A 111,582-nucleotide genomic window follows, 5' to 3' on the forward strand; every position below is an offset into this window, starting at 1 on the left:
TGTTACCAATTATGTAGCTATGAATGGGCATAGATGGATCTATGTGGCATAGACCAAGAAAAATGTCTATCCATTGCTCTCTGAAATTACATCCTTGCCATGACCATTAGTCTTCATACACATAAATATAAGCCATTGGTGTGATTTATTGGTGGGTCCAGATGTATTTAGTTCCCTGAAAATGGAAACAAATATGCAGCCATTACCCTTAAATGTATATTCCTTAATGTTTTCATCCCCATCTTGCTATATTTAGTGCTAAAAAATGAGACAGCTTAAAATGAGGATTTCGGAAGTTTATACAAAAGGAGCAATGCTTTATGGTCCTTGCTGGCAGGGTAGAGGTTAAGGCAGGTCTCAAGTGCTCTTAGAATAATACTGTCTAGACAACCCCCGCCTAGCCTAGGCTGAGGTGTTAGGACCCTTCTGATTCTCAGAAATCTACAGGCTCCAAGCTGATAGCGATCTTTGGGGCATTGAGGTTGCTGTCATGTGGGTGGGTGCTGGGATTGTCGGCCTGTCTGCAAGGAGACTTTCTGGCTGTACTTAGAAACCAAGGGAACGTAATGTGGATGAAGAAGAGACAACAGCAGTATCAGATTGCTCTGAGCTCAATGGTGGTCTGTAGACTGAAGATGGTTCTTAATTCATTTTATCTGTCGCACTCAATCATCACTATCATCCTTCTGTCTTTGTAACCTACAGATAGGACAGAACACTAAACATACAAACCCATACTAAATCACAAGTGGTCAATCATGTCTAGATATGTCAACTAAGAAGAGCAAGTGATCAGACCCATATCCTGATCATTTTTTAGCAAGAGCTCTGGAATTACATGAAGACTGTGGTAGATGACACTAGGCTGTCATGTTTTGCAAAGAGACATTTTTGGAATCGTCCAGCAGATTTGTCATGATGCTATTTTTTTTCTAATTAACATAAAACATATTAAATCATGAATGGTATGTCTAAAAAGGATGTGTAACATAGACATTTGAACCCATTGCTCAAGGTCCTTATACACAGGCCGGTGATCGGGATAATTATCGGGATGGAGCATTCCTAGGAATGGTCATTCCCAGTAAGTGCCCTGTGTGAAGATGCCGCTGACAACCCAATGAATGAGCAAACGCTCTTGCATCGAGTGAAGGCATCATTGATGCGGACACCAAAATCATCAGTTCTGGACAGCACATTGCCCTGTGTAATCAGGGATCTGCTGCCAGAAAGAATGATTCTATGAAGGATTAGTCATACAAGATATTTGCTACATGCAAATATAGCTCTCACTTCCTCTAACGAGCAGGCAATTAGGGCTGTATTACAGCAACAGATTATTTGGCAAATTTCCATCCAATCAGACCAATAGTTTCTGTGTATAACAAAAGATCTGTGTGTGTAAACGGCCATCTGACCAATGATTGGTTAGATAATCTGTTGGCGTAATGCAGCCCCAGGGGCGGATTGGCCAAAGACACTACAGGGAAATTTCCTGGTGGGCTGATGCACCAGGACACCACCCAAGTCCTCCTCTCTGCCTCTGACCGGGTATATAATGAGCTCTCAACAGTAATTAGCGCTGTGAGAATCAGTTACTCATGAGCCCAGCCAGTGACCCAACATGCCCTCCTGAATTCAACTGCTGTGGCCCACATCTCACCTCCTAAGCCCCCTGCTCCATTGACAACTGGAGGAGGAGGACAGAAGATGGTAGCTATTGATGGCCACCACAGAGGGCCAGCTTTTGAGGCAGTATATTGTGCTACACTGTGGTGTTTGTTTATTTATTTTTTTATTTAAAGGGATTCTGTCATCAGATTTTACCCCTATAACCTAAAGATATCCTCATGTCCGGACTAATAAGAAGAATCCTAAGCTGGCCTTATTAAACCTCACTGTAGCTCTATTTGTCCAAAAAACAGGTTTTTATAACCTGCGAATCACTTACTTAAGGTGCCCAAGGGGAGGTCCGTTAATACAGGGTGCCCGGCCGCACCCCTCGCCGTCCGGTGCCCAGCGCCGCCTTCCGTCTTCATCGCCGCCTTCCCTGTCTTCAGCGCCGCCTTCTACAGCTCAGCGCCGCCTCTGCAATCCTCCTGTCCCTTTGCCAGATCCCGCGCCTGCGCACTAGGCTCGGCCTGATGCGCCCGTGCGGACTCCTGGCAGCGGCTTCATTGAGCGAAGTGCGCATGCGCCGGCCTGATGCGCACTTCGCTCAACCCTAATATGACCTGCAGAATGGCTGAGCTTAGTGCGCAGGCACGGGATCTGGCAGAGGGACGGGAGGATTGCGGAGGCGGTGCTGAGCTGTAGAAGGTGGCGCTGAAGACAGGGAAGGCGGCGAAGAAGATGGAAGGCGGCGCTGGGCACCGGACGGCAAGAGGTGCGGCCGGGCACCCTGTATTAACGGACCTCCCCTTTGGCACCTTAAGTAAGTGATTGGCAGGTTATAAAAACCTGTTTTTTGGACAAATAGAGCTACAGTGGGGTTTAATAAGGCCAGCTTAGGATTCTTCTTATTAGTCCGGACATGAGGATATCTTTAGGTTATAGGGGTAAAATCTGATGACAGAATCCCTTTAATAAATATTTTATTTTCTTCAGCGATAATTACAAAACTTTTAAACAGAGCGGGAGAGAGAAACACAAAAAAACTTACAAACATATAAAAACACTGTGGTGTTTGTTTCTGCTGGGATGGTATTTTGCACTATGGTATTGTTGACCCTGCCTACTTGTGTTGCCTCACCTTCTGTTAATTTGGACCTGCCTACAAAATGGGGCCACTTAGATTTTTTTTTTCCAGGACCACTTTAAGTTCCCAGTCCACCCTGTACAGCTCTAAAGAGTATTTTCTTTCTTGTCTGCTGATTAGTGGAGTGTTTAGACAGGTTGATGATTGGCCAAATGAATGTTTCTACCAACATTCATTCCTAGTCATCAACCCATGTAAAAATGGTGCACTATTATCATGAGTTTTCGCAGCAGAGTCTTGCTTTCAGAGTCATGTAGATAAAAGTTCTACTGGGCAGATAGAAGTACTACTGTGCAGGGGAAGAAAAAAAAAAGCAGGGGGTTCTTCCTCTTTATTCAGGTGATTGATGGGGTACCAGAGGCTGAACTCTATTTCATCTTCTCAAGTCCCATCCATCTACAGCAGGAAATGTGTGGAGGTTTGGTTAACTCAAGGGGTGTTTGTGTTATAGCATACTGCCTCACAACCATCACCATCCATTCTGAGACCAGTGGTTTTGTGCAGGCACGATGAAGTCACGTCATCAGTGTACCTGCTTCGCCTGTCTGCTGGACAGACTGGAGCAGATCTGCTGCATTCATTGTGGGTTATTAGGTGAGTATGCCCTATGTGGGGACACAACAGGAGGCCCAGGGCTTTATACTGTATTAGAGGCACATGTAGGGGATATTATAGAGTATGAGGGACACATGGAATAGGCATTATACTGTATGAGGGGTATATTTAGGGGGCATTATACTGTAGGCGGGACACATGTAGGGGGCATTATACTGTATGAGGAAATGTACGGGGCATTATACTGTATGAGGAGGACATGTAGGGGGCATTATACTGTATGAGGAGGACATGTAGGGGGCATTATACTGTATGAGGAGGACATGTAGGGCATTATACTGTATGAGGAGGACATGTAGGGGGCATTATACTGTATGAGGAGGACATGTAGGGGGCATTATACTGTATGAGGAGGACATGTAGGGCATTATACTGTATGAGGAGGACATGTAAGCGGCATTATATTGTATGAGGAGGACATGTAAGCAGCATACTGTATGAGGAGCACACGTAGGGGGCATTATACTGTATGAGGAGGACATGTAGGGCATTATACTGTTTGAGGAACACATGTAGGGGGCATTATACTGTATGAGGGACACATGTAGGGGGAATTATACTGTTATATATGGGATCACCACAATTACAGAGAATTATACTGTATGAGGAGGACATGTAGGGCATTATACTGTATGAGGAGGACATGTAGGGCATTATACTGTATGAGGAGGACATGTAGGGCATTATACTGTATGAGGAACACAGGTATTGTAGGCATTATACTTATATATAAGGGATCACCATATTAGCAGTGTCATGTGGCAGAGCTTATTAGTGTTACTGGGGCCCCTAGATACAACTTTTTTGGGGGCCCCAGAAAATCAATCCCTAAGGGCCGAGTGCCACTTTAAAAGACGCTAGCCACCTACATTGCAAATATTATTCGGATTTAATGAATTTCATAGTTCACAATTACGGGTAGATAGAAATAAGGGGCGTCTCCTTGATGATCTTTTAGAGAGCAAGGGACCCATATGCTCAACTTGGACAGGGGTTTATTGTTGTGTTTGTCCACCCCTGAATGAGGCTTTAATATAAATATAGTTTGTTACACTGTTCAACTCACTTAATTTCGCTTACTTTCTAGATATTACAGCTGCCAATCTAATACTCGTTCCCTGCTCTATTTGAGCTAGCTTTCTCCAAACAATCTATTTCCTAAATATCCTCCAAGGGGGCATACCTGCAGGCGTCCCCCTGAATCTAATTGTGAGAAATAGAATTGAGAACCATAATGGAGGATATTTAGGAAATAGATTGTTTGGAGAAAGCTAACTCAAATTAAGCAGGTAACGAGTATTAGAACGCGGGAACAAGTGTCAGCTGTGATATCTAGAAAGTAAGTGAAATTAAGTGAGCCGAACAGTGTAACAAACTATCTTACTAATAATAAATAATGTTGCCAACAGAGAGCAATTGATTATTAGAGCTTTTCAGTACACTCAGGAAATAGGCAGAATGTTTAGATAATACATAAAAGGTGTTCTAACGAAGCAGCTGCTAATAACTGATAAAAAAAGACATCTCCTTATTATTGTAGCGGTGGTGTGTGAAAGCTAACACAACCACCGCCATAATATATCTATACCTAAATAATAATACCATTAATACATACAAGATTTGGAAAAAAAACAACACACTATTGTTTTTTTATTTTTTATTATTATTATTACCAAAGGCTTTTGAAAAAAGATAACACCGAGAGATATAAAGATATATTATCTTGTCTTGTGTTTATTTTAAAAGAATATAATAAAGGTTATTTTTAAAAAAAGAAAGAGAATAAATAATTAGGCCTAAAACAGAATTGGTATAGCCCTTGGCTATTGATTTATGTTTACTTGCACAACTCCAACAGGTGAGGAGATCTAAACTTGTAGGACACCTCCAGACCTTCCATAATCATCTTATGAGCGCCATCTTTTCTTTTGCCATTTGCACAAAATTGAAATTGAAGAAATTGAAACTTGATTTAGTCGGCAGTCTATACCTGAAGCCCACAAACTTTAGAAGAAACCATGTACAATGTGACAGGCTCCTTTTAAACATCATCTACAGTTATCAGTAGTATTGGGATTGTAGACCTTATTAAAATAGTTCTGGCTGTGATGCAAGTTGCCAAATATATAATCTTGGCCTAGATAAAGGACTGACATGGTTTCTACTGGGGCTGCAGCAAAGATTATTTGAATAATCGATTAGTTGTCGATAATTTCATCGATTAATTGGGAAAAACACCAAAATGACAAAAAATGGGGTTTATATGATTTTACTTGAAAAATTATGTTCAAAGGCCATATTAAAACAAATTGTGGATGGCACTTTTATGGGGGGATCTGTGGATGGCGCTGTTATGGGGGGATCTGTGGATGGCGCTGTTATTGGGGGGATCTGTGGATGGCGCTGTTATGGGGGGATCTGTGGATGGCGCTGTTATGAGGGGGATCTGTGGATGGCGCTGTTATGGGAGGATCTGTGGATGGCGCTGTTATGGGGGGATCTGTGGATGGCACTGTTATGGGGGATCTGTGTATGACACTGTTATGGGGGCATCTGTGGATGGCACTGTTATGGGGGGATCTGTGGATGGCGTTGTTATGGGGGGATCTGTGGATGGCGCTGTTATGTGGGGGATCTGTGGATAACGCTGTTATGTGGAGGATCTGTGGATGGCGCTGTTATGAGGGGGGTCTGTGGATGGCACTCTTATGGGGGATCTGTGTATGACACTGTTATGGAGGGGATCTGTGGATGGCACTGTTATGGGGGATCTGTGGATGGCACTGTTATGGGGGATCTGTGGATGGCACTGTTATGGGGGATCTGTGGATGGCACTGTTATGGAGGAGATCTGTGGATGACACTGTTATGGGGGACCTGTGGATGGCACTGTTATGGAGGGGATCTGTGGATGGCACTGTTATGGAGGGGATCTGTGGATGGCACTGTTATGGGGAGGGGATCTGTGCACTGTTATGTTAGGGGGATCTGTGGATGACACTGTTATGGGGAGGGGGATCTGTGGATGACACTGATATGGGGGGGATCTATGGATGACACTATATAGCATCTTATGCTATATGTGTCATCCACAGATCTCCCCCATAACAGTGTCATCCACAGATCCCCCTCCCCATAACAGTGCCATCCACAGATCCCCCTCCCCATAACAGTGCCATCCACAGATCCCCCTCCCCATAACAGTGCACAGATCCCCCTCCCCATAACAGTGCCATCCACAGATCCCCCTCCACATAGCAGTGCACAGATCCCCCTCCCCATTACAGCCCCGGCCCCGCCGCTCACAGCAGTAGACTATTCTGGCAGTAACTTTTACTTCAACTTTAAATCAGCGCATCTTTATTACCTTACAATGAAGCTCCGGTAACAGGCAGAGCGGGTGGCGGCGTAACGTCACTCACTCACGTGACGCGCCTGCTCCGCCCACTTTATGAATGAAGCAGGCGGAGCAGGCGTGTCACGTGAGTAAATGATGTTACGCTGCCGCCCGCTCTGCCTGTTACCGGAGCTTCATTGTAAGGTAATAAAGATGCACTGATTTAAAGTTCAAGGGCCCGCAGGCATAGCGCCTGACCGCCCTCTCCCGCCCGCATAGCAACGAATCGGCCGATTATTCGATAACGGGATTTGTCGACAACGAATCCCATTATCGAATATTATCGATAACTTTGATTAATCGTTGCAGCCCTAGTTTCTACCCTGGTGACATATTTGAAGTTAAATTCAACATGCTTAATTATTGTTTGTCCTCAAGCCAAATGTCAGGAAAGTCAGGCGTCCTAGTCGGTTATGAATTGTACTGAACAAACAATGGCTGACACAGGACCACGGCAAGTGGTAGAAGAGGAAAATCATTGGACGCAGTATAAAGGAGGTGCTGTTAGTATACAAAACCAGCCAAACAATAATTGATATTTCCACACATTCCAAACCAGTGTGGAATATGTTTTTATTGGTTTCTCATCTTTGAAGGGTCAAATATTATATGCAACGAATGTTATCAGTCATGTTGCCCAGACATGAGTAAAGACATGACATGAGGAACGCATGGTGATGTTATCAGCTCACCACAGCTGAAAATAGGAACTGGGCATGGACTCAAACATATCCAATACAACAGCAAAGAGTAACCCCTATGAATACAGCCAGTCCGCTGTTGTAACTCAAGACGTTCCAGTAAACTGTTCAGCATCATTCTATCAGTATAGCCAAAGGCCATCCAGACCTGCACTAACCCACAGACTTTCGTCAGAAGTAGTTTCAACCAAGACAAAATTCTTTGTTGTTTTATTAGACTAATTTCATTCTATTCAGATGGGGTCCTGTGTACAAACAGGCACCTTTACTGGAGAATTTATGGAGCTGACTCAGCCGCTTTGGAGAGATCTTTAGCCTCAGAGTTGGTGGCTCTACTATGTAATGAATTTACACTAACCAATTACAGTGTCTACCTACAGTGGAAAGTATATACTCAGCATTTTATAAATATATATAAAAAAAACAACAACTGTTCAGCATATAGTGGGTAGGGAAGTCATATGACATTGTTGTGAACTACAACATCCTAATGCGCAGGTGCATGCTGCCATGGCTAGAAACACGAAGAAAAAAAATGTAAGTGTGGGCTTAGCATGCATGTTGGTACCTGCATTCCCTGGATTTAATGGAGGCCATTATGGCACCAGAAATGGTAAAAGGCAGAGTGGACCCAGCATGCATGTGTAACCTGCACTCCCTGAATTTTGTGGTGGCCAGTATGGCGCATACCAGGTAGTATTTAGTGTTAGGTTCCCTTCTTATAGAGATCGCCTTGACGTTTGGCAGACGGGCCCAAATAATTTTGTACAAAAAGTATTTGCCAAGAATCTCAAATGTACAAAATATCCGTAGCATTAGCACCAGAATGTTTTCTATAACTATGGCATTATTGTATGTTATTTGGTTTGCAGAGTGCTGTTGCATTGTTGTGAACTACACACAACCACAGACTGTATGGGCTTTGTAGGACTGGGCTTCTTAATATATAAGGCTAGTTGCACACTAGCGTCAGAGATCCGGCAGGCTGTTCCTGGAGGAAGATCAGGAGCATGTTCTGTGATAAATCTGACCTTTGGCCATTTCTGTCACTGTTTTGTCCAATCTGTGATTTTATTCTTAAAAGGCTGATCAAAGTCTATTATGATTTCAGCATGATACATTTTTATGTATAATAATCACCGGTCAGCACTGCGGTTCTAGTGGTAGCATGGTGGTGCACGTGTCCAAGGGCTGGCGTCCCGGATAACAGTCATGAAGAAAGGACCGGCACTCACATGAAGTAGCTTTTAAGATGCTTGATTTATTTGTCACATACCAGTGACGCGTTTCGTACTGCAGTCTGATGGAGGCACGCTCTGTGCCGAAACGCGTCACTGATATGTGAGGAATAAATCAAGTATCTTAAAAGCTACTTCATGTGAGTGCCGGTCCTTTCTTCATTACATTTTTTATGTAGTCTTCAGACATACGGTACTGTTTTAGGCTATTTTCACACTCGCGTTTTGGGCGGATCCGTCATGTATCTGCAAAAACGGATCCATTACAATAATACAACTGCATGCATCCGTCCTGAACGGATCCGTTTGTATTATCTGTAACATAGCTCAGTTTTCTATTGTGCCAGATTGTGTCAGAGAAAACGGATCCGTCCCCATTGACTTACATTGTGTGCCAGGGCGGATCCATTTGGCTCAGTTTCGTCAAGCGGACAGTAAAATGCTGCAGGCAGCGTTTTGATGTCCACCTCCAGAACGGAATGGAGACTGATCGGAGGTAAACTGATGCATTCTGAGCGGATCATTTTCCATTCAGAATGCATTAGGGCAAAACTGATCCGTTTTGGACCGCTTGAGAGAGCCCATGACGGATCTCACAAACGGAAAGCCAAAACGCGAGTGTGAAAGTAGCGTTATACAGTGTTCCTAACATTATGGAATACATTTTAGACATATCTTTGCACCAGAATGTGTTTCTCTAATTATAGGTAGAAGTCTGCCTATATGATCATTCTTATCTGATGCAACAGTTGAGAATGCTATAATCGTAAATTATGGACAAAAAAGACTGGTGATTTCAGTGTTGGCACCTTTCTGTGTATCTGATATCAGAATCTGAGAACTCTAGTCGATATTAGATTCTTAATGCAAGAAAAAAACCAAGGTGAACTTTCTTCTTTCTCAGTGATCAGTTTAACAGTATAATTTAATTATTATGGTATGTAAGTGGCAATCTGGCACCTACTTGGTGCAAAACACGGATCCGCAAAATACATACAGTTGTGTGTATATACCCTTGAACTGTATTTTAAAATCTACAGAGCAGATCTACCAAGTAAGAAGATGGAGCATAAACTTTGTAATATGCATATGTACGGTGCCTTTAAAAAGTATTCATACCCCTTGAACTTTTCCACTTTATTTCTTTACGTTACACCCAAAAACTAAAATGTATTTTATTGGGATTTTATGTGATAGACCAACACAAAGTAGCAAGTATGTGTGAGGTAAAAAGAAAATGAGAAAAAAAAAATCTGAAAAGTGCGGCGTGCATTTGTATTCAGTCACCCCTAGAAGGTATTGACTCTGTTTGCTGCAATTACAGCTGCAAGTATTTTGGGGTATTTCTCTACCAGATCTTTGCACATCTAGAGACTGAAAATGTTGCCCATTCTTCTTTGCAAAATAGCTCAAGCTCAGTCACATTGGATGGAGGAGGTCTGTGAACAGCAATTTTCAAGTCTTGCCACAGATTCTCAATGGGATTTACAGTAGGTTTTGACATTGACTGGGACATTCTAACACATGACTATACTTTGATCTATGTTTAGGGTCGTTGTCCTGCTGGAAGTCTCAAGTCTTTTGCAGCCTCTACCAGGTGGTCCTCTAGAATTCCCCTGTACCTAGTTCCATCTATCTTCCCATCAACTCTGACCAGCATCCCTGTCCCTGATGAATAAAAGCATCCCCACAGCACGATGCTGCCACCACCATGTTTCACGTTGGGGATGGTGTGTTCACGGTTATGTGTAGGGTTAGTTTTATGCCACACATAGCATTTTGCATTTAGGTCAAAAAGTTCAACTTTGGTCTCATCTGAGCAGAGCACCTTCTTCCACATGTTTTTTTGTGTTTCCTAAATGGCATGTGGCAAACGAGACTTATGTTTTGCTTTCAAAAATGGCTTTCTTCTTGCCACTATTCCATAAAGGCCAGATCTGTGGACTACACGACTAATAGTTGTCCTGTGGACAGACTCTCCCACCTAAGCTGTGGATCTCTGCAGCTCCTCCAGAGTGACAATGGGCCTCTTGGCTGCTTCTCTAATTAGTGCTCTCATTGCCTGGCCTGTCAGTTTAGGTGGACAGCCATGTATTGGTAGGTTTGCAGTTGTGCCATACTCCTTCCATTTATGGATTGAGCAGTGCTCCATGAGATGTTCAGAGCTTGGCATATTTTTATATACCTTACCCCTTCTTTATACTCCCCACAACTTTATCCCTGACCTGTCTGGTGTGTTCCTTGATTTTCGTGATGCTGAACACTAATTTTCTCTAACAAACCTCAGAGACTTTCACAGAACAGCTGTAGTTATAATGAGAATAAATTCTGCACAGGTGGACTTTATTTACCAATTTGGTGACTTCTGAAAGCAATTAGTCACACTGGATCTTATTTAGAGGTATCAGAATACAGGGGATTGAATACAAATGCACGCCACACTATTTAGATTATTATTTATTAAAACTTTTGAAAACCGTACAGTGCCTTGCAAAAGAATTCACCCCCCTTGACTTTTTTCACATTTTGGTGCCTCACAACCTGGAATTAACATGGATTGTTTGAGGATTTGCATAATTTTATTTATTGTGAAGCAAACAACAAATAGGACAAAATAACAGAAAAAGTCAAAGTGCATAACTATTCACCCCCCTAAAGTCAATACTTTGTAGAGCCACCTTTTGCGGCAATCACAGCTCCAAGTCGCTTTGGATAAGTCTCTATGAGCTTGCCACATCTTACCACTGGGATTTTTGCCCATTCCTCCTTGCAAAACTGCTCCAGCTCCTTCAAGTTGGATGGTTTGCGCTTGTGAACAGCAATCTTTAAGTCTGACCACAGATTTTCTATTGGATTGAGAGCTGGGCTTTGACTAGGCCATTCTAACACATTTACATGTTTCCCCTTAAACCACTCAAGTGTTGCTTTAGCAGTGTGTTTGGCGTCATTGTCCTGCTGGAAGGTGAACCTCCATCCTAGCCTCAAATCACGCACAGAGTGGTACAGGTTTTGCTCAAGAATATCCCTGTATTTAGCACCATCCATCTTTCCCTCAACTCTGACCAGTTTCCCAGTCCCGGCTGCTGAAAAACATCCCCACAGTGAAACATGGTGGTGGCAGCATCATGCTGTGGGGATGGTGTTCTTTGGGTGATGTGATGTGTTGGGTTTGCGCCAGACATAGCGTTTTCTTTGATGGCCGAAAAGTTAAATTTTAGTCTCATCAGACCAGAGCACCTTCCTCCATACATTTTGGGAGTCTCCCACATGCCTTTTTCGCAAACTCACAACGTGCCTTTTTGTTTTTAGCTGAAAGTAATGGCTTTCTTCTGGCCACTCTGCCCAACTCTATGGAGCGTACGGATTATTGTCGTCCTATGTACAGATACTCCAGTCTCTGCTCTGGAACTCTGCAGCTCCTCCAGGGTTACCTTAGGTCTCTGTGCTGCCTCTCTGATTAATGCCCTCCTTGCCCAGTCCGTGAGTTTTGGTGGGTGGCCATCTCTTGGCAGGTTTTCTGTTGTGCCATGTTCTTTCTATTTGGTTATTATAGATTTGATGGTGCTCCTGGGGATCATCAAAGATTTGGATATTTTTTTATAACCTAACCCTGACTTATACTTCTCAACAACATTGTCATTTTCTTGTTTGGAGAGTTCCTTGGTCTTTATGGCAGTGTTTGGTTAGCGATGCCTCTTGCTTAGGTGTTGCAGCCTCTGGGGCCTTTCAAAAAGGTGTGTATATGTAATGACAGATCATGTGACACCTAGATTGCACACAGGTGGACATCATTTCACTAATTATGTGACTTCTGAAGGTAATTGGTTGCACCAGAGTTTTTTATGGGCATGTGCATAAGCACATGCCAATTTTCTGTTTTCTATTTCTAAACAATAGTTTTATTTATATATTTTTCTCATTTCACTTCACCAACTTAGACTATTGTGTTCTGATCCATCACATAAAATTCAGATTCTCAAAACATTGAACTTAAGGCTGTAATGTGACAAAATACGAAAAAAGTCAAGGGGGTGAATACTTTTGCAAGGCACTGTATATCATTTTCTTCTCACTTCACACATACTTGCTACTTTGTGTTGGTCTATCACATAAAATCCTAATAAAATACATTTAAGGGCTCATGCACACGACCGTATGTATTTTGCGGTCCGTAAATAACGGATCCGCAAAAAATACAGATGACGTCCGTGTGCGTTCCTTATTTTGCGGAACAGAGCAGCTGGCCCCTAATAGACAGTACTATCCTTGTCGGTAATGCAGACAATAATAGGACATGTTCTATTTTTTTGCGGAACGGAAATACGGACATACGCAAACAGAATGCACACGGAGTAACTTCCGTTTTTTTTTGTGGAACCATTGAAATTAATGGAACGGACACGGAAAGAAAATACGTTCGTGTGCATGAGCCCTAAGTTTGTGAATGTAACGTGAAAAAATGTGGAAGCTCAAGGGGGTATGAATACTTTTTCAAGGCACTGTAGTTTTGCTATAGGAAGTGGCTACAAACGAGAGGATGTAAGGCCGTGTTCACTGGCACCAACAATTCTGCTGTAACTTGTAGATTTTGCACGAGATTTGACTGCTCTCAAATATGTGCAGAATTTTTTTCTGGCGTCTATCCTTGATGGTAGTTGTAAAGACAACTCTTTTAAAATTTATATATATACAGTTGCAAGAAAAAGTATGTGAACCCTTTGAAATGATATGGATTTCAGCACAAATTGGTCATAAAATGTGATTTGATCTTCATCTAAGTCACAACTATAGACAATCACAGTCTGCTTAAACTAATAACACACAAATAATTAAATTTTATCATGTTTTTATTTAACACACCATGTAAACATTCACAGTGCAGGTGGAAAAAGTATGTGAACCCCTAGACTAATGACATCTCCAAGAGCTAATTGGATTGAGGTGTCAGCCAACTGGAGTTTAATCAATGAGATGAGATTGGAGGTGTTGGTTACAGCTGCCCTGCCCTATAAAAAACACACACCAGTTCTGGGTTTGCTTTTCACAAGAAGCATTGCCTGATGTGAATGATGCCTCGCACAAATGAGCTCTCAGAAGACCTACGATTAATAATTGTTACTTGCATAAAGCTGGAAAGGGTTATAAAAGTATCTCCAAAAGCCTTGCTGTTCATCATTCCACGGTAAGACAAATTGTCTATAAATGGAGAAAGATCAGCACTGCTGCTACTCTCCCTAGGAGTGGCTGTCCTGTAAAGATGACTGCAAGAGCACAGCGCAGACTGCTCAATGAGGTGAAGAAGAATCCTAGTGTCAGCTAAAGACTTACAAAAGTCTCTGGCATATTCTAACATCCCTGTTAGAGAATCTACGATACGTAAAACACTAAACAAGAATGGATTTCATGGGAGGATACCACAGAGGAAGCCACTGCTGTCCAAAAAAAACATTGCTGCACGTTTAAAGTTTGCACAAGAACACCCGGATGTTCCACAGCAGTACTGGCAAAATATTCTGTGGACAGATGAAACCAGTTGAGTTGTTTGGAAGAAACACACAACACTATGTGTGGAGAAAAAGAGGCACAGCACACCAACATCAAAACCTCATCCCAACTGTGAAGTATAGTGGTGGGGGCATCATGGTTTGGGGCTGCTTTGCTGCGTCAGGGCCTGAACGGATTGCTATCATCGAAGGAAAAATGAATTTCCAAGTTTATCAAGACATTTTGCAGGAGAACTTAAGGCCATCGGTCCACCAGCTGAAGCTCAACAGAAGATGGGTGTTGCAACAGTACAACGACCCAAAGCATAGAAGTAAATCAACCACAGAATGGCTTAAACAGAAGAAAATACGCCTTCTGGATTGGCCCAGTCAGAGTCCTGACCTCAACCCGATTGAGATGCTGTGGCATGACCTCAAGAAAGCGATTCACACCAGACATCCCAAGAATATTGCTGAACTGAAACAGTTCTGTAAAGAGGAATGGTCAAGAATTACTCCTGACCGTTGTGCACGTCTGATCTGCAACTACAGGAAACGTTTGGTTGAAGTTATTGCTGCCAAAGGAGGTTCAACCAGTTATTAAATCCAAGGGTTCACATACTTTTTCCACCTGCACTGTGAATGTTTTCATGGTGTGTTCAATAAAAACATGGTAACATTTAATTCTTTGTGTGTTATTAGTTTAAGCAGACTGTGATTGTCTATTGTTGTGACTTAGATGAAGATCAGATCACATTTTATGACCAATTTATGCAGAAATCCATATCATTCCAAAGGGTTCACATACTTTTTCTTGCAACTGTATATATATATATTTTTAATTAAAATAGGCGGTAGACCTGTTTAATTCAGGAATAATGAATGAATAAAATAAATAAAGCAGCTTGCCTGTTCCATCAGTTCACTCGCTCATAGAATGCATTGACAAAAGCTTTTCTCAAGCCTAATATATCAATTTGTTAATGATCTAAGAGAACAAAATTAAATGTCTAATCATTACTACCTTTTTATCATTTAAACAACATATCAGGCCCTCTTTAAACTGCAGATTATAGAGGTTTTCTGGGAACAATCTTAAAAAAAGAGGTAGGCAGAAACTGTTAAAAATCAAAAAATCAAAAAGATTACTTCTTTCCACCGATTACCGGCTGCTGCTGATCCAACTCCGCTCTTGTCCTAGCTGTCCTCTACTTCCCTTTCTTGGCTTGAAAAATGCCCACTCAGACTGGAAAACCCCTTTGAATATTGTGCAGTACATATTGGCTACTTATTAACGTCTCTAATAGGTACAACCTCTCTTCTAATGGCCAATTTATAACAACATTCACCAAGAATAAGCAGAAGTCCCTATAACCACATAGGGGTGTATCCAAAGATAGTGGTTGAGAGTGCTTAAAACCACACCAAAACTACATCTGAAAAACTACACACAGGTTTGCTGCAGTTTTTTGACATGGTAATTGGCTTTTACAGTTGAGCATGTGAAACATTTTACATCTACTAGTGGTTTCTTTTTTTTGGGGGGGGGGGGATTCTTTTTCGATTAATAAAAAAAATTCAATAGTTTACTGCCTAAAAAAGATTGCACATGAAGTTTGACCTAATTATGGATTCTGTGCATGTATGCAGTTTTATGCTGCTGAGAGTGGCAGCCTGTATTCTGCTGAAGGATGTGATGGGCAGAAATGTTTTATTCCATGCAGCCCTCTATGCTTCTTGTAATGCTCCTACTAATTCTAAAAAGAACGTTAGGGAATTTCTGTTTAAGCAATATCCTGTTGTGTTAGCTTAGGTTTAGTGAAGATGAAAATGTTTTCGGGACATCTGTTTGTGATGGATGTATTTATGTTATAGTGAAACCCACGTGTCCGGAGAATGACACACACATAGACCTGCACATAGGCATGGTGGTCTGTAAACACGTGCACAAGCAGGTGTCAGGTGAATGGACACCTGGTGTTTGAATCTGCACTATGTTTTCTTTCAGGCCGGATTCTTTTTATGGACCTCAAAAGGATAAGTTTTAGTCTTTCTCCTTCAGGAACATGTATCAGTCTGAATGAATTCCTACAGCTAGGTGTGAGTCTGTTTGTTTGTACATAGGATGCAGCTGAGTGTCTGCAGTGATGGATGAACCTTCTGAACTTCTGTTAGGCTACTTTCACACTCGCGTTTTGGCTTTCCGTTTGTGAGATCCATCATGGGCTCTCACAAGCGGTCCAAAACGGATCAGTTTTGCCCTAATGCATTCTGAATGGAAAAGGATCCGCTCAGAATGCATCAGTTTGCCTCCGATCAGTCTCCATTCCGCTCTGGAGGCGGACACCAAAACGCTGCCTGCTTGACTAAACTGAGCCAAACTGATCCTGTAAGTCAATGGGGACGGATCCGTTTTCTCTGACACAATCTGGCACAATAGAAAAGGGATCCGTCTCCCATTGACTTTCAATGGAGTTCTTGACTGATCCGTCTTGGCTATGTTACAGATATTACAAACGGATCCGTTCATGACAGATGCATGCGGTTGTATTATTGTAACAGATCCGTTTTTGCAGATCCATGACGGATCCGCCCAAAACGCGTAAGATGCATGATCTTAAATCGGACCCGTCACCTCTTCTGACATGCCCATTTTAGTAAATAACTATTCCATGTGTTAGTTCTGGAGGATTTATTCTTATGACTCTGTGTTGGGCATTCCTCTCTTGTTCCTGCTAGAAAAGGGCATGCTCAACCTGCAACATGACGGATCCGCCCAAAACGCGAGTGTGAAAGTAGCCTTACCTGTGAGGATATATTCACACACAGCAGATTTGTTGCGGCGGAAAATGAAATCTCTACATCACACTGGATTTCTGCAAACCCCTTCAGATGAATGGGACAATCGCAGAACTTTCACGAATAAATCCAAGGGTTCCCATACACAGGGAGATTTTTTTGCACCTGCTTTTTTCTGTAAAACACCAGCAGCAGATTTTAGCCAGTAGGGTGGCGAAACGCGCGTTGGGGCATAAGCATCACTTTTGCCTCGGGTACTTCGCTCATCGTGGGTAATTAACAATATTTCTCAACAGTTTTATTGTGTTATTTACAGCAATGGTTGTGTGGTTTGTGGGTTTACCATTGGGCCATAATATAGGATCTGGCAACTGGATATTTGTCTGACAGACCACTGGTTGCCCCAAACCACCTGCATGCAGTTGTATTTTCTCTGTATGTTCATTGACATATTATATATATTTTTGCACTAGTGTTTATTGCAGCTCCCTTTTTATACACACGTTGACATGCGGACCCTTTGATCTATTTTGTGCCATTTTTTGACTGGACATGGTTCCGGCCTGATATTGGTCTCCATTCATTGTGTGTATATTTCAGTTGTACCATCAACTATTATCCTTTTGCACGGTCATAGTGTTTCGCATTCACACTGTGCATTGGGGGAGCGATCTATACATGTTTTACCCGGGGATATTTTACATCATTATTATATTCAGCTAAGTACCTGTGCGATTCCCTCTATCAGGGGTATCAGGAGTGAGGAGATCTAGTTATCTCCTTCCCCTTTTTTCTTCTCTTTTCACCTTGTCCATACATTTTTTGTAGTAATAAAGATTTATGATATATTACATGAGAATATTTTGGTATTATTCATGGGGGCTATTGGGTTGGTTCGGGTAGGCGTTGCATATTGTATGTCCAGGCCCCTCTGTTATTTACATTGATTTATCTGAGGTACATGTCGGTTCTAGTATTCTTATCTCAGACATTGATGGCATATTGCTAGGAAGTGAGGGAGAGTGCACCACGCAAGCGCGGCCGCCCTTCATTCTTTGCTATGGGAGTTCCAAAAGTCAATGGAGAGGTGGCCGTGCATGTGCGGTGCACACCAGGCAAAATGTGTGTGTAGGGACCCTAAAAAAGGCTAGGGCTGAGGTGCAGCTCTTTCCTGGTGTAAAATAATCTTCATGTAAAAATAATCGGGAATAGATTAATTGTACATTATTATATTACTCAATTTTGAAATATCACACAACATTCGGAGTACAAGGTATAGCTGCTGCTTTGGCAGAGATCCGTGCCTACTGGCCTTGGTGTTATGTATCTAGTCCTGCTCTCAGGACAGGATATTGGGTAGCGTTCAACTTTATGGCAAGAGCAGTTAAGTTGGTCATTCATGGCTCCAAATTTGCAGCTTCAAGGGAAATCTTGCAACTGTATGATGCTTCCTTTTTCTCACAGTGCCTGCTGGAAGAAAAGAGGAAAGATTCTGGCTGCCTGCAGCCCCTGTTAGGTGGATATGGATATCTACAGTTATTATTGGTGTCAATGAATTTATGCCATTGTAAATTATAGCTCAAAACTGGCTTATGTGCAAAAAGAAGCCAAGGCAGCACTCAAGTATCCGTGTCACAAACAGTGGGTGATTTATTAACCCATGTGATAGCAGCAACGTTTCAGCTCGCTCCATGGAGCCTTTATCAAGCCATAATCAAAACTGGCTTAATGAGATTTTCTGGCACATAGACTGCCAGAAGACGTGCTAAATTTATTAAGGGGCGTGAGCCTCTTAATAAATTTGGTGCATTTTAATCCAGCATACTTACAGTGGCGTCGGAGATGCCAGTCTTAGTAAATCTGCTCAAATCTGACAGTCCTCTCCTAGTGGCAGTTCCAACCAAATGCTATATGTGTAACTACATGCCGTTCAGCTAGGGGCCAACTCTCACCACAGGCTCCATAGCACTCAGGTATGCTGGTATTATCATATTACACTGGACATGGTAATCTTAGTCTGTGTGATAATTCTAAGTTATGGGCGTGCTGTATACAGCACAGTCCATTTGTTGCGAAAATGTCTGCTACTGAAATTCAGTTCTGTTCATCTGAATGGGCTTGATTACTTCTGTAATATAAATGGAACAGCTGCCTATATTTCTGCTGTGTGAATACACACTAAAAGGACTGCTTGCTGCTTGACTTTGCAGCATTTCCATATCCCCCACTTATTTCAATGAGGCACCCCTCCAACATACTCAGGTTCTGTGGGGGAAGGGGATGTCTAAATAATAATTCACAGTGTTCCATAGTAAAATAAGATGGGGGCCCCCACCACCTAGTGGAAGAAAATTAAAACAGCAGCATAAGCAGCAATAATTATAAGCATGTATAATAGCACCACATATCAGAAAACCCACATTATAGCAAAATAAGGCTACTTTCACATCTGCGTCTTTACTGAATCCATCATGGATCAGCAAAAAACGCTTCCGTTAGGGTAATACAACCAACTGCATCCGTTATGAATGGATCCGGTTGTATTATCTCTAAAATAGCCATGACGGATCCGTCGCTAAAACCGTTGTAAGTCAATGGATGCCGGATCCGTTTCCTTTTGTGCTCCGTATACCATGATACACTTTTGTGTGCATCATGGGAAGGCAATATTCTGGTGCACTCCATTTTGTTTATTTCCGTTTTGTCCCCATTGACAATGGACGGGGACAAAACTGAAGCGTTTTCCTCCAGTATTAAGATCCTATGACGGGTCTCAATACCGGAAAGGAAAAGCGCAGATGTGATGGTAGCCTTAGACGCCATGCTGTTATTCCCCACAAAAAGCTACAATGTTCTTGCACCTGATTGTGCCCCCTAACTGGGCTATAGTTATGCCCATGGATCTAAACATGATAGTCAGTCCATGGAAAGCCCTGACGATAAATCTATGTCTTGTTACACGCCGTACTTCTTGTATTTCCCTATGCTAACTTTCAAACTACTGGTTGGGAGAAGTTACTTGTTGGAATAAAGAGTCCATAATGACAAGAGGTGATTTCCTCCTGTGGCCAACCCGTTTTATAAATATACAATTGGACGTCCTGTATATATTCTGTAGCTGTTAAGTAAATCCATAAATATTCTTGGTGTTGATGGCAAATTCAGTGGGGTCCGCTGTCCAATATCTAGTGGGTATCTTGATAGTTCCTGAAATTCCATCAAAGATTTCTGTGCTTCCTTTGTGTTATTAAGTATGTGGAGCCCCCACGTTACAGGAACACATCACAGTGTAAACTTTCAGTAAGTCTTTAAGACTTCTTTCTTCATTTATTTTTTTTGTTTATTGGAAGGAGATTATGCATCTCCCTCCCTCCTCTCCAAATGAACCCCTCTCCTTAGTCAACCCCTCTGTCTCCCTCTCCTTCCCAAACATTTAGCACGTGATGCTGTTCAGATGTGTCACTTCAGGCCATAAAAGTGAAGAGAGAGAACAAAAGGCACAGAGGAGTATAAATCCCCAGCAGGGATTCTCTGCTCACTGACACAGGCACCAGGCAGCTCCTCCACACACAGAGGAGAGAACCAGCCAAAGAAGAAAAGAAAGACAAAGAAAGGACAAAGGGTCTGCTGCACATACAGAAGCACTACCTCCAGCAGACCACCTGTGCCCTACCCGGAGGATGCATCTCCTCATTATCCTACCTGCCCTGTGCCTACTAGGGGCACAAACAGCAACTTTACCTCAGAGGAACCACAAGCAGAAAAGCCAGGTGAGCTACAGATCTAGAAGTTACTTTCTGCACTTTTATGTCCTTCAGTCTTTATTCCCTGATGTGCTCAGTATGGGAGCGAATGCATTGGCACAATTCACGTCTGTAGGATGAGTTAATCCTTGGTGCTATGTGCTGAGACAGCAGTTTATTTGCATGAGTTGTCTCCTTGCCCTTGTACTTTTTGTTCTAGATTATCTTGGTATAGTAGGCATTCTCACATATCCAAATCTATCCAGAAATATTATGTCAGCACTGTCTCGGGCATCTGTTGCACTTCATGTTTGTACTGGCAGATTCTCCTGAATGGATGGTATGGGGGATTAGTAGTTGGCAGAGCTGTACCTTTCCTGAAAATGCCCTGCAATAGCTGCAGCATTTACCACGCCACCCATAGTACAGTCCGACACCCTATGAAGGTGGCGATAGGTGCCAATGCTGGTGTGCCAAGGGTGCTCCGTAGTGCAACTTTAATTATAGAAAGGTGTACGCCTGTCCTGCACATGTTTCCACCTGGGAAGAATGTGCTGCAGGCCTTTAGCAGTTCAAGGGAGAGGATTTTCTGATTGGGTGAGTGTGACAGCCACAGGATGACTCTGGCAGACCCTGTTTGTATAAGGGACGTCGGGTTTCTGTGCTGTCAGCTGCCTGGGATTTGGAATCTGCAGGCTGGCGGTTTTTATATATCAGGGTAAAGCACATTTATGTAATGACGGCTTGTAGCACGTACAGAAAGTAGTATTTCAGCTGTACATCTTTATGCCACTATATAACTTGGCCATGTGATGAATGTTGTCACCAAGCCGGTTGACTTGTATAATGTATCAGCCCATACTTTAAAGAATATGAAAGATTATTCGAAGCTTACACAGCAGGAGTCGGAGCATTTAATATTGCATACCGCCATTACATTACATGTGGTAGTGTGTGCCAAGGTTCTAGAACAAAGGACGGCACCTTGATGCCTATGAAGTCCAGTAAGCAGAGAAGTAGCCGTGGGAGGAGACACAACACCAGCCTGATGGAATGGGCTGGACCAATTGCCAGGACAAAGAGAATAGTCCTCTGCTAAAGTGCGGTATAGCGGTACCCAGGACTGCTGTGTCACCGCCTGCAAGTCCTTGACATTTCTGTCACTGCCTAGAAAGTAGAACACCAGTTGGCAATGTGGTGCCGGCAAGAGGAGCCAAAGCAGAACTTGGCCAGATGGATTCTGCTTCTTGTTCAGAGTTATTTCCGATCTTTTGAAATGTTTATCCCCTGTATAAACAGGATCTAAAAACATTGCACAAATTGAACGCTCAGTGCCGAGGATTAGAAAGGCGAGGGTGACGGCGAGAGGACAAAGTTATGTTAAAGGGCACAGCTCTAATATAAAAAAAAAATGGCTGCAAACAAAGCTAGAAGATTTTAATGACTTTGTGGTCTGCTGGAATAACTGAGTATTGTCAGATAGAGGTATGCAAGAGTGAATGGTATTGTAGTTAAATTGTCAGAAAATTCACAGAAAAAGCAGACACAAACCCTTGTAGGGCTAGAATGTATTGATACCTTTCACTAAGCTATCTGTTACATCATTCTGGAGAAAGTGAACTTTAATCTATATGCAAATGAGCAGTTAAGTGCACTGTGGGCAGGTCCAATTTACTGATTGCACCCTTGCTCCTCTTTCTTCCTCTGCCTGCCCCTCCCTCTCCTTCTTTCCTGCACAGTCATCTCCCTGGCTCTGTCAACCTGACCACCCATATACATGGATGCTCAGCTTGGCCGAGCATGCATGTGTTTCTCAATGGGGAAAGTGGAATAAGCATCTTCCAGGCATTAGCTCTACCAGGAGGTTATCTCCTGTAAGAACAAAGAATCAGGTCCCTGCCGGGCAGATTATTGGGAACGAACGCTCTTTCCCGACCATCTGTCCATCTAAATGTGCAGCTGATCTCAACAGATGAACGAGTGAAACGCTCATTCATCAGGTGATCCTGTCATTCATGCAGGTATGTCAATCATCATTTCTGGACAGCAGATTGTGCGGTCTAAGCATCAATCTGTTGTTCAGAAACAGTGATTCTGTATGGGGACAAGGGATCGCTATAGCAATCCCTCGTCCTTATACTGTGAAGGAGAGGTAAATGCAGCGGTCTCCTTCACTCAACGAGCAGCCGACTGTCAGAAAAGAACGCTTCCTTCCTGACAATCGGCTGTAACATCGGGACGTGTAAACCCGCTTCTAGTTTGATCTATTGTCGCGCCTGCATGTATTTGTCTGTGAGGTAGTATTACTGATAGTGGCAGGGGCCGAGACTCTGTTTATTATTCCTATTATGTTGTTTAGAGTGTTTAAAGGGCACTCTTAAAGGGGTCATCCAGTTCCCATATTGATGACTAGAGATGAGCGAATTTCATATTTTGAAATTCGTTTGCGCTTCGTTTAGTGGTGAAAGCAGAATTGCATTATGGATTCCGTTACCACGGACCATAACGCAATTCCATGATGGAATGCATAACGGAATGCCTTCAGAGACATTCCGTTATTCATGCCGTCATAATAGAAGTCTATGGCCTGCATAACGGATTTGTCCCATTTCCGTTATGCAGGGGAGTCCTCGGAATCCATAACACAATTCTACTTTTACCACAGAACGAAGCGCAAACGAATTTCATAACATGAAATTCACTTATCCCTTTTGTGGACCTATGTTTGCCGTCAGCATTGCTGTGGCGAGCAGGTGTGATTACAACTCCTCCGCCCCTTTCATCTGAATGGGAAGGAGCAGTTGTACTTACACACTGTAAATACACCTGCTCGGCTCTGCATTGTTGACAGAGTGCACCTGAACAGTGAAGAGAAACCAGCACTCTAACGAGCACCGCGTTCTCTTCATACAGCTGTGGGGGTGTCGGGAGTTGCACCCCTCCTGATCTGATATTGATGACCTATCCCAAGAATAGGGGTAATCCTCACTATATTAGGGATAGGATAACAGTATGAGGTCTCTGGTGTTCTCATGATAGGCCTAGATAGAAAGGCCACAGAAGAGCAGTGTACTTATCAATGTCACTCATCTCCTCCCCTCTCTGGTCGGAGTGAATGGTCTGATGTAGAAAGTCAAGCGAGGCTGTTTGCTGTGCTAAAAGTCCAAACAAAGGAAGAGGTTCAAGAGCTAGGATGGAAGGTAGATTACATGTAGTGACTTCCAAAAATTATATCCAGAAAATTATGCACCCTTCTATTGTAAAAAAAAAAAAGAAAAACATGGAATATTCATATATAGGCTGTTGATATGTGATTAAAAAAATGATGGTAGAGTCCCTTTAAAGAGCAGTTTCTTGGTTATATCTATACAAATGAAGGCATATCTGGGCAAAGTATGACACTATTTAGACACTATTTTCACTATGTGGGCGCCATTATACTGTAGGCACATAGAGAAAAAAAGAGACAATGCAACAGCACCCTGCATCACAGATAAAGTACAATAATGCCATAGTCATAAAAAATATTCAAGTGCTAATGCTACGCTTATTTATAAAGTGAGATGCTTGGCAAATGCATTTTGTACAAAACTATCTGAGCCCATCTGCCGAACGTCAAGGCGATCTCTGTAAGACGGGTCCTAACACTAAATACCTATTATGCGCCATAATGGCCGCCATAAAGTTCAGGAAGTGTTGGATCCACATGCATGCTGGGTCCACTCTGCATTTTACCATTTTTGGTGCCATAATGGCCTCCATTACTTACATGACTAACCCGCTGTTTATTTGCATTATACAGTAGGCACAGTATGGCACCATGTGAGTGCAGCGACCAGGCCACAGGGGACAGTGAGTGTTACGATGGTGTGCCCAATGGGGGTAGTAGTTGTACTCACGTTTAGCAGAGCTTCCCTGGGCCGGTGTGCAGTGAAGGGGAAGACAGCACTAAATCCTCCGGGGCACTCTCTATTGCAGGGAACACCAGCCAGATGGAAGTTGAGGTGCCCTTGATGGTAATGGGTATTTAAGGTGCTTTGGTGGCTGGGCCCCTGTGTTGTTCGTGACGCCAGCATCGTAAGGTGCAAATGTTGAGAGTAGTAGAAAGGATGAGGAGTCAGTTGTATAAAATAGTTGAACGTTTACTGAATCAAATGTCTGAGGGCAGTTGGTACAGTTCATTTACACATCAAAGGTAATAATCCAGATGTTGGTTGAACTGAAATTCCTTAATACAGGTCTGGCAATTGTCAGTTAAGGAGTTATCTTAATACTTTGGCTTTAACAGGCAGAATTACTAATCTTTCTTAAGTAGTTTTGCACTAAGTCCACTTTCTAGCACTCAAGTACTGAATATGATGGTTTACTACTTATGTTGAGCAACCCAATAAGGGCGTTCTCCCTCGTGGCAGGCATCAATCTTCTGCTACATTATTTTATGCAGGATGCTCTCCTGAAATATTCAGGTTCACTATGTCCCGGAAGGCATTTAGTTAAAAAGAATAATTCTGCGCACTAATCATCCAGTTGTGTCCAGGTACCTTTAAGTTCCTTCTGGTCACTGGTGCTTGTGAAGTCCCTTGGCTAGACTCTGCTCTAATCTTCACTAGAGTTTCTCCATATTCGTACATTGACTTACTTGTCTGTGCTAGGCTGCTGTGACTACTTGGTCTGTTATCTCCAGGATTGATCAGGGCCCAGAGGAAAGACAGGCAGCTACATCTTGGACTGAGCCTGCTCTGCTCCTCCATAGACTTCCTTCTCCTCTCTCTGACTCTCAACTACTTCATTCCATGCAGTTCCTTTATATTGCTATACAGTATCCATAATGCCATGTAGTTCCTATATATACCCATCCGTATGTATGATGTCATGCAAATGACTTCATTTACATATAAGAATCTCCTCTACTATATTGAGATGAGCGATGTTTACTGCCATTGCTTGTTCTCATGCTGATTCATTGTTTCTGTGAAGCAGACCCATTCTATGTAGCTCACTGTCCTGGTCCATCAGACTTGCATTCATTATGCCATCAAAACGCAATTCTTCACAGAAGCCTATATCAAATTACTTTATCTACAAGTACAACCATAGCCCATGATCCATAGACAACTTGACCTATCAGCTAGGTCCACTTCTGCTGACTACATCTGCTGCTTCAGCGAGTCAATAAACATCAAAGAAATATAAAGAATTCACCTAAGTAAATTAAAGAGTAAAGAAATGTAGAGAGTAGGTGTTTGTGACTTTTTATAAGAGAAGTTTATTGGTCTATAAGATGGTAATCCAAGCAATATCTCCAGGGATATATCCATATGCATGTGACAGCAGAGGTGTAACTTGAAGCTTCTGGACTTAATGCAAAATTGGTATATAATATTGGAGTCGTGTTATGTGATACAAGGGCATTTAGGCCTCTCTCTGGAACCAGGGCTGTGACTGCTACCTCTGTACCCCATGTGTGACAGGAAACACATAAAAGGTTTAGTTTTGAGTGGCCAAATGTCTACACCATGTAATGCCTTTTCTACTCTTTGGTGGCGCTGCAGAGGAATTAAGTTTCTGCTGACAGGTTTCCTTATAGATTACAGCTGATCACTGGGAGATCCAGCAACGGGATCATCCCCTGATTAGCTTGTCATCAGGGAGCAAAAGGAATTGTTCAAAACAGACACCACCCAACTTATGGGGGTTGTCCAAGTGTTTAATACTGAAGATCTCTCTTCCCAGTACCCCTGCCAATCAGTTTGAAGAGACTGCAGTGCTTCAGTGATTGCTGTGGCCCCTCTCAGCTTACCAAGCACAGCGTCGCCCATTGGATTGCAGCAGTGCTTGGTATTACAACTCAGCCATAATCACTTGAATGGGACTGATCTGCGCCTAGGCCATGTGACGGATGAATTTGACCTCATTGGGCTAAAATGCAGCACTTACGGAGCGCTGTGGCCTCTTCACACATCTGATGGTTGGCAGTGCCACTAGTCTGGACATCATGGACAATTGATTCTTGCAGTAGGAGTTAAAAGATGGAAATCGTTTGATGTTTCTTCCAGAGACCCAAATGTGGCCTTAATTAAAATTATATATTCAGAATAGAACGACTAAAGCAAAAACAATAAAAGAAAAGGTCAAACTAAAACGTCTGGAGGCAAAACTAAAGTTTATTCATCCATGAATCTATTTGTCAAAAGGCAGATGACCTATCTAGACACATCGATTGTCTGTAGATTAAAGGCATGTTTCTTCTGTCATTTGGTTGTTTCAGTTCTGCATCGTCCTCCATTACCCTAACCAGCCCATTGGTCCTTCTCCTTGGCAGAAGTTCTCGATTCTCCATTTCCATTCCTTTTATCTATGTGATGTCCATCTTCTCATCTACAACCTCATGATAATTGTGACTCTTCAGTAAGTCATGTCATGAAATCAGGCCTAATAAAGAAATATAAAAAAAAGTAAAAATCACAAATAGACCCAAATTTACCCTATGACCATGATTAGAGATGAACAAATCTATGAAATTTGGCTCCACCAATGGATGTATTTCCAATTACAGAGCAGTATCTCAATCCTGATCTTATACATAGAAAATACGTCTCCGTAATGGGAAATTTACCTGTAGAGAAGACAATGGAGAAACAACGTTTTTAAGATTCAGTCATCTGTAGTTGTGCTATCAGTGGTGTCCTCAGAGAACAGAAGATTGATAAGAAATGACATGGTGCATCTGTTAGAGCATATTGATGTCATACCTTTTCTGGGGGTACCGAGGGTGATCCCCATCTATCCATTTATACAGGATCATCTTCTCACTCTCCATATACTGTAGATGGTGATTCCAGACGAACTCCACTTCCAGGAACCCAAAGGTCAGATCCATGGTCGTCAGCTCTGCCTCAGCCCTTTCATAAATTGATTTCTCAACTCTGTACTTTATTATTCACTACTTATCCATCCTCCATTTTTTGTCTCCCCCCCCTCCACTTCCTGCTTTCTGTCCTCCGCTATGTGATGTTGCCATGGTCTTCACTAGGAAAGGGGCAATATCCACCTGAAGAAGAAGAAAAATAAATGAGAAAATAAAAATGCAAACATGGAGGAGATACAGAACAGCGAGCAGCATTAGTTTTCGTCTTTCACACCAGTGGAGGGATCTCAGTGTTGACTTGAGATCTTCCTAAATTCTAACAAACTGTCTTTGTTGCCCATAGCAACCAATCACAGTGCAGCTTTCATTTTGTATCCTGCTCTTGAGAAATGAAAGCTACTCTGGGATTGGACAACACAAGCAGCTTTTTACACAGTTTTGTAAATCTGCCCCAATATTTTTTACAAAATACTGCGCTGTACACACAGATAATAGCTGAAATGAAATTCTCACCCCTCCTTACACTTCTCCCCTCCTCGTATTCTTCCTGTTCCCCATTTCCCATACCTCCTTAATTTCTCATCCATGTCTCCTCCGGTTTCTTCTGTATGGATGAATCCGTGCAATATCCAGTCTTGGTAAGACCACACGGAGCTGATGTCCCCCATAGATAGGCCTGTTCGGTATCACAGGGTTTGCACTGGGTGCGGCCGCCGCATTATCAGCATGTCCTATAGAAAAGGGACAATACAATAAATAAATGTGGACACCTATAGAGGTATACAGACAGGATGTACATGATAATCCCGCAGTAATCTGGCTTTAGTCTCTGACCTGACATTCTGAAATATCCGTCTGATACACAGTAAATCTCTGATACAAGAGCTGATACCAAAAAGTACTAGCTGCTTCACCGTTGTCACTTTGTCTGAGGCTCGGGTTCTCCATGCATTCTTTTTAAGATTCTGTACCCATGGCAATGATTGTGATGTCATAAGATTCAGGATGACATCATGTTAAAGGGGAAGCCCTCGCATTTTTCATCTGTGTTGTAGCTCCACCTAAATCTTCCCATTTCCTTATATTATCCTATTGTTGAGACCTCCACAAAAATGAAGCACTCTCCCTGGCACAATAAACCTTCGGTACCCATCCACCATATTTACCCATAGCTTATTATTACGGTGTCTCCTATGCAAAACTGAGTCGAAGGTCCAGAGTTCTTGTAGTGTGCCACAGCACCTTCATTCTTCAGATCAGAGTGGATCCCGCAAAGTTTGATCCCCAATGATACCACATTTATGGTGGACAAACCCCCCCCCCCCCCCCCCCCCCCTCCTCAGCACCATGTTATTAGAGATGGCCCGAACTATCCGACGGCGAACAGTTCCCGGCGAACATAGCTTGTTCGCGTTCGCCTCTGCCGGGCGAACACATGCGATGTTCGGTCCGCCCCCTATACATCATCATTGAGCAAACTTTGACCCTGTACCTCACAGTCAGCAGACACATTCCAGCCAATCAGCAGCATACCCTCCCTCCCAGACCCTCCCACCTCCTGCACAGCATCCATTTTAGATTCATTCTGAAGCTGCAGTCTTAGTGAGAGGAGGGAGACTGTAACTGCTGCTGATTTAATTGGGAAATCGATAGCTAGGCTAGTGAATTCAGTGTCCACTCCAGTCCTGAAAGACTCATCTGATCTCTGCTGTAAGGACAGCGTCCTGACAGCACCCCAAAAAGCCCTTTTTAGGGCTGCAACATTAGTCTGCTTTTTTTTTTTCCTTTATATACATATTGCAGTTGCCTGGCCTGCCTGTGTGTGAGGAGCTGCAGGCCCACAGACTGTAGTGTGCCCACTGCCAGTGCTCACCCCTGTCATTCCGTGTGGCACAGGACTTTGCTTAAAAAAAGGCACTTAATTTTTACACTTTAATCTAAGGTTAGTTGCCTGCCAGTGTGTGTCAGGCTGACTTCCACTGACTGTAGTGTGCCCACTGCCAGTGCCCACCACTCATACCGGCTGGCACAGGACTTTGCATAAAAAAGGCATTTAATTTTTACACTTTAGTGTAATTTCAGCTGCTTGCCTGCTGCTAGTGTGTGTCAGGCCGACTTCAACTGACTGTAGTGTGCCCACTGCCAGTGCCCACCCCTGTCATCCCGTGTGGCACAGGACTTTGCTTAAAAAAAAGGCACTTAATTTTTACACTTTAATCTAAGGTTAGTTGCCTGCCAGTGTGTGTCAGGCTGACTTCCACTGACTGTAGTGTGCCCACTGCCAGTGCCCACCACTCATACCGGCTGGCACAGGACTTTGCATAAAAAAGGCATTTAATTTTTACACTTTAGTGTAATTTCAGCTGCTTGCCTGCTGCTAGTGTGTGTCAGGCCGACTTCAACTGACTGTAGTGTGCCCACTGCCAGTGCCCACCCCTGTCATCCCGTGTGGCACAGGACTTTGCTTAAAAAAAAGGCACTTCATTTTTACACTTTAATCTAAGGTTAGTTGCCTGCCAGTGTGTGTCAGGCCGACTTCAACTGACTGTAGTGTGCCCACTGCCAGTGCCCACCCCTGTCATCCCGAGTGGCACAGGACTTTGCTTAAAAAATAGGCACTTAATTTTTACACTTTAATCTAAGGTTAGTTGCCTGCCAGTGTGTGTCAGGCTGACTTCCACTGACTGTAGTGTGCCCACTGCCAGTGCCCACCACTCATACCGGCTGGCACAGGACTTTGCATAAAAAAGGCATTTAATTTTTACACTTTAGTGTAATTTCAGCTGCTTGCCTGCTGCTAGTGTGTGTCAGGCCGACTTCAACTGACTGTAGTGTGCCCACTGCCAGTGCCCACCCCTGTCATCCCGTGTGGCACAGGACTTTGCTTAAAAAAAAGGCACTTCATTTTTACACTTTAATCTAAGGTTAGTTGCCTGCCAGTGTGTGTCAGGCCGACTTCAACTGACTGTAGTGTGCCCACTGCCAGTGCCCACCCCTGTCATCCCGAGTGGCACAGGACTTTTCTTAAAAAATAGGCACTTAATTTTTACACTTTAATCTAAGGTTAGTTGCCTGCCAGTGTGTGTCAGGCTGACTTCCACTGACTGTAGTGTGCCCACTGCCAGTGCCCACCACTCATACCGGCTGGCACAGGACTTTGCTTAAAAAAGGCATTTAATTTTTACACTTTAATGTAATTTCAGCTGCTTGCCTGCTGCTAGTGTGTGTCAGGCCGACTTCAACTGACTGTAGTGTGCCCACTGCCAGTGCCCACCCCTGTCATACCGAGTGGCACAGGACTTTGCTTAAAAAATAGGCACTTAATTTTTACACTTTAATCTAAGGTTAGTTGCCTGCCAGTGTGTGTCAGGCTGACTTCCACTGACTGTAGTGTGCCCACTGCCAGTGCCCACCACTCATACCGGCTGGCACAGGACTTTGCATAAAAAAGGCATTTAATTTTTACACTTTAGTGTAATTTCAGCTGCTTGCCTGCTGCTAGTGTGTGTCAGGCCGACTTCAACTGACTGTAGTGTGCCCACTGCCAGTGCCAACCACTGATACCGGGTGGCACAGTAGCTTGCCGATAAATAAGGCATTTAATTTTTAGACAGTAGTCTAAATTCAGTTGCTTGCCTGCTGCCAGTGTGTGTCAGGCCCGCTTCCACTGACTGTAGTGTGCCCACTGCCAGTGCCAACCACTGATACCGGGTGGCACAGTAGCTTGCCGATAAATAAGGCATTTAATTTTTAGACAGTAGTCTAAATTCAGTTGCTTGCCTGCTGCCAGTGTGTGTCAGGCCCTCTTCCACTGACTGTAGTGTGCCCACTGCCAGTGCCAACCACTCATACCGGGTGGCACAGTAGCTTGCCGATAAATAAGGCATTTAATTTTTACACTTTAGTGTAATTTCAGTTGCTTGCCTGCTGCCAGTGTGTGTCAGGCCCGCTTCTACTGACTGTAGTGTGCCCACTGCCAGTGCCAACCACTGATACCATCTCCCCGTTCGAAAAATCTATTCAATAAATGGCACCCAGATTGGGGACGTTAGAGGGATTAAACTGATGAGAATAGTACTACAGAAAATACCACTCATATCGGGTGTGACAGTAAATTGCACGGCGCAGACGCAGTCACCGTGGATAAAAACAAAGGGGAGGGAGCCAGCGTTTTTTTAACCATCTCCCCGTTCGAAAAATCAATTCAATTGACCTTTCGGGGACCCTTGGTGTTGTACGTGGCTGGGTGGAGGAAGAAACCTTCAATGACATCACCGGGACGTGGCTAGCTTGGTATCCAACCTTGTGCAAATGGGGAGTTTGCGGTTGTGCAAATGAACTGTTTGCGGTGCATTAAAAGGGGAGTTTGGTCTGTCAATGTCTGTGATGCGGGCGTAACCCTTACACTACCTGATCGATACAACATCATACCTGATCGTATACACACACTGGATGTTTTAAAGCACGTTATTCCAAACAATTTAGGAATGTTAGTTGATTTATGCCCTTTATGGATTAAAACCCGACTCTGCGTCCACTACGTAATTTTCCATGGGAGTTTTGCCATAGATCCCCCTCCGGCATGCCACAGTCCAGGTGTTAGACCCCTTGAAACAACTTTCTCATCACTATTGTGGCCAGAAAGAGTCCCTGTGGGTTTTAAAATTCGCCTGTCTATTGAAGTCTATGGCGGTTCGCCCGGTTCGCCAGTTCGCGAACATTTGCGGAAGTTCTCGTTCGCTGTTCGCGAACTGAAAATTTTATGTTCGCGACATCACTACATGTTATCTTCCAAGCTGCCAACTGGAAACACAGTGGCAGTTGGAGAAAGGTTCAAACCAAGTAAGAGACAGTGCGGGGGAGTCACAAATCAGTTGCAGCTTTTATGATAGTGTAGATGTGTTATTTGTTGTAGCACTTGGAGCCACATTATTATACATATTATGGACTTAATTCATACCTATAAGGTTCTATGTCTGACATATACAGTATATTTAACACATAAATTTAACATGTGGCTGCATACAGTGCAACACTCATTGACTCCCATAATGCACAGATTAGATTAGGCTAATCTAATTAGTTAAGAATCTGTCACTAGTTTTGACCATGCTAAACTGCTGCCAGCACTAGTTCAAAGCTGGGGGACAAACATATCTTTTCTCATCAGGATACACTGTGGATTGTATGGCACTCTGGCAGTATATGGGGTCTGTAAGGAGACAGTGTATTGTTTCCCATCTCAGAAGTTGTCTCGGAAAGTGGAAAATTTAGTGTGTAGCAGAGGTTTTCTAGCACGTTACAAAATGAATCCAGAACTTTAATGAAACTACAATTCACAAAAATTAGTTTTTAAACCACACTGAAGAAGTACACAGCCAATAATGATCAATTAAAGTGGGTAAGGCAATGGACTATTGTTCCCGCTAAGCTACGTTTGTGCAGCTTAATGGGAATGTGTCATCAGAAAATTACCTTTTGTTTAAATAATGTTTTTATGTTAAATGGAACCTGTCATCAGGATTGACATATAGAGCTGATTAAATCTTCTTACTGTGCATCCTCCAGTCATTCCTAAACTGCCTATGCTCAAAAGTATTGTATTCATGTAAAAAAAAAACAACTTTGAAAATGTCTATGACGTCATGACCAGGTACCTTATGGAGTCATCGGGGCATTGTTCTGCCTGAGGAAGTCATGAGTCATCTGCCCGCTTTCACACCTATCTTGTTGTGCCCTCTGCCTCTCCTGCACCGCCCCCGCAGCACCCGACAAGTGAAATCTCACACCAGCGCAGAAGACTTCCATGCACTGCTGCTATACAGGCATGCGCAGCGAGTGCCAAAGTGTATACACCTCTGCTCATTGCGCAGGAGGTGCATGAAAGTAGTTTGCACTGGTTCAAGATTCGGCTCGGCTGGCACTGATGTCAGGAAGCAAAGAGGTAGTGCGGGAGAGGATACTTTTTTTTTTTTTTTCCTTGAATACAATACTTTTCAGCATAGACAGTTAAGGTATGATTGGAGGATGCACAGAAAGAATATTTCATCAGTTCTATTCTCCTCAACTGGTTTGTCCTATTGACAAAGGTTTTAATTGCATCACTGCACATTTTGCTGTGGTCTTTAAAATGATTGTCCGGGATCAGAAAAATATGTCTGCTTTCTGTCAAAAACAGCACCACTCCTGTCCACAGGTTGTGTTTGGCATTGCAACTAAGCCCCATTCACTTCAAAGGAAATGAGCACTACTACCAGACACAACCCATGGACAGGTGTGCATGAAAGCAGACATATTTTTATAATCCTGGGAACTCCTTTAGGGTATGACCACAAAGCACAGTCATGCCATGGTTGCAACACAGCTGTTGTAAAATACTGCACGGGCACTACGTTACTACAGGCCCAGCAGGCTCTAATAAAACTAATAAAGAACGCTCTGTTTAGTGGTTCTGCATTGTTAATGGCCATGTGGAACCTTCAATACTACATTGCGTTAGCAATGCAGAACAACTAAACAGTGGCATCTTCATTAGTAATTAGAGCTCGCTAGACCCATATGGCTGCGCGGCACTCGACTTCAGTGCGGAGAGTGCCGTTTGGTCGTACCCTTATGAGCAATAGCATTTACTAAAACAGAGAAATCCTGTATTTTGGGACTTCAACTAAATCCACATTTTTAGTATATTGCAAACAACTTACATCAAAGGTATAGAAATGTATTTAGCTAGAACCCCAGATACTGGTAATCTATGTACATTAGGCATAATACTGCCAGGTCTGCTCTTAGGAGAAATAAGAAAATGGCATCAGGGGTGGACTGGACGCCCTACAGGAAAACTTCCCGGTGGGCTAATGCCCAGGGGACCGTCTGAACCTTCCTCATGCCAAGCAGCCAGGTAAGTAATGATCTGATGCTCCACTCCTGAATTCAGCAGGTATTTCTATCCTGAGGCAACTGGAGAAGGAGGACAGAACGTGGCAGCTAGCGTTTACCACCACAGAGGGGCAGCTTCTGGGGAGGTATTTTGTGCTGCTGGGGCAGTACTTTGTGCTGCACTGTTGTATTTGGCTCTGCTGGGGTGGTATTTTCTGCCGCAATATGGTATTGCTGGGCCCATCTACTTGTGTTGGTCCTGCCTTCTGTCAATTTGGACCCAACTACAACATTGGGGCCACTTTTAGTTTTTTCCAGGGCCACTTTACGTTCCCAGTCTACCCCTACATGGCACTTTGGATTTTAGTATTGTCTTATTAATTTGCAAACAGCAGGCTTCTGGAGATGGCATCCCCTCTCTAAAGTGGTAGGCATGTACACTGGGGAACAGACAGCTGCTTATCTGGCCGCGCTGAAGGATACTGTGTGATCTCTGTTGCGTGGAATGATTTATGTGACCTAAAGACGCAGAGGCCTAAAGAGCTAGGGGACAGTCTGCTAGTCATCCTGTCTAGCTTTTGTACATGTAAGGTTAATTAGCCCTTACCTGTCTCCAGATGACTTTGAATTTGAGTCACTGATATCTTCAGACACTAAGTCATGATGTCACAAGAGGAGGCAGAGTTAAGAGCTTAAAGTGTTTAATGGTCTGGATCCTGAGGCAAAATGAAAGCCTCTGGGTCAATAGTACAAGCACAGACTCTGTCCATAGTCAGCCTGTAAACTCCAGAGAATAGGAAGGAAAGTGAAGCGTGGCAGACCATTCATTCACAACGGGCAATATCCCTACAAAAAAGTGTTTGCCTTTCCGATGGAGAAACTCAACTAGTAACTGTGCAACTAAAGCAGCTCATATTACCAGGCAGATATGTGATTTCTACCTCAGCATTGAATGACCAGGGTCTGCGGTCACCATAACTGTTGTGGGGTCATTACTTGGCTATATTGTCTTCAAAAAAAGATTAATGGCATTCAATTGTGTAGAAAGTATGAAGGTTATTCTGGGTGGACATAGAGGTAGAGTGTGATTTCTAATAAACAGTTTATGTTGATAGATAGATAGATAGATAGATAGATAGATAGATAGATAGAGTCATAAAATTCGGGACCCATGCTCCTCTGTATGAATAGATTGACAGACACACATGTATGCTGCCGCTTTATTCAACTATATGGGACTGCCAGAGGTAGTGCTTGTACTCCGCTATCTCTAGCAGTGCCAGAGAGTGAAATGGACATGCATGCTGCCGTGTCCATCGCTACATTCAAACAGAGGAACATAGTCCCCTATTCTTGTGATTGGCGAGGGCTCCAGCAGTCTGACCACCACTGATTAGACACATCCCCTGTCCTATGAAAAGGTTTTTGTAACGGCCCTCAAAAATGTTTTCCAAGTAAGAACACACTAAGGCTACTTTCACACGAGCGTTCGGAGCGGATCCGTCTGATGTTTCATCAGACGGATCCGCTCCGATAATGCAGACGTTTGCATCCGTTCAGAACGGATCCGTCTGCATTATTACTTAGAAAATTTTCTAAGTCAGAAAGTAGCCTGAGCGGATCCGTTCAGACTTTACATTGAAAGTCAATGGGGGACGGATCCGCTTGAAGATTGAGCCATATGGTGTCATCTTCAAGCGGATCCGTCCCCATTGACTTCCATTATAAGTCTGGACGGATCCGCTCGCCTCCGCACGGCCAGGCGGACACTCGAACGCTGCAAGCAGCGTTCAGGTGTCCGCTCACTGAGCGGAGCGGAGGCTGAGCGCTGGCAGGCGGATGCATTCTCAGTGGATCCGCCTCCACTGAGAATGCATTGGGGCCAGACGGATGCGTTCGGGGCCGCTCGTGAGCCCCTTCAAACGGAGCGCACGAGCGGACACCCGAACGCTCGTGTGAAAGTAGCCTAATGGATGCAGTAAATAGATCTAGGATCTGAAGAGACTTCTTCCCTAAACTCCAGATCGCCCAGCTATCTACCGTGATCTGCAATACTTTGTGCTGGGCTCTATAGCTGCTAAGTTGTTTTAGGAAACTAAAGGTTCCAGGTTTGTGCACCTACAGCTCTATTCCAGCTCTCTGGGTCCCTGACTCCCTTTTGCAGTCATCCAGTTCCCAACTAGTAAACTTCAGGACAGATGGGATTGCATGACCCTTGGAGATATATCACCGTTGAGGCCAGTCATTGGCTGCGGCGAAACACATTAACCTGTTCATCCATAAGATTAAAGGATTGGGACTAGAAAACTGCAGAAGAAGAGAGCAAGGGACCCAGGAAGCTGAAATGAAGGAGCAGGTGAGTATTTTTTTATTTATTTTTAACAGACTGGGCTTGAAATTTTAAAATGTTCAATTTGCACACATGAGATTAAAGTTGTGTGAACCCACTGATTTCGGCAGGACCGGCCAACCATGTATTGTGTATGGGGGCCTTTAAGGTACCTGGCAACAACTTTTTTCCTGTCTTTTTCAGAACACATGCATGTTTATGGGAGTAGGGGAGTGTCAGAAAAGATGGCTGTCTCATGACTAAGATTCACAGCATTTGTTAACACTGTTGCCATTCATAATTTTCATTATATTCTATGAGATGTGACCCTTTGTGTTGATAGGCTGGTAACCTTTCAAGACTCGTTGCAGTCATTTATACTTTTTACAAGATTTGAAAATGTGTAATGGTGTAAAGCTTCATCCCATCACATGGCACTTGTCACCCTGTAGCCCCAGTCTTAGGATGAACCAATATGAGGGGAATGTACACCTTCACAAACAATTTTTTATTGCCCCAATTCATTACATGTAACATTTGCCCTTAGAATCTTCTTGTCCAAGACAATTTGTGAGTAAAAAAAAAAAAAAAAAAAGGAAGAATGAATAAAAAATAAATGTACAAAAAAAGTCTGCACTGAAAAACCATTGCAAACAGTCAGCATGAAAAATTCTCTTGGTTTTTCTCCTAATAGCCTTTTTATAAATATATAGCTACTGCGGTGGTACGCTGAGCCTCTCGTCTGCTTTTATACTGTAAGTATTTCAAATAGCAACTCTAAATATTATGGTTAGAAAGGATTAAAATGTTGAGGCATTCACAATGCACGCTTTGTTTTCTAATAGGAAGATATGCTGTTGAAGAGGTCTGGGGTCCAGTTAAAAGTATATTAGTTCATTGCAGGTCATTGTATTCCATAAAAATAAGAAACTTCACAGATTGGTTGCTTGTAACAATCTAGACTGTAAATAATATAGTGAATTATGTGTGTGTATATATATATATATATATATATATATCAAGAGTTCTTCACACGTGAGGGTCTGTCCCCACAGGTGAAGAGGCACCCACCTGCCTGTTAACTGACATCACACCTGGCCCGGCCCTGACCATCTGGGCCATGCGTCTCAGTTGCTGAAGGTCTCCCTATCTTTTTACGGCTTAAGCAAATTAACATGGTAGATCTGTTCCAGCTTTTGTGCCACCCTAGCTGGTGTACCTTGTAGTTCACATCTCCCTGCCACCTAGCCAGGAACTTACTGTCCACGGTCGGTACCAAAACCAAAACCCGATCACCCTGGTTAAAGATCCGGACCCGAGCCTGCCGATTATAGACCCGACTCTGGGCTCGCTGAGCTGCCTCCATATGCTCCCTAACAAGAGGCAACACTGTCTCTATCCGTTCTTGCATCTGGGTAACGTACTCAATAACACTTTTATACGGAGTGGGTTGTTGTTCCCACGCCTTTTTGGCTACATCCAAGAGACCGCGAGGGTGTCTGCCATATAGTAGTTCGAAAGGAGAGAACCCAGTAGAGGCCTGGAGTACCTCTAGCACTGCGAACATGAGATAGGGCAGAAGAAGGTCCCAGTCCTTCCCATCTTTAGCCACCACCCTTTTCAACATATTTTTTAATGTTTAGTTAAACATTTCTACCAGACCGTCCGTTTGCGGATGTTAAACTGACGTCCATAGCTGTTTTATGTGCAGCAACTTAGAGAGTTCCCTCATTACCTTGGACATAAAAGGGGTCCACTGATCGGTCAAAACCTCTTTAGGTAGTCCTAAATTAACTCCTTAGCTATGAGTTTGGCCAATGTATGTCCGGGTACCGAGTGGTGTAGTCTAGGATGACTAACATGTGTCGGTGCCCTCTGGCGGACTTCGGTATGGGGCCTATGAAATCCATAGCTAGTCTGTCAAACGGTACCTCGATAATCGGGAGAGGAACTAGGGGACTACGGAAATGTGGCTGGGGGCTAGTTATCTGTCAGGTTGGGTGTCACGGGTGAAGTTTGCAGGTAGCTGGAACTTATGAATAAACGAGCGACTGGCTTGATCCCAAACTAAGGAGCTTATAGGTGAGCCCTATAAAACCCTAAGAGCTCTCCCTGACTGCTATGCACATGCAAGGGTATCGATGGTAGACGATTGCATGCCCACGTACCTAAATCTGTGTGACACCTGTAAACCCTATAATAGTGAGGGGACACGACCACCGGCTCCCTGCACTTAATACGGAAGGAGTCAGGGTCACCTAGAATCAAGCCAGCAAGGAAACACAATAAAGTAAAGGACTTATCTGAGCAAACAGCAGAAGCAGCCTCCAGCAGTGAACAATTCATCCAGGAAGTAGTATAAACCGCAAAGTGAGGCAGTATGGAAGGGAATATAAAGGAAGACGATTAGTCTAAATAAGTGACACCTGGCAGAAGGAAAGGAGATGACAAAGTGAAACCAAAACAAAGAACATCATACAAGAGGTAGAGAAGAACGTCTGCCAGACCTTCTCACAGAACTGGCGGTGACAGTACCCATCCCTTTACGGGTGGACTCCGGACACTCAGAGCCCACCTTCTCAGGATGAGACCTATGGAAAGCCCTGATGAGACAAGTGGCCTTAATGTCCGCCACTGGGACCCACATCCTCTCCTCAGGACCATAACCCTCCCAATGAACGAGGTAATGAAGAGAACCGCGGATAATGCGAAAATCCACAATCCTAGAGACCTGAAATTCAACATTACCATCAACAATAATCGAGAGGAGGAGGCAAAGAGGAGGGTACAGTGGGTTGGACATAAGGTTTTAATAGGTACTTGTGAAAAACATTATAGATCTTCCAAGTCTGAGGAAGATCAAGACGGAAGGCAATGGGATTGATGACGGACAAGATATTGTAAGGCCCAATAAACTTAGGACCCAACTTCCAGGAGGGAACCTTCAGTTTGATATTCTTTGTAGACAACCACACCAGATCACCCACATTCAGGTCCAGACCAGGCACACGTCTCTTTTCCGCCACACGCTTTTATCTCTCACTCATCCTCTTCAGATTACCCTGAATCTTTTGCCAAATAAATGACAAAGACGAGGAAAATCTCTCCTCATCAGGTAAACAAGAAGACCCCTCTCCAGAGAATGTCCCTAACTGCGGATGAAACCCATATGCAGACCCATCGGTCTGACCATTCGACTGCGGGTGAAAAGCAGAAGAGAACGACAACTGAACCCCCAAGCGAGAACAGAAGGCCTTCCAGAATCTGGAAACAAATTGTGTGCCCCTATCAGAAACGATGTCTGAAGGAATGCCATGCAATTTAACAATATGATCAACAAACGCTTGCGCCAGCATCTTAGCATTGGGTAACCCAGGCCAGGAAAGGGAATGAAATGTGCCATTTTGCTAAAACGGTCCACTACCACCAGAATCACAGTCTTCCCCGAGGAACGAGGCAGGTCCGTAATGAAGTCCATGGACAGATGCGTCCAAGGACGGGAAGGAATGGGTAACAGGAGGAGAGAACCCGATGGACGTGAATGAGGGACCTTGGCACGAGCGCAGGTCTCGCAGGCTGCCACAAAACCCTCAACCATCTTACGAAGAGCCGGCCACCAGAATCTCCGAGCAATGAGATCCACTGTGGCTCTACTCCCCGGGTGCCCAGCAAGGACAGTATTGTGCTCCTTAAAAACCTTGTGTCGTAAAGCGATAGGCACAAACAACCTCCCAGGAGGACAAAGATCAGGAGCCTCTGCCTGGGCTGCCTGAACCTCTGCCTCCAAATCAGGATAAAGAGCAGAGACGACCACCCCTTCAGCCAAAATGGGACCCGGGTCTTCAAAGTTCCCCCCTACCGGAAAACAACGTGACAGGGCATCCGCCTTCACATTTTTAACCCCAGGGCGGAACGTAACAACAAAATTAAACCTAGAAAAGAACAAAGACCATCTGGCCTGTCTCGGGTTCAGACGCTTGGCCGATTCCAAGTAGGCCAGATTCTTATGGTCGGTAAACACAGTAATAGGGTGTCTGGCTCCCTCTAACCAATGGCGCCATTCCTCAAAAGCTAATTTGATGGCCAACAACTCCCTATCTCCCACATCGTAATTTCTCTCTGCAGAGGATAGTTTCCTTGAGAAAAAGGCACACAGTCGCCATTTGGCAGGAGAGGGACCCTGAGATAAGACCGCACCCACACCCACCTCAGAAGCATCCACCTCAACAATAAAAGGTAGAGAGACATCAGGTTGTACCAAAATGGAAGCGGAAGCAAAACTCTCTTTAATACTAGAAAAGGCTTTAAGCGCATCTACCGACCACGAGGAAAAATCCACCCCTTTTTAGTCATATCAGTGAGTGGCTTAACAACAGAGGAATAATTCAAAATTAACTTTCTGTAATAATTGGCAAAACCCAAAAACCGCATCAGCGCCTTCTGATTCTCAGGAAGCTCCCAATCAAGCACAGTGCGGACCTTCTCAGGGTCCATCCGAAAACCAGAAGCGGTGAGAAGAAAACCAAGAAATTTGATCTCTGGAACCGCAAATACACATTTTTCCAGTTTAGCGTACAATTTATTCTCCCGCAGAAATAGCAAGATCTGACATAGGTGGTCCCGATGAGTCTTGAAATCAGGAGATAAAAATCAAAATGTAATCTAGATACACCAGTACAAATTTCCCCATTAAATGATAAAAAATGCTGTTCACAAAATGTTGGAAGACGGCCGGAGCATTCATCAAACCAAAGGGCATAACCAAATTCTCGAAATGACCCTCAGGGGTATTGAAGGCCGTCTTCCATTCGTCCCCTTCCCTGACTAGGTTGTATGCCCCTCTTAAATCCAACTTAGAAAAAACTTTAGCCCCAACAATCTGGTTTAACAGGTCTGGGATCAGAGGAAGCGGATATGGGTCACGAATCGTGATACGGTTCAGCTCCCTGAAATCCACACAAGGTCTTAAAGAAGCATCTTTTTTCTTAAAAAAAAAAAACTGCGGCAACAGGTGACTTCGAGGGTCAGATGTGTCCCTTTCTCAGGCTCTCAGAGATATAAGTACGCATAGCGACCCTTTCAGGTTGGGAGAGATTGTAGAGTCGTGATTTTGGCAGCTTGGCGCCTGGGATGAGATTAATAGGGCAGTCGTACTCCCGGTGAGGGGGCAACTCCTGGACACCACTCTCGGAAAACACATCCGAAAATTCAGAGAGAAAAGATGGCACAGTCTTGGTAGAAACCTCTGAAAGAGATGCCGTGAAGCAATTCTCTCTGCAAAACTCACTCCAACCATTTATTTGCCTTGCTTGCCAATCAATGGTGGGGTTATGTTTAGTGAACCAGGGTAGCCCCAACACTAGAGGAGTAGGTAATCCGCTTAAGACGAAACATGACATATCCTCAACATGAGCGTCACCCACAGTCAAACGGATATTGTGAACTATGCCCTTTAACGATCTTTGAGAAAGTGGAGCGGAATCGATAGCAAAAACAGGTATATCCTTTTCCAAAGTGCATACCTGGAAACCATGCATTGTTGCAAATTGATTATCAATGAGATTGACAGCTGCTTCACTATCTACAAAAATCTCACAAACAATGTTCTTGCTGTTTAACGCCACCCTGGCAGGTAGGAGAAAACGGGAACTACAAACAAACGGCAAACCTTCAATTTCCACATCAACCTTGCCAATAATTTTTAGAGGTTTTAGAGTTTTTTTTTTTTTTTTATTACCCTCAGAAAACTTCATGAATCTCCTAGAGGGCAAACATTAGCTAAATGATTTATACCCCCCACAACAGAAACAAACCCTCCTCTGAGAGCTGAATCCTCTACTATCAGAGGCAAGAAAACCCAGCTGCATGGCCTCCTCCTCAGAGGGGATTGAGACAGACTGAGACCCCTGCGCACTGAATGAGACAACCCCACTGTCCTTGGGCTGAATATGACAGGAAAGAGTAGTCTCCTCTCTCTCTCTAAGACGCCTGTCAATACGAACAGCTAGAGACATGGCTGACTCTAACGACGCTGGTCTCTCATGAAAAGCGAATGCATCTTTCAATCTTTCCGAAAGACCATGGCAAAATTGACTTCGGAGTGCAGCATCATTCCAACCAGTATCAGCTGACCATCTCCGAAATTCAGAACAATATATCTCTGCGGAGTGTTTACCCTGGCATAAAAAACGCAGTTTAGATTCAGCCAGAGCAATACGATCCAGGTCATCATATATCTGCCCCAGGGCTACAAAAAATTCATCCACTGATCGGAGAGGCCGTGAGCGTTATCCCTGAGTAGCGAGATGATGATCCCCACCCTCTGCTCCTCATCACCAGAGGAATAGGGAAGTAGGCGAAAATGGAGTTTGCAAGCCTCTCTAAAGCAAACAAAATTCTCACTACCCCCGGAGAACGTATCCAGAAGCGAGATCTTAGGCTCGGAAACAAACTCCATGAACGCCAGCAGAACCGGTCACCTGAAACCGGATCCATGAAACCGGTCAATCAAGGCTGAAACCGGATCCATGCTTAAGACGGTTATGGCAGTTTATAATGTCACGGGTGAAGTTTGCAGATAGCTGGAACTTATGAATAAACGAGCGACTGGCTTGATCCCAAACTAAGGAACTTATAGGTGAGCCCTATAAAACCCTAAGAGCTCTCCCTGACTGCTATGCACATGCAAGGGTCTCAATGGTAGACGATTGCATGCCCACGTACCTAAGTCTGTGTGACACCTGAAAACCCTATAATCGTGAGGGGACACGACCACCGGCTCCCTGCACTTAATACGGACGGAGTCAGGGTCACCTAGAATCAAGCCAGCAAGGAAACACAATAAAGTAAAGGACTTATCTGAGCAAACAGCAGACGCAGCCTCCAGCAGTGAACACTTCATCCAGGAAGTAGTATAAACTTCAAAGTGAGGCAGTATGGGAGGGAATATAAAGGAAGATGATTAGTCTAAATAAGTGACACCTGGCAGAAGGAAAGGAGATGACAAAGTGAAACCAAAACAAAGAACATCATACAAGAGGTAGAGAAGAACGTCTGCCAGACCTTCTCACAGAACTGGTGGTGACAATGGGTCTCAGCTCTCCAGCCCAGCACAGGCCTCAGATCCCAGCACACAGACATGGCTTCTGAGCCCAGCTGCCTATTTAAGGACAGCCAGGTGCTTTCAAAACCCAGACTGGCACTTAAAATACGGTCCGGTATTTTACCTCACCTGGCTGTAAATCAGCCCAGCAGCACATGCTGGGAGGAAAATACCAGTTTTCCCAGACCAAACCTCTCACTGTGTCATAATGGGTACAGGAAAGGCCTCCTGAATGTCATCTGCAACCCTATCTTTGTTTCAGATACCTCAGAGAGAAGTAGCTGGATCTTTACATTGTGAGAGCCATATTGCACCAATCATTTCCAGATAGGTGCTATCTGCAACTTATATTTTATTATGGTTTGCAATGGAACGCAATGTTACTTGGTGATGACAGCATATGCCATCATGGAGCATAGATCATGTAATTCTAGCTTTACGGTGGTCATACCACTTCACTAGTACAACTTATATAAAATGGTATACCATATAGTCATACACCTAAACTACCTCATTGAGGTAGTTTAGGTGTATGACTATATAGTCAACCCTGACTGATTGTATTTTTGTATATGTCTGTACCACGTTATTATTGTTTTTTTCTTTTCTTTCTTTTTGCATCCAGTCGATATATATATATGTATATCCATTAGTGTTTTACATCCTCGCCTTATTTCTTGGTAAACTAGGAATATCCCTGCTGTACCCCCATAGGGACCTGTGAGGGGTAGAAGTCTAGGTACGTGGACAGGGGGCCTCCACCATCAGGAGCTCTCCCTGGGCTGAGGTTATAGGACAGGGGTAGCTATAGGGACAAATATCCCCATACCCCAGGTTACCAAGTATACTGGATGCAATTATAGGATACACTATTCTGTTTTCATATTATTTGCGTTATAACAAGTGGACCCAAGTGGGATCCTTTTTAAGGTATACCAATAAAATTATTGTTTTAGGGGTTACTCTATATGCTGGAATTGTTTACAACTATTTACCCCATTATATATCCATGTATATTGATATTGCTGGAATTTTATATAAAATGGCATGCCTAATAATCATCACATTATCCAGTAATGTGTGTATCTGCTTACTATTGTGTGAAAATTACAATGAAATTTCTTTGAGAAAACCATCCAATACTTCATTGAAATGTCTTCTTGAATGGTGGCTCTCTTAAAGAAGATGGACAGTATGCATAGTATATCATGGCACAGAAAATCTGGTCTGGATAAAGAATAAGGTGGTTCTCGGAGAGGTGTTTTTTTAAAAGGTTTTCCTGTGTATGTTAGTCTTTATTTTCTGGGTCATCTGTAGACACTGTAAACCTGGACGCACTTGTTACAGAAATCTCAGCCTAAAAGCTTATACCTAAAGTTAATGGAAAATAAAAATTATATCAATGGTTTGAATGCAGGAAATGCTGATGTTCTCTATTTTATCAGTATATTTTATAAAGGGGTTGTCTCACTTCAGCAAATGGCACATTTATCATGTAGGCAATGTTAAAGGGGTTAATCCTCATTCACACGTTCGTGTCAATGCTCAAATCCGTGAGCAGGTGGTCAGTGATGCATCCTTGAAGCTGTCCGTGAAGGATCTGTGTTGGGTCCATGTGTCCGTTTTTTGCTGTCCGTGTTTCACTGACATTGAACAGCTAAAAAATAATTTTAAAAGAATCTCTTCTTAATGATCCGTGAAAGACGGATGCAGCACGGTTGGTATCTGTGGTTTTCACGGACCCATAGACTATAATGGGTGTGATGGATCCATGAACACGGACAAAATAGACCATGCATCCGTGCTAAAAACACTAATCCACGGACCGTGCTAAAACACTGATGTGTGAATACACACATTAAAATGACTGGGGACGTGTGCTGTCCGTGGAGAACACGTACAGCACACGTCCGTAAAACACTGACGTGTGAATTAGGCTTTATCCAGGAATGGATAATGATGACTTATCCTCAGGATAGGTCATCATTATCACATCAGCTGTTTCAGAGAGCCGCCATGCTCACCGGACCTCTGGTGAGCGCAGGCGGTTCCTGACAGCTTTCCAAGCACAGCGCCGTACATTGTATGCGGCTGTGCTTGGTAATGCAGCTTAGCTCCATTTACTTCAATGGGTCTGTGATGCAACTAGGCCATGTGATCCATGTACAGTGACGTCACATGGCCTAGAAAGAGGCCGTGGCGCACATGTAGCACTGTCCTCATCAAACAGCTGATCAGTGGGGGTCCTGGGTGTTGGACCCACGCCTATCTGATATTGTTGACCTATCGTGAAGATTATATCTTTTATCTACAGGAGCAGGTTGATCCCTCCTTGAAGTCACGCTTATGGATGCAACAGCCTCATTCAAAGGGAATTCTTGGACCTCATAATTCTTGGAACCCTCCTCGCTGTGGAGTACCTGATATTCCTGTGCCTGCAGACACTTTAAATGGTCGCAATAGACAGAAACGGTTTGTGCTCTCTGGAGGGCGATGGGACAAGACGAACCTTACATACAAGTAAGATCACACTTAATATAATAACTAGTATATAAATTTACAAAAGAGATGTTGTACTGGCGAGATAAGTTTTTCATTGGTTCAAGCCTACTGTGAAAATCAGGGAGTGAATGGAAGGAGTGGAAAAAGGTAGGGTCCATAAAAGATCATCTAAATTAAACTTTAGTCATGTTATAATCAAAATTTTGAAAAGAGCTGTGCCTTTCCAAATACACTGTGTGCCTGATCACTGCTTTCATTTTCAAGTCTACTTTAAAAATATAAATGCTGAAATCTGATTAGGTGCTATATTAAGAAGGGTAGATTAAGGTGTGAGATGAACATTGATGGCAATGACATGCTGAGGTGCAGTGAAGCAACAAAGAGGAGCATCAACACCTGTGCGCTAAAAAACTGGCATTAAAAAGTTGCAAAGATTGGCACATGCCATGCTTGCACAAAACTGTGCAACTTTTGGGGGAATGAGATCCCCATTAATCAGTCTTCCAAAAAGTAGGCAGAATAGGGTGGTGAATGAGAAGAGTGGGGGCAGCTATAGACAGCATAGCACATTTATTAGAATCTATGCTAGGAAACGGGTGTAGATCACACCAGAAAGCTTTACCATCTCCCTTGGTGGCATGGATTTCTGTTCTGATGCAAGGACCTGAACCTGTTAATAATTGTGGCACATCTAATGTTGGCGGGGGATAGCTTAAGACCCCAAATGACCTGCATAGTGGAGTGGTCCCACAGGGATGCAAGACAGTCTTCTCAATGAGAGATATAGTTTTACACAACTAATGTACATGTTGACACTGCTCTACTAACTGATTGGAGGGGTGGATCTGCCTCCAGATTTGATGCCTGGTAATCTTTCTGATGCAGGGGGATATCATGGTTGCAGCTTGCACTGCCATTTAGCTCTGGGTCCACACAGAGCCGTCCCACACAGTTTTCAGACAGGCTCCTACCTCCTTCTGCCTCTCAAACATTCACACTTCCTCTTCCTGCAGTCTCAGCCAGGTGAGGAGGCACATTGTCCTCCTGACTCAATAGTGGTGCTTCCCCAGCACAACTTAATTTGTTTCACAGAGGCACTTAATCACTAACCGGTATATGCCCTTCTCCAGATGATGGAAAGGGCAGCCCTTTCTAAATACTAATTGCTCTGCCTACACAAGCAATGTGGCATCCCTACATCAACGTGTTTCTACACTTCTAGACTCCTTCTACTGCTTCACAACAGTCTTGGCACCTCGGGCCACACGTCCCTGCACTGATCTTGGGTTGGGCAAATTACACTGATGAGCAAAAGAGTAATGATATTTTGATATCTCCATATCTCACCATCCACTGCAGCTTCCAACGTGAGACTACCATCATTTTATAGACAATCATCTTGGCTATTTCATACATAAGTTGGACTTGCAACTATTTAGCATATGATTATTTATGCAGATTTTTGTCATTTAACTGCATTGTTACTGTTTTGCTCCTAAAATTCAAAATTTTTATTATTTTGTAAATCCACCTTTGGCTTTCAACACTGCCTGAATCCTTCTGGGCATGCTCTCGATCAGATTCAAGCATCTCTCAACTGAAATATGTTCCCAGGTCTCTTCTACACGTTCCCAATGTTGGTGCATACTGGTCGACTTACTTGGCTATGAATACAGCTTTTCCTTCAACTCTACCCACAAGTGTTCAATTGGGTTGAGGTCTGGGGACTGTGGGGGCCAATCGAGCACCTCTACTTAATTATCATTGAACCATTTCTTTGCGAATATCGACGTATGCTTCAGGTTGTTGTCCTTCTGGAACACTATGTCGTCTTTTTCATACCCATAGTACTTGAGTGTACGAAGTAACTCATCTTGTAGGATACGCACCTATAGCTCAGCACTGAGACCACCACCCATCCTGGTCAAGTATCCAACGTCTTTGGCTGTGAAAACAACCCCATATCATCAGGCTTCCTCCACCGAACTTGACAGTTACTTCTTTCTTCTTGTTTCTTCCAGACCCAGAGCCCAGTCTATTGACTTTCATCTCATCACTCCAAATCACCCGCTTCCAATCTTCTACTGTCCACTGTTTGTACTTTTTTGCAAACTTGAGCCGACGCTTCTTACGACAACATTGAAGTCGAGGCTTCTTCACCTCTTTTTTTTTTGGGCCACCTTTCCAGACTTGTGTAATGCATGTCGCATGGTGCTTGCATGGACTTGTTGACTCTGAAATTTTGCCTGGACGTCCATCTCTTGGCTTTGGAATGGATGGACGGACTTCATTTCGTATTCTTCCAACTGTCATGGCACTCACATGATGCAGTTTGGCAATCTTCTTGGCTGAGATAACGCTATCAATGAGCTGGATGATGCTGTTTCTCTTTTCTTGGGAAATCTTCTTCATGGCTACTGCTGGATTAAAACCAGTGACCTTTCGCTTGGGAATCAACCTAATAACACACTGAGATATTAGGGAATGTGAGAACAGGTCTTAATTTGTAGTATTCAAGAAGACAAACATTGTTCCACCACCAGGATCAAAACAGTAACAATGTAGTTACATGACAAAAATCTGCATAACTAATTATATGTTATATACAGTAGTTGCAAGTCCAATGTATGTATGCGATAGCCAAGATTATTGTCTATAAAATTATGGTAATCTCGCATTCGAAGCTGTAGTGGATGGTGAGATATGGAGCCTGAAAGTCAAAAGTTCCAAACATTTTTACCCTTTTGCTTGTCAGTGTACATCTAATTCAAGAGAGCCACAAAACCTGTACAATAAGAATAGGAATAGTAGTAAAAAACACACACCAAAACCATAAAAGATATGAACTATATATTTTCATACATTTTAATGTCAATGGACTGTGTTGCAAGCTGAAAAAACAAGTTAGGCACAGTTCAAAATATGGCAGCCTTTCATTTTAAAGGGCAGTCTTTAAAGGAACAATTGAACATATAGTAATAGTTCCTGAACAGGGATGGATTGGGAACTTAAAGTGCCTCTGGTTGTAGATGAGTCTAAATTGACAGAAGACGAGACAACACAAGTAGGCAGGGCCAACACAAGTAAGCAGGGACCACAGAGATAGGTGGGGCTAGCAATACCATAAGGCAGCACTGCCCTATCACCATACTGAGGACGGTGATACAGTTGAATTCAGGAGGGCACCTGTGGCTACTGGCCAGGTACCTGATGATCCTAGCATTAATTAATGTTGAAAGCATCAGATCGTTATGTATTCAATATGTGAGAGAGAATCTAAATCGCACATCCTCATACTATGCTTTTGATATAATAACTGTTTTAATTATCAGCATAATAAAACATGGCTATTCAGCACTATTATTAATAAATATAACCTTATGCTATGCACTAAAAGGAGGCATTAATATACAGTTTGATCAAAGAGCATAGGCCCACTTACCACGACAAGGTTGCCTCTTCAAGTGGGGACCTACTCTAACTTTGGCGCGGCACTGTGCAGCGACCATCGCGCCCCCGCACAGCACCAGCAGGCAACGGGACCCAGCAGCCACACAGCACCCTCAGATCGTTATGTGCCTGGCCAGCGACCACAAGAAGGGCTCGGGTGGCCCCATGGGCATAGGCCCACTGGAAAATTTGTATGGCCAGACCACCCCTGTCCCCAAACTTGTCCAGGAGGGGGGGGGGGGTGTCACTCCACCGTCTTACACTATGTGAAATATTTTCCATACTTGTGTACACTAGTCCTCATACAGTAAGCCCTGTGGGTTTCAGTTCCACACAAAGTTCAAGATATGTTTGCTATTATTTAATACCTACCTCCCAACATTTGAATGCCAAATTGCAGGAGGCTGGGGCTACAAGTGCCCGACAGTATGTCTCATGAAAACCACGGGACCCAAAACATTAGTGTGACTTGTCTACAACTTGATGTCCCACAACAATTTTATTTTTATTTTTTTAACATTGATAATATGCATATTGTGTTTTGATTTATTATTGTATTCATTTATATTGTTTTTTTATTGATATTGTATATGCCATAGGTAGACACCTATTTTACCTACAATAATAAATAGTGTCCTTTTTCCATATATGAGTGCCAATCCCATATTTAAATATTAACTAGACCAAGCTTTGAGGGGTGTCTCAATTTTCGGATTAGAGCACCTACCCTGAGAGGACAGAGGTGAGCGGATCTCTTTCCCATTTTTTCTGACTATTTTAGAGCTGTGATTGTGAAAACAGAAAAGAGCCGATTGAAACTTGCATTGTGGTCTATGATGGCAAAGGCACTAGCACATACAGTGTATTTGCCTACAGGAGGCTGAGTGATGTGCCTGGTCACATGTCTCTCCATCAATAGCTCTCTTATGGACAGGACCTCTGGGTGGATAGCACAAAAGGCTTGGTGAACAAGAGGACATACCTTATGAAATATAGAAAATGGCACAGAATTTCAACAAAGGCTGGATTAGTAAGTACCATACATTTATCTTACATACAGTGGATATAAAAAGTGTACACACCCCTGTTAAAATGTCAGGTTTCTATGCTGTAAAAAATGAGAGAAAGATAAATCATTTCAGAACTTTTTCCACCTTTAATATGGCCTATAAACTGTACCACTCAACTGAAATCTTTTAGGTAGAGGAAAGAAAACAAAAAAAAAAAATAATGTGGTTGCATAAGTGTGCACACCCTCATAACTGGGGATGTAGCTGTGTTCAGAATTAAGCAATCACATTCAAAATCATGTTAAATAGGAGTCCGCATACACCTGCCATCATTTAAAGTGCCTCTGATTAACCTCAAATAAAGTTCAGCTGCTCTAGTTGGTCTTTCCTGAAATTTTCTTAGTCGCATCCCACAGCAAAAGCCATGGTCCACAGAGAGCTTCCAAAGCACCAGAGGGATCTCATTGTTAAAAGGTATCAGTCAGGAGAAGGGTACAAAAGAATTTCCAAGGCATTAGATATACCATGGAACACAGTGAAGACAGTTATCATCAAGTGGGGAAAATATGGCACAACAGTGACATTACCAAGAACTGGACATCCCTCCAAAATTGATGAAAAGACGAGAAGAGAACTGGTCTGGGAGGCTACCAAGAGGCCTACAGCAACATTAAAGGAGCTGCAGGAATATATGGCAAGTACTGGCTGTGTGGTACATGTGACAACAATCTCCCGTATTCTTCATATGTCTGGGCTATGGGGTAGAGTAGCAAAGCGAAAGCCTTTTCTTACGAAGAAAAACATTCAAGCCAGGCTACATTTTGCAAAAACACATCTGAAGTCTCCCAAAAGCATGTGGGAAAAGGCATTATGGTCTGATGAAACCAAGGTTGAACTTTTTGGCCATAATTCCAAAAGATATGTTTGGCGCAAAAACAACAATGCACATCACCAAAAGAACACCATGCCCACAGTGAAGCATGGTGGTGGCAGCTTCGTGCTTTGGGGCTGTTTTTTTTCTTTAGCTGGAACTGGGGCCTTACTTAAGCTAGAGGAAATTATGAACAGTTCCAAATACCAGTCAATATTGGCACAAAACCTTCAGGCTTCTTCTAGAAAGCTGAACATGAAGAGGAACTTTATCTTTCAGCATGACAACGACCCAAAGCATACATCCAAATCAACAAAGGAATGGCTTCACCAGAAGAAGATTAACGTTTTGGAATGGCCCAGCCAGAGCCAAGACCTGAATCAGATTGAAAATCTGTGGGGTGATCTGTAGAGGGCTTTGCACAGGAGATGCCCTCGCTATCTGACAGATTTGGAGTGTTTTTGCAAAGAAAAGTGGGCAAATCTTGCCAAGTCAAAATGTGCCATGCTGATAGACTCATACCAAAAAAGACTGAGTGCTGTAATAAAATCAAAAGGTGCTTCAACAAAGTATTAGTTTAAGGGTGTGCACACTTATGCAACCATATTATTTTATTTTTATATTTTTTCTTCCCTCTACCTAAAAGATTTCAGTTTGCTTTTTTGATTAAGTTGTACAGTTTATAGGTCACATTAAAGGTGGAAAAAGTCCTGAAATTATTTATCTTTGTCTCATTTTTTTTACATTACAGAAACCTGACATTTTAACAGGGGTGTGTAGACTTTTTATATCGACTGTACAGTTTGGTCAACAGTAATCAGAAAGTGGCCAATCCCGTCAAGCCCTGCTCCCTATACATCCAGGAATGTCATACAAAGCTACATAGTGTACATTTTTTAAATGTCTGCCATTATAAAGTCTTGTACATGGAACTGATGATGGATATGGTGGATGTATTTATGTATTATATGTCCAGAGAATGAACACCCCCTCCTAAACTGGATAGATATCATAGCTGAGAGTCTGCCACATCTGTATCCAGGGCTTTGTAGTACATAGAACGGGAAGATCTGCTTTAGGCTTTGTTTGAATTTTGTTTTGTGGTTTCTCTTTATAACATAAACCATGACTCATTCAGGGAACCACCACAGAATGGATACCATTGGCACCGGATTCCTTTTGATTACAATGTGGTCTATTAGGTTTATTTTATTTCACCTTCATAGCGCTGACATATTTCGTAGCACTCTACAAAGATTATCATCACACTGTCCCCAGTGGGGTTCACAATCCAAGTGCCCTATCGGTATGTCTTGTGAGGGAAGAAACCAGAGTACCCGGAGGAAACCCACGCAAACACAGGGAGAACATACAAACTCCAAGCAGATGTCCTCGGTCGGATTCAAGCCTAGGACCCCACTGCTGCAAGGCACGAGTGCTGCATATAGCACTATTTCTGCTGTCAAATAGGACAGAATCTGCAACGGAGGCTCCGAACAGAGCTTCCAAAGCTAATGTTATTCTAGCCTCACTTGTGTATTATATTTTGTTCACAGAGGATTGCCTAGTGTGGTTACATCTAGGTGCAGCAATGGTCAGTCATGATAAGTATTGGGCCTCCACAGCTTTTGATGGAACTGTCTGATCTCACCTCGCTTCTTATAGTGTTTTACACAGCGGATGTATGTGGAGAGAGAGAGGAAGCATCCAAGATGGCAGTACACATGGGTATAAATAGAAGCGAAGCAAACACAAGGTAGTTTACAAGGGGAGAATCCCATAGGCTGTGTACAAGTGTAGAGAGAAAGCAGAGTACTCAGGGAAACTCTGCAGTGGGAATCACATTCTCCTCGGCATCAGCGGTTGTCAGTAAAAGTGGGAGCAAATTCCTTATGACCTGCAGAAGGGGAAATCAGTTTGGGAATTAAATGGGTTATCCAATTTCAAGAAAACCCCCCCCCCCCCATGTGCCGGCCCTCACCGGTAATATACTTACCCCGCTCCCCGCGCCGCTCCTGGTCCCCGCATCGCCGCTGCTGCTTCTCCCTGCACACGGATGAAAACATCCGGTGTCGGGGGGGGGAGCAGCCAATGGCAGGCGGGGACGGGGATGAGCTTCCCTAGCATAGCGGGTGACTTTAGGGAGGCTCGCCTCCGTCTCCACCTGCCATTGGCTGCTCCTCCCTTACACCAGATATTTTCATCCGTGTAGAGGGAGAAACAGCAGCGGTGATGCGGCGCTAGGAGCGGGCGTAACACCACAGAGTGGTACCACTACTGCATCCTGCTACTGTCTTTATTGGGATAACACAATGTCATCTATGTATTCTGTTCCAGGTTCACCACAATGTGCATCTATAATTTTGTTATGTAACTATTTATTACATGTAATGCGCCTGGTTCACCAGCAGGTGGCAGCAAATATGGCAGAGCTATCCTTAGATAGAATGGAACTCACCATTCCATTCTCCTCCCTTTGGGCAGAAGTGGGCCAGTCTTGCTTGCTACCAGAAGGAAGTGTGGCAGTTCTAGATTATACCGGTTCAGACTCCATGTTGGAGCTGACAGGAGACTAACCTATTCCTTGGCTGAAACTAAGTCAGACTAAAGAGTGGAGTGCAGCATAAAGAAGGAATCAAAGTTAGTAAGCTAGCCTGTCAGTACAACAGAGAAAGAGATAAAGCAGAGTTGAGTTTGCCTGCCAGTTCATGCTAAAGCCTGCTGGAACCAAGACAAAGCCTGAAAACTTTTATTCAAGTAAAGCTGTAATTGCACTTCATCTCAAGGTCTGGACTCAAGTCATTTTTTCAAATCCCTCAATTATTCCGCCTATTTATTGCTTCGGAGCCAAAGCCTGGGGTCCGGCTGTATCCAGATAGGAGCACCGTGACACACATAGAGAGAAATTTAGGCCGCACTAAACCACTCGGCATTCCTACTAAACGCGATATAGAGGGCCCTGGGTGGAGGCGGCCCGTTGCATGAGGAGTGGGGTAAGTATATTACCGGTGAGGGGCACGGCACATGTGGGGGGGTTTTCTTGAAATTGGATAGCCCCTTTAAGCTATGCTGATACATTAGACCTAGTGAGGGCAACAGCATCCTAGACATACAGACCATACATCCAGTATGTATTACTGAGAGGGACATGTCCACATGAGAAAAGTCTGAAACTAGGGGCAGTGTTGAAAATTGAATATTGGGACTCTGTAAATGAATGAAGCAATGAATGAAACTTATGTATTGTTTCCATGTCAAAGGTGTCCAAAGCCTTGAAACAAAGTAGATATAAAGATCTTATGCATTTGTTTGTTTTTTAATCAAGATTTATTGCCAATGAAGCATTTATGGCCCAGCTGGGACATCAGCTTTGGCAACCTACAAGTGTGTAGGATCTACAGAACCTGTATACCCCCATGTGCAACCTTACCTCATCTTGTATAAAGGCTAGAGGAGGCCAACAGTGTACTAGAGCCTTCTTTCAATTGTACAGTTTTCCTCAATAAGTGTATCCTTTTTCTCTAACCGTAATATCTTACATACATACAACTCCTTCTTGGTGCTTTATATTTTTTTGTCAATAAGTGTACATAGCTAAAACTGCAACAGAATACGCATGCTACACATACTGATTTGTCAAACATTTACTGGCCATTCCATAAAACGACATATACATGTGAACAGTAAAATAAAGGTGAATCTAAGTGTGGATATTACTGTCAATTTTTAACATTCCCTCATTGTGTTTTAGGTTTATCCGCTTTCCATGGCAGCTCAGCAAGGTAAAGGTGAGAAGAACTCTTGCCGAAGCACTTAGAGTATGGAGTGAGGTTACTCCTCTAACATTCACTGAGGTACATGAAGGACGTGCAGACATCAATATTGACTTCACCAGGTAAGTGGCATAAGAAAGAGATGGTAGTAAAAGAAAGAAGTGGGCCATGTGATGTATAGGGCTTACATTTGGAATGGCTGGCTAGTTCTTTAAAATGCCCTTGTTCCTGTGTACAGAGTAAATAATACTGGTCAGTTTCTTCTTGATCTACTATGTGCCTTTGATTTTATTATTAAAGCAGCTCTGTTAGGTCTCCTATGATACAGTACTGGAGGGCAGCTTGGGACAAAGGGAGAAATTATGAGTTTGGAGATATATAGTTTTCTTTGATTTTATACAGTATTATTATGTAAAAAGTGTTTAAATGCAGAAAGACTCATAGAGAAAACCAAGTCCTACTTCCCTCCCCACATAGTGATTGACAGCTTTGTCTGAGTTGGTATACAGGAAAGGCTTTTAAAGAGGTTATTCCAGGAAGCAAAATGTAATTAACATGTCACACAATGTATTATTATATCATAATATTCATTTTTTTAATTGACACCCTATTAGAAACATAATTCTGTATCAGCTTATTCCACTTGTATGTTATAGCGCCCCCTAGTGTTTCAGCTAATCCTTTTACATGGCGTCCACCCTTTTTTGTCTTCAATCGTGGACACACATGGGCTGTTTGAGTCCAAGCATCCTGCATTCTAAGTAAAGGTTGGTGAGCAGGCTATCCACTCAGTGGAAGCTTCTTCTCTGCTTGTCTGAAAATCCATGCATGTACAGTGGCATCTTTAGCTTCTCTGACAAGCAGAGAAGCCGTCAATCCACTATGGTATTATATATTGGAAGGAAAGCTGTTTTGGAGCAGTAGTGTGCTAGAATGGACTACTCTGCGTGCTTCATAGGGGGACAGGATTGCACATGTGTGCTTTAAGGGGTAGGCTAAAGATAGCAGCCACTCTGAGAGAGAAAGGGAGGAAAAAACCTGCTGGAACAATATAAACAAATTAACCTTGAATTATAAAAATAGTAAAACCACAATACACCCTTCATGTAGCAGTTTGTACTCATGGGTGCCTTCAGTCAATTTAATAAAAATTCATGTTTGTGCCTAAAGGTGTGATACAAGCAGACACACAACACACCACAAGTAAAACTTCATGTCTACATATACATACATTATTTCTCCAAAATCATCAGAACTGAAGAGACCAAAATTTTTCATGACCCAGATACAGCAAACAATAGAGTAATAAGTAGAAAAAATGTGATTCCTGAACATACAGTATATTTCTCTACTGGTAAGGGAGGAGGGCGATAATGTGATGAAAAGTTCCTGACAGTCCTTTAATATACAATAGGTATTCAGACACATAAAACTATAAGAAAATAGTGTTGTTTTTTTTTACAGTTTCTTGGGGAGAAGGAATAAATTACAGCAACTGCTTCAAGCTTCTTTTCACTATATTCTTATCTCCCTATTCTACCAACCAGAGACATTCCGGTAGGGGTACTTCACTAACATTTTCACTGCTTGGTCGACTGCCAAAATGTTCAGAATCTCCTCCTGAGATGAAAGCCTAAAGCCTAATCATTTAAAAACATAACTGTCAAGTCTCATAATGCAAGGGTTTTACAAAGAACCTTGTATCTCTAGTTATTTTCATACTTGCAGCTTTGTCATGGATACAACTGTGCATCCACATGTACTGTGCTACTGATATGTCTGAACAGCAAAACAACATATACACAAAGGGGCATACTTACTGTACTTAGACTGGTATTTCTGACAATTCTTAATAAATGTATTCCAATTTTCCCAGACTATGTGCCAGAAAATCAAATCTACAGCAGATACGAGCTGACTACAGATGGTCTGTCTTTAGAATAGGTCATTAATATCAGATTGGTGGAGGGTCTGAAAGCCAGCACCCCCACCAATCAGATGTTTTGGGCAGCCACGGAGCTGAAAACTATACACATACGGAACAGAAGTAGAAGACTGTGTAGTTTCTAGTGCCAGCTTAATGCAGCTCAGCTCCTGTTCATTAGATATTGATGACATATCCCTGTGATGGCTAACCTCCGGCACTCCAGCTGTGGTAAAACTACAACTCCCAAGATGCACAGTTCCTTGGCTGTTCCCAGAATGCCATAGAAATGAATGGAGCATGCTGGGAGTCGTAGTTTCACCACAGCTGGAGTGCCGGAGGTTAGCCATCACTGAATTGTCCTATCCTAAGGATAGCTCATCATTATTTGTAGCTCAAACAACTCCTTTAAAGGGGTTGTCCACTTTTTACTATTGATGACCTATCTTCAGGATAGGTCATCAATATCAGATCAGTGGGGGTATGACTCCTGGCAACCCCGCCAATCAGAAAAGAAGGCAGCGCTCATAGGAGCACTGCCTTCTCTATTCTGTTTACTGGCTTGCAGCAGCAATTGTAGTGGTGATGGTGAGCAGTGCAATTACAAGTATGGCATCCCCATTCACTTCTATGGGACAGATCCGTCCTATTCACTTGAACAGCCAGAGACGTCCCATAGAAGTAAATGGGGACGCTATACTTGTAATTACATCTGCTCACCACTGCAATTGCTATGGCGAAAAGGTAAACCGAGCAAAGAAAGCAGTGCTCGTATGGGCGCTGCCTTCTCTTCAAACTGATTGGCGGGGGTTCTGGGAATTGGACCCTCACCGATCGTATATTGATGACCTATCCTGAGGATAGGTCATCAATAGTAAAAAGCAGACAACCCCTTTAAGTGCATGAACTGAACTCTGCGGATTCAATGTCTCTTTGTGTTAGGCTTATTTATACCTTATTTCTTCTGAATATTCCTGAATAAACTGATAACAGGAAAATCTTTCCCCTGTTGAAATAAAGTATTTGGCCGATCCTAATGTGCATGTTTATAAGGGCTGACAAAAAAGACATCTAATGCATGTCTATGGTCGGCCTGAAGCCTCAGTCGCACATAGTTTAGAATTAGGGTGAATGGTACAGTTAAGAACCTGGAACGAAGCCCAGGCTACAGTAAATGGTGTAGTTTGTCTACTTGTTTACCTTTACTTTTGAGTCAGATACATGGACAAGTGGAAGCGCATCCTCAGATCATAGACATTATGTGCAGAGTCAGCTCTGCACAAGGAGTGAAACATCAATATATTAAATTACACTGCTATGCTTTTACAGGTACTGGCATGGAGACAACTTGCCATTCGATGGTCCTGGAGGCATTCTTGCTCATGCTTTTTTTCCAAAAACACATCGAGAAGGGGATGTGCATTTTGACTATGATGAAGCTTGGACCATTGGGAATAATTTAGGTAAGTACTACTGGCCATTACCCTTTACATGGCACTAATGTCTCTATCTTATACTAGTATCTATCTATCTATACTTTTACTATAGAAGCTGATGTCCAGCATTTCATTATATTTGCTTTCATCCATTGTAGGAACAGACCTTTTGCAAGTAGCTGCTCATGAGTTTGGCCATGTGCTTGGCTTACAACATTCCTCAGTCTCCAAGTCTTTGATGTCTCCATTTTATACCTTCCGCTATCCACTCAGCCTTAGCACAGATGATAAACAGGGAATCCAATACTTGTACGGGGCTCCACAACCTCCAACATCAGCTCCAACATCAGCTCCAACATCAGCTCCAACTATAACGCCAGAAAGCCGCCAGCTTGAGCCTGAGAGCAATGAGATTCCTTATTCTGAGGTCTGTTTAATAATGCTGTCGGATAATGCAAATTGTGTACCCTTATAGTAGAGTGTAAAAGGGGTTGTCTAAACTTAACCTCTTCTTTTCAAATGTCTTCTTAAAGTATTATTACACAATGGAGACAACATGTCTTATGTTTCCTTGCCCAATGCTTTTCTCTGCCGCCACATATCAATTTGTGACTTCTTGATCTTGATTTTGAATGTAAAGAAGAAAACAGAGCAAGGTCAAGGTCTCAATATCCATGGAAAAAAGAAAATTGCACCAAAAAAGCAGCTGCATTATTTTCCAAGGAGTCTTCCATTCTAGGAGATGATCCTAAAAGTTTCTAAGGAAAGCCTTACTTTAGTGCTGAATTTTAAAAATCTGTTTTTATATGCTCTTTGCTTGCCCATATATTTTCTTCCTTATGAAGGCAAGAATATAAAAGAGCCACAAGAGTCACACTACAAAAGCATAACAGTATAACGCCTCTTTTGATCTTTAAAATCTACAGGATCATCGCCATATAATATGTAGACAACTACAGTCCCTAGGCTACTCACATCTGGGTTTTTAAATCCAGCATGCTGTTCCGGCAGAAGAACAGCCTGCCAAATTTACCATATTCGGCACAGTCGGATACTGCCGTTCACTGCCGGACCCCTTTGACTACAATGGGAACCAATGGGGACCTTTACTGATAGAGATCACTATTTCTGCTGTAAAGACATATAGCATCAAAGAGGACCTGTCACCATTCCTAAAATGTATGTTTTAGTAACAAGTCATGCCAGGGTCAGACTGTTTAGGGACAAACCCCAAACTGGTAGCACCCAGTTGTATATTTATTCATACATTTCTAGTAGGAATAATGACACCATAGAGTTATAAGGCTAGTTGCTCCAGAATTGGTATCACATGAGGAATGCGAGTAGTTACGAAAACAAACACGTCAGGAGAGGTGGTACATCCTGTTTAAGGGCCCTTGCACAAGACTGTATGCCCTCCGAGACATACGGTCCGTGAGCGGGCCATGTGTCCCGAAGCAGCATTGATCGTGCCCACGGGAGCACACAGCATCATAGGCTACTGTGATGCATTGCACATCGGATCGCCCGCGGGACTATTGACCCGCACTGTTATGATCTTACGAGTGCAGGACAATAGTCCAACGGGCGGTCCGACATGCACATCATCATTGTAATCTATAATGCTGAGTGCTCCCATGTGCACGATCAATGCTGCTCCGGAACATATGGCCCGCTCACGGACCGTATGTCTCGAAGGGCATACAGTTGTGTGCAAGGGCCCTAAGCGATAAAATTCTGGCATTAGAGGTAGCTTACATACAACACAGTATGAGGTCAGCTCCTATATATTACCAATTTATGAATTTTTAATTTTTATTTTATTTTTATTATACGTTAATAAATGGTAACAATAGTTGAAATTACCTTGCCTTTAACTAAAAGGGAATTATTCCAATAGTAGAAGTATATTAAGGAATCATACCTAGTAGTTCCCTGATATATAAGTGCAGTTTAATACACACCTTGCTTGTTGAACTAATGGCCTTGTATTGATATCAGTTTATCCAACTTTTTTTTTAGCCAGATGCCTGTGCAACAGATTTTGATGCTGTATCCACAATCCGTGGAGAGCTGTTCTTCTTTCGATCTGGATATGTTTGGCGCCTGAGAGGGGGAAAACTTCAGAGTGGGTATCCAGCATTAGCTTCCCGACACTGGAAAGGGATCCCTGAGTCTGTTGATGCTGCATTTGAAGATTCTGTCGGGAACATCTGGTTTTTCCACGGTAAATAGCTTTTAGGAGAACTACCAGTAGTGATATAGAAAATTAATTTAGAAAAGATTTTATAGTGTCACTGTTCTTTTTAATCTCTCATTTCTATGCATGGTTAGGGTTAGTTTACATTGGCAGATAATAACACGTAATAACAGCGATTGATGATAGTGTTGCTGATCACAAAGGGGGTCATTTATAGACGCCGGTTTTAATAAACCCCTGTGCCGGCGGTGGATCTGCTGAAGTTATGAAGAGGCACCAACCTCTACAAAACTTTGGCATATCCAGCGCCAGTCTAAATGTAAGACAGTTTCCTAGCTGTCTTACATTTAGAACATTTTCTACCCCTAAAACAGGCGTAGAAAATAATGAACAAGACAGCCTGCAGGCCGTCCCCTTCCCTGCCCACTTTTTAAGACCTGCCTTGAGCGGGGAAAAGTCAACTTTTGCACCGCAGTCTGCACCAGAAATATAGGCGTATTTCTGATCGGAAATGACCCCCAAAGTATTTTACACAGGGCAATGACCAAGAATAAACATTTGACTGGAAAATGTAAAAATATCCATGTTTTAGTAAATCAGTAGTTGGAGTAATACCCAAATTCTGGTAAGTGTCTGTTTTTCTTAGAGAGATACTGCTATTTCTATATTGAGGAGAGCCAGACATTTTAATGCAGTGGCAAAAAGAAGTGCATACAAATTTGGTGTTACTCTTAAAGGGTTTGTACAGCTAGTAAGTATTGATGACCTTTCTTGAGCATAGGTTATCAATATGTACTGGTTGCAGAACCCTTTTAATGAATTGCTTTTCACCAATGGCCGCACGGTGACCCGGTGGTCAGCAACCAAGGACAACATCTGCATGGAGTTTGTATGTTCCCCCACTGTTTGCGTGCGATTCCTCACGGTACTCTGCAGAGAGCAAGAGAAAACGCAGCCGGCACTGCCGTATGTGTCTGTGCGATCACTAAGAAGCTATTCACACTGGCATCCAGAACCTTCACGGTGGTGCTCTCTCGGTGATACAGTCCTTGTGGTAATATGTATTAAATAAGAGAAAAGCACCGCGGCACTCACCACTGGTCACAAATTGCTGTTGCAGTTTATTCCTTAGTTACATAGTAATAGTGGACGCGGATGGAACACAGGTGCACGAATCGTACTCTGGTTTCCCCCCACACTCCAAAGACATACTGATAGGGAACTTACATTGCCCAGATTTCTCCAGGTGGAGGTGTGCAGTGGCTTGGAGTTCTCAGGACTGGGCTACCAAAATTAAGTTTCATTGTATAACTACAATGACAATCTTATTTTTTTATTTATTTGGGATGTAAATCCTCTTTTACTAATTGAAGTAGAATAAAGCCTCATGCAGACCTCCATGGAACACGGTCCGTGAGATACCGGACTGGCATTGCAGGAGCGCACGGCGTCATTGGTTGCTATGACGCCGTGCGCTCCTGCAATGCCAGTCCGGTATCTCACGGACCGTGTTCCACGGACGTCTGCATGAGGCTTAAACTTTGGAACAAGTTTACAGGGGTTGTCTCATTAAACAGGTGCTCCAGTAATTTGATATCGATGGCCTATCCTCAGGATGGAAAATTGCGGCACTCAGATATGGATTATTGCATTCTAACTTTTTTATTTTTTTCAAGTTTTTTGCAGTAGTTTCATCCAAAAAGCCCAAATAGATCCTTGGTACAAACAGTGTATTAAGACCAGACGTTTCGGTCAATTCAGACCTTCATCAGTGGTCACATATTTTTATCTGTTCTGGTAGGAAGGTATGGACCACCCGTTTGCAGTGGGAGCGGTTTCGGCAGTTGGCTCCGGAAGCGGAAGCGGAAGGCCTGTAGTGTCCGGGGTCACTGTGGGAACTATTGTCACGGATGGTGTACAGGAAACAAGACAATACAATATAAACAATGACTCACTGGATCCACAACTAAGGAACAAAAGGGAGACCCCTGCATGAGACCTGCCGCTCTCCCTTATTGCTCAGCCTATGCGACCACCCCAAAGGTGGATGGGCGCATATCCACGTACCTCGACTATCTTACACCTGAAGACCCTACAATAGTGAGGGGACACGACCACCGGCTCCCTACACAGACACGGAGGGAGTCAGGGTCACCTGGATCCAGAAAACAGAAAATCATAAATACATAAACAGAACTTATCTTGCAGACGACTGGGGACTGTGGACTGGGAACTAGGAACAGCATGCACACACACTCCAGGAAGTTGTATAAGCCGCACACTACTGCATTCTGGGGAGGAACTTAAAGGGCAGCAATCAGTCCAACTGCATGACAGCTGAGATAGACTAACGAGATGAGGAACTAAACCAAAACAAAAATTCAAGGAGGAGGATCTGAAAGGCTCCTGTCAGAGCTTCTCAACTGTCTGGCTGTGACAACTATTGGAGGTACTGTAGCGGGGTTGTTGCAGGCTTCATTGAGCGCGGGTTCCTGGGCCGCGTACGGGAAGGCTTGGAGAGAATGGGAGCAGTGGTGTTCAATTTTGGAGATGAGAGTAGACGAAGGGGAGATACCTTTACTGTTGTTCTTGGGGCACGGTAACGAGCAAGGTTGGACGGTGGCGCAGTTGAACAAATGTGTGGCTGGCCTGGCATTTGGTTTCAAGTTACGGGGCATGGCCAACGTTACGAAGGCCTTTTTGGTGAGACAGGTATTGAAGGGTTGGAGGAGGGGTCAGCGGACGGAGGATCGTAGAAGGCCAGTGTCGTTTTTTTTGCTGTTGAGGATTGGGAGACAGGTCGACTTAGTCTGTAGTTCCGTGGGGGAAGTTTGCTTGTTTCAGTTGGCTTTTTCGTTAGCCTTTTTTGGGGCTTTTCGTTTGGGGGAATTTGTGTCCAGGAGCGTTAGGGCTGCGGAGGTCTGTATGGGGAGGATGTGGATTTGCTTCAGGACAGGGTGGTGGTCAGGCTGCGAGCATTTAAAACGGATGTGGAAGGTAGGGGGCGGTATGTGACCCTGTTTTCAGTGCCAGAGTGCTTGTTGTGTCCAGTGAGGTGTTTACGGGTGTATAGGGAAGGGGTGTGCTTTGATTGTGGCCCGCTGCTGAGGCCTAGTGATGGATCGTTTCTTTCCAGGTTTCAATTTGTGGCGGTATTTAAAAAATTTCTTGTAGGGGCTGGGGTGGACCCAGCAGATTTTACAGGTCACTCCTTCAGGATTGGGGCAGCAACGGAAGCGGCTAGGTTGGGGTTGTGTGACGATGTTATTAAAAGAATTGGGCGTTGGGAATCCATCAGGTTCCGGTCATATGTGCGTTTGGGTAGTTTGTAAGGGGAGTGATGGTGACTTGAATAGTAAGTTTGGATCATTGGACACTCGTTTGTTTTCTGGGGGGGCGTTGACGGCGGATGTTCGTGAAAACGGACGTCAATTGGGGTTTGGCAGAGATGTCGCGGTTGTGAAGTGGCTAGGATCTAGAGGTATGTTGTGGGGAAGTGTGCTGAAGGAGGTTCATCAGTTTGTCAGGTTAGACAGAGCTCCGGAAATTTTAGTGCTCCATGTTGGGGGCAATGATTTGGGGTTAGACCGGCGAGGGAATTGATCAGGGATATCAAAATTGATCTCTTACGGCTTTGGTCATTGTTTCCTCACATGGTCACTGTATGGTCGGATATTGTGCCTAGAAAAACTTGGCGGGAGGCGCAGTCTCGAAGGGGTGAACAGGGCTCGCATTAAGGTGAACAGGGCGATTGGGCGGTTTGTGGCTAAGAGTGGGGCTGTGGCAGTTAGACATGTGGATCTTGAGTCTGGCCTTGGCGGGTTTTGGAGGGCAGATGGTGTTCACCTGAATGCGGTTGGGATTGATCTGTGGTCACTGGGACTACAGGGTGGGATTGAGAGGGCCCTAGAGATGTGGAGGAACGCGCAATCATGAGGTTTGAGTGGTCAAGTTGCGCGTTGATGGCAGGGGGGGGGTCTTTGGAGCTGGTGGAATGGGTTGGTGCTTGGGAATGAGAGGGCCTCAATGGTGGGGCTGGACTCTCAGGATTGGGCACTCGGTTAATCGGTGAGGCATCCATCAGTTGGTGGCTCCGAGCTAGGTGTTTACGGCTGGAGGCAAGGTGGATTGTCCAGTTGGTGGTTGTTATGGATTTATACATGTTGGGGCTTCTAGGACCTCCCTCGTCTGGGTTAATTTATTGTCAATATATTTGTATTTTTGTTTAATAAATAACGGCTGCTGTGGCCGATTTAAATCCGACTCAAGTCTCTGTGTTTTATTGGTAAGGGGCAAGTAAAATGGTAAAGATGGAGGTATTACGGGTGAAGGGTAGTTAACAAGGGCCCGAAAGGGTCACCAATAATTCGCTCAAGTAAGGCCGGACTAGAGGTTTACCCTAAGGGTAGGCCTTCATGAAGAATTTGTGTGCAAGGGGCCTGGTAGGTGTAGGGTTAATGGAAGGCGGGAGGCGGAGGGGCGGGATATTAAGGGTGGAGTTAGGGGGGACTTTATTTAAGAGGCTTAGCCCGGTGGCCATTTTAGAGCGATTTGAAAAAGCGCCCACCCCCCCTCCCTTGAAGAGGAGATGTGGAGGTAGCAGGCGGTATTGGTAGAGGTCCAGAGAGTATGGGGTAAGGTGAGGATTGTATGTTATGTATGTTGCGGCAGTCGAGGCGGGGGAGGTCCTCGGAGCTGGTGGAATGGGTTGGTGCTTGAGAATGAGAGGGCCTCAATGGTGGGGCTGGACTCTCAGGATTGGGCACTCGGTTAATCGGTGAGGCATCCATCAGTTGGTGGCTCCGAGCTGGGTGTTTACGGCTGGAGGCAAGGTGGATTATCCAGTTGGTGGTTGTTATGGATTTATACATGTTGGGGCTTCTAGGACCTCCCTCGCCTGGGTTAATTTATTGTCAATATATTTGTATTTTTGTTTAAAAAATAACGGCTGCTGTGGCCGATTTAAATCCGACTCAAGTCTCTGTGTTTTATTGGTAAGGGGCAAGTAAAATGGTAAAGATGGAGGTATTACGGATAAAGGGTAGTTAACAAGGGCCCAAAAGGGTCACCAATAATTCGCTCATGTGTTTGTTTCAGGTACAAAATCATATTTTTTTTGTTGAGAAATTCAATTGTTTCCAAAAACTCAATTTCCATCCATTTTTTTTCGAAGAAAAAATTATGATCCACTTTACCATTTTTACCTGGTAAGAAGTGACCTGTGATTGGATTAATTTTTGGAAAAGGGGTGTGTCAGTGGAAGGACAGTCATGTTTCTTCAATAAACTGCTAAAAAAAAATGATACCATTGTCTGCAATCAATTTACCCGATCCTCATATTACTTTCAATTGATTTTTTTTTTCCAAATTGCAGCTGAAAGCGCACCATCAGTTTTTTGTGTTTGCATTTTTTGCAGACCCATTGACTTCAGTAGCTTTGTGGTCTGTATTTTGCGGCCAAGTCTAGGACATGTTCTATCTTTTTGCGGAACGTACATTAGGATGTGGAAAGCGTAAGACGTCCACAATATACAGACCAGGGACCCATTTCAATCAAAGGGTCTGCAAAAAAAAAAAAGCGGATGGCAAACAGACCGCATCCGTATTTTGTGGACCATAAAATGGACATGTGACGTACTGATCAGTTTTAACAGAACCAAAAGAGTATAGTGTGAGGGAGACCATACAATCAACAGAATTCATTGTGCTTAAAACTTAGGTCAACAAAGTATCTGATGATACAAATAAAGGTCCAACAAAGTATCTGGTTGTACAAGTGAAGGTCTAACAAAGTATCTGATGGTACAAATGAAGGTCTAGCAAAGTATCTGATGGTACAAGTAAAGGTCTAACAAAGTATCTGATGGGACAAATGAAGGTCTAACAAAGTATCTGATGGTACAAGTGAAGGTCTAACAAAGTATCTGATTGGACAAATGAAGGTCCAACAAAGTATCTGATGGGACAAGTGAAGGTCTAACAAAGTATCTGATGGTACAAATGAAGGTCTAACAAAGTATCTGATGGGACAAATGAAGGTCTAACAAAGTATCTGATGGGACAAATGAAGGTCTAACAAAGTATCTGATGGTACAAGTGAAGGTCTAACAAAGTATCTGATTGGACAAATGAAGGTCCAACAAAGTATCTGATGGGACAAGTGAAGGTCTAACAAAGTATCTGATGGTACAAATGAAGGTCTAACAAAGTATCTGATGGGACAAATGAAGATCTAACAAAGTATCTGATGGGACAAATGAAGGTCTAACAAAGTATCTGATGGTACAAGTGAAGGTCTAACAAAGTATCTGATTAGACAAATGAAGGTCCAACAAAGTATCTGATGGGACAAGTGAAGGTCTAACAAAGTATCTGATGGTACAAATGAAGGTCTAACAAAGTATCTGATGGGACAAATGAAGGTCTAACAAAGTATCTGATAGTACAAGTGAAGGTCTAACAAAGTATCTGATGGGACAAATGAAGGTCTAACAAAGTATCTGATTGTACAAATGAAGGTCTAACAAAGTATCTGGTGGTACAAGTGAAGGTCTAACAAAGTATATGATTGGACAAATGAAGGTCCAACAAAGTATCTGATGGGACAAGTGAAGGTCTAACAAAGTATCTGATGGGACAAGTGAAGGTCTAACAAAGTATCTGATGGGACAAGTGAAGGTCTAACAAAGTATCTGATGGGACAAATGAAGGTCTAACAAAGTATCTGATGGGACAAATGAAGGTCTAACAAAGTATCTGATGGTACAAATGAAGGTCTAACAAAGTATCTGATGGTACAAGTGAAGGTCTAACAAAGTATCTGATGGGACAAGTGAAGGTCTAACAAAGTATCTGATGGGACAAGTGAAGGTCTAACAAAGTATCTGATGGGACAAGTGAAGGTCTAACAAAGTATCTGATGGGACAAGTGAAGGTATAACAAAGTATCTGATGGGACAAATGAAGGTCTAACAAAGTATCTGATGGGACAAGTGAAGGTCTAACAAAGTATCAGATGGTACAAATGAAGGTCTAACAAAGTATCTGATGGTACAAGTTAAGGTCTAACAAAGTATCTGGTGGTACAAGTGAAGGTCTAACAAAGTATCTGATGGTACAAATGAAGGTCTAACAAAGTATCTGATGGGACAAATGAAGGTCTAACAAAGTATCTGATGGGACAAATAAAGGTCTAACAAACTATCTGATGATAGAAATAAAGGTCTAACAAAGTATCTGATGGTAGAAATGCATGTCTAAGGCTGGGTCCACATATGCACTTTGAACTGTGGCAGTCTGTTGCAGCGGTGAAACAGACTGCCAGAGTTCACTGTATCCGGCATAGCCGGATACTACCGTGCACCCTTGGATCCCCATTCACTGTAATGGGATCGGGTGGGGATCATGCCACTTTTCAGCATATATGCCGGATTTCATCTGCATGTAGTATTTTTTTACCCTGCTGAAAGCCGGCATGTATGCTGGATACAGTGAATTCCAGCAGACTGTTCCTCCGCCAGATCAAACTGCCAGAGTTAAAAGCGCATATGTGAACCCAACCTAAAATACCTGATGGTAGAAATAAAGGTCTAACAAAGTACCTGATGGTAGAAATAAAGGGTCCAACAAAGTACCTGATGGTAGAAATAAAGGGTCTAACAAAGTACCTGATGGTAGAAATCCATGTCTAACAAAGTACCTGATGGTAGAAATAAAGGGTCTAACAAAGTACCTGATGGTAGAAATAAAGGGTCTAACAAAGTACCTGATGGTAGAAATGCATGTCTAACAAAGTACCTGATGGTAGAAATGCATGTCTAATAAAGTACCTGATGGTAGAAATGCATGTCTAATAAAGTACCTGATGGTAGAAATAAAGGGTCTAACAAAGTACCTGATGGTAGAAATAAAGGGTCTAACAAAGTACCTGATGGTAGAAATGCATGTCTAATAAAGTACCTGATGGTAGAAATGCATGTCTAATAAAGTACCTGATGGTAGAAATGCATGTCTAACAAATACTTTGGCTTATGGAACCACAGAAATGATTATTTTACGAAGTATAGATGAGTTTATGTAGCCAAAACAGTCATGTATAAATCTAGTGAACACAGAGCTCACAATGAAGTAAATGAATGCATTTTGGCTGCGTACATGCCAAACAGTGCTGTATTGAAAAATTAGATTTAATAGCACGAAGAGCAGATGCAGATCTTACCATACATAGAGCTGCTTGTTAGCCTATTATAGCTAACAGTGTGCATTTAGACTGTAGGTGCAAGCTAGGGCAGGTCCACGGATCATCTCACATTCTTAGGCCTTTGTTTTGTGTCTGCACACTGAAGCCGCAGCTTGTCCTATTAACCCTGAGGCACCGCAGATAATCAAGCTTCTGCCAGCTCAACTGCCCCATGAAGCTATAGACCCCAGGGCACAATATTTCAAAAGATGCAAGAGAGGGGCATTGACAGACAGGTAGCAGACACAGAGAGTATAAGGTTCATATGGATAGACAGATTTTTGTATAACAAAGTAAAACTAATACTTCTATAGTATCCCTCAGGTCAGAACTTAGCAGTGTTTTTGGCATCTTAATGTATCCTGTAATAACATTCTTCACAAATCATGTAGTGTTCATACAGTGACATAAAGTGGGAAGTAAAAGATTTCACTATAAATTGAATATTTCTCTTATTACTTTCATAGGCTCAAAGTACTGGATATTTGATGGAAAGTTACAAGCCACAGGTCCTTTCCAGATATCCAAACTTGGATTGTCTGTACCTAATGTTCAAGCTGCATTTTTGTGGGGCACTAGCAAGAGTAAGAAAACCTACTTATTTCGAGGAGCAGAATACTGGCGATTTAATACTGACACACGACGAATAGAAAAAAGACATTCCAGGAGCATGAGTGATTGGAGAGGGGTGCCCACAAGCATAGATGCTGCCTTCCAGGATGAACATGGTGAGAAGATGTTATTTTTTTAAATAAAATGTCTACAGCCTTATGCACTGGAATAGATAATCCATCTTAAAACCAGGACCTGGCACATCAACATAGCATAAAAAAAACCCACCTTTTATATCACAAGTACAGGGATTCTCATGAAGCTTATAAGACTCTTACTATACGGGACAATATAGCAGGCGATTGTTGGGAAAGAAGCGTTCCTTCTTGGCAAGCGCCTGCTCGTCAGTGAAGGAGACACATGCAAGAATCTCCTCCGCAGTATGGAGTGACCACTAATGCCATTGCTCATTACCATATAGAGGCTGTTTAGACAGCACGATCTGCTGCCATAAAATGATGATTTACGTGCCTACACAAACAAACACATTACCCAATGAACGAGAGTTTCACTCATTCAATAACGAGCATTGCTGACGTAGATTTAGATAATTTTCTACGCCAAAAACTGGCGTATAAAATGATCAATGAAATGGGCTTGCCGTCCCAACCTCTTACCCACACACACATTTTTTTTTTTTTTTGAACTAGCGTACGTAGTATAGAAGGGGAAGAAGTTACAGATTCAGGTGCAAATCTAATTATAAATGACCACCTTTGTGTCCCAAGTGCCCAGTTGAAAATGAAAGTTAGAAGAGCTTTCACCCATTTCTAACAGCTATATCTTCTGATATAGTAGATATAATGCTGTGATGCTGGTATTGTTTGAAAGCTTGGAATGTCAGCTTTCGAACAAGGTCATAATATAAGCTTCTACCAATCCCAAGATATAAGCAGCTAAAGCAGCCCTCCCCTCTTCAGTTTGGTTTGCTTTGGTACTTGGGAGATATTTTCCAGCAGAATAAAAGTGCCTTTCCTGCATATGGAATAAAGACACAAAGTACACACAGGTACTGTATGTATGGAAAGTGTGTGCAATCTCCTGTGGGGCAGTGCTGTTACTTATGCAGATGAAAATGACGTGCCAGACTAAAATTCTTTTAAGTTAGAGAGAAATGCTGATATCCAAATTGACTATAGGGTATAGAACCTTTTAATTTTTCTGTCAAGTTTACACTACCCAATTGTCGGGCAGATTGTCAGGGGATGATCGTTCGTATGAACGCTTGTACCAAATAATCTGCCTGTGTATAAAGGTGTCGCAGATCACCCGATGAACAATCGAAACATTCAGAGGCGGCTCTAGACTTTGTGAGGCCTAAGGCGAAACTCGAATATGAGGCCCCCACGAAGATCGTTGGGATGCTCGTGATCTCCCGTACGGCGCCCCGGCTCAGTCCTCAAGAAATAATCTGTGTTAACCCCCGCACGGAGCGGTGGTGTGGTCAACATTCCCCCTCCATGTACCTCTATGGAAGACTCGGAGATACACAAGTGCTGTATCTGCGGCTCTCCCATAGATACATGGAGGGGGAGTGTTGACCACCACTCCGGGCACAAGGAGATCCAGAGTACCATACAGGAGATCGTGGGGGATCCCATCGGCCGGACCCCCCCCCCGATCAGACACTTATCTCCTATCCTTTGGATAGGGGATTTATTTTCCTATCCCGGAGTACCCCTTTAATATGCAGTGACATCACAGTAAAGGGTTAATATGCACAGTGACAACACAGTACAGGGCTTATATTCACAGTGCATATTAACACTTTGCATTAACCCTGGCTATACTGAGATGTCACAGTGCATATTAACCCTGTACTGTGATGTCACATTGCATTAACCCTGGCTGTACTGTATGTGACATCACTGTGCATATTAACCCTGTACTGTGACTAACAGTACAGGGTTAACATGCACAGTGAGTGACATCACAGTACAGGGTATACACAGTGATGTCACAGTCAGGGTTAAGCAGCTGCATGCTTGCAGCACATAGTACAGGGTGATCTTGTACCTTGGGCTTATATTCACTGGTCGGGCACCACTGTCTGTCTGTGGGTGGCAGTATATTCACTGGTCGGGCACCACTGTCTGTCTGTGGGTGGCAGCCAGACATGGACTGAGGTGAGGGCCCTGGCTCCTTCTTCTTCTCCCCTGCGTGGCTGCGCAGCGCTCTGGGGGGCGGAGCTGGCAATGTTCAGAAGACTTGCCTGTGCGACGGCACGCTCCGAGCCCCAGCAGCCACTGCTTTCTTAAAGAGGCAGAGAGGGTCTCAGAGCGGCCGCGGGCCCCTCTGCGGCTCTTCCATTCCATTAGTCCGCTTAGGCCACCCGCCGGGCGGCCGCGGAAGCCAATAATTGTACTCAGGGGCGTTGCTAGGGTCTCAGAAGATCTAAATCGACCCTCACCCCGCACACCGCATTTTTCTGTACTTGCTATACAGCAGCACATACCTGTCACCAGGGCTGGTGCAACCATATAGGCGAACTAGGCGTTCGCCTAGGGCGCCGGCCTGCCGGGGGTGTCTTGGTGTGCTCCCCCTGACTGGGGCTGCAGCCCTGGGCGAGCGGCTCTTCAGCCGCCCCCAGCGCCATTACAGGGGGGCCAGGAGGTGGATGTCCTTCTTAAATATGGCAGAGCAGGCATCTGCTTACCCTGATGTCAGGTGCCTGCTCTGCCAGTAAAATACCGGAGGAGAGGAGGCGGGCGGCAAGGGAGGCTGTTCTAGCAGCTCCCCTCTCCTCCCTCGTGCGCCTTCTGTGATGCTGGAATATGACGTCATTCCGGCCCCGGCATACTAAACGGGGCGCTGGAGGACTAAGGAGCTGCACCACACTGGACCCCAGGGAGGTGAGTGTTTAAGTGTTTGACTGAGTTAGTGTCTGCCTGTGTATTTATGTCAGTGAGTGAGTGTATGTATGTCTGTCTTTCTGTCAGTAAATGTATGTGTGTCTGTCATTGAGTGTCTGTGTGTGTATGTCAGTGAGTGAGTGTATGTCAGTGAGTGTGGATGTCTATCGGTCAGTAAGTGTCTGTATGTTTGTCAGTGAGTATATGTGTGTGTTTGTCTGCCAGTGAGTGAGTGTCTGTCAGTGAGTTTCTGTGTGTGTGTGTGTGTGTGTGTGTGTATGTGTTTCAGGGGGTAGGTGTGTGTGTGTTTCAGGGGGTAGGTGTATGTCTGTCAGTGAGTAAGTGTGTGTCTGTCTGTCAGTGAGTGTATGTTTGTCTGTCAGTGAGTATGTCTGTCAGTGAGTTTCTGTGTACGTCATTCAGTAAGGGTGTCTGTCTGTCAGTGAGTGTATGCCTGTCTGTCAGTGAGTTTCTGTGTACGTCATTCAGTGAGTGTCTGAGTGCGTGTCTGTCTGTCAGTGTGTGTGTGTGTCTGTCAGTGAGTGAGTGACATGAGGGGGCGGCAAAATGGATCTTTGCCTAGGGCGGCAAAAATCCTTGCACCGGCCCTGCCTGTCACATCCAGGGCCTCCGGGTGACGTCTCCTCCGATGTAGATCTTCTCTGTCATCGTCTTCTCCATTTGGCCCGGACAACTTCTCTCAGCCGCCTCATCTCTGCAGAGTGTGACACACAGACATCTTAGGGTACTTTCACACTTGCATTGTTTGATTCCGGCAGGCAGTTCCGTTGCCTGAACTGCCTGCCTGATCAGGCAAACTATATGCAAACGCATGTCATTTTTTCTGACTGATCAGGCATTTTTCAGACTGAAAAACGCTAATGTGAAAGTAGCCTTAGGTTCCTCAATTTTCTATCATCATCCCCCAACCTGGAGCCCCCACAGTGTTATCCTGCTGCTCGTTGTGCTCCCCAATACCCCCAAATACTATCCTGAAGAAATAATAGTGCCCTCATAGTAATAGTGCTCCTCAAAGTCCCACCAATAGTAATTCCCTTCTAGAATGCCCTCATTATTAATACTGCCCCATTATGTAATTTGCCTCACACTTTCCCCCACATTATGTAATTTTCCCCCCACACTGCCCCATTAAGTAATTTGCCCCCACACTGCCCCACATTATGTAATTTGCCCACACACTGCCCCACATTATGTAATTTGCCCCCCACACTGCCCCACATTATGTAATTTGCCCCCCACACTGCCTCACATTATGTAATTTGCCCCCCACACTGCCCCACATTATGTAATTTGCCCCCCACACTGCCTCACATTATGTAATTTGCCCCCCACATTACGCTCCGAAGTGACTGAATTCATGACCGCGCAGCACGCAAGAAGCGGAACAAGTACAATGGGGATGGGGAATAGCATTCGGGGCACTGGACAAAACATCCGGGGCTCAAGCCCCGAATGTTTTGACCTAACGACGTCCCTGATTGTACTTGCGGCGGTGTTGGGTGGGAGCCAGAGCGAGGCCCCCACCAGCGTGAGGCCTAATGGAAGAGCCGCCTCTGGAAACATTCGTTCATTGGGTGAAACAATAGTTTATGTGAACACCTCACTTATCATTTCTGGGCAGTGGATTATCCTGTCTAAACAGCACTCTGCTGCCCAGAAATGATTCATCTGTATAAGGACAAGTGATTGCAGTAGCCATCGCCATTCTCATACAGTGGAGGTCATCACTGCATGTAAATGCAGCGCTTCACCTCCACTAAACGAGCAGCAGATTGTCGGAAAGGAATGATTCCTTCAGACCTCTAAACAGGTGATGGCTGTTCTGATTATATAATTGGTAAAGACAGATATATATATATATATATATATATATATATATATACAGTACAGACCAAAAGTTTGGACACACCTTCTCATTCAAAGAGTTTTCTTTATTTTCATGAATATGAAGGCATCAAAACTATGAATTAACACCTGTGGAATTATATACATAACAAACAAGTGTGAAACAACTGAAAATATGTAATATTCTAGGTTCTTCAAAGTAGCCACCTTTTGCTTTGATTACTGCTTTGCACACTCTTGTCATTCTCTTGATGAGCTTCAAGAGGTAGTCCCCTGAAATGGTCTTCCAACAGTCTTGAAGGAGTTCCCAGAGATGCTTAGCACTTGTTGGCCCTTTTGCCTTCACTCTGCGGTCCAGCTCACCCCAAACCATCTCGATTGGGTTCAGGTCCGGTGACTGTGGAGGCCAGGTCATCTGGCGCAGAACCCCATCACTCTCCTTCATGGTCAAATAGCCCTTACTTTCAAAGTTTTCCCAATTTTTCGGCTGACTGACTGACCTTCATTTCTTAAAGTAATGATGGCCACTCGTTTTTCTTTACTTAGCTGCTTTTTTCTTGCCATAATACCAATTCTAACAGTCTATTCAGTAGGACTATCAGCTGTGTATCCACCTGACTTCTCCTCAACGCAACTGATGGTCCCAACCCCATTTATAAGGCAAGAAATCCCACTTATTAAACCTGACAGGGCACACCTGTGAAGTGAAAACCATTTCAGGGGACTACCTCTTGAAGCTCATCAAGAGAATGCCAAGAGTGTGCAAAGCAGTAATCAAAGCAAAAGGTGGCTACTTTGATGAACCTAGAATATGACATATTTTCAGTTGTTTCACACTTGTTTGTTATGTATATAATTCCACATGTGTTAATTCATAGTTTTGATGCCTTCAGTGTGAATCTACAATTTTCATAGTCATGAAAATAAAGAAAACTCTTTGAATGAGAAGGTGTGTCCAAACTTTTGGTCTGTACTGTATCTCCAGAAAAAAGAGCGGCACTCCGGTAAGTAAAAGCAAGTGAACACTTTATTCACCCAGGTAGTGCTGGGTGAATAAAGGGTTCACTTGCTTTTACTTACCGGAGTGCCGCTCTTTTTTCTGGATACATTTATGCACCCGTACCTCTCCTCTGGAGCCAGTGCCGCCATTTTTCTTCTTATATATATATATATATATATATATATATATATTTGTGTTTTATTAGCACCGTGTAACATCACTTTCACAGTGCTGATGGATGTGTGCAATGACGTTACATTAAAGAGGACATGTCACCACTCCTGACATGTCTGTTTTAGTATTTTGACTCTATTTTGTACCATTCCTTTATTATCCCTGCTAGAAGTTATGAATGAATTACTAACAGTTTGCAATGAAGGTCCAGATAGGAATTGCCACTTGGAAGTGTGTCCCTGCACGGTCTGACACGGACAGCACTGATTGGAGTGTCTCAGACTGTGCAGGGACATGCTCCAACTGGTTGGACTTTATCACAAACTTCAGCAATTCATTCATATCTTCTAGCAGGAATAATAAAGGAATGGCACAACATAGAGTTATAAGACTAGATGCTCCAGAATTGTTATTTTGTGGGGAATGCAAGTAGTTACTAAAAACAGTCCTGCAACATAACATTGTTCACAGATGTCCTATTACAATAAGCCTTCGTGTCTCAATGTTTGGTATATGATCAAATCCAGATCTTATTTAACATTGATTTTAGCAGTAATTTTGGCTCATAATCCAACTCGAATAATGCTGAATCATAGTAATAACCAGTATTTTGAGTATTCTATTCATTCTACAATCATTTAATCGAAAAAGAAAAAAAACATCTATTCTAGCAAAATACCCAGAAATATTTGCTCAACGTAACTATCTTTTGCTTGTAGGTTTTGCTTACTTCCTGCGGGGGCGATATTACTGGAAGTTTGATCCTGTACAAGTTCGGGTACTAGAAGGTTATCCACGCCTAGTCAGCCAGGATTTTTTCAACTGCCCAGTGGCATCATCATCTGCCAACTCATTATGATGAAACCAACTTCACAGAGCTTCTTCTAATCCGTACATGCATTCCTGGAGAGCACTGAGGTAATGCAGGCTGCAGAGAGTAATGCAAAGAACAGTGTGTTCGGTTGCATCACTTTTTGACTTCTAAAGCAAGGTAGTTTACCTCCAGGTACCTACTGTAGTAAAGGGACACAACCGTACCACGTGCTGGTATGGCAAAAATATCATAACCTTGCTTCAAGTCATGTGATAAATTGCCCAAAAGCCTAGAATCTGTGATAGAAATTGTCTCAACAAGTCAGTTTTAAGGGACACAGGAAACATTGCCTACAGCTGAAGATTATAATCAGTTTATAATAAGTTTATAATCATGAGCTTCATTCATCTTTTCTTAAGAAATGTAAGGAACAAGTAAGTACAAAGTACGGTTATGTGCAGCTAGGTCTCATTTCACAGGGTGAGTGCTACCAACATCAAGAAGTATCACTTTTATTGAGACACTGAGAACAATGGCCCAGATTTACTAATCGATCTGCACTTTGGCGGGTCCGCTGCCACTTCTAAATCTACTCCAGCTCCCTTGCTGGCGTAGATTTACACCATTTTCTACACCTAAAACAGGCATAGAAAATGCTGAATCAGACGGGCATACCGGCCCTTTCCCCACGCCCACTTTTGTAGACCTGGCGTAAGTGGGAAAGAACCTTTTCACCACAATCTGCGCCAGAAATATGCCTAATATAAACGTATTGCTGTTAGTAAATAATCCCCTATGTTTTTCCATCCTAACTATACATTAAAGGGAAAAAGGAAATTCTACGGCACTTCCCAAAAATAGATACGTGTTTATTTCACCAGATGCAACGTTTCGGTTCTCCCTTTGGAACCTTTTTCAAGCCCATTAAAGGGGTTATCTGAGATCTATAATGCCCCCCCCCCCTATATGTCCAGCCCCTCACACAGATAGTACTTACCTCGTGCCCCGGCACCCGCTTCGCTTCTCATACTGGGACGGCCACTATAGATCTCGGATAACCCCTTCAACATATACATTTTTTTTTCCAATGGAACGCTATGGTGACGGATGCCAATGTGTGGAATCTGTCTGAGGCACCTGTTAACATATACATTTTTTTTTACATGTTAATGTATTACAAAAACATGATGTGAACACAGCCTAAGGCCCCTTTCACACGGGCGAGTATTCCGCGCGGATGCACCTGCACTGAATCCCGACCCATTCATTTCTATGGGGCTGTGCACACGAGCGGTGATTTTCACGCATCACTTGTGCGTTGCGTGAAAATCGCAGCATGCTCCTCTGTGCGTTTTTCACGTAACGCAGGCCCCATAGAAATGAATGGGGTTGCGTGAAAATCGCAAGCATCCGCAAGCAAGTGCGGATGCGGTGCGATTTTCACGCACAGTTGCTAGGAGACGATAGGGATGGGGACCCGATCATTATTATTTTCCCTCATAACATGGTTATAAGGGAAAATAATAGCATTCTGAATACAGAATGCATAGTACAATAGGGCTGGAGGGGTTAAAAAAAATAATAATAATTAAACTCACCTTAATCCACTTGCTCGCGCAACCCAGCTTCTCTTCTGTCTCCTTCTTTGCTGATTGCAGGAAAAGGACCTTTGATGATGTCACTCCGGTCATCACATGATCCATCACATGATCTTTTACCATGGTGATGGATCATGTGATGGACCATGTGATGACCGGAGTGACGTCACCACAGGTCCTTTTCCTGCAATCAGCAAATAAGGAGACAGAAGAGAAGCCGGGCTGTGCGAGGAAGTGGATTAAGGGGAGTTAAATTTTTTTTAATTTTTTTTTAACCCCTCCAGCGCTATTTTACTAAGCATTCTTATTCAGAATGCTATTATTTTCCCTTATAATCATGTTATAAAGGGAAAATAATACAATCTACAGAACACCGATCCGAAGCCCGAACTTCTGTGAAGAAGTTCGGGTTAGGGTACCAAACATGCGCGATTTTTCTCACATGAGTGCAAAACGCATTACAATGTTTTGCACTCGCGCAGAAAAATCGTGCATGTTCCCGCAACGCACCCGCACCTTTTCCCGCAACGCCCGTGTGAAAGGGGCCTAAGGCTACATTCACACAACATCACATGAACGTTTTTAGAACCAATTGAAGTCAATGGCGTTAGTCACATGGCTGTTTTTTTAAAGGCCAGTGAATAGCGGCCATCAAAAAATAGGAAATGTCCTATTTTTGGCTGTTTTCATGGCCAGATGGACCCTATTGAAATCAATGGGGCCGTTTTTAACAGCCTTTAGACAAGAGTGTACCCTTTTAATGGAGTAAAAAATAGCCTTTTAGGGATTAAAAAAATACAGTACGTTATCCACTTGCATGCGCAGAGGCAGTCACTCCTCTTTTGATGCTAAAGGACATCGACCATGCTGTTAGCGCAGGTCCTTCGGTATCAAGAGAGGAGCCACTGCCTTGAAAAACTGACAGTGTGTGCTGTTTTCATAGCCATTTTATCAATGCTGTGTGAATGTAGCCTAAGTTTACACCATCTGTAGGATTAGTAAATCTGGGCCAATATTTGTGTATGAGTTAGTGAAGAATCACAAGAAGCAGATCTGCAAGACTCTGAACTGTCCAATGACATTGGACATGACATTGACAGTAACACAATTTGCAACACTTACCAAGACATACTGTAGGTTTCTTTATATTTAATGTACACTGACAGTGCTGGACACTGACGAGAATGAGTTGTGGTACAGGATTGCTAGTTCACGTTACTGTCTGGAGACGACGGCTCACCACATTCGTACAGATAATGCTTTGTATCCATAAACTGAAAAGGCCTTATGACATTTTTTGTAGTGTAAATCCATGTTATGCTATCTCACAAGCTGTGTATTTTACATATTACCACTTCACAGATAATCATGATGATATCCCAGTGCCTTAAAGGGAATATGTCTGCAGTTTTGGTAGGTAGGGGTCCATCACAGGAGGTAATAAATACATACAGTCAGGTCCATAAATATTGGGACATCAACACAATTCTAACATTTTTGGCTCTATACACCACCACAATGGATTTGAAATGAAACAAACAAGATGTGCTTTACCTGCAGACTGTCAGCTTTAATTTGAGGGTATTTACATCCAAATCAGGTGAACAGTGTAGGAATTACAACAGTTTGCATATGTGCCTCCCACTTGTTAAGGGATCAAAAGTAATGGGACAGAATAATAATCATAAATCAAACTTTCACTTTTTAATACTTGGTTGCAAATCCTTTGCAGTCAATTACAGCCTGAAGTCTGGAACTCATAGACATCACCAGACGCTGGGTTTCATCCCTGGTGGTGCTCTGCCAGGCCTCTACTGCAACTGTCTTCAGTTCCTGCTTGTTCTTGGGGCATTTTCCCTCCAGTTTTGTCTTCAGCAAGTGAAATGCATGCTCAATCGCATTCAGGTCAGGTGATTGACTTGGCCATTGCATAACATTCCACTTCTTTCCCTTAAAAAACTCTTTGGTTGCTTTTGCAATATGCTTTGGGTCATTGTCCATCTGCACTGTGAAGCGCCATCCAATGAGTTCTGAAGCATTTGGCTGAATATGAGCAGATAATATTGCCCGAAACACTTCAGAATTCACCCTGCTGCTTTTGTCAGCAGTCACATCATCAATAAATACAAGAGAACCAGTTCCATTGGCAGCCATACATGCCCACGCCATGACACTACCACCACCATGCTTCACTGATGAGGTGGTATGTTTAGGATCATGAGCAGTTCCTTTCCTTCTCCATACTCTTCTCTTCCCATCACTCTGGTACAAGTTGATTTTGGTCTCATCTGTCCATAGGATGTTGTTCCAGAACTGTGAAGGCTTTTTTAGATGTCGTTTGGCAAACTCTAATCTGGCCTTTCTGTTTTTGAAGCTCACCAATGGTTTACATCTTGTGGTGAACCCTCTGTATTCACTCTGGTGAAGTCTTTTCTTGATTGTTGACTTTGACACACATACACCTACCTCCTGGAGAGTGTTCTTGATCTGGCCAACTGTTGTGAAGGGTTTTCTTCACCAAGGAAAGAATTCTTCGGTCATCCACCACAGTTGTTTTACGTGGTCTTCCAGGTCTTTTGGTGTTGCTGAGCTCACCGGTGCATTCCTTCTTTTTAGGAATGTTCCAAACAGTTGTTTTGGCCATGCCTAATGTTTTTGCTATCTCTCTGATGGGTTTGTTTTGTTTTTTCAGCCTAATGATGGCTTGCTTCACTGATAGTGACAGCTCTTTGGATCTCATCTTGAGAGTTGACAGCAACAGATTCCAAATGTAAATAACACACTTGAAATGAACTCTGGACCTTTTATCTGCTCATTGTAATTGGGATAAGGAGGGAATAACACACACCTGGCCATGGAACAGCTGAGAAGACAATTGCCCCATTACTTTTGGTTCCTTAACAAGTGGGAGGCACATATGCAAACTGTTGTAATTCCTACACCGTTCACCTGATTTGGATGTAAATACCCTCAAATTAAAGCTGACGGTCTGCAGTTAAAGCACATCTTGTTTGTTTCATTTCAAATCCATTGTGGTGGTATATAGAGCCAAAAATGTTAGAATTGTGTCGATGTCCCAATATTTATGGAGCTGACTGTACCTCTGCCCTTGCTTTTAATCACAGTAGTGCTGAAAAAATGAACTTTGAACTCAGTAGGCACCACTACTGCAAGTGCACTGGAAGTGTAGAAGCTGCAGCACTGCTCCTGGCCTCTGCTATGTCAGTGATGGCTATAACAGCTGTCACTCACAGCAGAGGGGAAGAACTGAGCCCGAAGCACTGCGGCCAGCAAGCCCGTCCTCAATGTATTTGAGGAAGCGGTGCCCACAGAGTTCAAACTTCATTTATTTTCTGCACTACAGTGATTAAAGGGGTATTCCGGTTACCATAAATATAAGTTATGTTTTAGACTAATTCATCATCAATAATTACCTAATATAATGTAAATTTCACATATTTACCATTCAGTAGTTATAAAAGTAATTGTTTTCTTCCTCTGCTACCCACTGTGTTTCCTCATAAATTACCATGGCATCGACCTGTAGTTCTGAGCCTTTGTTAGGTCGAGCATGCTCAGTTTGTTGCTATCAATTCTCTAGCTAAATGTCTTGTAAAACAAAGGGCGTGTTAATGTGCTGCTGATTACTGAGTAGAGGGAGCGTGAGTGGACTGTATATCAGGCAGCCAATCAATAAACATCAACATTCACATCAGGAAAGCTAGGGCTTGTGGGGATTGTAGTTTTGTGGGGGGAGATCAGATGCCATGATACTCTCAGTGTGTTGTAGGCTCACACAGAAGCTAGACAAATGGATTGCAAGGTATATTGAAACTCTGGTTATATGTATAGGCAGGGGCGTAACTACCATAGCGGCAGACCATACGACTGCTATGGGGCCCAGAGCAAGAGAGGGCCCAGTTGGGATTGTCCCCTCTACTGGGGTGAAAACTTGGTCAGGACTCTACCCTCTAAAACAAATTTTAGCAAATGAGGTATTGAAAAAAATGGCCCAAGGGTCATTAAAAAGGCTTTAGGCTGAAACCCTTCTGTCTTGTGTGGGGATCCTGGTTTGATCCTTGCTATCGGGCCCTTACTTCTCTATGTACACCCCTGTGATGGGTTCTGGTTGGGTCACAGCTTGCATCCTTAATGCAGTTTTTCAAAAATTAAGTTACTTTACCAGAATATCCCTTTAATCCCCTACCCCTACCCATATCTGACCTGTTTTGCATCCACTAAACTGCTGACTGGCTCCATTTAACATTGATCATTGACCCTACATCTGCGACCACAGTGTTGGGAGATCACTATATGTCAAGCAACGCTCAACACAATAAGTAAAGGACACTGACTGCACATCATTCGGCTAATTTCCAATTTACTCATAGTTGGCCAATGAGACCCCACAGTGCTAATAAAATAGATTAAAAACATAAAAAGCACAAGGGGGCACACCTGATACCCCCGCCAGTCAGCTATTTGAAAAGTGAATGGAGCAAGTACTTTCAATTACACAGCATTGCTGGGACTTCTGAGACGACGGGCGTTGTAATGAAGAGGAAGTAGTACTTGCATGGAACACTGTTTCCTCTTCAAACAGCTGACCGACAGGGTTGTCGGACCACCACCAATCAGATATTGATGACATATCCTGAAGATGGGTGATTAATATACAGGTGAAACTCGAAAAATTAGAATATCGTGCAAAAGTTCATTTATTTCAGTAATGCAAATTAAAAGTAATTGCATTAATGCAGCTTAAAATTAGAATTTTGTGAAAAGGTTCAATATTCTAGGCTCAAAGTGTCCCACTCTAGTCAGCTAATTTATCCATACCCCCTGAGCAAAGGGTACCTCAAAATTGTGACTTTGGGGTTTCATAAGCTGTAAGCCATAATCATCCAAATATAACAAATAAAGGCTTGAAATATCTCGCTTTGCATGTAATGAGTCTATCTCATAAATTAGTTTAATCTTTTAAGTTGCATTACTGAAATAAATGAACTTTGCACGATATTCTAATTTTTTGAGTTTCACCTGTATACTTCCTGCATAACTCCTTTACGGTCAAATGTGCTGTGGCCCTTGTTCTATGGATTGCCAAGGGTTCCAGTAGGGACAAATTTTTCTCACCACAAAATGCAATGCAGCCTGCAAGCAGCATGTTATACAGCAGGAGGAGCTGAGTAGATTTATATATAGATTTGTGGGAATAGAATGTGCAAAACTTGAACAATATCAATTTGAACCTCTGCTCTTTCTGAACTTAAGACTTAGGCCTCATGCACTGACCGTGGAGCCACTGTGCCTGTTTTATGGACCACAAGCCGCAGGTCCGCAAAACACGAGCACTGGCTGTGTGCACTCCGCACTTTAATGGGCCCATGATCGGTAAAAGGCGGCAAAAGACAGGACATAGCCTATCTCTTGCCGTGCGGAGGCACAGATCCAGAAGCCCACGGAAGTTCTCGCGTGGGCTTTCGGGTCCGTGTCTCCGCATGTCCTATCTTTCTCCGCATCTTGCGTATCGTTGACCCATTGAGATCAGTGGGTCTCCACCACGGTGCAGAGTGCACACGGCCAGTGCCCATATTTTGCAGACCCGCGATTTGCGGTCTGCAACATGGGCACGGAAGCATCACGGTCATGTGCATGAAGCCTTATGGCTAGGAAAACAGACATTCAGAATCTTTGGCAAAATCAAGGACTTCTGATCCCCGTCTGTAAATTTCCAGATGAACAGGTTCATGTGCTCCGCTATAACCAATGACTGGTCTCAGCAGTGACATGTCCCAAGCAGCACCTCACTGCTGAGTTACAGTACATGCCACTTGGGGGTCACTTCACTACTGAGGACAGTCATTGGCTGCAGCAGTGAATGTGACCCCATCCATCTGAAGGTTCACAGAGTGAGGCGAGTATAGGATTTTTTCATAGGTACATAGGTATTGCAAGCTGGGGTGGAACAAAAAAAAGGTGTAAAATTGGAGAAGTATAGAAAGACAGATAATAAATAATGTTGACTAATCACCACACTGCAGTGTCTCCTAACAAGGGTTCAGTGGAATATTAGGGCTCTTTAGAACCTGGTTATGGGTTCACTGAAGATAGCTATTACTTTTACAGTAGGCATAGGATAGTTGCAGGGGTTTGCAGGGTGGATAGAAATTAGTAGGGGTTCCCACATATTAAAGAGGATCTGTCACTACAAAATGCAATGCATTCTGCAGGCAGCATGTGATAGAGCAGGATAAGCCGGGCAGATTTAAGTGGTTTTGTGGAAAAGGATTCAGTATAACTTGTAATTTATACATTTAAATCTCTTGTTCTTTTCTGACTTCAGTTGTACACGGGGAAGGTGTTATTAGTGATTGATAGCATTCTCTTTGTAAGTATGTATACAGAGATAGCCATCAGTCACTGATAGTTGTACACAGGGGAGGTGTTATCAGTGATTGATAGCATTCTCTGTGTAAGTGTGTATACAATGATAGCTGTCAGTCACTGATAGTTGTACACAGGGGAGGTGTTATCAGTGATTGATAGCATTCTCTGTGTAAGTGTGTATACAATGATAGCTGTCAGTCACTGATAGTTGTACACAGGGGAGGTGTTATCAGTGATTGATAGCATTCTCTGTGTAAGTGTGTATACAATGATAGCTGTCAGTCACTGATAGTTGTACACGGGGGAGGTGTTATCAGTGACCGATGGTATTCTCTGTGTAAGTGTGTATACAATGATAGCTGTCAGTCACTGATAGTTGTACACAGGGGAGGTGTTATCAGTGATTGATAGCATTCTCTGTGTAAGTGTGTATACAGAGATAGCTGTCAGTCACTAATAGGTGTACACAGGAAGGGGTTATCAGTGATTGATAGCATTCTCTGTGTGTGTATACAGAGATAGCTGTCCGTCACTAAAAGCTGTACACGAGGTGATCTTAAGTTCAGAAATCACAAAGGTTGAAATGTATAAATTACAGGTTTTACTAAATCTTCTCCTACAAAACTATATTTCAGTTTGCTCTGCTCCTCCTGCTTTATAACATGCTGCCTACAGCTTAGGGAACTTTCACACTAGTGTTTTTCTTTTCCGGCACTGAGTTCTGTCATAGGGGCTCAATACCGGAAAATAACTGATCAGTTTCATCACCATGCATTCTGAAAGGAGAGAAATCCGTTCAGGATGCATCAGGATGTCTTCAGTTCAGTCACTGAACGGCGCTTTGGACGGAGGAAATACCGCATGCTGCGGTATTATCTCCGTCCAAAACTCCGGATCAGTTGCCGGAATGCGCAGACCGGTAAAAATTTAAAAAAAATATATAACGGATCCGTTTCTCCGAATGACATCCGGAGAGATGGATCCGTTCTTGCAATGCATTTGTAAGACGGATCCAGAGCCGTCTACAAATGCTGTCCGTTTGCATGCAGATTGCCGGATCCGGCAGGCAGTTCCGGCGACAGAACTACTTGCCGGATCACTCTTGCCGCAAGTGTGAAAGTAGCATTAGACACTGTGGGGGACATTTACTAAGAAAGTCCCTTTCTGCTGCAGCTTGATACTTCTAAGTTATATAGAGGTGCTGGCCTCTATATAACTTAGGCCTCATGCACACGACAGTGTTTTTTCACTGTCAGTGATTTGGCTTCAGTGGTCCGTGTCCGATTTTACTTCAGTTGTGTTTCCTTGTGTCTTCCTTTTTTTTTGTCTGACAGGGGAAAAAAAGGAAGGTTATTGAAAAGTATAATTTTATTGCACCAAGGTCTTGTATAAAAAGCGGACACGGATGACATACCAGTTGTGCATCAGTTTTTTTGGACGGACCCATTGACTTGAATGGGTCGGTCCTCCGTTTCCACTTACAAGAATAGGACAGGTTGTATTTTTTTGACGGACTGGAATCACGGATCACGGACACGGAGAAAAAACTGAGGACTATCAGTTTTTTTTCACAGCTCCATATAAATGAATGGGACCTCCGCTAAACTGTGAAAAATGACGGAACGGACGCGGATGCACACAACGGTCGTGTGCATGAGGCCTTAGGTGCATGATCCAGCAGCCGTTCAGCAAGATTAAATCTACGCCTGCTCCCTTGCTGGCATAGATTTAAGTCATTTACTACACAAAAAATAGGCATAGAACATTATGAATAAGACGGTCCTGCTAGCTTGCCCTTTCGTGCTCACGCCTTGCCCTCTTTTCCCAGGGAGTAAGTGGCGTACACAGAGAAAAAGGTGCAGATTTTACTGCAAAACATGTATGCGACAAAATCTGCGCTTAAATATGACAAAGTGTCCCTCTAGTCCCCCTATGTTCAACGTGACAGGTTCCCTTTAAGGAGATTGGGATATACTAGCCTGTTGATAGTATTAACAGGTTTTAGCATTGAAGGTCAAACATTAGGGACACTGTAGAGGCACCAAATATTTCAGGTGAAGGGATTGTTCTGATATTGGTGATTCTGAAGTCATTTTAGACCTTGTTATTTCATATTCCTGAAGTACTTGGCTTTACTGGTATTAATAATATATTTTGAAAGGCCCCTGTACATATTATTGCCACTCACAAATTAAGCCATGTTGCAGTGCTCTTATTGTATGCTGTTATTTAAATAACTATTGTGTTATTCTTTATTGTTGTATATAAACTTTTTATATGATCTGTAATAAAATGTGTTTTTATAGAATGGTTTTGTGCCTGTTTTATTGTAAATTGCTGTCAATAAGGTCTGTGGGTGCTGCTGCTATATATCACACAACTGAAGTATGGATCAACTCTAAAAATGATTTATGATGATGCATAATTCTAGCTTCACTTATTATAGTTGATCTTGGGTCCTGAATGACTTTTGAGATATATACAGTGGATATAAAAAGTGTACACACCCCTGTTAAAATGTCAGATTTCTGTGATGTAAAAAAAAGAGACAAAGATAAATCATTTCAGAACTTTTCCCACCTTTAATGTGACCTATAAACTGTACCACTCAATTGAAAAACAAACTGAAATCTTTTAGGTGGAGGGAAGAAAACAAAAAAAACGTGGTTGCATTATGTGGTTGCATAAGTGTGCACACCCTCTTATAACTGGGGATGTAGCTGTGTTCAGAATTAAGCAATCACATTCAAAATCATGTTAAATAGGAGTCAGCATACACCTGCCATCATTTAAAGCGCCTCTGATTAACCCCAAATAAAGTTCAGCTGCTCTAGGAGGTCTTTCCTGAAATTTTCTTAGTCGCATCCCACAGCAGAAGCCATGGTCCACAGAGAGCTTCCAAAGCATCAGAGAGATCTCATTGTTAAAAGGTATCAGTCAGGAGATGGGTACAAAATAATTTCCAAGGCATTAGATATACCATGGAGCACAGTGAAGACAGTCATCATCAAGTGGAGAAAACATGGCACAACAGTGACATTACCAAGAACTGGACATCCCTCCACAATTGATGAAAAGACGAGAAGAGAACTGGTCTGGGAGGCTACCAAGAGGCCTACAGCAACATTAAAGGAGCTGCAGGAATATCTGGCAAGTACTGGCTGTGTGGTACATGTGACAACAATCTCCCGTATTCTTCATATGTCTGGGCTATGGTGTAGAGTAGCAAAGCGAAAGCCTTTTCTTACGAAGAAAAACATTCAAGCCAGGCTACATTTTGCAAAAACACATCTGAAGTCTCCCAAAAGCATGTGGGAAAAGGCGTTATGGTCTGATGAAACCAAGGTTGAACTTTTTGGCCATAATTCCAAAAGATATGTTTGGCGCAAAAACAACACTGCACATCACCAAAAGAACACCATATTCACAGTGAAGCATGGTGGTGGCAGCATCATGCTTTGGCGCTGTTTTTCTTTAGCTGGAACTGGGGCCTTAGTTAAGCTAGAGCGAATTATGAACAGTTCCAAATACCAGTCAATATTGGCACAAAACCTTCAGGCTTCTGCTAGAAAGCTGAACATGAAGAGGAACTCCATCTTTCAGCATGACAACGACCCAAAGCATACATCCAAATCAACAAAGGAATGGCTTCACCAGAAGAAGATTAAAGTTTTGGAATGGCCTAGCCAGAGCCCAGACCTGAATCCGATTGAAAATCTGTGGGGTGATCTGAAGAGGGCTGTGCACAGGAGATGCCCTCGCAATCTGACAGATTTGGAGTGTTTTTGCAAAGAAGAGTGGGCAAATCTTGCAAAGTCAAAATGTGCCATTCTGATAGACTCATACCCAAAAAGGGTGTGCACACTTATGCAACCATATTATTTTATTTTTATATTTTTTCTTCCCTCTACCTAAAAGATTTCAGTTTGTTTTTTCAATTCAGTTGTACAGTTTAGAGGTCACATTAAGGTCTCTTCCACACTGGCGTGTGCGCCCCGTTGCAAAATGCGGGCCGCAATACATGAGCACAGTCCGTGGAGCAGCCTATCTTTTTTCAGAACGGAAGTACGGGACAAAACCCTACGGAAGCACTCCGTAGTGCTTCTGTAGGGTTACGTTCCGTGGTTCCGTTCCGCACCATTCTGCATCTCCAGATTTGCGGACCCATTTAAGTAAATGGGTCCGCCTCCGTGATGCGGAATGCCCATGGAACGCCACCTGTGTATTGCGGATCCGCAAATGCGGTCCGCAATACGGCAATGGGGCGCACAGCGATGTTTCGGTCTACTTGCTGGGACCTTTCTCAAGCACTGCTTGAGAAAGGTTCCAGCAAGTGGATTGAAACGTCGCTGTCTGGTGAATAAAGCCTTCACTTGGATTTTACGCCTTGGATGTGCCGTGGAATTTTTTCTTTATTTGGATTATTTTGGTGGTGGATCGTCCCCACAGCTGCTGGCACTCTATACACACAAGCAGGACTGCGGTGCTGCCTAGACTTTGTTTTTCACTGTGTGTATATATATATATATATATATTAGTTTTGAATCATCACATATATTAAAGGAGTTGTCAGCGATTTTGATAATGATGGCCTATCCTCAGGATAGATCATCAATACCTAATCGGTGGGGGGTCCAACTCCTGGCATCCCCACCTGTACATCGTATAGCGGATGTGCTTGATATTGCAGCTCATTCTCATTCACTTGTAATGCAAATGAGCTGCGTTTAGGCCATGTGTCCAATGAACATGACGTCACTGACCTCATCGGACCACAGCAGCCTCTTTAAATAGCTTATAGATAGGGATGCTAGTAATCGGACCCCAGCAATCAGATATTGATGACCTCTTCTGAGGATAGCCCATCAACCCCTTTAAATTATTGCCTATATTTTGTCAAGAAATGCTGGTTTAGAAAAAATTTGCCTTAAATCACTACATGGGGAGGCGGTCAACATCATTACGGTGGCTTCATGCTACAACTTTTCTTGGCATTTGAAGCAAAAAAAAGCCACAACCAGATGTCATGCTAACCAATAGGAAATAATAAAATGCCATATAAACGCAGCATTTTTTATTTTTTTGTAGTTGCTTTTTAAGACAGTTCCTTAAAAACAGTGCTTACTCTGCGTTTTTTTTTTTTATTGCAGCATGCTCTGCTGTGACTCTTTTTTTTTTTAGAAGTCTTCCCGTAGATTTCCATATAGAAAAAAATGCCATGTTGTTTTTTACAAGCCAAAAGAACACCCATAAGAATTAGGGGCACATTTATTAAAACCTGTGTTTTAGACACCAGTCTTAATAAGGCCCTGTGCTGATGGTGGATCCCTCGAAGTTATGAAGAGATGCCGGCCTCTACATAACTTCGGCGGATCCACCGCTGCTTCTAAATGTAAGACAGCTTCCTAGCTTTCTTACATTTGAACCATTTTCTACGCCTAAAACAGTGGTAGAAAATGGTAAATGAGACTGGCCTTCTGGCCCATCCCCGCCCACACCATGCCCACTTTTTTAGACCACTTATTTCTGTTTAATAAATGACCCGCATAGTGTAGCAGCAGCTTTAGGGGCACATTTATTAAGACCGGCTGTCACGAACCAGCGGGTGTGAACCCACTGTGCCACGTGTCCTACCTCCTCTAAGGGCATTGTCTAAGTGAACCCCTCGATCTTACATGATCCAACCCATAAAACACAGGAAGTGACGCGTGCCGGACCTTAAGGAAATGCTGCAGGAAACAAGCAGCAAGCATGCTGTGGCCGGGGCTGAAAGTAAACACTGGCAGCAGAACAGGGCGCTGAACAGGGCGCTGCAACACGGGACTGCCGGCCCGCCCCCCCCACGTCCACTTTTTTAGACCACTTATTTCTGTTTAATAAATGACCCCCATATTGTGGCAGCAGCCTTAGAATCAATTTTCTGCATACGAATCAAAGAGAAAAAGTGATCTTTATCTTGCTGATGGTTATGTATACACCTACAAAAACTGGTAAAAGAGCTCCATCTGCATGTGTATATAGGTAAGTAGTGGGGACGGCTGCAGGAAACATCTGCTGAACCCACTTTCTAGCCATAACCTGACCAACCCCAAATAATGAATTGTGACACAGTCCCAGAACAAGCATAGACAAAATTGGAACATATAGAGGCCACAGACAGGTTAACAATCCCAGGATCTGAGTAGGAACATGAAATGCAGAGTTCATACTTATCAACTTGTAAAAAGTACAGTTCAGGACAATTAAGCCCTACCCCTTGAACCACCCTCAAAAAGCAAACATTGCATGCCCGGCCCTTCTTGTGGGGCGGTTCATTGGATTGTCCTGGCAAAATTGGAAAGGTTGGCAACTATTGCTATTTATGGCTTCCCTGACTTTTAGCTAAATTTAGCTGATTTACTTAGCCTACAAAGTAGCCCCCCCAAAAAAATCTGAAGGGTACCCCTATATACATAACCTACAAAGGAATGCTCCCAAGGAAAAAAGGCTATACACCCTGAATATTTATAAAAATATCAAAAAGCTTTATTGGAAGCATCAAAATCAAATACCATTACAAAGTTCAAGGGATACCACAGAATATACCAAGAAAATGCTCATAAAAGGCTGTACCGAAAATCTGCACTCCCGCCAAATAACACAGGGTCCGACAAAAGAGTGTAATATCATGTACCTAAAAAGTTCTTGTGGAAAACAGAGTTCACAGAGCCCACCATAGTGTATATTGTGCCAATAAGCCATTTGACACATACAAATACGGTCAAAGATAATGTGCATAATGCAACAAACTATAATAAACCATACCTATGTGTGAGCAATATCACATATGGTAGAACACAGTAAACTTGTGACTGTTACCTGACTCTTAGGCCTCTTTCACACGGGAAAAGGTGCGGGTGCGTTGCGGGAACATGCACGATTTTTCCGCGCGAGTGCAAAACAGTTCGGGCTTGGGATCGGTGTTCTGTAGATTGCTATTATTTTCCCTTATAACATGGTTATAAGGGAAAATAATACATTCTGAATACAGAATGCATAGTAAAATAGCGCTGGAGGGGTTAAAAAATAAAATAAAAATAATTTAACTCACCTTAATCCACTTGCTCGCGCAGCCCGGCATCTCTTCTGTCTTCATCTTAGCTGTGTGCAGGAAAAGGACCTGTGGTGACGTCACTCCGGTCATCACATGGTCCATCACATGATCCATCACAATGGTAAAAGATCATGTGACGGACCATGTGATGACCGGAGTGACATCACCACAGGTCCTTTTCCTGCACACAGCTAAGATGAAGACAGAAGAGATGCCGGGCTGCGCGAGCAAGTGGATTAAGGTGAGTTAAATTATTATTATTATTTTTTTAACCCCTCCAGCGCTATTTTACTATGCATTCTGTATTCAGAATGATATTATTATTTTCCCTTATAGCCATGTTATAAGGGAAAATAATAATGATCGGGTCTCCATCCCGATCGTCTCCTAGCAACCGCGAGTGAAAATCACACCTCATCCGCACTTGCTTGCGGATGCTTGGGATTTTCACGCAGCCCCATTCACTTCTATGGGGCTTGCGTTGTGTGAAAAATGCACAAAATAGAGCTTGCTGCGATTTTCACGCAACGCACAAGTGATGCGTGAAAATCACCGCTCATGTGAACAGCCCCATAGAAATGAATGGGTCCTGATTCAGTGCGGGTGCAATGCGTTCAACTCACGCATTGCACCTGCACGGAAAACTCGCCCGTGTGAAAGGGGCCTTAAAGGGGTTGTCCGGGATTGGAGACATTGGTTTAATTGTTTAACAAGGACATAAATATCTCCTAGATGACTGTCCTACCTTTCCCATACTTTTCTGATGCCCCGTATCCATTACACAAATTCTCCGCCGGAAGTGAGTCTTTTCTCACATTCAGTGACGTATCGGGTCCCTTCTGCAGAGCGAAGCCGCTTCTTCCACTTCGCAGGGAGCCCGGTGACGTCATCATCAGCCGCAGGCATTATGCAGAGCGCTAAGCCATGCCCCTCTGGTCCGGTAACGACACCAGACAGGGCGTGTTGCTCACAATGAAGGAGGCAAGGGAACTATGCGGAATATGATTCAAGGGGGTGGATGCATGGAGGACATGGCGATGTGCGTCAGGAGGCGGAATAACAACAAGGGGGCGGAGTCATGGCGGAGATGAGAGTAGTCTGAAAGCACGTAATGCCGCGCTGCGCTGGGACCCACAGTGCAGAGAGGCAGGAAGTTAGACAAAAATAAACAGAGATGTAATCAGTGTGTGGGGCACCGTCGGAGCCGTGTAGAAATGGCGAAAATACCTTAAAACATATGGGGGGACCTAAAATCACCTGTTAAAGGGGTTGTCCGGGACCAAATGTTTTTTTAAAAACACGTTTACTCACAATGTACATCTAAGTAAAGGCCTCCATACATTTTCAGCTATTTTTGCCACTTCTATGTGGCCCCACTCATTGTTTATATATCTGTTTATCTTTACCTGACTTCCGGCTGCACTGCCCTGTGGGTCCTGGGGCAGCGCAGCATCAGGTGGTTACAGCTGTCTCTCTGCTCCGCTGTAACTCCGCCCCCTCATCAATATTCACCTCAATTCATTCTGAAGCTCACCGGACTGGAGGGGCGGGACTTAGCGGGATGTCGGCCAGCCGCTGTAACTCCGCCCCCTCATCAATATTCACCTCAATTCATTCTGAAGCTCACCGGACTGGAGGGGCGGGGCTGAGCGGGTTCTCAATGGGCGGGGCTGAGCTGTTTGTTAAGGGGCGGGGCTTAACGGGATGTCAGCTAGCCGCTGTAACTCCGCCCCTCATCAATATTCACCTCGATTAATTTGCTGCCAGTGACGTCACCGGGCTCCCTGAGCAGCGGAAGAGGAAGCTTTGCTTGCCTGCAAGGGACCCGGTACGTCACTGAGGAGAAGAAAACAGTAACTTCCGGCCATGAATTTCAAAGATGAAAACGGGGCTGCAGAAATCTGTGACAAAGGTACTACCTGCTTGTATGTAATGTGTATGCCACACTTATACTATTAGAGCAATGTCCCCAATCCCGGACAACCCCTTTAACAGTGAGTACACTTAAAAAAAACATACCCAAGACAGATCTGTCATGAACTCCATTGAAAGTTAATGGGGGACAGATCCGTTTTCTTTTGTGTCTGAGAAAATGGATCCATCCCTATTGACTTACATTGTGGGTCATGATGGATCCGTCTTGCTCCGCATCCCAGGACGGAAAGCAGGTATGGGAACGGAACGGAATGCATTTTGGTGCATTCCGTTCTGTTCAGTTACGTTTTGTCCCCTTTGACAATAAATGGGGCAAAACTGAAGCGTTTTTTTTCCAGTATTGAGAACCTATGACGGATCTCAGAAAATAGAAACGCTAGTGTGAAAGTACCCTAAGCAATAAAGGACACTGCGTATAGCATTAAACTAATACCCCAAGAAATTACCAACCCCTAGACATGATGGGGGATCCAGGAGGATAAAACCCTCGATGCGCATTTTGCTGGAATAAGCTTCTTCAGTAGTTCTAATAAATAGTGACTTATAACACCTATATATAGACAGGAGTACGTCACTTACTGCAGATGATGCTTATTATCAAGTGCATACCACCAGGTCATGATAAGCAAGTCTTCAGGTAGGTGCCCCCTCAACACAACATAGCCATGACAACAACTAAAACAGTGCCTCGACTACATTTTAATTAGCCTCTCTGATTTCACCTACAGTTATCTTATTTGCAGTATGACTCGCTTCTCCTGTTTGCTGCCACCTGCTGGTTTAGGGGGGCATCAAGCACAAAAGGCTAGTGTGCAAAATGTCCTGGTCTGCTTGTTGTGGACATACCAGTTCCAATCATATACAATCAGATTTCCAGGGGTTTTACTGAATGTTTGAGCTTATTTTCAAAACAAAGCAAAAAAAACAAAAACAATTTTTTTTTTACTTTTTTCATTTTTACACCACTCCCTCTAGTTTTGAAATATGGGTGGGAAAAGTGGATGTGGTCAACTATGTTAATTAAATTGCAGATTTATCGATGCAGTGGCACAGGTCACATTCTTCTTGACTACTCACGGGTCTCCAGAGGTTGTGAGTGCAGGGGAGAAGATCATGGAGCACTGCATCCATACATGCTAGTGGGGAGAAGGACTTTCTCATCTAACTTCTAGGACCTTAGATAATGTCAGTCACATGACTGATTTCTCTGTACCAGATGGCAGCACTAGAGGCAGACTCAAATGACTGAACTGTAGTGACAAGGTAATGTGCCAAATGGAACCTGTGTGTATATGACCCAGGGCCGGTGCAACCATATAGGTGAACTAGGCGTTCGTTCGCCTAGGGCGCCGACCTACTGGGGGCTCCCTGGTGGGCTCCCCCTTACTGGGGCTGCGGCCCTGGGCGAGCGGCTCTTGAGCCGCCCCCAGCGCCGTTACAGGGGGGCCAGGAGGTGGAGGTCCTTCTTAAATATGGCAGAGCAGGCATCTGCTTACCCTGATGGCAGGTGCCTGCTCTGCCAATAAATTACCGGAGTAGAGGATGCGGGCGACAAGGGAGGCTGTTCTAGCAGCTCCCCACTCGTCTCTCGTGCGCCTGTAGCAGTCAGAGGAGGGAGAGACCGCAAAGCAGGATTCAAGTACAGTACAGCGGACAAGGAGACTGAAGCAAAAGCCGGCTTTATTAAGGAGCAAAATGAAACTGCCGGAAAACCTGAGTAACAATACAGTACCACCGCACCAGCGGCACAATGGGTCAATGACAGGAATGGTATGAACAGGTGAACATAAAACAACAACAGTGTTTTTGAGCTACAACTCAAATGAGAAATATAATCCACACCCTACAAAGGAGGAGGGGTGATTTAAAGGCAGGGAAATCAAACGCAGGAGGAACAGCTGGGAGGAAGGAAACAGAAAGTAAAGACCTCATCACAGGGGCGGAGAAACAGAGCAGTGAGAACTCCTCCAAGCTCTAGTAGTGACATCATCACAGGGGTGGAGAAACAGAGCTGTGAGAACGTCTCAAAGCTCTGGTAGTGACAGCAGTCTGGCTCCAGGTCCGGTCGCTTGCTTTTCTGTCTTTCTCTCTCTGGTTACAGCAGATGCAGCTCTCCACCTCTGGCAGAAAGGATCCGGCTGGTCTCTACACACGGTCCCACTTCTTCTGGAACACACAGTGAAGTCCTTTGTGTGCAGCTCTACTGCTGTCAGGAAAATCTCAGCTAATATAGCCTCCTGCTGCTACAGTCTTTTTCTGTTATCTCTCAGCAGTCCATCTCTCTCTGTTATCTCAGCAACTTCTGGAACAGCCCGGGAAACACTTCTTAACTCTTTCTTAGCCTCTGGCCAGCACAGCTCAGATTCCTGTTTAGTCACAGTGGCCTCTGGTGGCCGGAGGGAAACATGACAGTCTGCATAGATATACGTGCTGGGAATGCTGCTGGTTGATTCAGGGCTGCCTCTTACATGCCTCCCCACTTAAAGGTGGCCGTCCTCGGCCTCGCTATATAGTCCATGGAAAACAAAGGGGTTAATGAAACATTTAAACGGCAGTACAACATTGTCCACAATACCTACAGGCAGACCAAATGAACTCGTCAGCAGCGTACCTGTTTGGTGGAACCCCTGCAGTAGACCTACTGGATCTCCGGAGGTCTTGACTATCTGCTAGGACCTGACTTTCTCCACTGGGAGTTGTTAACCTGGGCTCTTCCATTACAGCAGGAGATCTGGGTGTGGTCACGGGTCCCTCCTCACTGCGAGACGGTAGTGGTTCTCTAGCAGGAGCCTCATCACCTACGGCCTGGGGACCTTCCGCAGTGTCAGGAACGGTCCACCAGTCTTCACATTCGTTTCCATCTGAGATAACACATTCTGGGTATGGGGCAGGAGAAGAAAGTGTCCTCTGAATAGGTGCAGGATCCGCAGACCGGCATGGCCGTAGCATATTCCTATGTAAAGTCCGTGAAGCAAACTCCTCATTTTCAACTTGCACTTCGTAGACCGGACCATTAGGGTACACTCTCTTGATCACTTTGTATGGCTGTACTTCCCAACGCTCACTCAATTTGCCTCTGGGGCATTTCTCTCGTACCAGGACCCGGTCTCCAGGCTTCAGTGGCACCTCCTGGACTGGAGGACAGTCCGTATGAGTTCTCTCCTGTAACCGCTGGCCTGCCAAACGGCGGATGGTCTGGAGTCGCTGACTGTGTTCTTTCACCCATGAGGTGGTTGATCGCTCCATTAGGTCTTCTGGCTGTTCCAGGTTCAATTCAACGATTTCTCTACCAGCTCTCCCAAACAGTAACATATACGGGGTTTAACCGGTGGTGGTATGGACCCGATTATTGTAGGCCCAGACTAGTTCCGGCAGGTAATCAGGCCAGTTTGTGCCCTCTTGTCTTCCTCTAGCGTTCTCAGCATTTGTAGCAGCGTCCGGTTGAAGCGCTCACAGGCCCCATTCCCTTGGGGATGATAGGGGGTCGTTCTGGATTTTTCAATACCGTACAGTCGGTGTAGCTCCTCCATTACTTTCCCTTGAAAGCACGCCCCTTGATCTGAGTGGATCCGCTTTGGACAGCCGTAGACCCGGATGAAATCCTGACAGATAGCGCGTGCTGCGGACTCATCTGATCCCGAGTTGGGGAGACTACTGCAAACTTGGAGAAGTGGTCAACCATGACCAGGCAGTACTGTGGACCTCTCGATGATTGTCCCACGAGGAGGGAGTCTATCATCAATAATTCCAGCGGTTCTTTGGTCTGTATAGACTGGAGGGATGCCCTCTGTTCCGTGCTTTTAGTGAGTTCACACACTCGACACTGTCGGCAAACTTCCTCCACCACTGCCTCCAGACGCGGACAATACACATAACGCTGCAGCCACTGGTAAGTCTTGGCGGGCCCGAAGTGAGCTCCAAATTCATGGGCTTCTCTGGCTATCTCACATGCCACACTTCCGGGTATGACTACTTGCCACCTCGCCTCTAGGTCATTAGGCTGTTGCCACTTGCGGTACAGAACAGCTCCGTGCATTTCCAGTCTGTCCCATTGATGTAGAACGGACTTCATCTCGGCATCCAGGTCAGCCCTTACTTCTCTGTTGGGCTTCCTTCGCTGGGTTACCCAGTTTTTCATCTGCCGCAGTCCAACATCTTCATCCTGTAATCGGCCCCAGTCCTCATTAGTCCTCCTCAATGCCTTGGGTAGCTTACGGGCCTTCCCACTTGTCTGGGCCGCAACTGTGGGCAAAACAAACTTGCGGAAATCCGGAGAAATCCGAAGTTTCATCTTCTTCTTTTTGTTCATCGACATCCCCTACTAGGGTCTCAAAAGTAACCCTCGACAGGCCATCGGCATTAGTGTTCTCCGTAGCGGAACGGTAGCGAATTGAGAAGTCATATTTTGCAAGGCGAGCTGCCCAGCGTTGCTCCAGGGCTCCCAACTTGGCAGTGTCCAGATGGGCCAGGGGATTGTTATCAGTCCGTACAAAGATCTTAGCTCCTGTCAAATATCCCGCAAACTTCTCCGTCATGGCCCACACCAGGGCAAGGAGTTCTAGCTGGAAGAAACTGTAGTTGTGGGGGTTTCGCTCTGTCTCTCGCAAGGATCTACTGGCGTAGGCGATCACCCTCTCATGTCCATCTTGTACCTGCGACAGGACTGCCCCGAGTCCGTAGAGACTGTAATCAGTAGATAAGAGAAATGGTTTATCAAAGTCGGCATAAGCCAATATGGGGGCCGATGTCAGAACTTCTTTCAGGGCCTGGAAGGCCTCTTCCTGCTTCTGCCCCCAGGTAATATTTTGGCCCTTGGGTTGCCCAGCTGTTCCTCTCAACAACTCATTCAGAGGGCCCGCTATCTTGGCATAGTCTTTGATGAACCGCCGGTAGTACCCGGTCAGTCCAAGGAAGGCCTTCAACTCCAGCAGCGTTCTGGGCACTAGCCATTGTCGTATTGCAGCCACTTTGTCTTGGGACAGCAACACTCCATCTTGGGACACCCTATGGCCCAAGTACTCGATCTCCCTCTTGAAGAGATGACACTTCTTTGGCTTCACCTTCAGGCCATGGGATCGCAGTCGCTCGAGTACCTGCCCTAGCTGATTCAGGTGTTCTTGAAAAGTAGGAGAGTATACGATGATATCGTCCAGGTATATCAGAGTGGCTTCAAAATTCAGGTCTCCCAGGCATCTCTCCATCAGCCGCTGGAAGGTCCCCGGGGCATTAGTCAGCCCAAATGGCATCCTGTTGAATTCGAATAGTCCCATGGGGAGTATGAATGCCGTCTTTGCCTTGTCTTGCTCGGCCACTGGTACTTGCCAGTACCCGCTCGCCAGGTCCAAGGTAGAGAAGTATTTGGCTCGTCCTAGAGCAGTCAGAGACTCCTCGATACGTGGCAGAGGATATGAGTCTTGCGTGGTGCATGCATTCAACCGCAGGTAATCCACACAAAACCGAATAGTGCCATCCTTCTTCTTAACAAGCTCCACTGGGGCCGCCCAAGGGCTTTGGCTACCCCGCACCACTCCGGTATCTATCATCTGTTTCAACAACGTTTTCACTTCCTGGTACAACTTGGGTGGAATCTGCCGATATCTTTCCCGAATTGGAGGAGTGTCCCCGTCGGTATCTCATGTGTGATAGCATCCGTGCAGCCAAAGTCATCGGCGTGACAGGTGAATGCAGCCTGATTCTCCCACAGCATGTTTTCAACTGCTTGCCGTTGGTCTGAACTGAGAGCCTTCACATCTATTTCCATTTGATCCAAGATGGTTCTCCCATTCCATTCTGGGGTCGGCATCTCTTCTACACTGGCAGTAACTGCCAGGGTCCAAACAGCATCACCTACCGGAGCTAGAGTCACTTCTCTCCGACTCAATACTTCTCACCGGTGTAGGTACACACGAGCCAGTTCCACTCCTGGCGTCAAGGAAACTTCTAGATTTCCCATATTCACAGCTCTTATGGGTACTCGTCCATTCTGGACTACTTCCAGTGTTCGGGCCACCAGGACATCCTGACCCAACTCTGCTAGGGCCGTCGGTTCGATGAACACCTCCATACCTTCAAGATTGTGGAAGGTTCCCACGGGTAACGTCAACACGGTCTACCGTCCAGGGGGAATGGTGAGGGTAGCCTTTCCTGGCGCTCGGATCGTTCCCACAGACTGGTGTGCTAGGACACTTTTCTGTGTCCCACAGAATCGGATCAGCCGTTGAAACGCTTTCTGAGTAGGTTTGTGCGGAGTGGCTTGCTTCCAATAGCCTGGCCCCCGTTTGGTTAACATTATCTGATTTAATTCTCGCAGAATGTTCATGCCCATTATCACCGGCACATCTTCTTTGAACGTCTCAGGGACCAGCAGGATACCTTTCCATCCCACTTCTTGCCCACATAGCCGTACATTCATCCACACGACTCCTGTGACAGGGATCTGTTGTTGATTGGCCGCTGTAACCCGGACCAGCGTCTCTCGCTCTGGCTTGGCCAGCGCTTGGAAGTAACGGTAGAAAAAGTGACTCAGGCATAGTCGTTACTTGTCACCCGGTATCCACTAAGCAGTCGACCGGAATGCCTTCAAATTCAGCTTGAATGGTGGGACACCCTGCGACCAGGTGTTCGGAGCCATACTGGGTATCTTGGCTCTCCACCTCCCCCGTAGTACGCCCCACGTTTAACGGTGGCTCTGGGCGTCTGGCCACATCACTCCGACACTCTCTAGCATAATGTCCATAATTTCCAAACCGCCAACACTGTGCCCGATGACAGCCTTCTCCTTGTCTGCGTATGGGGGGTGACCTTAGGACTTGATTGACGGGCCTCCTTGGAGGATATTGAGGAGCTTGGTGAGGAGGTAAATTAGGGTGAGGATATTCTGATATAGGAACCCATGGGGGCGCCTGATAACTTTGTTGTCGGGCCGGGTAGGCAGTTTCAGGGGTATAATGCGACTCCATCCGTTTTTACAGGTGTGTCAACTTTTCGTGCATGCATAGCACTCAGAGAGCTCTGTAAGTCTTGTACTACTCTGACTAGGACCTCTTCGCTCTTTGAAACCCCGGGGGAGGTGACGATCTGGGTCCGTATCACTCCGGACACATAACTTTCTTCTTTGCTCCGTGCCACTGCCTCTGCTAATATTTGTCTAAAGGTTAGTATAGAGTCCACCCTAACTCGTTCCTGCAGGGCCCGTTTCAGGGGAGTGCTGTAGAGTCCCAGAATGAATTGTTCCCGCAGGATCCGATCTGCAGTTCCCATGGCGGTTACTCCGTCCGCCTCTTTTTTCCGCACCTCGGCCAACACTTCCTGTAGCGCCATTGCATACTGCGAGACATCTTCGTCTTCCCGCTGAATTCGGTAAAAGAATTTCACCCTGAGGTGCCCTGCGCTGGCTGTTTCCCCGTATATTTCTTCCAGGAATCGCACAAATCTCTTTTAATGTATTGTGCGTGGCTTCCGGTTGTAGTAGGACATTTTGTCGGGCCTTACCCTCTAGAGCAGCCAAAGCGATTTCTACTTGTAGTTCTGGGCTGACATTGTAAATCCTAGCAGCGCTCTGTAATCTTGACACCCAGTCAGACAGTGACATGTTCTGCGCATCAAATTTAGGTAGCAAGTTAAACAACGTGCCAATAGAGAGGGCCCTTGCAGGGGTTCCACCATTGCCTGAGGTGCTTACATTAGCATTATGCACATTGCCTTCAGCCGTCTGCATCTCTGTGACTGTACCCTGCTCGCAGCGCCACTTGTAGCGGTCAGAGGAGGGAGAGACCGCAAAGCAGGATTCAAGTACAGTACAGCGGACAAGGAGACTGAAGCAAAAGCCAGTTTTATTAAGGAGCAAAATGAAACTGCCGGAAAACCTGAGTAACAATACAGTACCACCGCACCAGCGGCACAATGGGTCAATGACAGGAATGGTATGAACAGGTGAACATAAAACAACAACAGTGGTAATGAGATTTTGCATGGACACAGAATAAGCTAAACAGTAAACAGTCAGCTTGCAGGCTACTCTCACTACCAATTTCCTATCTAGCCCTGCTACCCAGGGGACGCTTCTACAGCGCACTAAGTCCCTGACTCTATAACCTATCACAGATAAGCACCGGTGTTACTCACAGTTCTGCAGATTCTCTTGGATCCAATAAGATGCAGTCTGGCTCCAGGTCCGGTCGCTTGCTTGTCTGTCTTTCTCTCTCTGGTTACAGCAGATGCAGCTCTCCACCTCTGGCAGGAAGGATCCGGCTGGTCTCTACACACGGTCCCACTTCTTCTGGAACACACAGTGAAGTCCTCTGTGTGCAGCTCTACAGCTGTCAGGAAAATCTCAGCTAATATAGCCTCCTGCTGCTACAGTCTTTTTCTGTTATCTCTCAGCAGTCCATCTCTCTCTGTTATCTCAGCAACTTCTGGAACAGCCCGGGAAAAACTTCTTAACTCTTTCTTAGCCTCTGGCCAGCACAGCTCAGATTCCTGTTTAGTCACAGTGGCCTCTGGTGGCCGGAGGGAAACATGACAGTCTGCATAGATATACGTGCTGGAAATGCTGATGGTTGATTCAGGGCTGCCTCTTACACGCCCTCTGTGATGCCGGAATATGATGTCATTCCGGCCCCGGCATACTAAACGGCGCGCTGGAGGACTGAGGAGCTGCACCACACTGGACCCCAGGGAGGTGAGTGTTTAAGTATTTGACTGAGTGTATTTATGTCAGTGAGTGAGTGTATGTATGTCTGTCTTTCTGTCAGTAAATGTATGTGTGTCTGTCATTAAGTGTCTGTGTGTGTATGTCAGTAAGTGTCTGTGTGTTTGTCAGTGAGTATGTGTATGTTTGTCAGTGAGTATATGTGTGTGTTTGTCTGCCAGTGAGTGAGTGTCTGTCAGTGAGTTTCTGTGTGTGTATGTGTGTTTCAGGTGGTAGGTGTATGTCTGTCAGTGAGTGTCTGTCAGTGAGTGAGTGTGTGTCTGTCTGTGAGTGTATGTGTGTCTGTCAGTGAGTATGTCTGTCAGTGAGTTTCTGTGTACATCATTCAGTGAGTGTCTGAGTGCGTGTCTGTCTGTCAGTTAGTGTATGTCTGTCTGTCAGTAAGTGTATGTCTGTCTGTCAGTGAGTGTATGTGTACGTCATTCAGTGAGTGTCTGAGTGCGTGTCTGTCTGTCAGTGTGTGTGTGTGTGTGTGTCTGTCAGTGAGTGAGTGACATGAGGGGGCGGCAAAATGGATCTTTGCCTAGGGCGGCAAAAAATCCTTGCACCGGCCCTGATATGACCTGTGTGTATGTGATTGTATTGTATGTGTGTACATAGCTGCAATACCTCACAACCGTCCCTGATCCTGCGGGGCAGTCCTGAATTTCAGTGGCTGAGGTATGTCCCACTCCCAGCTGATTGTAATGCTGAAATGGTGAAGCAGAGAGCCATCCACTCCCCTCTCTAACATTCCTCTTAGCTAAGGGTTGCCACCCATACGGGAATGACCCGGACAGTCCGGGTTTGTAATCATGTGCCCGGGTACAAGCCTTTCTCAGACCCGGGCACAGGATTCATTTCAAACTGCAGTGCAGATAGTCTGACAGCTGGCGGTGAGTGAGCAGCAGCGAGCTGTGAGCGTCCGGCACTCCGGGACCAGCTCGAACCTGAAGAGGACGAGGCCGCCGGTCAGGATGGATTGGAAGCCGGAGAGCTGGGGGCTGCGGGTGGTCAGGAGCAGGAGCGCGAAGACGCTGCTGATGGAGAGCAGCAAACCCTCGCCCCACAGCATGGCAGCAGGGCCGGGACTGAGCCGCTCTCACTCCCAGATCAGGCCGGATAACAATGAGACGAACCTCCCGTCACCAGCTCTTCTGCTGCGCTCCTTTCCTATCACCTCCCCTCTCCCAAGGTCTCTGTTACCGGGCCCAGGAAAGCTGCCGGACTCTCACACAACACTCTACAGTCAGTGTGCCGGCCCAGAGTCACGGTTCCCAGGGGATGAGGGCCACATTACTCTAACTAGGGGTCACTAATGGGGGCATTATTCTTAATGGGTGGCACTAATGGGGGCATTACTCTTACTGAGGACACTAATAGGGGGCATTATTCATTCTGGGGTGCACTACTCTTACTGGGGCACACTAATGGGGGCATTACTATTACTGAGGGGGCACTAATGGGGCATTACTATTACTGGGTGCATTACTATTACTGGGGGCGCTAATGGGGGCTTTAATATTCCTGGGGAGCTAAAGTATGACAGCGACTTCACACCCGTGTTAAGCCACGCCCCACACACCCTTGGGGTGTGGCTTAACTTGCCTGGTATTTTTAGTTGGGAAAGGTGGCAACCCTGTCTCAGCTGCCGGTGCTTCAAAGCAGCAGCACACTATCTGTCACACATCCCTCTGCTGGACTGTGGAGGAGGAGTGGTGGATCAGCCTGTGAACTCCTCATACAAAGCGATGTGTGACAGGATCTTGCTGCTACTGTAGGGAACTATGATCATCGGAGGAACCAGATGAGTATTTATTGTTTTGTTTTTTACTTCCTGTGAAGGGGGCAGATGTGGGTTTAACTACTGTGAGGGGGCACATATCTGGCATAACTACTGTAAGGGACACATATCTGGGCATAGAAACTGTGAAGAAGGCACCTTTGGGCATAGCTACTATGAAGGGGGCACATATCTGAGCATAGCAACTGTGAAGGGGTCACATGTGGGTGAAACTACTGTGAGAGGCACAATGTGGGCATAGCTACTGTGAAAGGGGCAAACTGTGGGCATTACTACTGTGAAAGGGCACAATGTCGGGGAATTAAGGGGACTGGGTGTGTATAGTTATGCTTTGGACAGTTAGAGGCGTAAGCCTAGCATTAAAAAAAATTGCCACGTCACGCTACGCATGCCGCACAATTTTCAAAAGTTGTGAGGTATGCTATATACTGTATTTTTCACTTTACAAGACACACTTTTTGCTGTTATTAAGCGAATACTAATGAGAGCTTCCATTATGAAAGCTCCCACTAGTATGCAGGAGTCGTGGGGAGCGGGTGAGTGATGCACTTCAAGCGATGTCTCCACTCACCACTCCCTGGTCTTCCTCCAGGCGCCGCACTGCACAAAGAAGACCAAGAAGCACAAATGCAGGAGAGACCTGAGCAGTGATGGCCAGTTCGCATTGTTCGCCCGCGAACATATGCGGGCTGCCATCTTTTTTCACAAGTCCGGCGAGGCACAGGTAAGCCCTTACCTGTACCTGTGCGCGAGCCGGTCTGAAAACAAGTGCGGTCAGCGGGAGCAGGCAGTTCCGAGAACAGCCACCGGGGGCCTTCATCGGGCTGTTCTCAGAACTGCCTGCTCCCGGTGACCGCATTTGTATTCAGACCGGCTCGCGGCACAGGTAAGGGCTTACCTGTGCCTCACCAGACTTGTGAAAAAAGATGGCTGCCCGCATATGTTCGCGGGCGAACAATGCGAACTGGCCATCACTGCTCCTAAGTAGCAGCGGAGCAGGAGAGGTAAGTGAATTTATTTTAGCTCTGATGGGGGTCTGATCTGAGGTTTGATGGGGTCTTACTTGGAGGTCTAAAAGGGCTCTCATCTGAGGTTTGATATGGGGATAAGATCTGTGGTTTGATATGGGAGTCTGATATGGGGGTCTGATCTGAGGGTCTGATATGGGAGTCTGATCTGAGGTCTGATCAGAGGATCTGATATGGAAGTCTGATTTGAGGTCTGATATGGGGATCTGATTTGGGGTCTGATATGGGGGTCTGATCTGAGGGATGATGAAAAATATAATTTTTTTATTTTATTCCTCTAAGGCTACTTTCACACTAGCGTTTTGGCTCTCCGTTAGCGAGATCCGTTCAGGGTTCCTAGAAATTTTTGCCCTAATGCATCCTGAATAAAAAAGGATCCACTCAGAATGCATCAGTTTGCCTCCGTTAAGTCACCATTCCGCTCTGGAGGAGGACACCAAAACGCTGCCTGTTTTCACCTTCCTGCCCATGCCATTTTTTGCAAATCTGACATGTGTCACTTTATGGGGTGATAACTTTAAAACACTTTTACTTATACAGGCCATTCTGAGATTGTTTTCTCGTCACATATTGTACTTCATGACAGTGGTAAAAATAAGTTAAAAAAAAAACATTTTTATTCATAAAAAAATTCAAATTTACCCAAAATTTAGAAAAATTAGCAAATTTCAATTTCTCTACTTTTATAATAGGTAGTAATACCTTCAAAAATAGTAATTACTTTACAATCCCCATATGTTTACTTCATGTTTGGATCATTTTGAAAATGACATTTTATTTTTTGGGGACGTTAGAAGGCTTAGAAGTATGGAAGCAAATCTTGAAATTTTTCGGAAAATTTCCAAAACCCACTTTTTAACCGCCTCCGGACCGCCTAACGCAGGATCGCATTCCGGAGGCGGCAGTCTCAGGCAGAGTCACGCATCTACGCGCTATCTCGCGAGACGCGAGATTTCCTGTGAACGCGCGCACACAGGCGCGCGCGTTCACAGGAACTGCGGGTAAGCGAGTGGATCTACAGCCTGCCAGCGGCGATCGTTCGCTGGCAGGCTGTAGATGTGATTTTTTTTAACCCCTAACAGGTATATTAGACACTGTTTTGATAACAGCGTCTAATATACCTGCTACCTGGTCCTCTGGTGGTCCCTTTTGCTTGGATCGACCACCAGAGGACACAGGCAGCTCTGTAATAAGTAGCACCAAGCACCACACTACACTACACCCCCACCCTGTCACTTATTAACCCCTTATTAACCCCTGATCACCCCATATAGACTCCCTGATCACCCCCCTGTCATTGATCACCCCCCTGTCATTGATCACCCCCTGTCATTGATCACCCCCCTGTAAGGCTCCATTGAGATGTCCGTATGTGTTTTACGGATCCACGGATCGGATCCGCAAAACACATACGGACGTCTGAATGGAGCCTTAAAGGGGGGTGATCAATGACAGGGGGGTGATCACACCATATAGACTCCCTGATACCCCCCTGTCATTGATCACCCCCCTGTAAGGCTCCATTCAGACGTCCATATGTGTTTTACGGATCCACGGATCCATGGATCGGATCCGCAAAACACATACGGACGTCTGAATGGAGCCTTACAGAGGGGTGATCACCCCATATAGACTCCCTGATCACCCCCTGTCATTGATCACCCCCTTGTAAGGCTGGCTCCATTCAGAGGTCCGTATGTGTTTTGCGGATCCACGGATCCATGGATCGGATCCGCAAAACACATACGGACGTCTGAATGGAGCCTTAAAGGGGGGTGATCAATGACAGGGGGGTGATCACCCCATATAGACTCCCTGATCACCCCCCTGTCATTGATCACCCCCCTGTCATTGATCACCCCCCTGTAAGGCTCCATTTAGAGGTCCGTATGTGTTTTGCGGATCCACGGATCCATGGATCGGATCCGCAAAACACATACGGACGTCTGAATGGAGCCTTAAAAGGGGGTGATCAATGACAGGGGGGTGATCACCCCATATAGACTCCCTGATCACCCCCCTGTCATTGATCACCCCCCTGTCATTGATCACCCCCCTGTAAGGCTCCATTCAGACGTCCGTATGTGTTTTACGGATCCACGGATCGGATCTGCAAAACACATACGGATGTCTGAATGGAGCCTTACATGGGGGTGATCAATGACAGGGGGGTGATCACCCCATATAGACTATCTGATCACCCCCCTGTCATTGATCACCCCCCTGTCATTGATCACCCTCCTGTAAGGCTCCATTCAGACGTCCGTATGTGTTTTACGGATCCATGGATCGGATCCGCAAAACACATACGGACGTCTGAATGGAGCCTTACAGGGGGGTGATCAATGACAGGGGGGTGATCACCCCATATAGACTCCCTGATCACCCCCCTGTTATTGATCACCCCCCTGTAAGGCTCCATTCAGACGTCCGTATGTGTTTTACGGATCCACTGATCCATGGATCGGATCAGCAAAACACATACGGACGTCTGAATGGAGCCTTACAGGGGGGTGATCAATGACAGGAAGGTGATCACCCCATATAGACTCCCTGATCACTCCCGTCATTGATCACCCCCCTGTCATTGTTTTTTTGTTTTTTCTTACAAAGTCTCATATTCCACTAACTTGTGACAAAAAATAAAATCTCACATGAACTCACCATACCCCTCACGGAATCCAAATGCGTAAAATTTTTTAGACATTTATATTCCAGACTTCTTCTCACGATTTAGGGCCCCTAAAATGCCAGGGCAGTATAAATACCCCACATGTGACCCCATTTCGGAAAGAAGACACCCCAAGGTATTCACTGAGGGGCATATTGAGTCCATGAAAGATTGAACTTTTTGTCCCAAGTTAGCGGAAAGGGAGACTTTGTGAGAAAAAATTCACTAATTTCCACTAACTTGTGCCGCCAAAAAAAAAAAATCTTCTATGAACTCGCCATGCCCCTCATTGAATACCTTCGAGTGTCTTCTTTCCATTCCTCAAATGGGGTCACATGTGGGGTATTTATACTGTCCTGGCATTTTAGGGGCCCTAAAGCGTGAGAAGAAGTCTGGGATCCAAATGTCTAAAAATGCCCTCCTAAAAGGAATTTGGGCCTCTTTTCGCATCTAGGCTGCAAAAAAGTGTCACACATGTGGTATCACCGTACTCAGGAGAAGTTGGGCAATGTGTTTTGGGGTGTCATTTTACATATACCCATGCTGGGTGAGATAAATATCTCGGTCAAATGCCAACTTTGTATAAAAAAATAGTAAAAGTTGTTTTTTGCCGAGATATTTCTCTCACCCAGCATGGGTATATGTAAAAAGACACCCCAAAACACATTGCCCTACTTCTTCTGAGTACAGCGATACCACATGTGTAACACTTTTTTGCAGCCTAGGTGGGCAAAGGGGCCCACATTCCAAAGAGCACCTTTCGGATTTCACAGGGCATTTTTTACACATTTTGATTTCAAACTACTTCTCACGCATTAGGGCCCCTAAAATGCCAGGGCAGTATAACTACCCCACAAGTGACCCCATTTTGGAAAGAAGACACCCCAAGGTATTCCGTGAGGGGCATGGAGAGTTCCTAGAATTTTTTATTTTTTGTCACAAGTTAGCGGAATATTATGATTTATTTTTATTTTTTCTTACAAAGTCTCATATTCCACTAACTTGTGACAAAAAATAAAAAATTCTAGGAACTCGCCATGCCCCTCACGGAATACCTTGGGGTGTCTTCTTTCCAAAATGGGGTTACTTGTGGGGTAGTTATACTGCCCTGGCATTCTAGGGGCCCAAATGTGTGGTAAGTAGTTTGAAATCAAAATCTGCAAAAAATGGCCGGTGAAATCCGAAAGGTGCTCTTTGGAATGTGGGCCCCTTTGCCCACCTAGGCTGCAAAAAAGTGTCACACATGTGGTATCGCCGTACTCAGGAGAAGTTTTTGGGGTGTCATTTTACATATACCCATGCTGGGTGAGATAAATATCTCGGTCAAATGCCAACTTTGTATAAAAAAATGGGAAAAGTTGTCTTTTGCCGAGATATTTCTCTCACCCATTTTAGAAACTACACCCCTCAAGGTATACAAAACTGATTTTACAAACTTTGTTAACCCTTTAGGTGTTCCACAAGAATTGATGGAAAATGATCCTGATGTGAGACAACACCCCTTCAACCCCGGGCCTGTTTTCATCTTCCTGCCCAGGCCATTTTTTGCAAATATGACATGTGTCACTTTATGGGGTGATAACTTTAAAACGCTTTTACTTATACAGGCCATTCTGAGATTGTTTTCTCGTCACATATTGTACTTCATGACAGTGGTAAAAATAAGTAAAAAAAATATATTTTTATTCATAAAAAAAATAAAATTTACCCAAAATTTAGAAAAATTAGCAAATTTCAATTTCTCTACTTTTTTAATAGATAGTAATACCTTCAAAAATAGTAATTTCTTTACATTCCCCATATGTCTACTTCATGTTTGGATCATTTTAAAAATGACATTTTATTTTTTGGGGACGTTAGAAGGCTTAAAAGTATGGAAGCAAATCTTGAAATTTTTCGGAAAATTTCTAAAACCCACTTTTTAACCACCTCAGCCCCCAGTGCTTAAACACCCTGAAAGACCAGGCCACTTTTTACACTTCTGACCTACACTACTTTCACCGTTTATTGCTCGGTCATGCAACTTACCACCCAAATGAATTTTACCTCCTTTTCTTCTCACTAATAGAGCTTTCATTTGGTGGTATTTCATTGCTGCTGACATTTTTACTTTTTTTGTTATTAATCGAAATTTAACGATTTTTTTGCAAAAAAATGACATTTTTCACTTTCAGTTGTAAAATTTTGCAAAAAAAACGAGATCCATATAGAAATTTTGCTCTAAATTTATAGTTCTACATGTCTTTGATAAAAAAAAAAATGTTTGGGTAAAAAAAAAAATGGTTTGGGTAAAAGTTATAGCGTTTACAAACTATGGTACAAAAATGTGAATTTCCGCTTTTTGAAGCAGCTCTGACTTTCTGAGCACCTGTCATGTTTCCTGAGGTTCTACAATGGCCAGACAGTACAAACACCCCACAAATGACCCCATTTCGGAAAGTACACACCCTAAGGTATTCGCTGATGGGCATAGTGAGTTCATAGAACTTTTTATTTTTTGTCACAAGTTAGCGGAAAATGATGATTTTTTTTTTTTTTGATTTTTTTTTCTTACAAAGTCTCATATTCCACTAACTTGTGACAAAAAATAAAAACTTCTATGAACTCACTATGCCCATCACGAAATACCTTGGGGTCTCTTCTTTCCAAAATGGGGTCACTTGTGGGGTAGTTATACTGCCCTGGCATTTTAGGGGCCCAAATGTGTGGTAAGGAGTTTGAAATCAAATTCTGTAAAAAATGACCAGTGAAATCCGAAAGGTGCTCTTTGGAATATGGGCCCCTTTGCCCACCTAGGCTGCAAAAAAGTGTCACACATCTGGTATCTCCGTACTCAGGAGAAGGTGGGGAATGTGTTTTGGGGTGTCATTTTACATATACCCATGCTGGGTGAGAGAAATATCTTGGTCAAATGCCAACTTTGTATAAAAAAATGGGAAAAGTTGTCTTTTGCCAAGATATTTCTCTCACCCAGCATGGGTATATGTAAAATGACACCCCAAAACACATTCCCCACCTTCTCCAGAGTACGGCAATACCAGATGTGTGACACTTTTTTGCAGCCTAGGTGGGCAAAGGGGCCCATATTCCAAAGAGCACCTTTCGGATTTCACGGGTCATTTTTTACAGAATTTGATTTCAAACTCCTTACCACACATTTGGGCCCCTAGAATGCCAGGGCAGTATAACTACCCCACAAGTGACCCCATTTTGGAAAGAAGACACCCCAAGGTATTCCGTGAGGGGCATGGCAAGTTCCTAGAATTTTTTATTTTTTGTCACAAGTTAGTGGAAAATGATGATTTTTTATTTTTTTTTCATACAAAGTCTCATATTACACTAACTTGTGACAAAAAATAAAAACTTCCATGAACTCACTATGCCCATCAGCGAATACCTTGGGGTCTCTTCTTTCCAAAATGGGGTCACTTGTGGGGTAGTTATACTGCCCTGGCATTCTAGGGGCCCAAATGTGTGGTAAGGAGTTTGAAATCAAATTCTGTAAAAAATGACCTGTGAAATCCGAAAGGTGCTCTTTGGAATATGGGCCCCTTTGCCCACCTAGGCTGCAAAAAAGTGTCACACATCTGGTATCTCCGTACTCAGGAGAAGGTGGGGAATGTGTTTTGGGGTGTCATTTTACATATACCCATGCTGGGTGAGATAAATATCTTGGTCAAATGCCAACTTTGTATAAAAAAATGGGAAAAGTTGTCTTTTGCCAAGATATTTCTCTCACCCA

The 111,582-nt window shown here is 44.0% G+C and overlaps 1 protein-coding gene across 1 annotated transcript; it reads left to right on the forward strand.

The window, feature by feature from the left end:
* The first annotated feature begins 20,645 nt into the window (after positions 1–20,645).
* MMP11 (matrix metallopeptidase 11) lies at positions 20,646–76,677 on the forward strand. Its single transcript, XM_040420241.1, has 8 exons — positions 20,646–20,761; positions 46,224–46,429; positions 55,494–55,637; positions 58,769–58,902; positions 59,034–59,302; positions 60,898–61,102; positions 69,782–70,042; positions 76,538–76,677. Exons 1-8 carry the CDS (start codon positions 20,672–20,674, stop codon positions 76,675–76,677), a joined length of 1,449 nt encoding a protein of 482 aa, XP_040276175.1. The 5' UTR covers positions 20,646–20,671.
* Positions 76,678–111,582: the final 34,905 nt, after the last annotated feature.

Source organism: Bufo bufo, chromosome 2 (genome assembly GCF_905171765.1).
Source record: "Bufo bufo chromosome 2, aBufBuf1.1, whole genome shotgun sequence".
NCBI lineage: Eukaryota > Metazoa > Chordata > Amphibia > Anura > Bufonidae > Bufo > Bufo bufo.

Bases quoted from the DNA above. Each gene is read 5' to 3' on its own strand.
- MMP11 (XM_040420241.1), top strand. From the start codon at position 20,672: ATGCATCTCCTCATTATCCTACCTGCCCTGTGCCTACTAGGGGCACAA. The intron at 20,762-46,223 runs GTGAGCTACAGA...TTTTATCTACAG, and splicing joins ACCACAAGCAGAAAAGCCAG to GAGCAGGTTGATCCCTCCTT. The intron at 58,903-59,033 runs GTAAGTACTACT...CATCCATTGTAG, and splicing joins GACCATTGGGAATAATTTAG to GAACAGACCTTTTGCAAGTA.